Source organism: Megalops cyprinoides, chromosome 2 (genome assembly GCF_013368585.1).
Source record: "Megalops cyprinoides isolate fMegCyp1 chromosome 2, fMegCyp1.pri, whole genome shotgun sequence".
Lineage (NCBI taxonomy): Eukaryota > Metazoa > Chordata > Actinopteri > Elopiformes > Megalopidae > Megalops > Megalops cyprinoides.
In genome coordinates this window covers 41,235,674-41,379,852 of record NC_050584.1, presented here as the reverse complement: position 1 = coordinate 41,379,852, position 144,179 = coordinate 41,235,674, and the positions used below count along the sequence as shown (strand labels likewise).

At 40.8% G+C, this 144,179-nt stretch overlaps 7 protein-coding genes across 8 annotated transcripts in view; 4 read left to right on the top strand and 3 right to left on the bottom strand.

Annotated features, from left to right (window-relative positions):
- Positions 1 to 14,389, bottom strand: part of stk11 (serine/threonine kinase 11) — a 46,183-nt gene extending 31,794 nt beyond the window's left edge. Inside the window, exons 1-2 of the mRNA XM_036522784.1 lie at positions 14,305 to 14,389; positions 12,122 to 13,175 (exon numbers count right to left, since the gene is read on the bottom strand). Of these exons, the coding sequence (XP_036378677.1) occupies positions 12,122 to 12,405 (284 nt within the window). The 5' untranslated portion in view covers positions 12,406 to 13,175; positions 14,305 to 14,389. The remainder of the gene's footprint in view (positions 1 to 12,121; positions 13,176 to 14,304) is intronic.
- Positions 14,390 to 22,629: 8,240 nt separating this feature from the next.
- On the bottom strand, positions 22,630 to 34,582 carry sugp1 (SURP and G patch domain containing 1). The gene is made up of 14 exons (XM_036522675.1): positions 34,501 to 34,582; positions 32,997 to 33,162; positions 32,524 to 32,627; positions 32,130 to 32,375; positions 31,454 to 31,577; positions 29,762 to 29,865; positions 29,019 to 29,142; positions 27,150 to 27,511; positions 26,747 to 26,853; positions 26,323 to 26,500; positions 26,118 to 26,224; positions 25,771 to 25,916; positions 24,054 to 24,183; positions 22,630 to 22,876 (listed from the first exon to the last, which is right to left on the bottom strand). The coding sequence occupies exons 1-14, from the start codon at positions 34,517 to 34,519 to the stop codon at positions 22,850 to 22,852; spliced, it is 1,944 nt and encodes a 647-aa protein (XP_036378568.1). The 5' UTR covers positions 34,520 to 34,582; the 3' UTR covers positions 22,630 to 22,849.
- A 2,184-nt stretch (positions 34,583 to 36,766) lies between these two features.
- Positions 36,767 to 39,318, top strand: LOC118773227 (complement factor D-like). The gene is made up of 5 exons (XM_036522070.1): positions 36,767 to 36,871; positions 37,278 to 37,422; positions 37,703 to 37,844; positions 38,535 to 38,795; positions 39,027 to 39,318. Exons 1-5 carry the CDS (start codon positions 36,814 to 36,816, stop codon positions 39,171 to 39,173), a joined length of 753 nt encoding a protein of 250 aa, XP_036377963.1. The 5' UTR covers positions 36,767 to 36,813; the 3' UTR covers positions 39,174 to 39,318.
- A 15,702-nt stretch (positions 39,319 to 55,020) lies between these two features.
- Positions 55,021 to 63,214, bottom strand: fstl3 (follistatin-like 3 (secreted glycoprotein)). Its single transcript, XM_036522800.1, has 5 exons — positions 62,889 to 63,214; positions 61,324 to 61,509; positions 57,765 to 57,980; positions 57,358 to 57,585; positions 55,021 to 56,576 (listed from the first exon to the last, which is right to left on the bottom strand). Exons 1-5 carry the CDS (start codon positions 62,962 to 62,964, stop codon positions 56,524 to 56,526), a joined length of 759 nt encoding a protein of 252 aa, XP_036378693.1. The 5' UTR covers positions 62,965 to 63,214; the 3' UTR covers positions 55,021 to 56,523.
- Positions 63,215 to 65,984: 2,770 nt separating this feature from the next.
- Positions 65,985 to 74,578, top strand: LOC118772871 (E3 ubiquitin-protein ligase RNF126-like). The gene is made up of 9 exons (XM_036521513.1): positions 65,985 to 66,078; positions 68,515 to 68,573; positions 70,545 to 70,605; positions 70,835 to 71,070; positions 71,209 to 71,277; positions 71,418 to 71,487; positions 72,344 to 72,437; positions 72,576 to 72,691; positions 72,846 to 74,578. Exons 1-9 carry the CDS (start codon positions 66,004 to 66,006, stop codon positions 72,993 to 72,995), a joined length of 930 nt encoding a protein of 309 aa, XP_036377406.1. The 5' UTR covers positions 65,985 to 66,003; the 3' UTR covers positions 72,996 to 74,578.
- A 1,778-nt stretch (positions 74,579 to 76,356) lies between these two features.
- bsg (basigin) lies at positions 76,357 to 91,934 on the top strand. 2 transcript variants are annotated; one of them, XM_036515637.1, is made up of 9 exons: positions 76,357 to 76,576; positions 82,791 to 83,141; positions 84,819 to 84,987; positions 85,832 to 85,920; positions 86,509 to 86,648; positions 87,648 to 87,921; positions 89,565 to 89,589; positions 89,697 to 89,770; positions 90,711 to 91,934. In XM_036515637.1, exons 1-8 carry the CDS (start codon positions 76,513 to 76,515, stop codon positions 89,755 to 89,757), a joined length of 1,173 nt encoding a protein of 390 aa, XP_036371530.1. In that variant the 5' UTR covers positions 76,357 to 76,512; the 3' UTR covers positions 89,758 to 89,770; positions 90,711 to 91,934. The 2 variants fall into 2 exon arrangements, with proteins under 2 accessions (XP_036371530.1, XP_036371522.1); XM_036515629.1 differs by lacking the exon at positions 82,791 to 83,141 and having other exon boundaries at positions 76,363 to 76,576.
- Positions 91,935 to 99,505: 7,571 nt separating this feature from the next.
- hcn2b (hyperpolarization activated cyclic nucleotide-gated potassium channel 2b) lies at positions 99,506 to 142,127 on the top strand. Its single transcript, XM_036521093.1, has 8 exons — positions 99,506 to 100,662; positions 105,150 to 105,573; positions 116,609 to 116,770; positions 124,942 to 125,160; positions 134,978 to 135,124; positions 135,308 to 135,548; positions 138,111 to 138,275; positions 140,450 to 142,127. Exons 1-8 carry the CDS (start codon positions 99,512 to 99,514, stop codon positions 141,406 to 141,408), a joined length of 3,468 nt encoding a protein of 1,155 aa, XP_036376986.1. The 5' UTR covers positions 99,506 to 99,511; the 3' UTR covers positions 141,409 to 142,127.
- The last annotated feature ends 2,052 nt before the right edge of the window (positions 142,128 to 144,179 follow it).

Sequence of the window (144,179 nt, the reverse complement as noted above, 5' to 3'; positions counted from 1 at the left end):
CTCTGTGCTTTTTGATGGAGTATGTCTGCAGAGTTCACTCTGACCTGGACTTTAAAAAGGCAACATTAAAACAATAAGTGCTGAGACCTGGGTCAGACCGAGCTCAATTAACTTTAATCCAAGACTTCTTTCCCGTTTCGCTTTCTGAACACTGAGGTCTTCAAACTGAACTAGAGAGAGAGAGAGCGATCACAGGCAAATATGCTGTCACTAGAACAGAAATAAGTAGTCTGAACACTGAAGTCTTCCAATGGCTCAAAGTGCTCAGCACATCTAAATGAAATCCTTAAATGCCACTTTGGACAGGTCTCCCTCCGGCAGGGGAAACTCATTTGTTTTGATGACTTAATGTGGGCACAGCCAGCCTGTGCTCACAAGAGTAATGTCATATGCAGTTTAATTTCAAAGCCATTGTTGAGCTGCAATTACAACTTATGAAAGAGTGAACAACATACCTCAGCCAATCACTTACATAAAGGGGAAAAGCGTTCATTTTATTTGTTCAACTTTTACGGACATTAATACATAAATCGCTTTTAATGTGAAACATGATCTCCCAGGAAGTGATGTTACAGTTTCACGACCTCTCACCCAACCAAGGACAGCTACAGTAAACAGGAAATGCCCCCCCCGCAGTGATGCTAGTAAAAACCGGGTGCATTCCTTTCCTATCCCTCTCTTGTTCCATACGTCTCAAGAAGCCGGATGTATCCCTCTCTTGTTCCATACGTCTCAAGAAGCTGGACGTATCCCTCTCCTTCCCGAAGGCCGCACCATGCCCGGTACCTTCTTTTAACTCACACAGAATAACCCCACAGTTATCAATCGTCCGAACATATCCTGTACCAGACAGACGTTATGTTTGCCAACACATGCACACAGGCAACTCAAACTCGCCGCCACACGCATGTTCCTTTGTTCTCTTTGAACACGTGTGTTCAGCAAGCATGCACACATACGTGCAAGCGCAACACACGCACGACATAGAACAAAGGAACACACACCCTATGACACGCTCACACACTAGTGCAAGATATTCACTCAAACCTACATATAAGGGTAAATACATACACACGCTTCACTTATTGCACATATATATATTGATTTGTGCATTACTACTTTGATGTTATATTTCAATAAATGCATTATTTTTCCAAGGTTGTCTGTTGTAATGTTACATGTGGAATGAATATCTCCAACCTCTGCTGATCACAATTCTAAATACCTTCACCTCATAGTTAAATCAGTGTCATTTGTTTAGTGAGCTAAACAGATAATTTTGTGATGTGATTAAGAATAACTACTGATGTGGTCATTTCGATTATGATTATTAATTTAATAATCTCCATCTTTCCCATCTCCATCTTCCTTGAGTTCCTCAACATTAACTTTCAAAATTATTCCTAACTACGGGAGATTGCACTGTTCTCTTCATTGTGCAAGGCTACCACCTCTGTCCTTGGTGCCATAAACACACCTGCTTTCTCCAAAACATACCGTAACCATGCCCTGTCCACATCAAGTTCTAGGTAACCAACAGTACCTGGAGCCAGCCGCTTTCAACCCCACCTCACCTGCTGCTGGCTGTAAGTAACAAGGCCTCCTTCAGGTGTATCTGGGCATGTGTGAGTGGAAACACAGGGACCCACAACACATTTTAATGTTGAAATTATTTCACAAAAACATGCTGGGAGGAGAAAGGCTGAATCCCAGACTTGAATGAGGTATGACCATAATGCACACAAATCAAAGCCTACATTTACAAAGGCAACATTAATTTGTCTTTTTAATGAATGCACCACAAAATATCATCTATGGTTAAAACTGCTCATATAAATGTAACCACACAAGTTAAGGTTTCAATATCAAATTGTGAACGCGTTCTGTATCCCAATTCAGAAGGGTGCACAATCTGTAAAACTTAAACAAATACAGACTTTTCTACCCCTTTAGAGTCTTTAATGTTGCTAGAAGCAATGTTGACGGAGACTCAGTATTTAAAACATGCAGTCCCACAGGAACAAGTTGAAGCAGGACCATTACATCTTTCATGGCAGACTGATGACCTGATAAACACAAGGAACTGTCGGCTTTCAAGCGTGTCCTTCTCGCCAAACAACTGCACAAACTGACAGCGCCATTAAAAGCCAGCCACCGAGATCAGTTTGTCCAGCATAACCTTGCACTACCTATAAACAGGTTCCTGTCATGGCCTCAATGCAAGGTTGAACAAATTTAGCACTACAAGGGCACCTTGGAGTGTTCCCTGTAGAAGCATTCTAGCCATTTAAGATTTCCAGAATGGCTGCTGCATGACTACAACATAACCACAACACAAGTGCGTTATGAAGTATGAAACCCATTCTCTTGTGACCCAAATCAACCCCACTATGCCTTTTCTATTTACTTCCCTTACCTTTGCACATCTCAGCCATTTCTTGAAACATAATTAGCATCTCATTTTAATCAGGGGAATTCGCTCTCCCCAGCTTCCCAAATGCTGGTCCACCGTGTGTTGGAGGGGATGCTGTTATACTCACTCAGAATCAGAATCTGAACATATCAGAATCCAGAATCCAGAATCTGAATATATCTCTTACAAACCAAAAAAAGTGGAAGTCAACCAGAAATTGATTTACACCCTCTATTAATTTCATCTGAAATTGAAGTGCCCTCTGTTAATGTCAGTGTGACTCAGATTAAACACCATCCAAATGTTCTGTGACATTCAGGGTCAGGGGTTCTTTTCTTCCGCCCTTGCTAAAGAAAGAACACTCAACGGCAGCAGAGCAAGGAGACGGAACAGATCCAGTGCATTCGTTGCACTGTGATACCATTCTTAGCCGCTCCTCTATCAAGCCTGTTTGGGCTGCCTGCTCCCTGCAGAGAGGAATGAGAAGAGTTGGGAATGGAGGGGGTGCTGAGGAATCTAACGCAAGCCCATATTAGGCCAGACTACAACATGAACTGGGGAAGGGTGCTCATTTGGGGGTGGGTCAGGCATCTTTGACTATTATTCAAAGAAACATTAGTGTTGCACTTAGTCTAACAGTTGGTGAAACTTACAATTTCTATTCTTGCCAACAGAAAAGTCTACAAATATTTTAATTCACTGTTGCAATTTTCCTGCAGGAACCCAACTGCTGACAAAAAGCCTGTTCATTTATACACTGCTGCCCTTCATTATTATAAACAATAATAATGCATTAGTGTGTGTGTGTGTGTGTGTGTGTGTGTGTAACAGATTGCACATCTGTGACATTTTTACTTTATCCAGTATCATATTACATATGACAAAAGTATATGACATTCAAATTAATCAACAATAATAATACTAAAAAATTACAAACCTAAAACAAAGACAAACTGAAAAAGAAATGTCTAATCAGGACATAAAGCAAAATCAGTATGAAATGAACAGAATTACTCCCCACTTTTTTCCATTTTCATTAAAAAGAGGACACAAATTGTTCACCTGATGAAAACTGGATGTAAAACTGGACCATGTGGCCCCAGTAAAAACCTCAAAATGCTGAAGCATTTAGTTAAGCATTAATTTCACCCTCACTGACTAGGATCATAGCTGCTGTGAATTATATTGCTCCTGATAACACTTTTTGGCTTCATCTCAGCATGTTCTTTAATTACCTTCCATCACGCACACTTAGACAAAAATGCCAATAAAAACTGGTTCATTTGAGATTTTTGATACTCATGACTGTGTAATAGCCCCGCTCTGGTCTTCCTGGGTGTTACAGCTTGCAACACAGCTCAACAGGCCAGCAGAAGGTCCTGCAAAACCTCAATGTCATACTGCGGAAGCCTGCTATTTAATGGGGAAATGTTCTCTCCTCATGTCTCAACATTCAGCTTTCTTGTTCCTTTTCAAGCCAAGACAGCATTAAAAGTGTTTCATTTTTGCTACCTCACACACATCTTCACCGCTACACACACACACACAAACACACACATACACCCTTTATGCACAGCAAGAGAAAAAAAACAAAATCTATGTTTTCAAGCTTGCCTGGACTATAAAAACATACTTGCTGTTATACTTACTATAAAAACAGACTTGCATTCAAGAACCATAAACTCTATAACCTTAAGACTTTCACCATGCAGTTCACACAGTCAATCAGAATCAGAAGGCTTTCCAGTATTAAGAAAATCAATTGTTGTATTCAAACATGTGCATACATGTCAATCTGAATAAAATGTGCACAAGCGAAGGTAGCTGGTGATAACATGAAAGATGAAACATAAACAATCAGCACATACGCTGATAAGTAACAAAACACAGAAAAGAGTGTTTTTAAAGCTTCGCCGTGACTTGCCAAGATGAAGCCACACTCTTGAGTTGCCACCTAATCACAAATTACAAATCCTGATACCTTTTGTCAGGGTTAAAAACTTTAACTTCCTGGTTAGTTTGCATAACATCACTCACCTTGCAAAATCAGTAAATGTGATATGCTGATTTATCATTTTTGGTTCTGAGATCACTCTCATTCCTGGAGTGTGACCACCCTGCTAGCTTACGTTTTTAATTTGCTAATACAATTAACAAAATTGTAAATTCAGATCAGTCTTCAGTGTGTTTTGTTTTTAATTACCCGAAGTTCAGAAAGGCTAAAAAGATCCATGTATCGCTTGTCTTAAGTAGAAACTTGGTTAACATAGCTAGATATGGTGGTAACATGAAAGCTATGTAGCTAGCCAGGGAACTAGTTGTGCTTTTCCAATGATTTATTAATGACATGACAAGACAGTTTTAAGAAATGGACAAACTTAAAGGCAATACATTGTTAGATAAGTAACCAGTTGTAACTAGAGTTGTTTGCCACAATTTTTCTCCCAGTCAGGATGGAGTGAACAAGATTGAAGATGGCACACTGCTAAGAATTAAAATCTACTTGCACCACTGAGTATCTACTGCGCCTGGCTTTCAACTTATAAAATGGATGGAAGAAACTGAAACTGAAATTCTTAAGATGAACTTGAACTCAAATGACAGTTTAAACAGAAGCAGTCTGTTGTAAGTCTGTTGGCTGCAGGAGGAAATCTTATATATATATATATACACACACACATGTATAGCATATACAGCATACAACAGAAGTGAGTACACCCCCGTGCGATATCACTTAAATGTCAAATGATTCAAAATTGTGTCACGTCTCAATAATTGCATTATTTCTAAGGTGACAAGTAGAGTATTTCCTCTTATGAACAATCAAAAACAAATACTTTAGAAAGACTATATTGAAAATAAAGGCCTCAAAGTAGAAACTCAATGCAACAAAACTGAATACACCTGTGATCACTGACACACAAGTTAGAAAACCTGTGAGAACTGAAACAAAATTGAGTACAAGTGTGATTTCTAATTAGCCTAATTGCATGAACATGGTTATAAAATGACCTGTGAACACCAGAACTTTCTCAATTTTGGACCTGTGGGCTGTGTCTATCTGCATGTCTGCATCATGGCACCACATGGAAAAGAATTGCAAGAGCAAGTGGAAAATCTGATTGTGAGACTTCACAAAGATGGAAAAGGATACAGGAAGATCAGTGACCAACTAAAAATCAGTTGAAACACAGTTGCAGCAGTAATCAGGAGGTATAGAACAAACCACTAACCAGAGCTGCAGTGGCAGTCCTCCTAAAATGCACAGTGCACTACTCGCACAAGCTAGTTCTGAAAAACAGACGGACAACTGCTTCAGACTTCGCACAGGGGTTATCAATGGAAATCGGAGTTTCTGTGACAGCTCAGACTGTGCGAAGGGCATTTTATAACGTCAACCTCTATGGACAGCGTCCAAGAAAAAAACCCTCGCTTGCTCTTCGACACAAAACTGCAAGATTAAACGTTGCTAAAGAATATGAAAAGAAGCCTGATGATTACTGGAAGCACATTCTTTGGTCAGATGAGATCAAGGTAAATTTGTTCGGGTCAGATGGGGTCCGGCATGTTTGGCGTGAACCTGGCCAGGACTACCACAGTGAATGCATAGTTCCGACAGTGAAGCACGGAGGTGGGAGTGTGATGATATGGGGCTGCATGAGCGCAAAAGTTGTTGGGGAGATGACATTTATAGATGGCACCATGAATGCCCGTGCCTGTACCAAAATACTGGCTGACAAGATGACTCCCAGTCTCCAGAAGCTTGGCAGAAGAGGAATATTCCAGCATGATAATTATCCAAAGCACCCTGCCAAAATCATGCAAGAGTTTCTAAAGAAGAAAAAAGTGAAACTATGACCTGGCCAAGTATGTCACCTGACTTGAATCCAAGTCACCTTTGGGGTATTTTAAAGAGAAAGGTAGAGCAACACTAGCCCTCCAGCAAAGAGCAGCTGGAAAAAACTGTCTCTAAAGAATGGCATAACATCTCTCCAAAAATTTGTGCAACACTGGTATCCTCCATGCCGAGGAGGATTGAGTCTGTCATCAAAAATAAAGGTAGACATATGAAGTACTGAAAAAATAAAAGATTTGAATCTCAGTAATGAAAGGTGTACTGACTTTTGTTGCACTGAGTTCCTACTGTGGGGCCTGTATTTTTAGTATAGTAAATCTTAACTGTTAGTAGTTTTTAATTTTACATAAGAGCAAATACCCTACTGTTTAATTTAGAAGTAATGATGCCAGACACCAAACACAGATATGGTTTACCAACAGCAGCAATTATTGTGTTGCCTCATTTGTATACAACCCAAACTGGAGCTGTACCCTGGTCTCAAGGAGTGGTCTTTTTTTCCATATCCAGAAGAATATCAAAACCACATGATTTTGTCAAGTCAGATTTCTTAGACATCATCTTCCAGCTGCCCACCGAAATCTATTGCATTTAATGTCATTTGTATCCACTTTCCCAACAAAAAAGGAATACAAACTCCACAATGCATTTACATGGATGTACAGAAGCTATCCATACACTGTGTGAGGTTAAAATCTGAGTCCGCCTTTCGCTCTAAGTACTAAGCTAATGCGTATAGAAACCAACGCCTGTAGTTTAGGGACAGCTGTTCAGGCTGATGTAGCATGATGCACGTTTTACCACAGACTACAGTTAATAAGGTCTCACACAGTACATGACCGGCCCCTGTTTTCTAATGTTATACACAGGCTTCTGGACACTTTTAGTCAGAGTCCTAACAAACACGACAGGCTCTCCATTGCTGTCAGATCATTACTTCTGACTTGTTCAAAACTTCATTCACAGAGCAACAAACAGCAAGCAGGCTATTCTTGATCCTGACACACGAGAGGTGTCTTGCATATTTTATCGACTAAACTGCAAAAAAGATGAAGTGGCATAATCATTCCATCATCTGAAGAGCCTGCTAACTTAACAGTCTCAATATCACAATTACTGCTGCTGTCCTCTAAAATGAAAGGATTGGTTACATCAGTCAAATATTGTATTTTCATTCAAAGTTCTAGCTCTAAGCAACCTACCCCCTTTCTCTAAATTAATAAAATAATTACAAATGACTCAAAGCTGCTTGAGTTATTCAAAGTTGTCAAAAAAAGAAAACCTTCTAAAAAAAATTTATGCGAGATCTTACACTTTCTGCTGGACACTGAGCCCTTAATCCCAAACTTTAATTTTCTTCAAAAAAAAAAAAAGGGGGGGGAGAGGGGGAGAAAATTACCAGATAGCTGTATAGCAAGTTTTAATTGCTTGTAGCGTACTCACATAGTAGCTCTTTTTTTTTTTTTTTTACAAGGTTGACCGGACAATTAATCAGCCAATTTCACATGCATCTTTCTGGGTTTCACAATGTGTCCTGTTACAACAGGCCACAGCAGGAATACGTCAACATTACTGTGTCCGTGTGAAGACTGAAGTATTGTGCTGTTCAAGGCTAGTCATGCATTACGACACAAATGAACAATAGCTGCATTTTTCAGGCAAATTCTTACATGTAGTTTGATCAGAGGCTGCTCACCTGCACACACTACTCAGTACTCAGTACACAGTATACACTACTGAGTCCTTTCATATGCCTGATCATAAAACAAGGCTCTCTTTGCTCAAGCAATTTATCACAATCCCACAGCAGCTTCAGCATCAGAGGTGAAAAAACCACCAGCCTTTAGACTGTCATCAGGACTGTGTTTACAACCATTTCCATCTATTTACACTAAACTACCAAATGCAGCACATGCCTATGCTTGATCTGTGACAGCTATGCATGTAAAGGAAAGTTACAGCACAGTGTTTCACAAATTATTCTGTTGGCAAGTGGTAATACCAGATGAGCCAGTTTACTAGCTGCATTCAAATCCAACAGCACACATTAGAAGGCTCCACTTGAAACTGCAGGGGTAATCAGCAGGGGTCAAGCAATATATCACCAATCTGATAATACCTGCAGATTATCAGCATTTCCCACATTATCAGGACAGCCTAAGAGATGCTGATTATGGACAGAGAATGCTTATCCTCTCTTGCCATGACACTCCCTGGGTATTAACTGTGTGGCTTTACTGGTGCTCACTAAGGATACCAGCCAGTTGACTCAGATATAGCAGAGTTTGACACTTGAATTTGGATTTAACTGTGGGCACCAGTAAAACTAAGAAAAGCTGAGGTACTGCATTTTGCTTAAAAACCTTTTATTTTGATTTAAAAAGTCTGTTGATCAAACTAAGCAACCACTTAATTCAGGAAAAGCAAGATGCTTAGCATAACTGCATAACTTGTAAGACTGACCCAAGCCTTATGTTTATCAAACTAGCAGGGCTGGCTTTCCTTATCTGTAGGCCATGTATTTTACATTAAAGCCAGAACATTCATAGTTACCCTTCCAGTTGATGAATTGTGCGTGTGACATTTCAACATGAGAACACAAGGTAACATTTTTCATTTTTTACAACTCTGCTATAGCCATCACCAATGTTTTGGTCCTCAGACCATGAAATTAAATGTATGTTAGCTAGCTAGTCAGACAGGTGTCAAAATGATCGTTACAGCAAGCCTGTGGACTGCTGGTGGACTGCTTGTGTCTCAACTGCCCCTCCACGGACACAAAAGGGCGCAAGTGTAAGCTACTGCCCATAAATACTGTTGGCTGCATAAAACTGAACGCATTCAAGAACCTGGAAAAACTTGACTGCCGCTGATTCAAACATGTTTCTCCTTTATCCTCTCGTCTCTCCAGCAGGTTCAGACCACTGCCAACAACTGCACCTCCAGACCTCTCAGCTAGCCCCCTCCACTGCAGGTGTTGGCTAGGCCTGGGCAGTGTTTGTAATTTACAGTAATTATGTGAGGGAATGTCACTGAGAAATTCCCCAGTGGAGCATGATGGTGCTCATTTTTTGAATTGCAGTTAAACTGGCTGGCATCCGGACTCCCGAGCTGCCACGGTCGAGCTGGAAACATTGCAGATTATCACTGAACATGGCCATTCCTCTACGGGAGAGCTCACTCCCTAACAATGTCAAAAAACACTGGTGAGACTAGCAACAGCAGCGCCGAAGAGTCTTTGTAACTGACTGTAAATATTTGAGGAAACGTCACCGGGAAATTTCCCCAGGGGGGTGTGATATTGTTTATTTCTGTGTTGCTTTTGACAAACCTTGACAAGACTTAAAGCAGTATTTTCCCCACCTTGTCTCCCTCTGTATGAGCACTCCAGCCAGGTCCTGGGGTCACACCCAGCACCCTGTTATGCTTGTGTATAACTGCTTTGGCCTCTTAACAATTACAGCCTGTTCACATACAGCAACGTGAAACCCAAGCAGCATTCGATTGTTTGTCCTCTCCAAGAGATGTAGATTTCAAAATGAAATCTGTGGTAAGAAGTACTGCAGTCTAGTTCTCCTGATAAGTGGCAGGTTACATTTGAGCCCCAAGTAAATCTAAAGGTAAAAAAGACGTAGCTACTTGAGGAACACACCACATATCCTGAAGACTGATGTATTACTGCTAAAATAAAATGTGTATTTCCAAGTGTAAGTCTTATGCTGATACTCGTCTCAGCCCTGCTCATTCATTTAGTCTTCCTTACTACACACTTGTATTGTCTGACTGGTAACTGTCCTGACAGTTGCACAACCTCTAGGCAAGTGCAGGGAAGACAGAAGAACAAGGACATTTTTCCACTGTGATTGAACCATGGCTCAGACACACCCTCCTATTACAGACAAGAAACATCCTGGGGCTGAATTAACCCATGAATTAATTCCAGTACAAACCAGTACTTTGGGATTCTCTCCAATAAAAATGGCAAGCTGCCAAAGAGGTTCACAGAAAGCTGCACGGGGTGAAATGTTGAATGAATACTGAATATTGGATGTGTGTAGCTGAGCCGTCAAACCAAAATATAAAAGGCAGTCCATCTAGCAGTGTATTCAGGACCCTTTCATGTGGTGAGGATTGCAAAGTCACTACCTGCTATAACACTGTAAATCCATTACATGACAATAATGTAATGTAGCAGACATTCTTATCCAGTGTGACTTACATACATGTAAGTTATAATTTTATCCATTCGGATCCTTATAATGGATGGTACTTTATAAAAGTTTAATCAATCAACAACAAAAAGGTGTAACAAATATAGCAGGTCTGGGTGGTTAAGACACAAGTTAGGTGCCTGGCGGTGCAATGAACACTACACATTTAAATGTTAATCAGAACTTTAAAAACCTGCTATTAAATGTAATAATGCTTTCTGATGCTTTATAAGAAGCACTCCGTTCAAACTAGTTATCTATGTAATTCTACAGATAACTACAGAATCATTTAATTCCACATTTCTTCCAATTAGTCTGTTGGTTTTCAATTCACCTGAATAAATAACGACTGATAAGGACATGTTTGAAACATACTGCTGGTTAACCCATTTACAAATGTCACCTTTAGGAATGTTTTGTAGATTCTGCAGACAGCACAGGCAGCCAGTTATGAGAGGCACATCAAACAGATGATTCATTGGATTCCCTGCATTAACTACAAACAAGAAAGTCAATAGACTCATGAAGCCAGACCACAATGATACGTTTCTCACAGTTCAGTCAGGAATACACATCAGTAGTTTTGACAATATCTCTAATTTTATCTCTCATTTTATTCTATTCCATTATGCTGAAAACCCTATATAGTTTTTTTTGCTTCACACACACACACACACACACACATTCACTTTAGAGCAAATAATAGGGGCAGCCTTTACCAGAAACTACTTGGCTATCAAGCTACATGAATATTGCCAAAATAGCCTACACATTCACAGAACAGGTTATACTATCACAAAAATGCTGCAGCGTTTCAGTTTAAGCTTTTTTCTTAAAAAAATAAATAAATAATGGTTTCATGCACCTGAGTTTCTACCAGCTAGCTTGTACCTTGTCTGGCCAACTACTGAAACTTGGTCATGCAGCACTTCTAATATTGTGACTCTATATATATATATATATGACTTTCACTTGTCTTGTAGTCTGCCTCACTTGTAAGTCATTTTGGATAAAAGTGTCTGCAAAATGAATTTATGTAAATGTTTGGAACAAGGAATTGTTTTTAAGTTTCCTGATCTTCACTACTTAAACATTATTGAACTGTATATTCAAAATGAATAAAAACCTTACAAAAACCAAAACATTCATCACTTGAGGGAGAAAATATAAAATGTGTTTTTAGTTTTCTATTAATATTTAATAAATAAATATAAAGCTTTTGGGGCACTAATTTTTCTGGAGGTGGGCTTGGCAAGACTTTCAAAGCCTTGTCTGGGACTTCTACTGAAATGCCTTCAAATTATTGTAGCTGCTGGAATACTTAACACCAGAAAGGGAACATTTCTCCAAAAATACATATACATATCTATACATAATTACTGGTGTAATGCTCTGCGGTTGAATTTGCATCTGTTCCTCCTAAAAACAGAACTGTATCTCTCTCCTTTCTCCCTGCCTAGTCAGCCTGTGTAACACTTGTGATGTTTTGCTATGCAATGTGTGGAATTAAGAACAGTTAATGTGGATTACTGTCACTCAATCGAAATAGCAGTCAGTAATAAAAAAGTTACATACAGCATTCACCAAAACAATAAAATGGGCACCCCTGTGAAAGCAACCCTTGGAAAAACGAGCACTTACTTTTTGACATTGGCTTCACCATTTGGGATCCTTCTTAGCTTCTTCTTTTTAAGGATCTTGACAGCCCTCCTGCAGAGGGTCTCTGAGTCTAGCATCTCCTTGACCTTGCCATAGGATCCCTCACCCAACAGGTCCCCCATGAGGTACTTCCCGATCAGCTTGGCTCTCTTACGGCGCGGCTGGTAAATGACTTCAGTGGAGTCAATGCGATGGATGAAGGTGTCCATGCCCATGAGTTCATTTTCGCCAAGGTAGTCCAAATGCTGGAGCTCACCCACACTCATCTTTGCTTCTGCGGCCCACTAACGTCTCTCTAATGTCTGTGTCCAAGCTGCTCCCAGGCTCAGAGACCAAACACAGACACAGATGGATGTCTCTTTATACCTAGGTCCGTTTGTTGTGGATGGTTGGTTTTACTGCAGAACTTAAAAAAGTTTAAACTAAACTAGTCTATAGTGTTACCAACACTTCCAGATGCCAGGTAATATTTCTGGAGCCTCTGAGTTTGGTTTGTGACATATGTTTGTGTGAGGGGGAGGGGGGTGGGGGGGAGATGGCATCCAAAATATAGCTGCATGCAGGTCAAAAGCCACAAAGCCTCTTGGAAAAGTTAATCAAAAAGCTCAATTAGTTTCCAAAAAAGTGTTCAGATAAGGCCTATATTCAAATCTTCCCATCCTTGCCATTTCCTCATGAAATTTTGAAAGACACAACACTGTATGATGACCTTTTGTTGGTTTGATTTTTTGGTTAAAATATTCTAAGCATATCTTCATATAATATTTGTTTTATTTACACCAGGTCATTGCCTTATTTAAGTAGTCTATCATTGCTGACCTGATTCTATGGGGCCTTCCCCTCACAGATTCAAAATTTGGCTTTCATTGCATCAGTGTTTCATCTTTGGTACTGTTTAACAAACAAAAAACTTCTATAAAGAGAAAATTCCATTTCCTCTCCACTCTACTTCATGCCAGTGAGAAAACCAGAATTCACCAATTCTGATTTTTCCTTTTCCAGCTTCAATAAATCATTGAATTCTGCTCCTGGATATCTGTGAATAAAAAAATGCCGTTAATAACAGGTCAGACTCACTGAATTTACTATAATTTTTATTATTGTACTTCACAACCACACTGACGTTCGCGTAAGTTTTCAGTCAGTTAGCTAGCTAGCTAGCTAGCTGCCTGGGTGAAAGGGAAAGCACGGAAGCATAAAATAAAACATTTCAATTCTTCAAGGCACATTCGACGTTTAGCTACACAGTTAGCAACTTGGCTCACGAATAAAGAGCTGAAATGCTTATCAGCTTCTCATCTCATTTTATGTTACCGACGTTCTTCTCTAGCTAGCAGCTGCAGATGGGGAGAAGAATGATTAAGTTACAAACTTGTGGAAAAACACCGGTAGCATCTAACGTATGCTAGTTTCCTACTTCTGGTGCCTCTGAAATCTGGCCGGCAGCGAGAGGTTTCTCCTGTATTAGATGACTGATAACGAGCTACTATGTACTGAGTCGCTAGTGACAACGTTACAATGATACCATTCTATCATACGATCGTTGTTGTGTAGCTAGCTTCCTCTAGTTAGCTAAACTGTTTGCACATATCCGTATTTGCAAATACTAGGTACCAGTGAGAGGAACTAGTTACAACTACCTGGTTAACGCAGGTTAACGCAGCGAGCAAGCCACTCGTTCTAAGCACGCTTGGCAAACAATTATTTGCAGTTTAACTCTTGCATTTCCAAACGCTTAGCTGGGTCTTCCACATTATCTAGAAATAAAACATTGCCACTACTGTAAGTTAGCTCACTAGCAAAAAGGCTATCTTGGTAGTTAAGTGATGTAGCGAGCTACCTCTTCTAACAACACGCCTCCTAGCAGGTTAGCCCCCCCAACGTTTTGTTTTTTACAGAAACCGAATTATCAGATAGCGACTTAACTATAGAGCGAGAAAAGTCCCAGCCCGCAGAAAGCTAGATCTTGCTAACTACCGGTCAGACAGTTAGCTAGCTAACTAGCTATCAGTAGGGGCTGGATTGCTAACAGACCAGCTAGTTTTACTAGTAGACCAACAGTCTGCGTGTGGGTAACTGTGCTGTGTATTTATTTATGTGCTAAACTGTAGACATTGTTCGGTGTGTCTCCAAGTATCTGTCATATGTTCAATGATATACTTTACCTGTTCGGCTTCCCTGTCCTGTGTCAGCAAGAGGGTTTGCTATTGCAGCTGCTGTCAGGCTGCCGCCATCTTGTTTACCTCCCCCCCTTACTCCAACCCCGCCTCAAAAACCAACCCCCTACGTCAGTGCGTCAATAGTGCAACCAGAGGTAAGCACTTTCATTGGTTGATTGAATGTCAGTGTTCTTCAGTTAGTTTGGGGGCGGGTCTACAAAATGCAAATACCTCATTGGCAATGTCTCAAGTCAATCAAGTGAAATTTCCCTCTCGCCCCTGAAAAAGTGATTAACTAGTTTGTCTGCTGCAATCCATGATTACATATCGATTGTGGGGTAACAAAAACACATACTCTGGTGTAATAAGAACAGAATCTGGACGTCTGAACAGTGGAAGAAAGTCATATGGTCTAACGAGTCATCTTTCTGTTTCAAAGATCTTGATGAGTTTTTGTTTGAAGGAGCCCAAAGAAAGCCTTTATTCCACATTGCCTGTTCTCAATAGTTAAACATGGTGGTGGATCTGTTCTGGTATGGGCAGCCCTCTCGAAGGAGTGAGTGAGTTCAATTATTACTCTGCATAGCAGAGTTATGAACAAAGAATGCAAAGCCATTTACATTTACATTTACATTTATTTATTTAGCAGACGCTTTTATCCAAAGCGACTTACAAAAGTGCATACAGTAGGTACAGCGACAGTACGGGGACAGGATGTGTACAGTTCCACAATGAGACAGTTCTCAGCTGAGAGCAAGGTCTGTTTGAGGACGCAGTACTATCAGATTTTTACAATTACAGCCTAAAGGGCAATTAGTACAATATACTTTCGAACGGCAAACTTCAACAACTTCAAACGGCACAATGAGCGTCAGGGTAAAGGCGGCAACAAGAGACAAAATTTAAAAGCACAGTTTAAAAAGCACAGCAATTTACGACAGCACTGATGGGCGGGGGGGGCAGCAATTGTGTGCGGGGTCAGTCCAGGTAGAGTCTGAAGAGGTGCGTCTTCAGGCCCCGTCTGAAGGACTGGGGTGAAGGAGCTGTCCGTAGCGAGACCGGGAGTTCGTTCCACCACTGGGGAGCGATGTAGGCGAAACGCCGATGTCTGGCAGAACGAGCACCTCCTGCCTTGACCATGCAGGGAGCAAGGCGTCCAGTTGCTGCTGAGCGTAGGGGTCGGGCTGGTGTGTAGGGCTGGATGAGTTCTTGGAGGTAGGCAGGGGCTGTCCTGTTGACTGCAGAGAAGGCGAGGGTCAGGGTCTTGAATCTGATCCTGGCAGCGACAGGAAGCCAGTGGAGGGATTTCAGCAGGGGAGTAACATGGGAGAATTTGGGGAGGTTGAAGATCAGTCGGGCAGCTGCATTCTGGATGAGCTGGAGAGGGTGGGTGGTGCATGCTGGGAGGCCTGCAAGGAGAGCGTTGCAGTAGTCCAGTCGAGGGAGAACTGTGGCCTGGATAAGGAGCTGCGTCGCGTATGTGGTTAGGAACGGGCGAATCCTCCTGATGTTGTGGAGGAGGAATCGGCAGGTCCGTGACGTGCGAGCAATGTACTCCTTGAAGTCCAGGTTACTGTCGAGGGTGATGCCCAAGCTCTTTGCTGTCCGAGAGGATGGTATTGTGGTGCCATCGAAGGTGATGGAAAGGTCATGCAGGGGGGAAGGGCCGGCTGGGATGAAGAGGAGATCCGTTTTAGGTGAGTCCTCGTTTAGAGACGCATGTTTTAGGTCCCAAAACGAGGACATGTCTGGGAAAAAGAGGATGTATGGTCACCCTAGTTAAACACCTTCCATTGCCTCCCCAATCACCAGTTCCAAACATTAATAAAAACTTGAGGTTCTTGAGGGAGTTTCTTGAACATAAAGTGAGGATTCAATTTCCACCTCTTCCATATCTCAAAGAACTGGGCGCTTTCCTTATAGAGGAATGGTCCTATCGCATTCCAAGAGAGACTGAAGCTGTTCAGAAGGCAAACGATGGCCCAACTCCTTGTAAGTCAATAAATATTCATATATTGTTTGGTCTGTCCTTTATTTTGTCTTCCCCTGTATATAATTTCTGACTAATGTACATTTTTTTCAACAATGACTAAACTATCACTCAGTAAGCACACACGAAACAATTATCACGAAGCAGACAGACTTTGAAAGTTGTGAAAACTCCCTCTGCCATTTCTTGGCATTGTCACCATTCCATACCACTGCCTCTGTCTTGTTTGGTAGTTACTTAATATATCAGTAAGCTCATCTGCTAGTAAACATTAAAAGATGACTAATCAGTAGAACAATGATCTGGCCAGCTAGGAAGCTCGTTTTGCCAACTTACGTTAATCATCATTAAACCTAATACTCCCAAGAAACATTGTAACCTAAGGCTGTGTTAAGTTCTTGGATAAATGGTGAAAGTGGCCATAAAGGAAACATAAACTTACAAACATAAACTACAGATTTCTGTTACTATGCCTAACAGCTTGCTTCTCCCATTTACGCTCTATACTCTTCTGCTTCTGTACTATTAGTTTTGTGGTCATTTCCCATACATGAAGAAATTGCTTAAGAACAAATCACATCAGTTCTGGCTTATTTTCCTGCTACACAAGCTCTGGATGGACAATTAGTATTTTCTGTGTTATGAGTGGTTTCCTGTAGGATTCTACAGCAGGCATAGTGCCCAGTATGTGAAACCTTTCAATACAATACTTTTAGTCAAAGTGCAAAAACTCTGTTAAGTATAACATCTGAATTATTCTGCTAAATAATACATGTTCATATCAAGGTAGAAGCAGCATATAGCCTCTGTAAAAACATGGACAGACTACATACATAAGGTACATTCACATATGTTTTACTGGAATCACTTGAGTAAAATTTATTCTGTGCTTTGAGGTGGCATTATTAACCTGTGTGGATCCCATTCCACCATACCCTGTTGTTTCAGTAATAGGCTATTGTAATGAAGCCTCTCACCCTTTCTGTCTCTTAGTCATAGTGTTTCGACACATACTGCCTCTATTTAAATTCTATTGGAAGATGGTAAGCAAATGTGCAGTTCTGATCGTGGCTTGCCGCTAACAAACAGAGGCCAATGAAAAAAGGTAACCATAGAACAGTCAGCCACAAAGGGGAAGAAGATCCAAATAACCAGTGTTTGCTGTGCCAACAGTTCTTGGAAGGGTGTGAGAGCTGATGGACTGACAGTGGCAGACGGTGGTACCCTTAACTGCCCAGTGGGCTAGAACCCCTGTATTTCAGTAAATTTGACATAGGCTGGAATCAGAAGCCTGTGAAGAGGCAGTCAAGATGTGAGCATTTTATGGAAGGATGAGTACCAGCCTAGGTGGAATGTTGAAAATGAAAAATGACTACTGTTTATTGATTTATTGACTTTTTATTGATTTATCACCCAAATTATGGTACGCCATGTGTTTTTCCTCAGTTGCATCAAATGAAACACCGCCATGTCATATAGCCAGTTTGTATTCAATTTACATAAAACATGATAAAATGATGGCATGATAAATGATAAAAATAATGGTCATAATAATAATGAAATACACAAAATGTACTGTATATGGTTATCTGGTGAATATCCATCACACAAAAAGAAATAATCTAAACTCCTGCAATGTCTCTTATTTAATGCAACTGTTTCCAAGGAAATTTATCTGGGAATAGCTGGACTTTATAAACAAGACCAGGTTTGAATCTAGTGGTGGTGTGACGGACATAATTTGATTCACAAGGAATCAAGTGTATAAAATACTCCAATAGCCTCTGTAGTTCTGACTGATACTATGAGAACAAGTAAGAAAAACATTGACTATAATTAAAACAGTTATGACTTGTCTCTGGGCTGCTGTTACACAAGAGCATTGAACTAATAAGATCAGATGGCTCTTTGGAGGCAAAGCAAGGACCAAAGGCAGTTTTGACATTTCCTCTTGGAAAATTGTGCTTCCATCTGAAACAGCATTGTCTGTTAAGCCATTGCATGCAATTCATTATTCAGCCTTATGATCCAGGACCTACATGCAATGAATTCACTTAAATGCTCACTGAATTACACTGAGTACAGTGAATCAGTGCTCTCTGGCTAGCCAGTGCTTATGTGATAAAAGACACCAAAAACGAAAGAGGACTGTCACACAGGATTCAACTCTTCAGATGAACACAAAATATCTCATACTCCATATCCATAGCATTCTGAGAAACTGGTAACTGTTTAAGTGTTTATCCTCTAATGGCAAAATTGAGGATAATTTGATCATTCTCTTTTTTGACATAGTGGAACGCAGCTGAAAATTTAAAGTGCCTGGTCAGAACTAGTCATACCAGGCAATAATGTTGACTGACTCCTTGCAATCGCCTTTATTGTCAGAATCACATTGCACCCTCTAAAAGACACTTCCTGTCACAGCAGGCTCAGCAGCAATGATAATTTGCTGCAGAACTGATAGAAGTCCATTTACATCCATGTCGGCAATCTACTAACTATCGTTAGTTTCCTAGCTAAAACATCTAGCTAGCTAGCAAGTAGCAAGTGAATCCAGCAGTTAGGTAGCTAAATTCAACTGTAATTGTAAAAACAAACTCTAAATAATGCACACCAATTTGTCAATCTATCAATTTAACAAGAAGAAAACAATGATTTAATACATCTGATTTTAACTGGCTACTCCCATACTGCAACTTGCTGCGGCAGCCTCAGCTCACTATCCACGGCTGAAGCACTGTGGATTAAGTGATTGAGGCAGTGTTCATTAAAGGATGTGGTTATCTGATCTGATGATTTGTTTTCTATAAAGTGTCTCAACTTGGGCAGGATCCATTAGTCATCACAAGGGCCTGTGTTACTGCCCCTGCAGTATGACCTCTTTACAAGCAGATGTAAAGCTGGGCTTCCAGGTGGAGCTAAATTCATGTAATACTGTCGTTACCATCCAGTCAGACCCAGAGAAAAGGGCCGACTTGAACTGGGCAAGAAGGGATTTTTTAGATGTTTGCGATGTTTGATAGCTGGCGCTATTTCATCAAATTTCAAGTCAATTCGACAGCCCTTTATATTAGTGTGTGTATATACAGCTCTACTTTATGTTTACGAATTTTTAATTATACAACAACAAAAAGGGCAAAACATTAAAAAAAAGTTTTAATTTTGAGATGAGGCTTTGTTTCCCATGCCACTTCTGGAAAGCCGCCACTGTTTGCAATATACTGTACTGTGCCTTGTCATTATCACAGTTATGATTATTGATTACAACTGGTGAAGTATGCCTTACAAATCATCCCATCAAGGATCATTTCCTATCCGAATGTAGGATAAATGAAATAAACCAGTCATTTGTAATCTCATCTGAAGTCTTGGATAAAAGTGACATAGCGGAAGAGAACGTTTACCATCATGTTCTTCCCTGCACATCCATATGTGGCAAATTATAACTTAATCACTGGAAGCCTTGCTTGATTATACTCTGTGACAAGGAAAAATTGCATCTGAAGGAGCAACCTTTATCTCATGAAAATTACGAAATGGCGGTACTTCTAATCTGAGGGTAGTCTTTAATGTACAAGGACCCTTATACACTAAGAATAGAATTCTTTAGTGAAACTGTTGCATCAAGTATACAGCAGTATTCTCAAATTTCAGATTTTTCATGAAAGATGAGAAAATAATTTTGAAAATAAAATATCTGATCAGAGTAAATTGTAATAGAGTCATATGGTAACTGACCAAACAACATTTGTGACATTAACCTAATTTAGAAACATAATGGTAGCCTATATCTAAAACAGAATTGAATGCATTCCTTTTGCAGTTAAACCTTTAAAGTGTAATGGAAAGAAACCCAACCAGAAGCTGCTCACAAGTGTGCCTAGCAGCACCAACCCACATGTATTTAATGTGCCTCTGATTAGGCAAGTGTGGTCCATTAACCAATGGCTGGCTGAACATGCACACAGATAATTACAATGACAAACAGGCACACGATTAACAATTAACAGATTTCGATGTCATTGATGAATGTGATTTACTTTTGGTAGGATTAAACTGGACAGAAGACAAAGGCCCCTTAAGCATTTAAAATTTTAACAATTAAGCACAAACTACTTGAAGGCTCTCCATCACAATTTCCTCCAAAGTCTTTACGGTTAACTGTTCAGGATGGTGCGTTTACGTTGTTGTGATAGTGTTGTGATAGTGTACTGGCAGCTCTACAATACCAAATATTGCACCTTGCTAGGGGTCAGGAGATACTATCACATCACAGCAGAGAGGACAGAAGCATCCACAGTGGTTCAGAGACTTTTAAAAGGCCATTGATACTTTAAATTGCAATAACCCTTTGATGAGGTTTGTGGCGATGTGCAGGTGATTAACTACACATTAACAAGGTTTCACCCCCACCCCACTTACCTCACTCAGACAGCATTAGGAGGCTTCTTACTGATGCTGCCTGGCTGGACTGCTTTGCTTAGCTGGAGGATTTGGGTTATATTTAACACATGTAAACCCCAGGGAATGGAAGGCTGAGGGTCTAATTACAGAGCTGCATTCCTCTCTCATTAGAGAGCTGAAGCAGCCTGGGCTGAGAGGAAGTGGAAGACGTGAAACTGGGATGTTATTGTCTATATGATGATTGGCCAGGCTTTGAGATTCAGATCTGACCCTGGGTCCTACTATATATACACAGGGATATGCAATTACAACCTTCCCCTCCACCAAAATACACAGGGACAGGAATTCATCAAGCTGACAGTCCCCCAGAGGCTGAAACAGGACAAAGCAGAACCATCATTATTTTTTGTAAACTACACATTGGTTTGTATATAATTAGTACCAGGGTATTATAATTACTGCAGTAGTCACTATCATATTGATTTATACTGATCATCTCTGTACTTTTAGCATTTGGTATATTGTAAACATTTCCCTGTCCTGTATCTATAATGTTGCAAACAGTGATTTTAGTGTTTTAAATATGATCAGTTAGACTTTACTTGCAATTCCTACAAAGAATACAAGCCTGCAAAAGTGCTGTGCTCTGTTACCTCAAGATTCAGACAACAGACTCCCTGGACACCTTCAAGAAAAAACTTAAAACTCATCTTTTCAAGCTGTATCTCTAGCCTACCTTCCTCCTTATCTATGTCTATCTATCCTATCGATTCCTATTTTCATTTTTAAAAAAAAGGCACTCTAGCTTAGCACTTACCTTTGTATCTTACTGACCTCTTGTAGCCCTTCACGATAACTATTCTCAGCATAGTTATGCACTTATTTGGAAGTCGCCATATGCTGTATGTAACCATTTGTATTTACACTGCGTTTTTTGCAGCGCCTCTGCACTCACATGTACTTAGTGCAGTTAATGCTACAAATAGTGCAGGATAAAGACTTCTGACAAATAAAATGAAAATCCAAAATAAATCAACTCAAGCTTTCTGTATTACACAGAGATCAGATTTAAATTGTCCATTTGACAATTATAATCCTCAGAAATTAGAGTACTGAGTGAAAAATCTCTCATTGGCTTTAAATGTTCAGTTGCAAGGAAGTCCAAGTATTTGGACTGATACAATAACCTTTAATCTTCACGTTAACAGAATATTAATTATAGATTTGTGCTCAGATATCAATATCACACAGAATTTGGTGAAAACCTCCCCTTTTGGCCGATTTCATCACAGAAACAGAGAATTTGTTAAAAACATTGTGTCAAGTCATCTACAAAATTCCTGGCATGGGGTTAATATGATCTAGATTGCTTAAAAGTCTTCCACATGGGAACTGCCTTTGACAACAGTAAATGAGAAAAAAGATCAGAATCCAAGTGGAAGTCAGAGACACTGGAAATGTTTTATTGTTAACAGAAACATATTATCATACCCCTTGGTTCTATGCATTGTGCAAACCCTAAGAGCTTGACACATCAATAGTGCTAACATTTGTTTAACACAAGGACACGCGAAGACAAACTGATTGTGTCCACTGACAATAGTTGTCGTTACAAGCTTTGAGTAATTTTAACAAAAATGAAACTGCATACAACTGTTAAATCAACAAAAACAATTACAAAAAAAGAGAAAAACACCATTCAGGTGATGATTTTTGGATTAGCAGTGATTGCAAATTTGCAAAATGCTCTGGACAGCCAGTTGAAAAACAAAATGAATTGTGAACGGAACTGATATTACAGTTGCTGCTGTCAAAAAAAGTGTTGAACATGTTCTGAGTGATGCAGTGGTCTAATCCAGCCCAGCCCAAGCACATAAAATTGAGCAGTACTGGAAGCAGGTCAGACATTACTGGTCTCAGACTCTTCACATTACTGTCAAGGGTGGCTTCATCCACATCACCCATGATTTTGTGCTAGGAATTTGTTTTCACAAAGAACACTAAATGATTCTATTCTGGGACCTAAATGCCCATTACAGAAAGTTTTCCACTCATTCAGTATCTTCAACTGACTCAACTTTCTCCAATCTTGGTGAGGATGTCAGAAACCCAGAAAGAAAGAATAAATCATCGTAACACTCTTGGCTGCCTTCCTCAGTAGTACGGTCTCCTCGGATTGTTCTGGAAAACAGAAGAGGAATCATAATTTACCCACACTCTGTAAACAATGGAATGATCACACCACATGCAGGGTGGTATTACATTTCCATCTGTTACTGGGACATTTCAAAACAGTTTCACAAAGAAATGAACAATTTTTCCCACACTGCTTACTTAATTGAACTGTGTGAATACATTTTTAGAGTCATATATATTTTGTAGGCAGATTACAATAATGTATTGCTCCTTATAAGGAATGCCAGACAGGTATTCGCAGACATTGAAAAGTGATTTTTCACATTTCTGTAACCAACGTCTGTATTAGAAGTGATTTATTCATGGTCGTTCGTTTGTTGCGTGCTCCCTATCACATGCATGATTCATACATGAGAAAGTCTTTAGTTCAGCAGACAGCACCTAATACCTGGCTATAGCTTGTTGTGAGATGAAACTTTGGGATAAAATTTTGCCTAACTCTCGCTCAATTCAGCACAGTTTATACATGAATACAAATCCATGAAATTTCTGTATGAATCTATTAAACCTTTCATTATGTTCTGAAATTGTGTACTGAATCTTGAACTTTCCTGAAAGAGTGAGTTTACTTTTTATTCAACATCAAAGGTTACCCAGACTTTTGCCCAAACCCTACTGGAATGATGTTCCATTAGCACATCTCTATAGTCCCTCTTTTAGCCTATGATCCAGTGCACAGCCAAGCCACTTTCCATCATATTCTACTGTGACAAAATTCCTGATGTATTCAAAAGCTGGCTTTTCTAGGCAAACAGTGGCTATCCGAGCAAATGCACTCAAAGCTATTTCAATAAGCCTAGGGACAAGGATTTGATTTATACTATGGAGGGGAAACATTATCTGGCACTTTGTACGCAGGAAGGGCATCGTTGAGCTGTGAAATCTGAGCTGACAACATTTTTGATGTGAGGTGACAATGAAAATGGCTAAACAGCCCTGGATGTATTTACAATGAATGGAAAATACCGGATATAAATACGGTACCCTACTGAAAAAAGTAGTTGGCTGCTGTACTTGTGTTATTTTTAGCAGGCTTCTCCCTAACACTGATTGTAGGTCAGGCCATTTATTTGCAGTCTAAAAGTTGCATTGTGCATATCCCAGTTCATGTAGTTTGGATTTGTGCAGGTTTTTTTTTTTTTTTTTTCTGTGGGAAAGTTACCAAGGGGTTGGGTCTGAAACGGTAGGCCAGCATCATCCTCTTGCGGAAGGCATCATATTCATCATCATTGCTGGTCAGCTCTGCAGGTCGGTCCACTCCAAATCCTGCCCCGTCCACTGCAGTGGTGCCCCTGTGACACACAAATACATGGCCACTGCCCAGTTACATACCTAGTCTTACAGATTGCTTGTTCCTTTAGCTAAAACAGAATACTGCTCTCATCTCAGCAGCCTCAGTGAAACTACGCAGATTAAACAAGTGCCTCTACATTCACTATACGTCTTGGAATGAGGACATGGGAAGATCATGTTCATCCAGTACAGCTTCAAAGGCAGAAGACTGAAATGTAAACCTAGAGGTAGTAATGCTAGAGGGAAGAATGCAAACTTCAAACACACCTCTGTCAGAAACTGATAGCACCACACTGCTGTACTTATTTAGAAAGTACTTAACCATACTTATCAGAACTATGCCTTAATGTGCTGTGAACCTACACTGTTGATACCTTCAAAACCAACCCATTTTCATTACAGCTTACTGACAGTGAATAGCCATTTCTAGTCTTGGTCCTTTCACAGCCACAAGATGGCACTGTTACTCAAATAATATAAAGACATACTGAGAAACCTCGCTTCCTGTGATTGAGAAAGGTCTCCATTAAATTGCATCATGAGGGCTACAATTTTAGCAAGTCACAGACAGGATCTAGGCTATTAACAAGAAGTGAAATAAATGTACATACTTAATGCAATTTCTTGGGGGAAATGTGCAGAAATAAATCAATTCTTACACATAAACAAAGGTATTTACATTACATTTTCCGTTAATACAGACATTAATATAGACCACTGACATATTTGCCATACTATAAAACTGTCTTCACTTACAGTTACAGCATTCCCCTGTTCGGAAACATGTTCAATAAAATAACATGTCTGTATTCAAAATATCTCTGGGATGGAAATTAATCTCATTTCTCATTATTTACACAGGCACATGGAAACAATTCAGAACCATTTTCGCCAGATCCTCTTAAAATGTACAAATCAATGCAACATACTTAACAATGCAAAGTCAAGATATTTGGCCTGAAAACGCCTACATGCTTTCACAAAAATGGCAGAACATAGGTGAAAACCAGTAATAAACCAGTAAAGTTTGACAGAGTGCTGTCATAAGCAAACAACTTTTCAGTCACGCCGCTGAAAGACTTCACCCTGTCCAATTGGCAACTTTAATCATACAAAGCACTTTCAACATATCTGTTGCAACTAACTTTTCACTTATAAACTCTAATACATGACATATTGCACAGAACAGCAATCCACAAATTCATAAAATGTCCTTTCAAAAATGTGTTTTTTTTACTCCTCTTCAGACAGTGCTGCTGACTGCCAGCCTTGCTTTGTTCTAGCAAGGCAATGCACACCTGTCACGGCCAACTCCCAAAAACTATAACAAACCCTACTGGCTTTGAAGTCATGCCTAAACCAACAGGACACAGCTATACCCTCATCAGCAGGAGAGGAAAAGGTTTTTTCCCCTCAGTTTTGTTTTACTGCCCATTTCAAAGCAATACAGCTATATCTGATCTATTTGTTTACTGCTCAAATTTGTGCAAGTATTCACAAGTCTGAAAATCTCCTGAGCATGAGCATCTCTCCATTTCATGAGACTGTACCCTGCAGATGTGCATGTGCGGTGTGAGTGTCCTCACCTGTTGACAGGGTTCTTTATGCCCTGTCCATCAGAGCCCAGCCCATCTCCCTCCTTCCAGCCCATCTTCATGAGCATCTGGAAGCCGATGTTCTCCACTGTCAGCTTGAACTCCTTGTACTCAGAATAGTCTGGGTCACGGCCTTCCTGGATAACCACAAAGACAAAGCATAATCAAAAAGAACCCGTCTTCAAGTTCAGCAGAACCCTCATGTGGGGGAGGTCTGACATTTTCAGTACTGAGGATGGCCTGTCTCTCATTTTTCCTGAAGATTCGTTAGAATTTGGTGATTATGGACAGGAGTATCAAGTAGTGAGAAACCTTCATGTTAAGATCGGCAGACTAACCTTCAGTGCCTTAAAGGTCTCCATGAACTTCTCCAGCTCCTCAGGTGGCAGGAAATCACCAATGAAGTGCTTCCCTTTACCCATCTCAGTCAGCTGTTCTGCCCACTCTACAAGACAGACAGAACCAAAGAGACGGAGCCCTCGATCAGCCTGCTGCTGGAAGCAGAATCATGCCCCCGGCCCCGGCTGGCTGTGCTATGCTCACCGCGAGTCTTCTCCATCTCCATCTGCCGCAGACGGTGCTCCCAGGTGCCGTCCTGCGAGTCCACCTCCTCGTCGCTGTCGTACTCATGCTGGTGGTCCCGCACTGCCTTCTCCCACATCACCTGCATCTCCTGCATGGCCCGCTTGTGCTTCATGATCATGTCAAACATTTCCTGCATCTGCAGCAGCACACACACACAGGACAGAATGAGTGAACCCAGCGTGCCAGTTATTTATGAATGTGCCATTTGTGATCCCCTGTGAACTGTAAGATAACCATAATAAACACAGATAACAAATACTGTATTTGTCAAACATCATAGAGTATCGCTGTACCAGTTCACTGACAAGGCGGATCCATGGCAGACAGAAAAAACAGGCGAACAGCTCTGAACCTCAGACTTTAAGCACTCAGCACCCCATACCTCCTGCTGCTCTTTGAGTTGTTTCTTTTGATCCTCAGAGAGCTCCGTCACTCCCACCAATCCCACAGGCTTGCCCTTCTTGTATCCCAGACCCCTCAGCTCCTGGGCTGTAACAGGTACACAAATGCCAGGATCAACAACAGCTGCTTGTAAGACTCCCAGTGTGACATACTAATGAGTTACAAATTATGCCTAACACTTATCTGTCCGTGTTTAGCTGAATGAACATGATCATTCAACCACCATTACTCTCCTACACTAGATATCGTGATTTATTTCACTGATACCTCTTGTACTACAAAAGACCAAGAGGGCCAGAGGAAAGGGCAGTTTGAGGAGACAGACACGTGAGAGGTTCAGGACGAATGAATGAGTGGTGCAACGAGTTTCTAAGTGCGTGTACCAGAGAGGCTGGGGGTGTCTGGCTCGGGTTCAGTCTCGGGTGGGATGATGATGGGAGGCAGGGGAATGTCTACTTTGTCATCTTCAGAACCCCAGCGGCTCTTCCTCTTCCTCTTAGCAGCAGTGGGAGCTTCACTGGCCTGCGTCTGGGCTGGAGCAGGACTCATGGAGCTCACCAGATGCGGGTAGTGGGGGGGCGGAGGAGGGGGTGGCGTGCTCAAAGGAGGGGCAGCCGGCCTCTTCTGTCCCACCGCAGGCTCCCTGGCCTGTGGTGGGGGGCTCTGAGTCTGCGCCCCCCGCCGGAACTCTTCTACCTTGTCTCTGTAGAAGCGGTGGGCTGCACTATGAGGCTCGTACAAAAACCTTCAAAAGAAAAGACTGTTTTCAGGGTCTTGTGACACACACACACTGTACTGTGGTAGACAGGTGACATTTCTGTCTGCATTTTAAAAAAAGTTTAGACCTCAATAATTCACAAAAGACTCTCACTTTAATCTGGTTTGCAATAAAATGGTTTAAATGTGCTGTTTGTCATCTAGTACAGTGAAATGTGCATTATTTGAGTTTTTGAGAGCAAGAGAAAATCATTTAAGGCCAACAATCAACTTGGCTGGTCTCCATTATAATAATACTTCTGTTCTCTCCAGTGAATCAGAGACTCATAAACCCATGAGAAAACAATTATTTTGTCTTCTCTGAGAAGTTGTTTTTGTGCTCCCTCAACATTGATAAAGGAACCTTGAATTCCACATTTATTTGATAATTTCTAGAGTTTTCTCAATTTCTAAGTTTATCTGAAATGCAAAGGGCAGGCAATTTCCCCTGAGAAAGCACTGTTAGCTGTCATTGAGTTTGAGGATTGGTACATTGTCAACATTGTAAAATTAATTCAGAGTTCTTTAAAAGGGAGGCGTAAAAATGGAATTTCTGTTAACAGGAATGATATTGCACAACACAGGAGAGTAGCTGGATGAGGTATGATTCACAAGCTGCTAAAGGGCGCTGAGGAGGAAAACAATCAATTCTGGAGAATATTATGACGTACAGAGGGGAAAGCATAAACCTTACTTTAACCCTCGTAAAAGTGCCAGATATTACATACATTTGTATCTCTGCAGTGTGTGGGCAGTTTTCCGAGTGAGATCATTTGGCCTAATCTATTTTGGGGTCACGCACAGTATTAAAATAACGTCCAATGAATCAGACGGCAGCTGTGCAATATCAAACAGGAAACTAACATGTGGGAGATACTGAACAGCATGCAATGATACTATTGCCAACTTCACATTATTCAGAGACCTAAGTGCATAGACAGTGACCAGTCATCCCCTCCTGAACTTTCCACAATAAATGGTAGTTTCCAGTTTTCTATGAATACCGGCATCAAGACAATGCTACATGCATTGAGCATTCATTCCAATGGTGAAAACATCTACTTGCCTTTGGCCGTATTATTGTATTTGGACAACATTTGTTGTCTTATGATGTAAGTAAGGGTGAGTTTTCATTTGCTTAGTTTGAGAAATAATAAATAAAATAAATAAAAAAAAAAAAACAACAATGGAGTTATCAGGCTGGCTCAAAAGACCTAAATGTACAGAATTCAGTATGGGGTCAAGTGTCCATGTCTGCTGGTAGGTCACGTGATCTCATATCCACAAACTTGGAAAGGTGTAGTCCTGTGTCACCTCAGGTGCAAAAGTTAGCACAAAAAGAAATGACTGACACAACAGCAACAGCACAGCAGCTCTACCATAACCCAATTCCTTGAGAAGAGAGATTATTAAGACAAAGAAAACCAGTGCATTTTATCTTAACTAAACAAACTGCCACTGAGCACCACACAGATTGCCCTATCTGACCGACCCACCTGAAGGCTGGGTTGTCCCGATTGTGCTGGGCGGCGATGGCTTCCACTTCCGGGCCGCCATCCGCCACAAACCTGGCCAGCTTTTCGGCCACTCGCTGTGTTTCCTCGTCCACTGGGGGGGAGACTTTAAGCAGGCTATCAGTACTGGGGTTCAACTCACACAACTACTCAACTGCAACTTAGACTCTACAGCAAGCAGGGGATGAGAAAGGGAAGGGCATGGGGAAGTTGGGTGGGGATTAGGAAAAGCATGTTGTATCTATTAAGACCCCCTTAATACCAATTATTGTATCCCCAAGCTTCTCTTCTAAAGGATGATCAAACTCAACAGTCATGCTTTGTTGGAAGAGTAATACCAGTTGTCACAGCTCCACTAGCATGCATATTCACATTACTTTTATGATTATGTTTTAAACTGGAGACATGTCCCAGACTGGAGTTGTGGAAACCCACAACAACATTAGACAATACTGCAGCTGTAGCCAAGATATGAAGATAAAAGATAAACTTTCGGATGAATGAACTTTTACACTTTTTAAACTGGAAATCACATCAAAGAAGTATGCCATCTCAGAGACTGAACGCAGGTTACCCATCTGCCTTATCAACTGATCATGACATGTTTGGTGATAAACAGGAAAAGGGCTGCTGGGAAGAGATAAACTACAGAAGTGACAGGGAAACCAAATGCATAGGGAGGAGCTTCTCCTAATACTACCAGAATATTGTCATTTACATCTTACCATTGACACGTGAGGGCGTCTCTGGTTTGGGGTTTTCTTTTCTTATTTCAGCCACTTTCCGTCTGTAGTACAGATAGTCCCGGCTGTTTTTATCATACAAGAACCTGCAAATGACAGAGGGACCGGACTGTACTTGTTAATGACCAAAAAGTTTACAAATTGAAGTATTGTAATTTCCAAAGCAAGTAAATACCAGGCAAAAAAAAATCTGATACCTTTCTAAGTAACTTGTCAAGATCTTTATAAACTTTTATTGCCTGAAAAGTTTAAACTCATCAATTAAAAGCATCAAAAAACAGTGTTTTCATATGCAACAAATACATATTTATACACATGATAATACTCCATATTCCATGCCATGGATGTGATTATGCCAATTCTAAATTGTGGGAACTTGTGTTCAAGATGTTTAAAAGCTGTGCCTCTCAGCATTTATTTTCCGGAAGGCCTTGGCTGTATGCTGTATTTTTTAAAGTTGAATGACCACTGGGGCCCAACAGTCAGAACATGTAACAAAGATGTCACATGGATCTCTTCAAAATAAATCTGTGCTGCTTTAAATTCCCAGAACAAGTCCAGAAAAAAACAGTCTGAAGAACACTATGAACTTCACTACTTTGCATAAATAATATTCACAAACATCATTAAAATGTACTTGAGAGGAGAATCAGTTTGGAAAAAACAAACACAAATGTTTCACAATTTAAAGGTAGCCTTTTTTCTCTCATATAATAAAATATTACTCAGGCTTCCCTCAGAACTATGCTTATGACACCTGAAGCAGACAAACATGAACAAAGATACTTATTATAAACTGAAGTTAGGAAATTTTGTAGAACTAATTACCGGTTGACATTTTTGTTACTTCATGAATTTCCTCATGTTAACCTCTTTTGGAACTACCAATTGGCATGATAGGCTTGTCACATTGTGACAACCTTCTGCAATACGTGCAAGAGTGTTGGGCATAGCAAAAGCAATTCTCCAATATACTTGCACACCAAGAGTGACAAGGACACCCTGCTGACCAACGGATCCCTACCCTAACAGAAGGAAGCCAATTTGCTCTGTCACAGTGGGTTCACACTCAATGTTGGCAGATGACATGGCTGGTTTACAACCCAGGCTATAATGCTGAGCCTGTACTCAACAGGAGGGGCTTGCAAACTGAATTTTCATACAACAAAGTCATCATGACTCTTTAGATCTCTTAAACCTTAGACTTCACAGGTATCTTAATGGCTTTTATGCAACGTATGAAAAGAGCAAACTGAAAATTGCCTACCAAAAATATTGCAAGAATGTATGAGCTGACAATGCACAAGTCATTCAAAAGGGGAATTCTGATCTATGCAGACACAAAACAATCTATAATCTATGAGATTATCATGGCAATTATGCCTCATATTGTCCACAGCTATCATACAATGCATACAGTACTGCAAGACTTTCCGTTTACTTGTTTCAAATAACTTCATATTTTGTAAAACTTTATCCTGCTCAGATTAAATACATTGCTACCAAATGCCATTTGCAGGCAATAGCTCTGGAGTAAATACAGCATATGAATACGACTTTCCAAACCAAATCTGCTGTTAGAATAAATTATACAAATGAAAACAAAGGCAATGCTATCCATTTCAAGGGCATACAGTAGCATTTCAAATGGATGTATAATTCAGTGAAACTCACGAGAAAACTGGGTTATCTTTGTAGTCCTCCATGGCCTTCCTCTCTAGCTCAGGCCCCCCTTCCGCCACAAACACAGCCATCTTGTCCAGGATGGTGCGCGTCTCGGGGTCCTCTGGGGGGGAAACTTTAAGCAGGCTATCAGTACTGAGGCTTTATTCACACACACACTCACGCCGCTATTCCAAAACAAGGATTCACTGAGAGCGAGGGAGGAGGTGGGAAGAATTTAGAGGAATAAAGTGAGAAAGAATCACTGTCCATCTTTTAAAGAATGCACAAACAGAAAACATTTTATGGAGCATCTGTTGAAAAAGCTGCCTCAACAGTAACAGCAGCTGCAATTACCTGTCACTTAATAATCTCCCATAATAAGCACATTTTTCCCATGAGGAATTGTTTGTGAACAGTTATATACAATAGGTCTTTCCAAACCTGTGCAACTGATGTGTCATAAGACTGTTTATACTTGAGCAATTAGTTGTAAAATAAGGCTCTTGCTTATAATATCTACTGAAACAGAAAAGCCTATGGTAATTTACTGTAGTTGTCTTTGATATGTGTATCATGCATCAATCCAAACTGAGTATTGTTACGCTTTATATTTTAATGTTATGTACAAATATTAAACCTAATCAGTTCCTTTAAGTGGAAGAAGTGCAACAGGCAAGATGGTTACCTTTGACCTCCAAGTAATGTGAATCATCAGCTTCCTCATCCTCTTCATCTGGTGAGAGGAAGATACTTGGTCGAGGGGGGCGGGGCGGAGTCTTCTTTGCCTGGGCATAATTCTTAAACTGGCTGAGCATACTGCTAATGCCCAGGCCAGGCCTCTTTCCGATAAGAATGTTCTTCTTCTGGGGCTGAGTGCCTCCTGACGGCCCAGGGGTGGTGGCCGCCTGGTTTTTTGGCTCACTGTTAGATCCTGGATTAAACAGAAAACCAGCGACTACTCATTTGGATTATGATTTACACAGGCATTTCTGTGCTTTCGATGTCAGAAGAGTAATTCTTTTTTCCTGTCATGGGGAAAAAAGAATGCTTTACTGCCTGCACAATGAACTAAAACACACCTGACTCTGCACTTGATTTCTCCTTTTGCATCTTCAGAAACTGCTGTAGGAAGCTTCCATCATTGGTAAATTTGTTGGAAGAGGGTCCTTGTGAACTTGGTGAACTGTAGGACAATACAGTTACATTTTGTCACCCAAACATGAAAAAATAGAGAATTTGCTGTGAGATGGAAAGAAAAAAAAAACTCAGCAGGACTACATTTTGCCCACAAACATATCGTTACCATCTTTACCTTTATCTGAGAAACAATAAGGACATGGGATCTGTACCTGGGATTTAATTCTGTGTAAAAATATGGAAAAAAAATGGTAGAGGTCCTGAAATAATGCAGTCATACATTCTGTGCCCTGAATGCCAAACATCCTAACAGAAAGGATGTTTAATATAAATCATATTAAGCCTTGGAAATATTACGGCATCACATCCTTGAAACAAATGGGTTCTTCAGTTTCTTCAAAGTGGGAGAGCGCACCTTGCTGGGAGTGGCTTGTTGGGTGTCTGTGAGCTGTTCTTAGCTTGCTCTGCCATCTTCGCCTCAATTTCCCGTTTCTTCTGCGCGATCAGCTCCTCCTGTCGCAAAATATTTACACTCATCTTGTTCTTCTGAGCTGGCTTGAATTTCCAGCCAGATCGTCCTCCTGAGAAAAAATGAACAGCCATCACTTAACTGCTTCTTTTTCCGACTGAGGTGTAATGGTGATCACCTCGACACACGTAAGACTCGTAAATCCCGCAAATGCATTTTCTGTGTGGAGTCCAGTATGCGTATATAGATAGCACTCTCACAGACTTGACATATGTCATTTTGGTTCTTTATTCTTATCCATTTTGAATATCATATTCGTAAGGATTCAAGTGGATGCTGTGACAGTATCTGGACAATTGGCAGACTAGACTTTGAGACCAATGTCTGGTCAGGGAGAGGAAACAGGGCTGGATGGAAACAATTAAGAATAACTTAACGTTAACACACAGGCCCGTCCAGCCAGGTAGCCAATGTTAAAACCGTTTAGCCATGCCGAATACGCTTGAATTTATCGGACAAACAGCAAGCTTTGTTATCGTAACGCTGCTGTTTCTCCTTTGCAGTACCTCCCTCTTCCATTTCCAAACGAACTTTTTCTCCCGTTGGACACTGTCCATCTGGCAACTGCAAGTATCTCTCCCCATTTTGAAACAGACCACTAAAGCAACAGATTCAAGTTCTCTGCATTTTAGACAGCAAACAAGCGAACAATTCAAACATTGACCATCATGACCTCTGAGCAATAGATGTGTCCAAGACATCAAACACACGCCACACTCCCTCGCTCTTAAGCTAAGCTTCGCCACCTTCTAGTTAACTAACGTTAACCAACTTGGCTCACGACCTAAACCGACGTTAACTTTACAGCGTTTGGTGTACTGATTCCAGGCGCTTTCGCAAACAGTGTAGCTTGTATAGCTAATTAGGGCACTTGAACCTAGCGTCATCTAGCTTTCCAGCTACGCCGCTGTTTAAGTAAGTAGCTAACGCTAGCTAGCTGGATGGGTGTGTAGCTAGCTGGCTCGCTCACTCATTGACTCACTCGCTAACGTTTCATGGGAAATGCCGCAGGTCACCGATTTGCTACTGAGAGTTAGCACGAGTACGTGATTCTGGCTCTTTTCTATACATTCATACACATATATGCTAATCCTGTTAGTTAGCTAATGTAGTTACGTTGCTAGCTAGCTTATCTGCGTCCTGGACATGAGCACAGGAAGCCGGTTTAGCTCGCTAGCTGAACCCCCGCAACAAGCAGTAGCTCAGGCCTGACTCAAGCAGCTGGCTAGCGAGGTAGCTAGCCATATATAATTGTAATAAGAACAGCGTTGTGCGGTATCGTTTATACACACAACTTAATACAGCGCATATAAAATGTTGCTCTGATATTAACGTTAAACCATTTGATTTGGTGGTGCTCCTCGTTAGATTACTGAAGCTATATCTTTACCTGAATCGCCTCCCTCCATCGTTGTGTACGTTTTTTTCCTTTCGGATACTTTACGCAGCTTCCGGTGCTGAAAGAATAGGGCGAGCTTTTAAGCGGAAAAGCTAATTATGCTGCTGAAGCCGTGCACAATGCAGTTAAACGTGGTTTACGTAGCAAGCAACTTGACGAGAGTGCACTGTATACTCCATGGCAAGCCAGTGTGAAATTGCACACCGTGTAAACAGTTCATGAGATGTCCTCTGTCTCTTCTCTCCACATATCTTTCGACCACCTTATGTTTGGGTCAGACGTCTAGTTTTTCCCCATTTGGCCCAGGGTTTTCTTGTTTTTCCAATTACCTCTTTGCCCAGTGCTTTGTGATGATTCACTTATTAAAAAAGCCTACTCAACAAAAAGTACAATGGAACTTTTGGCTTGTGGTATTAAAATATATATATAAAAAAAAGAACATTTTGCTCAAATAAAAAAAACAACTTCAAACACGCGTCTAATATTTTCTGGAAAAAAAGCCAATTGACCTGCTTAAGTATGTCTTGCAAGATAAAAAAAAAGTCATTGCTGTGTCTTTACCAAGCTTCAGCTTGTGAATAGTTTAGTTCTGTTGGAGGCAGAATCTTTCCTACTTCATTCATACCTCAGTAATAGCTGTTTAATGCAACTATTGTAACAAGGATAAATGCAGGAAAATTGTTAGAGCCAAAATGGTACCCCAAAAGAGACTCATTTTTACATAACTCAGTGGTGTAACAAGGTGGGTATTTTGGTAAGTGTGTGTGAAAGAGAGTGTGGTGCCTGAAAACATAATATTCCTGTGTATGAAACAACAATATTCACTCATTTACCCCATTTACACCTCACTGACATACAGGTATTTTTCAAGTATGCACCTTTTATGGATTTTTGTTATGCTATCTGTGCTGTGTGAACTTAATGTTTTCTTTTATGATTATCTCAGCACTGTGGATTTGCTGCTAATACCTTTTGTTAGATGTGTATGAAAACATGTTTTCAACCAAATACTTTATTACTGACGTTACTAACTATTCTCTATTTTTGTCTTTGTTTTTCTATGCTATGATGACCTGATGTTACTCTGGGTTAAGAGTGTCTTCCAAATAAATAACAGCATTCCACTGTTGATAACACAAGTGTCAAACAAATGGAAAATCATTTAAAAGTGTATACAGAGCAATAACAGTAAAAAAACCTCATAAAACAGCTGGCTATGTAATTAAGTGCACTGCTTCCAAAATGCCTCCAAGGCTTAAATTGCTTACTATAATGGTAGGTAACTTGATCCATGTTTGAATTTATTTGTTCTCAGGCTGGGGTGCTGATGTATGCCTTTATATTCTGTAGCCTGTAGTCTCTGGAAAGTGACGGTACAGCAAAGAGATCACTACCATTCAGACAAATCACCTTGCTGAACTGATCAGAACAGTATAGCTCATATAGCTGATATGTGATGAAGAGGATGCATGTGAGGTAACTGAGGTCAACATGGGATCTTGGAGCCCTACTGACAGATCTACTGTTCATCAGCATGGATGCTTCTGTATTTTCTTAACTTTCTCTTTCTTGATAATCCCAGTTTTTGACACCACTCTTTTTTTCAGAGGTCCTTCACAGCATCTCATTTAGACAACAATATTTTAAAAAGAAGGGTATGAATCCTTGGAAGCGTTGGAGGTGTCTTTCTTTATTCTATCTGTTCAGTACTACCATCAACACTCTGGGAATGAACAAATAACAAGAGATACAATAACATGAAATGCAGTGATCCCAATCCATCTGACAGAGGTAGAAAACTGGTCAATTTTCTTTCTCCAGTATTACAAGATGGTCCATTCTTGACTTTTTCATACTAATATACAGTATGTTGAAATGCTTTTAGACACCCAAAATTAAACACCTGATATTTGCAATTTCTCACATTAACCCATAACTTTGACTCAATAATTAAAAAAAGATAACACAATTGTTGTGTTATCTGTACGATCACAGTACTACACAACGTACGTACGTTCACATCTTAAGTGGAATATGTTGTTTATTGAAGTTTATGTAATAAATGAATAGCCATAGCAATGTCAAAATAATGAACTCAAAGATAAGAGACATCTGGACTTCTGGCTCCAGTTCTCCGGTTTCTTTCCCTTCCGTCCAGTGTCAGGGAGCGAATGAGGAATGTGCATCGTGATAACGACTCTTTGCAATTTGCCAGTCTTGTGTTTCTCTTTTCTCACGAGTCTATAAAAGCCCAAACTCAAACAAACTTTTAGACTGCCACAAAGAGCGGTGGAAATCAGCAACATGAGTTACGGAAGGGCTATCTTTACTGCTGCTGCGCTTTTTGCCTCCTTTCTATTCTGTAAGTAATATTCTAGCACTATTTTACTTAGATGTGGTGCAATACTAAGAGTGAATGGCGACATAGTGGTGTGGTTTCAACGAATGCAACTTACAAGGAAGTGAAAAAAACTAAGCGGACTGATGCTGCGGTTTGTTAAGCATAAATGAATTGCCTATGTCACAAAACAAAGAAATGGAATTTTCTTCGGATACATTCGCCACTAATGAAATAAATTGCACCAGTGGACATATGATGATATTGACTCAATTTAATATTACAGGAGGTTAATTCAGATATTATGGCTATTACACATAGAGAATGAAACAATATTGGCCTACGAATGCTCTTATTTACCACATACATGTGTTTTCACGTTCCTTTAAACCACTTTTCAAATGATCTACTGCCTCCTGCTTTGCCCAAGGTGAATGCATCACAGGCGGAAAAGAAGCGGTCGCCCATTCGAGACCCTACATGGCGTCTCTTCAGACAAACGGGAGGCATGAATGCGGCGGGTTTTTGGTTGCAGAGCAGTGGGTCATGACTGCAGCACATTGTGTTCGCGAATGGTGAGTAGCCTACCTGACATGACACATAGAGCGAAATTTTGTTTTTGATGTTGTGCTGCGTGTCTTGACTAATTTTTTGGTAATTAAACCTTTTATAACAAATTATTAATCAGAGGCATAGCCCAACATGCTCAAAGGATATTGAACCTGCATACAACAGCCTATTTATGTATGCTTATCACTGTGTTTATTTGAAAATTTGCAATCGGCTTTTGGTCCTTTTACGTACAAGGTTACATAAAGTAATATTATAAGGATATATGTTTTCTTTGTTTTATAGGCCAGAGGGAAGTAAAATAGTTTTAGGGGCACATTCCCTGACAGGATCTGAAGACTCAAAACAAGCCTTTACTGTTTCTGAAGTACACAGTCACCCTGATTTCACCAGTGTTACTTATGACAGTGACATTGCTTTGCTCAAGGTAAAATATTTGTAAGTATGGAAATTGTATAAAAAAGTTAAAAATGGAGGTGACAGACAGTTGAATTTAACTTCCTATACATAGCTGTTAGAATGTAATGTAGTCAATCACAGGATGAGTTAATAGTTGCGGTTCACTCTTTCACACCAGAGTTCAATAAAAGCTAAAACAAAACTTTGGACCATTTGCTGTTCATAAACAAAGGATGCAGACAGTATTTTTTTTTCATTTTTAACAGGAATGTTGGTCCCACTCAGAACTGTGCTCACATAGCCTTAGGGTGACGATTTGTGATCCACCGTCGGGTCTAGACTTACATTTATTCTGTTCAAATAGTCTTTAATCAAGTCTATAGGCATTTTAGCCCAATTGTTTCTTCACTACTCAAGCTCTCAATTCTTTCATACAGTAGCTTCAATAAACCTAATTAATCGAGAACTCAGCTGGAACAAAAAACTGCATTCATGGTGTGCCCCTAAAACCACGGCTGGTAAACATCTGTTGTTTATGAGAACAAATTATATGATGATAAATTATATAATGATAATTAAGTGCACCAGGAGCACATTACGTTGATTACATCAGCTTTCGTGTGCATAAGTGATAGAATCCAGTCTGTCATAGTCTTCCATGGTGACTAAAATGATTTTGATAAGAACAGGAAGGTCAGCTTGTGCTCTGTGTTCACAGCTGGATCGACCAGCTGTGTTGACTGACACAGTAAAACTCCTGAAGTTCCAGCGTGAGGGTGGGGTGGAGCCACAGGAAAAGGAGGTGGTCAGAACAGCCGGCTGGGGCTCCTTAAACAACCTTGGTGAAAGGCCTGACAAGCTGCAGGAGCTGGACGTTGAAGTTATGTCCCGCGTCCTGTGTGGCCGTAGTGATTACTATGGCACGAAATTCACCAGCAATATGATGTGTGCTGCAAAGAGACGCATGGACACCTGTGATGTAGGTCGTCTCCTTCTACCTATGTCACTTATCGTCCACTCATTTCATTAAATTTTAAATGAATGTCTCTTTCTGAGAGTGTTAATTGTTCATAGAGAGACCTGGGTTTCAGAGGCCTGGATCACAGGAATCTCTTTCACTGTCCCTTTCCTCCTTTGTTTCAATGTATTCCTTTCTCTTTGCTCGCTCAGTGTGCTGATCAGGTCCCTCTGTGTTTTGCTCCTCTTTCAGGGCGACTCTGGTGGTCCACTCCTTTACAAGGGGGTGGCTGTTGGCATCACCTCAAATGGTGGGAAGAGGTGCGGTTCATTCAAAAGACCTGGTCTGTACACAATCATCTCTCACTTCACCCAGTGGATCGACCGCACCATGAAGTAGTAAAGCAGACCTGTGCATAACACGGAAAATCAATTTCTTTTATCCTGCAAAGAATCTATATCATGGTAATTGAAGCAGGTTATCTGTACTCTCATGAAAACCTATGTAAGGAAAATACAAAACACAATAAAAAGCATTTTTTATGCAACTAATGCAGTTTCAGTTTCATGAAGTAAATGTCCTGCCCAACTTGTCCCATATTGCTGGTATATTGTTTTAATCTCATGGTCATTGTAGTATTAGTGATGACCAGCTCTATGAGTGCCTCTTCCTGATGTAGTCTGCTCAGTTGCCAGATGATGGCAGCATTGCTGGGTAATTATGAGAAGTGCATTCCAGGGGATCCTAAGCCTTCAGAGTTCAAGGCCCCTTTCCCATCTGGCAGAGGCCCCTCTGTGATTATATACATTGATGCAACCATACTTGCATACACTGCATACTGTCTTGAAATGATGTGGAGTGTTTCATGCACATTTAACAACATGTAAAATACATTTCCTGTGCTTTTCCATGACATGTACTGAGCATTAAGAGTAAATTCCTCAAAAAATGGAATCTCATGGATAACTACAAAAAACCTAAATAATATGAAAAAAATACATAGAACCACATTGATCTATTGTAAATAGGCAGTAATATCTTTCTGTTTTACCATGTCTCTTCCTCAACTGCCTATAATACCTGTGCAACATCACAGTGTAGAGACAGGTATAGGCTGGTTTTGGAAAGAAATATCTTGGATTTGGGAAAAGAACATTTGAAGCTTGTTACATGTGGCTTTGAAGGTGGATGAGCTGGAGGGATTTCAAGGTGTGGTTTTGACAGTTTTGGAATGTTTTGGAGGTATGGGCACTTAAAGAGAAAAATGAAACTGCTGAGAGCCGCAAGGGCTCCCCAGCTCTCTGTCTGAAATATATACTGTAGCTCACTGCCCTTAGATATGTACTGTATCTGGCAACTCTCACAAATCTTATGGGAGACAGGGGCACTTAAACGCTCATTGACATGTCTATCAGCCACTATCTCATATTGAAAATGAGGTAGTTTTTGGACACACTTGACATCGAGTGGATAGCAAGTATATTGTAAATAGCAGAGTTACTGTTTTAAGTGATGTAAGAGCTGCTCTCTGAAGACTGCTTTACCTTAGATTAGCATATAACGTATCCAGTTTGAATGAAGAATATATAATTAATTTAAACATTTAGGGGAACACATGATTATTTAAAAATTAACTCAATGGAAAATGTTCAATGAGAACCCCAGGTAAGTGGATCTTTAAGGGCTTATTTGTAAATATTTGTGTCCAACCCAAAGCTGAGGTTTTATTTTCTCCTGGAACACCCTTAGGTGCTGTTTAAATAACTATGTTGTAAATGCTACTGTGTGTACGTAAATACCAACGTAATTTGGTAAAATTTTATGGTGGGGGTATAATGTTAAGTTTTAAGGAGTAGTAGGGTTAAAGGAGTAGGGCTAGGGAACAGCTGGGGTTGATGATATAAATTTTGGTGTCTGTAAATAAATAAACAACAAACTCCCGTCTGACCTCAGTTACTGTGTAATTACTCTGATGATACCTGGCCCCCCTTTTGCAGTTATTTGTAATTGCATAGGTGATGTCCTCATTTAATGTGAACTGGGGGCTGATCTGTTTTCTCCCATGTTGGGAATAGAAAATGCAAGACGCTCTGTTTGCAGTGGAAACACTGGCATTTTTGTGATGTATTATGTGTATGAATTATCAAAGTTCAAATGATATTTCATTTTGTACGGTAAAAATCATCAAAAAAGAAAATGCAAGTGTTACAAGAAAAATGCAGAGTAATTACTACTTGCTTGGCGTTTGGAAATTGGGCATGGCAGGTTTGTGCACTGTGTACATTTAGGACAGGAGGACAGGAGATCTGACAATGCTGATTTTAATGATTATTTTTGGAGGTAGGCAGTAAAGAGGATGTGATAGCAGCCAGAAGTAGGCAGCAGTACTAAGGGAGGAAGAGAATACGAGTCACTCTGTACGCATACTCATACCATTAACTGCAGCATGGCAGCCCTACACCAAACAGGGTGCTCACTGTCAATAGTTTTTGGCTCTACTTTGTAAATGCTGACAAAAACAAGGGGTAAGTAGTCTGTCTTGCTGAAAAATGACATTCACCTCAAAGCAGTTTAGCTTAAACTTTAAATATTTAAATTATCTAAATTGAACGACATTAAATTATCTTGAAGCAGAGCTTAAATAGTGCATGTTATAAAATAATAATCCTTTATAACTTTATTCTTTAATGCTTTCCTTTATTTTATGAGTATTCAATGTTGAATTGCCTTTTGGTAAGATTGAATAGTCACCATAGCCATACTTTTCAGCAGAAATTGCACATTTGAATGAGCACCAAATATGTTGTAAGAAAACCAGTTTGCACATCTAGAAGCAATTCACAATACAAGTGGCAAATGTGAGAGGAGTAAGTGCACAATATGAGAAGTGATGTGCGAAAGTGCATTTGGTGGCCATATTGGATTGCTTTATAACCTAGAGCAACAAAAAAAGTGTTCTATGCACACAGAGACACTGAACAATAAATAAGCTAAACAAGATTAGTCAATGCTGTGAAAAGCTGCAAAAAAGTCCAATGGCTGGGTGTTGTCAGGGACCAAGACCTTGACAAGTAGTTTGCTCTTGTGTGAGATAAGTGAATGCTATGAAAATCTGACCTGTGAGGAAAAAATATTTTGTAACCATAGCTGACTTTAAGTTGTACCCACTTTGAGTGTGTGAACTCTATGTGAAATCAGGCATTGTTGTAACAAGTTATGGCAGGAAGTAATAGAGCAAGAACAAAGAAAGAAGGACACTAGCGATAACAGACAGCCACAAGGTTTCAAACAGAATGTCAGGTATCTTTTAACCGTCATCAAGAATGCATCTAGAGACAATACTGTAGAAATGTGGCAATCATTTGAATGCATAAATGCTGATCAAATTCACACAAGAATCTTGCATACAGAATTATAGATAGATAGATAGATTATAGATATAACATACAACAGTAGCATTTTCTCCACTAGCTGCAACTTTGCATGAACAGAGACCTAGAAACATGACCAGAAGTTTATATGTATCTACCATCCAGGCCTAATGAATGAGCCAAATATTAGATGATTGAGTGAATGCTGTAAAAAATTATTTGTGGTGATGTGTGGCCAAAATCCATCCAATTTCAAGAATAATAATGTGAGAAAGACAAAGGGGAAGTAAAATCAAGAAGGTAAATTAAAGGCTTTCAACTGATATGTCTTAGAAACTTAAACTTTATGAGGACATGCTGAACCCCTCTCGCTCTCACTCTGCCAGAAATTTCAATATCTTACAAGTTGCCAGATACATAGATAGTCTTAATTCTTCTATGAGGATTGAAATGTTTTCTTCTATAATTTTTAAACCGTTTGTGCTTCCTGAAATCTTTGCTTGATGCATTGTTTTTAAGGAGGGACAGATATGCCATGCTTTAGATGGAAAGATGATATGTATGTTAAATGATGAAAAACAAAGTTGCTGTAGTATACAAACTTTGGAATACATGGAAAAAGTCAGGACAACACAAGACTGTCATAAACATTAAAAGACTTGACATAAAAATTGTAAATGTAAATATCATATTGAGGCTCTGTAACAATATGTAAGAATGCAGTAGCAATAGAGAATTGAAAGCAGAAATAATAATTTTAGCAATCTGAACCATTATTAACTTAATCATCTCAAAATCGGATTCAGACTCATTTGAACTACATTCAAACTGCTGATTATTGTCTACAGAACTAAAACTTTTTAACTTTTATGTGTGCCAACATTTTATCAGGTTGTCTGTCTCAACTCAAAAACCATGCTCTTTTGAAAGTTCAAAACAATGTGTGTTGTGTAAGAGAATAGACTTTTTTTAAACTGATCTAGTGTGTCATGTCTTTTTTTTTTTCCTTTTTTGTCTGGGGCATGAATAATAAATCTCCTTTCATATTCTACCTTTACTCAGGCGGCTTTAATGTTTTCTCCAGAGGCCTGTAATGGTGCTGATTTATGGTCAACAGCGGCAGGTTTGTAAGATGCCTCTCCAGCTTCCAGGGGTATTGAGTTTATTGTGCTACCTTGAGAAATGTCTCCACTGTTTGGCACAGCTCTCTGGGAATAAGTAGGAGTTTCCGTCTGACTGCGCCCCAGCCAATCCACGCTCTCCTCTATGCTGTAGGTGATTTAATGTAACACTGCCTGAATTCCAGCACGGCTGTTAGAGGGCAGGGACCGGGCCCATTCCACTAAAACAATCATTACTGTTTTTTTTTTTGTCTCATTTTGTTTTGTTGTGTTTGAACAATTAGTATGTTTATTCCTCTGCATTGACAGACTTAACTTTTGTCCTTTTTTTTTTTTTAAAGAAAAGACAAGTTTGGTTCATGGTTGTAAGCAGATTTTTTATGTAGAATTGTTAAACAATAATTGGTAGGCAAGGAATATAGCTGGTTCTGTCCAAACTGTCTGCGCAGGATATAATCCATGTATTCATCACCTATAAGTGTCTTTTCTATTAAGTCATTGCAGTTTAATGTGTTATTATTTCACCTTATCAGAAAAACCTAATCAGTTAGCTACATCTGCTCATGACCTTGAATGTGGGAGTGTGTTCAGACAAGGGAATAGGGAGTATGTGAAGTTATTCATAAGAGAAAAAAAACTATGCCTGTGAAGCTTGCAAAATATTCATTTCCACTCCCTCCTTCCTCCACACCCACAAAAAATATCCACAAGGAATTTACCACTTATTGATATTTAAGTGAGGGCTACAGCTGTCCAAATTTTCTCTCCTGCAGGAAATATTTAGGCAGCAGAATATATAGTGTGTGGACAAACCATAGAAACACATTTGAATGGGTGAGTGGGAGGGGTCCTCAGTGACCACAGTCCCTGCCCAGTTGTGCATGTACTAATATCATTTATCCATCCCAATTCCAACTGTTCTTACCACTGGTGGTCAGCAGTGGTTGCAGAAGAGTAAAGGTTCCTTCTTTGACTTTTCATTCCACAGTTTTTCACATGTTCACACACCAGCAATGGTGCTACGCTTGGTTGGAGGTGTAGAATCAGTCAATGCTAAGGACAGGATTATTGACATTGATATAATTTTTCATTTCTGTCTCTGCACTACATAGGGTAACAGTGCCTCCCAAACAAATTCCTCTATGTATTTTATTAATGTTCTTTTGCTTGTGAGTTAGACATTATTATAAGAGAATGACACAGAGCATTTGGAGATGACATTCCTGCCTTGGTTGTAGACTTCTTTCCAAAGAACCAATGGTGGCAACATTTTGGTCAAAGTCAACTGAGACAATTGTGACAGGTGGTTACACTGTCCTGTTTGATCCTTCTTGCTAAAGCTGTCAAATTTCATTAACATTAACTGACAGAAGCTGGTCTTGAAACTATTAAAAAACACGACATAAGAAGATTTTCAAACAGAACTGCAACAATTTTTAGAGACAGTTGAATTCCATGTCTTGGAATTGGTGGTGATTACTTTATCCACTATTAAAGGAATGATACTAAGCAATACCAACATTCTAATTTGTCCCAGAGAACATGTGGTGTGTTGAGTTTGAGCCCTTTTGATGTAACAGAGCCCTTAAGACCTACACAGACATGGCCATTGGTCTTCATCAGATTTACTCCAGAGCCATCTCACATAATTCTACATGTAAAATCTTGGCCACCAGCAAACAGCCTTTAATAAAGAGAAGGAGGACCATTTCAGCTTCCAAATGGTAAGTAAACTTTGTAGCAGAAAACATACAGGAAGTGTTACCTTAAATCTCAATTAATTAATATCTTAATTAATCTCCAAAATTGAATTGAATCAACAGAAACAAATTTACAGGGATTGTGTCAATGCTGTAATACAAACATGGGCATATTGTTATGTTTATATTTTAAATTAGTTTTGTTCTTAAGATGAAACTCTTAACAGACCTACATTCCAGCTGATTTCAAAAAGAGCTGTTATACCACTCTGCTGTACAAAGTATGGACAACATTTTACATGAATATGTTCCTTTATCCAGAACTGTGGAGAAGAGAAAAAAATGCTTCACTGCTTTCTAGATATATTTCTGTTTAATCTTGTTCTCCCTATACAGATTCCCTACATAGACAGTACAGATTCAGCAAAGGACCATCAGTCCTGAGTGTCCTGGGAAAACTTTTAGTTAGTGGGACTCTGCAGTGTTACGGCCCAAGACGTTTTGTCTTGCCAGGGTAGGGTGGGCTTGAATTAGCTAAGGGTCATTGGGCCTCCAGTATTACCAGTATGTTTGGCAGTTTACAAATGAACATACCCCTGTCCTAAACATAAAATGTAACACAATGATTACAACAGCATTTCCAACAACTTCTGTTGTTAGACAACAGAGAAGTTCCGTTTAACTTGTTATACTTGATTGTTTATTAGCCATAGCATCTCAGGCTACATAGAGGCTAGCAAACTCATTTTACAGCTGATGTCCATATATTTCATATGGCCAAATTTTAGATATGGGAAGAAGCATTTAGTTCATTATGGATGCTCCATGATTATCTTCTTTTTTGTATTAACACCCACATTGTAACAATTAGATAATATTCATCAACTTTTCTGTAAAAATGTTTTTAATTAAGGGGAATGTGGAGAGATGCTAATGTCTCCAGCTAACTGCATTTTGAAAAAATAAAAAAGGAAGATAGTCTTCCTTTCATAGCCCTGACATTAAAAATGATTCTGCATAGGACTGTACATAAAGAAAATACAGATAATATCAAGACATCACTGTCATTACACCAGTTTAGAACATACCTCTTGTAAATGATCATGATTAGTACTTACTGTATTTGCCAGGCCAATACAGAGCTTGAAAACAAAGCACCATGCCTTAAAAAGCAGACTTCTTCGTTTTTGTCATTACTTTATGAATAGTAATTTGCTCTTGATAATATCTGTAAATTTATGAACCTCTGATGTTAGTATGTAATTCGTTTTGCTACCAGTACTAGATGTTGAAGAGCCTAAAAACTATAGTATTTCAATATTTACAACCATAACTGTAGACAGACAAATTGATAATCGGATAACCAAAAAAACTTAAAACAGAGGACCTGTGCCTGTTTCTACACACTCTGCTCCATGTCTCTGGGCAGTGATACTGCTAGATCATGTAGATTTTATGCAGCTGATTGTAAATATGGAAAATGAACGGTTGATTCAGTGGAATGCAGTTCCAAATGAACTCCATTAATCTTTGAATAGAGAAAAAGTCTACGGCAATATATCTGCAAAATTGAAGCAATTACCCTTTTTTTCTGATACAAAATCATGCGGTTTCTTGAGTTTTTCATAGGCTTAAAAGTAGCACATCTGTACTGGGGAAGTGAATGGAGATAGTGGGTATATACTGTATGACAGTCCTCTTTATCTACAAGGTCTGTTAAAGGAGAAAGCCAAACACTGCATGGAAATACCATGTTGTCAATGTAATCTGTATGAAAACACAATTAAGCCTGTTATGGACATTTGCTACAGTACCTGCTTTCCTCTATTGACAGATTACTTCACAACATACTATACCAATATTTTTTACATTATATTTCTACAGTTATCTTGAAATGTTGCCCAACTAAGCATGGTATTAAAAAATAAATAACTTAAATGAATAAATTCAGGAACAACTTGCCTTCAGTTAATAAACTACAAAGGATACATTCCAGTAGCAAACGTCTTTTAAACATTTAGTACCTATATATATATGTCCAAATGTTTGACTGGTACTGGACATGTTACTCACCACTTCTCAATAGCAGAATAGCATTAACTTCCTTTAACAACCTGATTATACACTTGTTGTTTAATGTTTAAATCATACACATGACCATACACAAATGGCTGATGTTGTTGGATATAAAGTACCAGCCAAAAGTTTGGACACGCCTTTCTTCCTTTAATTTTATTATTTTCCACATTTTAGCAAAATAGTAAAGACATCGAAACTATGAGATAACACAAATGGAATTCTGCAGTGACCAAAAAAGTATGTGTGTGTGTGTGTGTGTGTGTGTGTGTGTGTGTGTGTGTGTGTGTATGTGTATATATATATATATATATATATATATATTCTTCAAGTTTTCTCTGTTGGAAATCATGTTTTGTTTGTATGAGGGGGACTGGTAAAGGGGAAGAAGTTTAATTAGAAGTTTATTTTAATTAGTTTAATTTAATTAGTTTAATTAAGAGAGTTATATAAATTGACAAGGTGTTCTCAGTTATTTTCCAGAGCACCCTCTATTGCTCTCTTGCCATCTAAATCAATGGAGAGTATTAGAATGAAAGAAAATCGCTGTTATATTTTAGATATCATGGAGTCTGGGTTAGAACCGTATTGGCCTCAAATTGCAGAAAAAATATTTCTGTATTTTTCCTTTGTAAAAAAATCCTGACATGTATCTGACATAACCTACATATTGCTATGGTAAGGTGCTCTTTTGGAAAAAGAAATGTCAAACATTGCTTGATGTACAAAAAAGTGGATTGTTTCAACAAAAGTTTCAACAAAGTATTTCAATGGGTCAAATGGCCACATTTGCATCAGCCGTTCCTGCAGCCAAAGTGCTTCATTTTTTCTAGATAAGCCCTCATCTGCAGACTTGTGGTAAAGAGGAAGAGCCTTGAAAGAAGAGAGTTCTAGAGTGGCTGGGGAGTGCACTGTAACCCTATCTCGTCCATGGCCTGTAGCCCCTGTTGTGTCTGATTCGTATGGGAGCTGGAAGAGCAGAGCAGTCCCAGGGGCTGTGATTAGAGAGGTCTGATAGCAGGGAGGTTGCTATGACTGCGTCTGTGAGGGAAGCCATTGTCTCCCAGCTCAACTGCGTCATCACCGCGGTCTGGTGTTCATTGTAGCGCTCTAATCCAGAGAGTGACAGTGAGAGGCAGACAAGGTCACAGCCAGGTCATGTGTGGCTGTCAGTAAAAAGATTGCACACTGCATCTAAATCCTACAGAATAAAAAAAAAAAAATGACTGGGTATGTATATCTATAACATTACAATGTGTACAATTACATTTCGATTATATTCAGTAGATAGGATGACTGTTATCTGTATTTATTCTGCAGAAAATATTAATGATATGAATAGTCCCAAAACAAATGGACAGGTGTGGATTGCATCCACCTGGCCCCAGTGAATATTTCAGCTGATGTGCACAGCACGGCCCTGGTGGGTATTTCAGCTGATGAGCACAGCACGGCCCTGGTGGGTATTTCAGCTGATGAGCACAGCACGGCCCTGGTGGGTATTTCAGCTGATGTGCACAGCACGGCCCTGGTGAATATTTCAGCTGATGTGCACAGCACGGCCCTGGTGGGTATTTCAGCTGATGTGCACAGCACGGCCCTGGTGGGTATTTCAGCTGATGTGCACAGCACGGCCCTGGTGAGTATTTCAGCTGATGTGCACAGCACGGCCCTGGTGGGTATTTCAGCTGATGTGCACAGCACGGCCCTGGTGAGTATTTCAGCTGATGTGCACAGCACGGCCCTGGTGGGTATTTCAGCTGATGAGCACAGCATGGCTGTGGCGAGTATTTCAGCTGATGTGCACAGCACGGCCCTGGTGAGTATTTCAGCTGATGTGCACAGCACATGCCCTGGCGACAGTGCTTGGACGACGGTCACCCCACAGCGCTGTTCCAAGCCCTGCAGCAGGGGAACTGGGGGAGTGGAAGAGCGGGGGAATGCCCTGCACAGTTCCGGCCTGCCTGAAGCACACAGAGGCCCAGCAACAACAGCATCCTGTAACTTTCTGGGATTCTTAATCATGCGTCACTTGTTTTTGCTCTTTCCAAATGAGTTCCCCCTGCACGTGGCAATATACTGAAATCATGCCTTACAAGAACTGCAAAAATCATCATTCCCAAACAGTTCCTAATAACTCTGAAGATTTCAGCAGGGGGAGAGTTACGCAAAGGAAAAAGAAAATCCTGCAACACTTCAACACATCCTGGTTAACAGTAATTAAACTCATATTGGACAATGTAATGCATTTGCAATGTTTTACTCCACAGAGCCGGGCCAGCTGAAGTGTACAAAACCTTTGCACAACTCCCCCTGAGTGTTTTTCCATGCTTGCGACTGAAGACAGTGATGTAAATACAGGTCCCTCTGGGACAGAAATGTACCAATATCAATGATGCTTGTTACTATTACTTCATTTGGCTGCAAATACTGTCTGACAAGATTCAATGTCAACACACTAACATGTGAGCATAATTAAACACTACATTCCAGCCTTTCCTTTCCAGATGGCCTTAGCTTATTGATTTGATTTGATCTTGACCATATTTTATATTCTAAATGGCACCCATATTGAAACTATTTAGCTGGGAATGGAAATTCTTTTGTATACTGTTTTATTCTTTACTTGTTAGAAAAATTAAATTCTACTCTATGAAATAATTGTTGCTCATTGACATAAAGGGTTCTTATTTAATACTACAGTCTCCAGTAATAGTTGTCTAGCACTATTTGAATGCAGTAAATCCCAGATTATTTTGAATGTGTAATATTTGTCCCCTGGAGTTGCTTTGGTCACCTTGAACATAACCTTTAACGTTTAATTCTTAATTCACTTAATGAATAATATTGTTTGACTACATCTCATTTTGATCAAGGGCTGAAATGATGCAAAAACTGTCTCCCCCCTAAAACAGACCATGCTGTTATGGTCCTCCTTCCTGTGTGTGGAGTGCATGTGCAGTAAAAGAGAAGACTGTCTCTTCTTGGAGGTGACCTTCAGGGACGTTTATCAGCACACTGCCCTCTCTCTGCTTTTCTGCCCTGCATGCTTTTGACGTCTCAATCATGGGCATGGACAGAAAGTGTGGCTTCCTAATCCCGGAAAGAACCAGCTCACCATTATGAGGAATGGTGGCTTGAGGCCATGGCAGAGTCAGATCCCTATCGACTGCTGGAAGGCATTAGATACAGCCGCCGTGTCAGATAAATTTCATCATGGTCGAGTGAAGTGAAAACAATACGTTTACCAAAGAGCAGCAACAATATAGATGGAGGGGATATGGGAGGTACATCAGACTGTTATTGTGCCATTCCTGCATACGGTCTGTACTGATGTTATCGGCTCTGATGCAAACCTACTGTCACCGTTTTTGACTGTAAGGCCTGCATGTAGATGGTTAATGGTCTGAGGAAATGGACTCCACATGGCAAGACAAGTTCGTTTAGTGGTGATCTTTGTTCTTGTAATATGATTTTGTTCTTTTTTTGTGAGATGGGTTATTAGCTGTCCTCCAGAATTGCCTCTGTAATCAGTCAGACAAAAAATGCAACAACTCTAACTCTAACTCATAAATTGGTGAATTTAGGTTTATTTTTTAATGCTTTTAGAAATCTTTTCTGAGGCTTTAATTACAGAAATCTCAAATGTTAAAAAAAACTTTCCTCTGATCAGATTTGTTTGTTCATTTGTCAAGACAAAACTATGTGAGAAAATAAAGGGGAGTACAACAAAATTTCCATGATAAAAAGGTAGGCATTTTGGCCTTCAGTTGAGCCAAGTCATATAAAAGAATTATAGCTTGTGCTTTTGTTATCTGAAAGCAGGTTAGTGATCTTTTGTGTGAGTATATCGGAGTGTGTTTATACAAGGCCACATTGGGATAATTAAAATATACACTACTTTATATTTTTAAAGTAGTGTATACCACAGTACCTGTTCTGACTCAAATAACCTTGTGGTGTGAGTGACCACCCAGAATCCAGTTGGTTGTGGGTCCAATCCCCTGGCAAATGATTACCATAGGTTTTAAAAAGGGGTACTAATTGCCTCTCTGCTTGGCAGTCATCATTACATGCATTGGGATAATGGCCTTGTTTCGCATTAGCATGCTGTAGGTTTTTCAATTTTTTGAGATCGGTTGTATTAGATGGTGATGGAGAGTAATTAAGAAAAACTTACATCCAAACATGTACGACCATCATGTTATCTCGGCTCACAGAGTGTTCTGTTGCTGCCCTAGTTGTGTGCCAGACACAGTGGGGACCACACAGAGGGCGAGATCCAGGGGCCATGGTTCTCCCAGTGGACAAGCCCAGGAAATCAAATTTGCACTCATTTTCTGCACAACACTCTTAATGGGGACAATTTAAGGTTGCTCAATTTCCGAAATCTGTTTATCCTTTTTCCGTCTGAGTTTTAACTCAGACCCCCCCCCCTGATTCACTTCTAGAACTTTCCCCATGGACAAAGTATGCAGTAGTCCTCTTACAATGAGTGATTCCTATTTGTCAAAGATATGGATGAAATCAGTGGGTCACCTTCTTAAAACTCCTACATCACATGTATTCTGACTTTCATGCATTCCTTTTGATAACAAATAAGATGCTTACATCCGTTTGAGATAATTTCACCCATTTGTGTAAGGTACTTGTTAACCACTGACAGTCAGAAATCTGTATTAAAACAACCCACAGTGTGCACCATGCTAAATCTGACATATGTCCATTTGTCAACAGAAATGGGAATATTTTCCTTTAGCAGTTGTGTTCCTCACTTCCCAGTCCTGCAAGACTCCCAAGAATGTAGCCCTTTGCCATTTGAAATGCATAACATATTTATACTTTGGATATATTTATATGCATAACATATTTATACTTTTATAATCAAGAGGAACATGACAGATTGAAACCATGAAGACGCTGGTAAAGTTTAAAATCCTATGGGACAGATGATGGAACTGGAAGGTCAGTCAGATGCCTCGCTTATATGAAAAACAGCTCTTTGTCAAGATTAGTTGCAGCTTTCAAAAGATCACAACTGCTGCTATTGCTGTTTGAAATCAAGCAGCAGGATTCAGGAGAGTGGGTGGTCTGTTTATTAGGATCCAGAGCCCGTTGCTGTCAGGATGTCTCTGCCAACCTAAATCAAGTCAACAGTTACTGGAAGCCATCATCTGTGTGAACGTCATCACGTATTGTACCATGGTAATGTACGGTAGTATTTATAGACAAGGAAATCGATGTAGGGAAGGAACTTTGTGAGGCGTACGAAAGAATCAAAGTGCAAATCAAACACCTCCTGAACTTGGCGGTCATAAATCAAGTGATGCCGTCAGAAAGTGTTCGCTCTTTGATGAATGATCCCCTTTTTTATGAGCATCAGGAAGAAGGCTACATGACGTGCTTTGGGGTTGAGTCAATATGTGCTCTGAAACCAGGGCAGGGAACCTTGCCCAGCAGCCATGTGGATGACACATCATGATCAGTCCTACACGAAGGCCGACTTCCTTCATCCAGGAAAGCGTAACCCATATTTAATGGGTTTCAGAACACCCCATGACGTGCTGAAAACAGACAACTCTTTGCATTACTGTATATGATGCACTACGTATTGCTGAAGTCTCATGCTCAATTTAATTACAATTGCTTTGATTTTCTGCATTCAGACAGCCTGGGGTTATCTCTCTGCTTAGGAACTGAGCAACATAATTTCCGTTGTGACTCAGGAGACAACACTGTAATAACACTGCAAGGGGGATTATGTGGTAGTCCTGGAGTGTATATTTCAAAATGACAATGGCCTCAATGCAGCAGTCTCATGGTATATTAGGGATAACATCTGTGGGAAAACAGAACTTTTTTTTCAAGAATTAAGACTTGTTTTAAAACAGACTTCTTAATGCCAAGACTGTCTGGATGTTATGAAACAAGTCTACTCCTTAAAGCAATTAATTAAATTTCCCCGTATGTGTGGTATAATAGACATGGTATGAAAATCTTTGGACCTCAGTCCCTAAGGTATTGATATGATGATATGTACTAAATGCCATATACATCCCAAATTTTACTAGATGAGAAATAAAGCTGTTTGCCCAATAATTGTTGAGCATTTTAACCAATTTGCTGCCACTGGACCACGATGAAGTAGCTAATGTACTTGTTTGTGATGAAGAGAGCTGGCCGAATTTGTGTGCCAGAACCCTGTAAACCTGAGTGGTTTGGAAAGGGGAGCATATCTACATTGTGTTTTAATCAATTCTTTTCTTAACCTCGTTTTGTTTAATGGAAAAAAGAAACAGAACACAAAGGACAAAAAATAGATGTTACGCATTTATACAAAACAAAATTTTATGGCATTGTTATAGCTTTTGCGAAAACATCCAATTCCATTCCCCATTTAATAAAAGGGTGCTTGGATGAGAATATAAACATCACCCAAAGTTAAACCAGATGCTGGCCCAGTCAGGGAGTGCCTCTTGGAAAAGGGAAAACAAGGGAGGAATTTCATACAGGAAAGTGAGTCAGAGCGCCACCAGTCCACACCTCATCCACCTAAATCAGAGGGGGCTCTTCTGGGATTGAACCAGGGGCAGTCCTCCCCTTTTCCCAGGGCCCTCTGAATTCAGCCCAGATTTCCATTGCACGCACAGCAGCTGAAATGTTGCAAATGGGTTGCATTACTTTAAATCTACAGGATTGGTTGTGCTGCATTGCCAGATCTGGGGCCTTGTCTCATCCTCTGCTTTACTATGCACAGTAGTGCAGTGTGGTTAGACCAAACACCCATCACACATTGTGCCCTTAGACAGGGTTCTAGGCCTGGACTGGCTACCACTGCATGTGGAAAAAGTTCAGTATACCACATGGACCAGATGTGCAGAAATCTTACAGGTGCAGCTGTTTTAAGTTTGAGGTTTACTGGACTGACAGAGGAAGCTCAGTTAAGTGTAGACCTTGCATTATTGTTTTTTAATGCATGACCCAAATATTATTTTCATTGAATAGTATGCAACACAAAACACATTGAACAATAATACAGCAAATTCTGAATAGCATTTGAGAAGGAATACATGAATTAGAAATGACTGATGACAAAAGGGCAGTAAAAAACAGGGCTTGCTCTCTTATTGAGACAAGTATTGATGCTATTACCAGTGACTGCCTGTAATTTTTGTTAACATTACTGCAGGCCTCTGTCTAAATACCCAAAGGGGAGATTTCATGAAGGTGTTGAGTTTTGAACAGCATAACGTTCTCATGGGTTATGAGCAAAAGCAAGTTGCAACAGACCTCTTGAATGTTCTTTGCTGAAACAATCTTGCCAAAAGGCAGTCTTTCAGTGACCCAGCAGACAACCTGTTGGTTAAGAGAGCCCACTGTGGGAGTAGCAATCAAAACCTAAATGACTGACTCTAAGAGGTTTATTGAGGCCAAACATCCTAACTTTGCATCACCAAATGTCAAACTTTATTTCTGAAGACAGCTGGTCATGGTGGTGTTTTATTATTATAGCTATACAATGACCAAGCGCAAGTCCCTTTCTGTCTTTGACCATAATAACTGTTAAGTGTTAGGCTATGCCTGTGAGTAGTCTTATCTTTTCCATCCTTACAATGATTTCTTGACAGATGCCTGAGGTACTTGCCAGGTTGTCTGATTGATTGAACAACGTTTTACTATTTTAGAGCAGAGGAAATCTATAAGGAAAGGACCTTTTATCATACAGAATTTATGTTGAAAGTTCTGTACCTCGCTTAAACGCTGTAACAAAAACTTATTGTCATAATTGCATTAAGAGAAATTTATTGCTTATGTCCTCATGTCCATGACTCTTTATCTAGTACAAAAATCCTGTACAAAAATGTGCAATACGCTAGTATAATCTGTTCAAAACCATTCTTGGATATAGGAAATTTTAAAAAGAAAGAGAGACATCATGATAAAGACTAATGTTTATGTAGAGATAAAATGGCAGTACAAAAATACAAAAATAAGTTGATACATTTGTAAATTAAATCTCACAGTAGATACACAGGTATTGTAAATGCAGCTGTATTTACAAGCAAATACTGTAATATATGGTCTGAGACAAAAACTTTTTGGATCAATCACAATTCATAATGCATGTAAAATGATCAAAATAATGTCAAAGGCACTTCAACCCATTCACATGACACAACAGTTGATTGCCAGTCGCCAAACATTCATCAGTAAAATGAAAGATTATTTCTTTAAGGATCATCTGCGCGTTCCTTATCAAATACTTTCAAAAATACATTGAGCAGCATTCATTTAAAATCAGGTAATGTATGAGAGAGCAAAGTGAATTTCTGAGACATTTCACAGTCACACATTTTAGCTGACAAGGTAATGCAGACTATATAAGAAGCATGTGTCAATGATGTAATTAATTTAAAGGTAAATTAAATAAGGACCACGACATAAAATCTTTGACCCAGCTTCAAAAGTGGATGCACTGTGCCCTAGTTCTGACAGCTCATTGTCAAACAAAAGAGCTGCTCTTTGTATCAAGGCTGTAATTTGCAATTGGTGGGTGGGTCAAAGTTTTGATTTAATTCCAGCATAAACAGAGAAAGAGCTCCACGGGGGCAGAGCTGGAAAACACATATACTTTTATTTTGGCAGGATGTTCCTTTACCTCCAGACAACAGAAAAGCAGAAGGAAAAATATTTCTGCCACGGTTTCAGGGAACTGAACGTTTGCTGTATCGTTCCCGATAAACAGCCTTAAATGCAGAAACCAATTTGGATTGCTTGCTGAGCAGTGTTTGAACTGAAGAACATTACAAGGTGATTTTTAAAGGCTTGTGCTCCACAGGGTATTAAAAAAACATACAAAAAATGTCATTAATCCCAAAGTACTTATGCAGGTCAAATTGGGACCTGTATAATACATCTAAAATCAAACTAAAGACAATAAATATCCGAAGGCAGCTGATATCTCTGTATACATGATTCATATACATGACAAAACATAAATAGAACAGATTTAATACCATTTCTCCAATAAATATCAGTGTTCCTCTATTTACAATATGCACAGTTCTTGCCCTCCTCCCTCTTGTCCAGACCTCTTCTCTTTTTAAGATACATGCCCTCCCTTCTCCCTAGATTTAGGCTGCAGACAGAAAGGAAAGCAAAAACACGCCATAAAATATAAACTGCATGCATCTAAAATAGTAATTTACTTCAGGCGGAAAAAACAATGCCTAAATGCGTTATTTAAAAAGTAAATGTGCTCAAAAGCAGTTTCCCAGAGGATATCCCACATTACAGGTACTATCATGTCATAAATGGGGGAGGAGGTGGGGGGGCTGTTACCCAGCAAAAAAGCTATAAAACATCTCAAATATGAGCTTAGTTCTGTGGGAAATATAAAACAATATATAAGACAAACTCATTTTTTGCCCCCCTCAGAGCCATCTTCTGAACCAAGATGGAGTATGCGTGAGATGGCTCTCTAGAGTGCATTCTCCTCACTACCCTCACGCTCCGAAGTGTGCTTGGGGGCATCTGCAAGACAGCACAGGACAACAGAGCCAATCAGAGCCAGCACGTGAGAGTGACAGGAAAAGCATCAAGCAATGCAGACCCACTGCTGCCTTGGCAAAGCACTTCTCGCATGCAATCATGCAACCTTCCTGCAGCCAGTGAGGTCTCTATAGCTCTACTGAGGGAGTGTGGTGCCCCTTTTCCACCAAGGCAGTTCAAGCGCCGGTTCGGAGCCGGTGCCTAATCTTGAATCAGTTCTTCATGTTTCGACAGCCAAAGAACCGGCTCTCGGCTAGGAAAACTGGTTCAAGAGCGGCACCAACACTTTGCTGGTCTAGAACCAAGAACCGTTTATGTCAGGGGCTGGGTGCCAACAGCTAGCTAGCCAGCTACCGTAACCTTGGTAACATTAGCTAACATTTCATGCTACTTTCTAACATTGCCATTGACTCACCTACCAACGTCACTTAACAATTGGCTTCACAAAAGGTTAACATTGTATAAAGTGTAGTGGACAAGTTTGTTTTTTAAAGCACTGTTCTCTTGTTTTTGTTGTTGTTGTTGTTTGTCGGCGCTAGCAGGAGAGCGGAGACGTATACAGACGTATACAGTGACGTAATGACGTGGCTCTATGGTGGCTCTCTAGCCCGTGGAAAAGCAAACCAGTTCTTAGAAGGTTTGCAGGTTGAACCTACTCTACTCCAAACCGGCACTAGCACCAGCCCAGAACTAGCAGCTAGTTTGCGTTGGTGGAAAGGGGGTATGGGTGATGCAGAGATGCCCTTAGAGTGGGCTGCCTTACTTGTGCAGTGGCCGTAGTGGCGTACGCCTATGGAGCGACCCAGGAAGCATGTGGCCCGGCGGAGGTGGCAGGCACTGGGATAGGTTATGTTGTCGTTGCCGCAGATGGGCTGCTCAGACGCCATGGGCATTGGGCAGGGGGCAGTGCGGCACATGACGCAGTGGGCGCTGTTAGTCTGGTCCGTCACACAGGTGTGGGTACCTGGGCACACCACCTTAGAGCAGGACTCTAAGGGAAGCAGTCATGTCGTTAGTGCTGGTTTGTGATTATATGACAGAAACCTGTCAGTGAACCATTTATACATATCAAATAGTTATTCTGAGTAAAACCAAGAGCAAGGTGGGTTCACTGCAACCTGTAAATTTGCATCAGGAGGATTTTTTAGGACCCCTACCAAGCTTCCTTACTTTTGCACTCTCCCTGGTACATGACCTCCAAGTCAGGGTGACCCCTGCACCTGGCCAGCAGGAGGGCGCACTCATCACGGTAGGAGTTCCCATCGCTGCCGCAGATCGGCTGCTTGCGAGTTATGTTGGAGCAGTCAGGTGAGCAGACACACTGCGGCCGGCCATTCTTCATCTTGCACACCTTCCCTGGGCCACAGTCCACCCCCTCACATGTTTCTGCATGGGGAGATGGACAGATACAGCCAACATGACCCACTCATGCCGGACACACTAGGATGCATTCAACACCACATGAGCTGTATACAGGCACATTCCACATGACAAAGAATACGGTCAGCACTTTCACAATCCACCACAATGCTCTGCTCTTTAATTATGCTGTGCCCGTTGGAAGCTGACTGCACATATTGATTTGATCATGACATGGCTTCCAGAACAGAGTAATGGTGGGAACATTCTCACCATTAACTAAGTGAGTAGATGAAACTGTATTAAAGACATTTGCAGTTGATCTCTTTTGTGTCTGGCTTTAGTTTCATCCTTTGAGACAGTGGCAATAGAAAACAAGGGTTATTCGATTGTGCAGCGGTTTGATACAATGCTGATGTGGATATGAAGTGTTTTGTCTTCAATTCAAGCAGACTCCTCAGTCTCTGGCTGTTTGGCCGCCATCACTGCCATTTGGTAGAGATTACTGGCGCTGACTCACGGATTAATTACGGGGTGCTCCAGAATGGTGCACCCCCTCGCCCTCTGACACAGCATCACACAAGTGCACTTAGATCCGGACGAGCTGTCCCTGTATGTACTCGCGAACTTTCCAAGAACTGTAGGCAGGAAGAATGTGGTCTTAGGCGGTTTTCCGGGGCCACACCATGATTCATCAGGCGACGTATTTACAATAAATACGGAGTCATTTGTTTAGGGCCAAACAAAAAGAAGTCTGGTTTGTGTGCAAGTGTGCCTTGGCTGCTTGCAAAAGAGTGGAACTGATCTACACTGAAATGGGCAGGGAGCGGCTCTGCTCTCAGAGGTCCACAGTGATGAAGGGATTCTGAGGCAGTCCAAACGCGGCGCTTGCAGGCATGTCATTGAAGTGCACAGAGAGAAATGTGTGCCATTTGCCAGCAGGAAACATGAGCTCCACTAGCGCTCTATCCGGTCAAGTTCATCAGAAAGTCACCGTGTACTGCAGGCCTATAAAAACAAAATTGCCACAACTTCAAAATGCTTCTAAATGGCGACGTTTTGATCTGAAACACAGTGATGTCCAGTCCTAATCCCTGAAATCCTGTAAAAAAGCATTACTTTATTGCCTTTCACTAGGAGAGCTTTAATATCCTGTTATTCTCTGTCTTGAAGAAACCAACCCACCTACCTCTGCATTTTTCTACACAAGTTTCAGATTTTTTCACCCCTGTGGAAGCCAGGGGATCCTTTGTTTTGGTTTGTTTTTGTCTGATTTACTGGCAGCAAGTCACGATTCATAGACGTTTTCACAGACTTTATGTATAGAAAAGTATAGGTCAGATGACCAACATTAGTCAAGCCTAAGGAATGCTTTGAAGCACTTAACATCAACAGCACACATGTGAGAAATATTACTGAGCACTACCTGTGGGGTCCAATGTGTCATACAGTTTTATGATAATGGAAGGCAAGTACTGTGAGACAAAAAAAAAATACCGAGATGCATGTGATATCCTTTTTTTCTTAATGGCCAAGGATCATGACAGAATTCTTCAATCCGAGGAACAGCCGTCTGGGCATGTGGCAGACATTTTTCCTGTGGTAAAGTGGAATTCATTCTTTTCTTGGAGAACAAGCCAACAGGCCTGCTTTCCACCAAGCATTGGGAAAGAATTAATGCAGAGTGAATGAGAAGGGGGAAGGGTATTCACTGCCTCACCCTAATAACTGCAGCTTTGCAACAAACACCGGCCAAGCAGCTGTGCATGAAGATCAACAATCACCTCTTTTAGTTTCGCTTAGAACATATCATTTTAAAGGATCAACATTAACACAAGAAAGTTGCAAATTACATCTCTACTTTGGTCCCTTCTTTCCAGCCGAATTTATTTCCACAACTGACAAATAGTTCACAGAATCAAATTTTGGAACATAACTATTCCAGCTGAATGTTTAAAATTATGCAAAGACCAAATTCATGCTCAGACTGCTGATTATGTCAATGCAAAAGACCAAAGGAAAAATAAGTGGTTGACCCAACTGCCAAATAATTGATATCAACCTTCGTACTTTTCCATAACTGTTTTGACCTCAGCACGGCCCAGGTTACAACCAGTCAAAAAAAAAGGGAGAAATAAGGCTAAACCTGCACTTTGTTGATATGCACAAAGGAATATATAGTGCAGTGGAATATAGAGAAATATATAGGAATACAGTGCAGTGCATACATCAATGTCTCCTAACAAGCATCTTTCACACACAGGAATGTGTTTTGTTTAAGAGCCACCATTTGCTACACACTTAGCTGATAGTGCTAAAATTTTCCAGTCTTCTGACTCAGAAGAATTCATCACTCTGGCCAGTGATTATATTGAAATATTCAAGTGCCTCCACAGCCTAAGTTATTGAAGCACTACTATATCCTTGAGTGAACCTGAATACCTAGCATTGGCTTCCAATAGTGGAGTCTACTCGTAACAGCTGGATAGACTTAAATGGAACATCTGGCTTCGATCCACAGCAGAGCTTTCTTAAATTGGAAAAAAAATATTAAAGAGAATCGTATACAGATCCCTGTCTAATGCTGTTTGTTAACAGCCTGACAGATTGACATAGAGACAAGTAATCTGCTTTGCTCTGACATTGGACACAGGTGGCTCCAGAGACTGGCACTAGGACCGATTAGTACAAGTTAAGTGGTTATTTGTCTTCTCCATATTGACTGTCTGATTTTAAAGATTTTTCTTTGTAGAACACATTTTCAGAACTCATTAGTCGACTCTAGCATACCTACATGAAATCTGTGACAATAGCAAAAGCTACAGCTGAAATTTTAAGGAGGCTCTTTCAGACTACCTGTAACAGCTGTTTCACATCTAAGATTTGCAGCTATTTTTCCACCGCTGAGTGCATTTTTTCCAGAGTGACAAACCAAGAGATTGCTCAAACAATTATTCTTTTAGAAAGCTGGTGGATAAATAGCACTTGCTTTGTGGTTAAGTTGCTAAGAATGCAGCCAACTTCACATAAACACTGAGTACGTAAAATATTCAGTATCTCCTTTCATTCCACCAAATAATCAGGAAAGCCACAGACAGAAATTTGGAAGATGGAGGAACTCAATTTAACTTAAAAAATGTGAGTGGAGGTTAAAATGAACCAGATTTGGATTAGATCACTATAAGAGCATTATAGCATCTTGACAACACATCTCGAATAATACTTGGTATTAAAGAGATTCTGTGACATCATAAGATTCTGTAAGCCAGAACCACTGGACATGAGGATACCCATTGAATAGCCACTGTTTGCTGGAACTGTTCGCATATATGCAGTGTCAGAGATCAGTAGGTGGTCTGGGGTGGGTTACCTTTGCAGGGTTTACAGGAGACAATCCCCAAGAAGCCCAGCAAGCTGACCTCGTTGATGGGCAGGCTGGTGTTGGACCAGGCAGTGTCCAGGCGGCCACCAGCACAGCACTCCTCGTGACTGACCCCCCGCATCAGCACCATGTCACAGCGCGGCTCCTGGCTCTGCTGCAGCCAGCACATCCCAGCTGCTCACAAGTGACAACATATCATAAACACACTGAGGAGAAAGTGCAGCCTGTATTCAATCTGTCTGAGCTCTGTACCCACACAGTTAGATGCAGGACCAGTAGATTATAGGCCAGGAATACAAACATGCTGCATACCTCCTTTGCAACTCTAGTGCAGTCCCAAATACTGGGACTCATATGGATTGTATTATTTAACTTATCTGCATACCTGTAAATTGTAAATTACTTGTTCAGCTGTACTTAGCCAAATATTTTATGGCTCTTATCAAGTAAATATTTGTGACATTAAAAATCACAACAAAAAACACCTCATTACTGAAATAACAATGAGATATCATGAGAAATATATGCTTACATATACACAAACAACTTGTAAACAACAATGAAGAGATACTTGATATAACCTAGATTCCTTATTTGTCACTGAATCTCTTAATGCCCTTGGCATACCAGAACTGGCCTTGACAAGCAACAGTTATGATTGTCAACCACTTCTCTGACTTGGAGCAAAGTATGTAATTAGGCTAAATTATGATAACTACTTGCCGATGGAATTTTTAGATGGAAAGTTTGAGATACTCGTTTCCCTTCCTAAGCAATGTTAATTTCAATTTAACAGGAACAAGGAAAACATAACCATTATACACTCCTCTCCGTCCAACAAGTGACAGCACCTTGGTTTAACGTTCAAACAAAATGAAAACTTTGTCAAAAGTCAGCCCTTCGTAAATGAGAATGATTTCATGAATAGTTTACATTAGGTAAACAACAACCAATTACACAGCGTGCTTGTAAAGGTAACAGTGTGGTGTGGTGCTTTCAGGTTCGATTACAGGTCATCGAATTTATAATCAAGCAAACAAAACAGCAAAATGTAAGTAAACACAAATGTATTTGATCAAATATGTTGTTTATGCAAAAATTGGGAGCAACATGCGAGGAATAAAAGCAGCAGGTCATGTCCCAGCAGCAAACAAAGCAAATACAATTCACTTTGATAAAAATATGCACCTGCGGACGGTTGGTTACAGCCGCGAGCTAACACAATGAAACTGTATATATCAAGTGCAACACAGTTAAGAATCTCGTTAAACGTCCACTCATAGTAATATATGTTTTAAGATAATGGATACTTAGCCTTGCTTCCTGATAAATATTTAATTACAGTATATTAAACTGGACAAACGCAAAAGTAAACCAAACATACTAGAAAACTCTTATTGTTACATTCAATTCAGAAATTACAGCGCTATACGATAGCCATTTTGCACGATACCTTGTGCCGTGAGTTTGCCGCTAATTCACACATAGTATCGATTCTCTCTTAGAGCAATAGTTTTTACATAAAATATTTTAAAATAAGACATATCACTCACCGTTTGCAGAATGTCTTCCAATGATTTCACACAGAACAACAATTATCACAATATTAAGAGCAATTACAAGGCTCATGTTGGTAATCTGAGAACCTGTGTCAAATGAAAAAAGTTAAACCCAGCAGTTATATAATGGTTTTGGTGTAATGTAGCCTAAGAAAGCTTTTTTAAATACTTTGAAACAAAAGAGGGAGTTCGCTTGACTTGATGAGTAGCTTGTGTCGACAGCAGTCTTCGCTTAGGTGAATGAGTGTGTTGTAAGTGATCCCGTTCCGCCTCTATATAAATATTTTGGCTAGACTGAATTATGCTGCTGGGATGGGCGATGCTTTCAGCCAGTTGTAATGCAGGGACGGGCAATGCTTGATGTCTGAGTCAATTTCCAGAGCCAGAGAAACAACTCCCTTGCACCACATCGCCATGGATGCGACGTCAATCACCAAAGTAGATTTCCTCTGGATTTAATCCAGTGGACATACTGTACATTCCTCTTTTTTACTTGGCCAAATTTACTTCCCAGAAAACCGCTGGATGTAGTACACTGTACGTTCAATTTCATGTCCACGATGCAGTATTTATGTTATTTGATTTGATTGTTGATATTTTAAATAGAGCAGGTACACATTTTGCAATGGGCTGGTTTGGTTTTAACATACATGGAATATTACATGGCACTGGTATAATAGGCTAATTGTTTCAACCTCAGTCCCAGCCTGAATTGTCACTATATGAACAAAGTACTCTTTCCACAAAAATTGACCAATTGATCAAACCAAAATCATGTTGTTGTTGTTCGTAGTGAAGTGACATATTTAAATGCATTTATTACCATCAGTAATCTTACTTGTGTCTTTTTGTCACCTGTCTCTTATCTTCCACAATCAAGTGATGGCAAACACATACTGTACTGTCACAGATGCAGAACTCTTGATATCCACCAGAAAACCGCGACATGTGTGTCCCAGTCTTGAACTGTGTTTTGTGAATTTTTTTCTTCCCACTGGAAACCCATTGTGAAATCACTTGTTAGAGTCTAATTGAGCCCAATGTGATTATCTTCAGGATAAGATGGTGAGAGACTGGGTGGCACAGGAAGCTCACTACAGACATTTGCCTCCTACACACATTAAATACAATGTCATGCTTCATTGTGTCCTAGGGATGCATGTCACAATTTGCCTTAGGAATACAACTCAGAAATAATCAGAGCATTTAAGATTAGTTTAATTGACAGCATTTGTAGGTTTGCACAATGCTGTACAGCACAGCTTCTGCAATCCCACAATCCGTTTGGGAGCAAACATATTGCAGTGCTGAAGTAATAACTGTGTGATGGTAGATTTGGTGAATGCACTTAAGCAAAAATCATTGATTAGCCATGGAATTGAACAGTTTGTGGCATAAAAATATCTAGTCCTGTGATTCATCTGTTGATCTGTTGGATGACAGAGTGGCTATTTTTTTTTTTTTTTTGGGTGGGGGGGGATAAATGCCCATATGCTGAGAGATGCCATCTGTGCAGCCTGTGGGCAAGTAAGATTGGCTTTTCCCATCATGGAGATTGTATGCTTTATGGCCAATGACTGATAAAAGACACCTGTAAGAGCAAGTCAGCTGTCGCCAATGTGAGGACCACCAAGCGGGAGACACAGAAGCAGTGCACCAGACTCTCTCCGAGACAAATCACCAGTGGCAGGTGACTCTGATTTATAAAAGATCTGGCAGCCATTTCACTCATCAGACTTCTAAATGAATGTGATATATGTGTCTGTGTACCATTTGATCCATATGCCTTCCTTCTATATTTCAAACTGTTCTTTACAAAGCTGTGCTTCAGGCCATAACTTATATGACATAAAAACACACAGCTTACACTGGCGATTTCTTGGCTGGTGGGAAAGCCTTAATGAGCTCTCTCTCTCTCTCTCTCCCTCTCTCTCACACACACACACATACACACACACACACACGCACACACACACACACACACACACACACACAGACACACACACACACGCACCCACACACAAAGTCCATCAAAAATCTGTCAATGCCCTGATCTGTCTGTGATATGGATATGGCTCTTTGATCATGGAAAAAAAGTTAAGGTAGTACACATGGTCTGTCTGTAAGTGTTTGGAAATGTTGGGGTGTTCTGTTTCTGTACAGGAGTCCCCGGGGCATGGATGGAATGCTGACCTGTTGGAGCAGAGCTGTGGGTGGGCTGTGGGAGAAGTGGGCAGCTGGGGCTTCAGCTCACATGGTTTGCATCATCTAGCCACACAGCTGAATGAAGGGCGGCGGCACATAGGAATCATGGGTAATTGCCGCTATTAATGTATTTTGTGCTATTGAAATACTTGGAAGAAAACCTTCTGAGCTGAAAGAAATTATGATAAAAGTAAATATAAAGCAGAGTTAAAATAGTCATGAACTCTGCTGCAGTACCATATGAGTTTTTACAACAAACTCGTAATCCATGTCTTAATGAAGAACCGTGTGCTGCGGGCCAATGTCAAGTTCACTTAGAAACCTTGTGGTGAATGGCGTTAACACGATCCGAAAAAAGAGACGAATTTGAAAAAGACAGCTTACAATATCTGGACACAGCATCGCCCTCTAGTGACAAAATGATGTCAGTAACCGTAAGTATAAAAGTTACATACAAATGATCATTTCGTTGTAAAATAGAGTTTGTAATTTTTAAAATTTTAAAATAAGTTACATATAAAGCCTTAATTTTCGTTCCTTTTGTACAATGCATCAATGACGGTTCAATTAATTTGTGACCTAGTTGTGCAATAACTTTTCTTCACACTTTGTTCAATTACTTATTTTATCTTGTCGAGATGTATGTAAAGCATGAAATGGATACTCAACACCGAGGATATGCAAACCTCGTCATAAATAGGTTTTGTTAATTTTTGTATGCACATGTATGATATAAAATTTTCTTTTCTAAAAGGCTCTGTGGATGTGAGAGTGGTTTGTAATTCATCTGTCACGTTCAGGTCGTATCTTTGGCGTTCGGTATATTCTGTCAGGCGATCATTTTTGGCCTATCCGGCAGTTCGTACGCACTCTCGTTCGGTTTTGTCTCACAGTTAGTCGAAAGATGGCGGAAGCTCCCCTACGGCCCAGCCGGTTTTTCTGTCACCGATGTTCGGCAGAGATCAGCCCTCGTCTCCCGGTAAGTAAGCAGTATAGAAAAGGAGAAGGTGGTGATGCAACATGCGCAAACTAAGATGTATGTGTGTTGTATAATAAACGAACTGTTGGGCGGTTTAGTGATGAGCCATCGGTTACCCGTTCGTAATTAACAGTTAGCCTGCGTAGCAAGCGCTTTTGAGAGTGCCAGCTAGCTAGTGCTAGCTAACTAACCAGAGCGAGGTAACAGTTTATAAAAAAGTCTATAAAAAAGTGAAATGCTGGTTGGCCATCTATGAGTAGGCAGCTAGGTAACTGGGCATTATCAGGGGAAATATCAAGGGATTTCGACTAGCTAACCAGGCTAGCTAGTCCATTTCTAGTGAAAGCAGAGATGAATAGCTAATTACCTGTATGCCTTGCTAACTAGATTCCAATCACACAGTAGCACACAATCTGTTTCGCTACGAATACTAAGTTAGCTAACCTCCAAAAGTATAAATTTGAATTGACAGAAAGCCAGCCTCTTTAGATTTCCAGCTAGCTAACAGGCTAGCTACCTAGCTGTCAGTAACGGGGCTCACGTTCGCTATGTCACCGTTCTAGCTAACATAGCTCCTTTTAATATGTCAGCCAAGTGCTAGCAAATTACCCAGGTAATCAAACATTTTTACCTGTATTATAAGCTAAATCGTTTACTGTATTTATCTTTGTTGCTTTCGTGTCTTATAGACTAGCTTTCTCCGTTACCAGTCAGCTGATAGAGCCTTTGTTGTGTTTCGCTGGTCGAGCTGGCCAACTGTTCAGTAATACACTGCCAGTGGACTTTTTTGAGTGAAGGAACACTGAATTAACACATCATTTAGCCAGGGCATTTTGCTATACTACCGAAGGATATTTTTTCTGCAACAATGCGTTAGCATGTCAAAATAGCCAAATTGGGACATGCAGTGCAAGCAGTTGTCTAGTTAATTGTGTAAGTCTACAATACGCATAGGCGGCTAAATATACATTGCTAACTAGGTGAACTAACATGACTAAATGGCAGTGTGCTAGCTAGCTATCAGAGTAATTGTTTCGTTTGTTTCACAGTACCCAGCTAAATGTCCCTGACTTGACATTCATAATGGTTAGGCTGTATACAGTAATATTTAAGCCAGTATAGGCGATTTTCAATGCCTCAAATCACCATATGTGACCTAATCATGCCCTGAAGTAGGCAAAACCTATTCTGTATACCAAATTTAATCCAGTGCGTATGTGTTTTTCGTTGGCATCACGTTTGATGGCAAAGGTTAATAGTTATTATGTATTTACCAAAATACAGTGAGTATTGGTGTGCCTGATATTTTAAATGTTTGCACTTCAAAACATTTTAACACTGTACTTGGATTTATGGTAAACCTGACCTCTTTACTTTTTCCCTTTCAGTTTGCTTTGATTCATTCTGATGGTAACCTCTAGAATCTAAAGACAGTTGTGTTGTATACAATGTCAATGATACTGAAGCTGAAATGTTATTTTCAGTGTTTAAAGCGGACAGTTAAACAAAGGGATATTGCGCTCTGTCTTGCTGGCCCATTCAGTAAGTTACTGGTTATCATGGCAGTCATGTTCCAGAAAGGTGCCTTTTCACACATTTACCTTCAATTGTCTGTCCTTTCTTGTGGTTCAGAACTATTTACTGTTTGAGTCAAACCAGAACAGGTCCCTGTTACATCAGGCCTGTGCCAGGTTTGAAAACAGAGGTTGGTTCACAAACACATCAGCTCCATTTTGTTTTGTCAGCTCTTGTTCTGTTTGTTCTGTTTGAGTTCCACCTACTGTACAGCCTACAGAGTGGTCAGTTCCGATGCCACCTAGAAGCTTTTTAGCTTACAGTTAGGTTTACAGTCTACAATCGGAATCTACACTATGAAGGACTAGAATGTAACCAAAGCTTGTGTTCAATCAGTGGATTATTAAGCTTTTCTTGTAATGGGAATAACAGTTCAGAGGTGATGGATGGATTTTGTGTCAGTCTCTAGACATGAGACTAATAAGCACTTCATCAGTGTTGATGAGCCCATGGCCACATTATCTTCATGCCAGCTGGACTGAAGTGGTTGTGCATTTGCTGTGCTTTGCAAAGTTATATACATATAGAGCAGTAGGTCTTCCTCACAGTGTGGAGTGTGAGTCAGAAGAGGAATCAAATTGTTAATGACTTTTTTCTCCAGTTGAAAAGTGCATGCTTAACTGAAATTTGGGCAGACTAAATCAATACCCTTCTTACATAACTAAAACTCTTGATATTTTAGATTTCCAGTATCACTTAATGGTATGTTGTCAATGAAGTAGATGTTGTCTGTCACAAAACAATATTTGCTTGGGGGGGGGTTGCTGTACAGTCCAGGTCAGGCACAGCTATCAGAACATGCAGGTCTGCTGTGTGCACTGAGGTAGTTTTGGTTGTGATATTTGAACCTTATGTTGACAGGATTACACCTGCCCCACGTGTGAATCTGGCTTCATTGAAGAGTTGCCAGAGGAGAGAAGGTAATCCCCTTTCATTTTAGATGGGCCGTTTTGCTTTTTGAATAATTCCAAATATGCAGAGGAAAAACTAAAACAGATGTATTATGTAATCAGATTGCTTTGCAATTTTTTTTGCCAACTTACACAGATGGAATATTACTGGTGAGAATCTGACCTTTTTACATTTCAGTGCAGTTAATCTACACACTGAAGTAGAAGTGCAAGGGCTATGCTACAACCAGCAAATTATTTTTGCAAGCAGAGTTTAAAACACCTGAATTAATTTATCAAGCTGAATTATATATGGTATTACCATGATTATGGAAAGACATAGCTGGGTGTTGAGTTCAATGTATGCACTGAACATTTACTTCCCATTACTGTTGTTTGTTGCTGGGAGGAGCCTTCTACCACGATAAATCCTCCCTATGTGGGTTCCTTAAACACACAGCCTGACTGGAAAATAGGAACTCCTGCCAATTTCACTGGTCATGCTTTGCCAGGTAGTGTGATACCTTATACAGTTTAGAAAACCCAGTTTTTTGTTCTGACATGAAGAAGCATTTTCAGATGTCAGCAGGCTCACCTATTTACCCATACACCTTCACTGTTAGCCAGCACATTTAAAGTGAGCACAAGATTTTTTTGTATCTTTTCATATTGATTCAGCTGCAAATGCACTGACTAATAAGCCAGTATGTTGATATGTGTATGTGTTGTTATTTCAAAACATGAAGTGTTAGAGGATGAATCATTTATATTATGCTGGCTGAGACAAAAGTCACAAAACAAATGTGCACTGAATTACCATTCATTGCCATATACCAGTATATTTTAATTACCTTCCAATGCAAACGCTTGTCCTGTCAATAGCAGGTTGAATGCAACTGTGTAGTCAAATTTTGCTGTTTTGAAAAATCTGTGACTGTAGAGTGGAACATTTCTCTTTTTGAATATTAATGCAGTATAATATGGAACATAGTAAAAATAGTTTTTAGCTCCAGTGAGAGACTCACAGGCACTTGCCTGTGTAAGCATACATCGGTCTGAGTAGAGGAGCTGACAGGCAACGGGATACACCAATTTATTCTACAGTATCACAGATCCAGGTGTAATCAAGCCTGGCAGAGTGTCACACACAATCAGGAGACTGGTTTTTAAATCTGGGCCCAAGTGCTCACACATTCTGAATGAACTTAGATGTGTACTGATTTCTCTTCAGCCAGACTGTGCGTCACGGGATTTGGTTCATCTTGTTCAAAATTATGACATTTGAATTACTATACCAATAGTAAAATTTGACGCATAGTGCATGAACAGTGTGTCTGTATGTGTATATGCTGTCAACATGAGCCTTTCTTGGAACAGATGAAAACTGACAACTTGCTTTTGTTGTGCAAGAAAGCATTGTGTTTTTGCTTTATATACTAAGCGAATTCACATTCGTTGATGCCTGATGGCTAACATTTAGGTTACAGCACACTTGTATTAAAATGTGTGCACCATGGCTGTATGTGAAGAAAGATGCTTAAGCAGATTCAGATAACTTTGTGCTTCAATAGCCATTTTCCACCCTAGAGCCAACGGCTCAAATTGAAACAACTCCCTGAACTTAATTGGCAGCCCTTGGCTGAGGTCCTCTTGAAAACTAAATAGCCTCAATCCCATTCTCTGTGATCACAGATGGCATTATGCTCCCTCGTGCCTTCCATATTGATCTCATCATAGCCTTTGGTTCTTCGCTGATGGAAGCAGCATAGTTACACAGCTTGCTGACTCTGCCCTGCTTGCTCATAAGTAGGCCAGCTTCAATAATCTGAACTGAACTGAGCTGATGGGTAGGCATGGAGGGAAAAAAAACACCAGTGAATTGAAAACCACTCAGTTGTTAGCCAGGTAGCCAGGCGTGTTCCTATGCTACAGTGCAGAAGGTCGACAAGCTCAAGCCTGAATCCTGATTTATTCTCTGTCTGTGTTACTGTGTCTGACTAGTGCTGAAAATGGGTCCACCTCCACAGCCACCAGCAGTGATCAAAACCGGCACCCGTTCGAGGTTTGTGAGCTCTCTGCGTTCAGAGGGTAACGTCGTTGTGTGACTGTTGCTCTACAGAAGCAAATAATCATCCCATTTTCTTGAACTGTATGTTCAGTAACTGTTAAATGTGTTCTGAGCTCTGGCTTCATGGCATTTGGAATCCAAGAGGACCATGAGTGTAGAGTTGCATGTGATGGGTGGGGGTGGCACCCTGTACATGCGTGTGCTCTCTCTCCTCCTCTATCAGAATGTGGACCAGCACTTGTTTACATTCCCCCCTGGGTACGGCCAGTTTGCTCTGGGGGTATTTGATGAGAGCTTCGACTTTGGAGCGGGGCTGTCATCAGAAGACAACAGGGAAATGGAGAATCGGCGGGAACGGGAGCTTGCGTCTCGGCAGCGGTACGGTGCCAGGCAACCACGGGGACGCCACCTGCCACGGCGGCAACCAGGAAGGCACGAGGGAGTGCCCACATTAGAGGGGTAACCTTGGTTTGTTTTGTTGTTCCAATGCAAATCTGACAAAATTACAAAATAATCCAGTCATATTTGTTCGTCTTTACTTTTCTCTGGAAGTGATGTGTGCAGGATGTAACTGGATCCTTTTGTCTTCCTGCACAGAATAATTCAGCAGCTAGTCAATGGAATTATTGCTCCAACAGCAATGCCAAATATTGGTGTGGGACCCTGGTATGTGAACAGTTTACAGCAGTTTGACCAACTGTCTTGGCATGATGTGCTAGTAGTGATGTACTATATTTGTGCAGTTTACAGTAGCCCATAACAGTTTTTTGGAACCCCAACTGATGGTCCTTTCTTTGTCTTAAAAGGGGTGTGCTTCACTCAAACCCAATGGACTATGCGTGGGGTGCCAATGGGCTTGATGCAATTATTACACAGGTATATACTGGATATTCTTGTTATGATTAACAAGAATTTTTTTTTTTTTTACTTCACAACTGTTTTGTTTTTGTTATAATTTGTTTTTTATTTGGACTATACTGTTACTGCACATTTCAATTTCACTGCAAGAAGTGCTCATAATGTCTCATTTGGATTGGAATGTATTTGTCTATGCATGGAGATTTATTCAAAGGAGTGAGTTTGCTGTTAATCCTCCATTGCTTTTGGTCTGCTTCTGGGGGCATCTTATCGCTGTTTTAGGCTGATGGCGAGCCTTTGTTAAAAATGCTAATTTCACTCTTCAGACTGATCACACAAATAGCTGAGAAGAATTTTACTGCATCCTCACTCCAAACATATCACTTTAAATGACATCCATGTAATTTCCTTCCATCTATTCCATCTTATGGGTCTTTTTGTCAGGTCAGTGGAGCTAAAACAACCACTTGTCCTGGGAAATACTACAATGTTTGCATCATTGCATCCTCATTTATATATAAACTCTGAGTGATGACCTATGAAGATTTCATATCAAATCAATACATACACACCTTTATGGGATATCCACCTATTACTTTCAAGTCCAAAATTAACAAACACTTGCAAATGCAAAACAATAGAAGTGTCTTCATAAAGCTTGGATAGGAAGAGTACTAATCAACCACTTTGAGCATCAAAACCAGAAAAGTATTCCCTGTTCCTGTTCCCACTGTTGCAGACACTTCTGCCTGTAAACTTCTGGGGTGTAATACCGATGAGTGAAAAATACAAATTAGAGAATCATAAAACACAATGAGAAAGTTGTGTCTGTTTCCCTTGTGGTAATTGCTGCTTGTCCTTCCATCATGTGCAGTTACTAAATCAGTTTGAGAACACTGGCCCTCCTCCAGCAGACAGGGAGAAAATCAAGAGCCTTCCCACAGTTCAAATCACAGAAGAACATGTGGGTGAGTGCACTTGGACATCACACCACCCTCACAGGCCAGAGCTTTTCTGATTATAAAATTTAAGCTGGAGGGACAGTTTGAGTACAAGTACTGATTTAATGTATAATGCATATACTTCTTTCACCTATCTTTTTTCAGGTTCAGGTCTAGAATGTCCAGTGTGCAAAGAGGATTACAGTGCAGGAGAAAATGTGCGGCAACTTCCATGCAATCACTTATTTCATAATGACTGTATAGTACCGTGGCTGGAACAGGTAAGCAAGACTCCCCTCATAGCAAATGTATTGTAGAGCTTTTTTGCTAATAGCCAGAATGTGTTCGGCCAGTGAGGAGGGGATTGATCAGGATTTGGGCTTTGAATGATTCAGTTCTGACTGTCATCTTGTTTTTTTCAATCTCTTGCCTCAGCATGACACTTGTCCAGTGTGCAGGAAAAGCTTAAGTGGACAGAACACAGCCACCAATCCTCCAGGCCTATCAGGAATGAACTTCTCCTCCTCTTCCTCATCCTCCTCCTCCAGCTCACCCAGCAACGAGAACACCGCCAACAATTCATAAAACAGACCCTTCTTCACCTCCAGCCCTTTGTTCTGCCCATACTGGGCCTTCCTCTTACCCAGCCACTGAGGGTCACCCATCTCATCACTTTGAAGACTCAAAAAAAAAAAAAAACATGGACAACATGAAGACCATACATTTCTTTTCCTTATTACCCACTGTAAAACTGGAACTGGAAAATCAGAACAAGCTTAGACTTCTGCACTGCTTTTCTGCATCTGCAGTGGTCACTTGCTGAGTGGACTTGTCCCAGCAGGGGGAACATATGGAAGAGATGAGGAACTGAGAAATAGCCCAGCTATGAGAGGGGCAGCTACTGAAAAACAGCAACAAAAGAACGGGCCTGTGCTACAAAGGAGCCATTTTCCAGTGTGTGCTCACTGAGGTTGAGGGACACACGCATCTTTAAAAATATAATTTTGCTTAAATCCTCATTTGGCTGTACAGCTATTAGCAGAAAAGGGGAAATATATGTGTACATATATTCATATTTTTTAAATAGTAATTTCTGTATCTGTACAGCCAAAGGACCCAAGAATATCTTTGGGGAGGGAGGGAAAGCTGAGTGTGTGCATTTGATTAAGGTTTGAACTTCACACTAAAGGTTGAAATAAGGTGGGTTTTTTTATTATTTGTTTGGGTTTTTTAAAATCAAAAACAATTTTTGAAAGTGAGATGAGCTTCAGGTGGTGCATCAGTGAAATAACCGGGTCCATCCATCGATCGGTCTCGCGTAGAGCCTGGTCTGAGGCTCATCCTCTGTGAAATGCATGGTGTATTACTGTTGGAACTGCATCAGCCTGCATAATTGCATCAGCCTGTTGTTTTTCAAGCAAACTTAGCCTTGCCTACATTCTGCGATAAACCTCTAATACAAGGAGCAACACCAAAACTTAATGTCACATGCATTTATTTTATTCACGTCTTCTCATGGCGTTTCCTATGTATAGAATCCAAGGGGGACATCTTTTTATCAACAGGAGGATATCCACATTTCTATATACGGCGGTCTGGTCACTTTCACACACTCAGCCTTTTCATATCTTTTATTACATACTCAGTGAATTTCAGTAAAATGCAAGTTTTTTTTAACTTATTCTAAGTTAATGAATTGTTTTGTAAAAATCATAATAAAAAGAGAAGTATGACTAAACTGTAGATGTTGTAAACCCGTGGTAACAAAAAAACGGTAGATAAAATAAATAAGGATTGGACACTTCCCCTCATTCCAGAGATGCCTTTAAGCTGACAGCTACGTTCTCATGGGGAATACACCCAGGAACCCTTCCTATTATCTTAACAGGGATCTCGTTTGTGACAATTTTGTTATTTCATTTTTTTTTTTTTTACATTTTATTTACATACATTTCATAATTTTTCCCTTAATGCTTTTAAGAACAGTGAAAAGTCCCATATGAATTACAGAAAATTGTAATTTATATTGTGGCCACAGGGTATAAGAATTAATTAGGGAGAAACATGTTTACTTGCAAGATGAATGATTAAAGCGTGTGCTCCAATGTTCTGTGCAAGCTGCTTATATGGAACATATTTTCCTGTCTAATTTTCCTCATTGTATTTTCATTTGCAGCATTGGATATAAAATCTGGAATTGATTAAGACTGAACTAGTCAAACCAATGTAATATGCTGAAATTGATATAAATTACGACATTGGCTCTTGATTGACATAACCGCAGCACTACAATGATGATTTGAAATGGCTGAATTCGTAGTACACAAAAATAACAGCAGGTGGCAGTGTCGGACAATTGCTGAATTGTAGAGCATGCGCTTTTGTCCAAGAATCCATTGCTGGATGTTCTTAGAGGGATAAAAATAGTGTGGAAGTACTGTTAAGCCAGCATGTTTATAGCACAGCAGTGTAGGTAAACAATGTAGGAAGTGATGCCTTTGTTAGACCTGTCCAGTGTTGGTAGATGAAGGAACATCCTCATAAAGCCGTTACAACATGCCCTTTGCTTGCCCTCCACAGAGGATGTCAAAAGCGGCGCTGTTTCATATGCCGCGGTCCACTGAGTATAAGAACGCTCCTGATGTAGCAGAGAACGCTACTGAATTGCCGGACGGAAACACTATAAATTATGAACAGACAGTGAGGATTGGTCCTTTTGTAGATCGTTTACATGTTTATCTTGAAAGGACGGGAATTATTTAGGGGTCCTACATTTACAATAAGACGATGAAACGGTAACAAAACAGGAGACACGTTAATTCTCTAGGGGGAAAAGGATCAGAATCCTGATAGATCTTCAAAGGTGACGCTACATGCTCTAGTTATTAAAACATTTCTCAAAATGGAAGGCATACATAAACTGCAATTAGTTAACTACAAGAGTACAATAAATTACAACAGCTTCGTGATTCATCTGAGTTTCACTGCAGTAAAGAAGCACATGTAACGTTTTTATTTATATTGATATAACAAGTTTAGTGGGAAAACCACAATTGCAGAAGGATAAATGTCTTCTCCATGTTAATATAATTTAACAATTGACTAATTCAAGATTAAATGAATGAATTATATAATCACTTAAGTATTGCCTGACGGTGGGTAATTATTTTTTCATTGCAGTCGTGTTTAATTGGCAGCACAAAGCATGAGCTCTTTCCTTAAAGAACAAAAAGACGGTAAACCCGAAGAGGATGGGAATAATTACATAATTATATGTTTGGGGGACTCCCTCTCTATTTGTAGTCCAATTCTAATTTCCCTGCAAATTACCTCAAATAAATACAGACTATAGACTTACCAGGATGGGTGTGTACCAGTGCCTGCACGATAGTGACAAAAAAGAGAACACGTTAGGTTGGTACAGTATGATTTTTTTTTAAAACTATAGGGTAGGCTAATTATTCCTGTTGTCCGAGCTGGACGCTGGTGTTTTATTGAAATGTATCTTTTTTAAAAGATGCGAATAAAATACCCGTAATAGGTGTGTCATCCTTGTTGATTTTTATTAGCTGTTCTCTGCGTGTCTTAAATAGATAATTATCTGACAAGTTAAGTGAAATCAAGAGCTTAAAGGACAATGCTTAAACTGCCTGCGACTACTTCACTGGCCTTTACGCCATCTAGTGATAAAACAAGACGCTACCGTCACTTTGATGGGAGCCACCCAGTGAATGAGTGAGTGAATGAAGGGGCATCGTACCGTTCCTTTGGCTGCTTCCAACAATTTCATCTTAACATTTTATAGAAATGCCGCCGTATTGTGAAATTTCCCCTTTGTATACGTGACTGTTCGCTTGTCACAACCAGTGGAAAGTCGCAGCACATGCGTTATGACGTCCTCCCCTGATTGTTACACCGGACGTGTGGTGTACGCCTTACGTCCGCGTACGTGCGGGTTCACCGAGAAGCGCGTGAGGAACAAATAGAGGACGAGTGGTCCCAATAGAGAACAGATCGCTGAAGCGTACCAGCCGGTGCATGGGGAAAACATAGTTAAAGAGCGAGTTGCATTTCGTGAAAATCTGGGGAAAGAAGCCTGAAAATGGTGCTCTTGTGGGGTTCGTGTGTTTTCCTGATGTTCCTGTATGGAGCCAGTGCCCTGACAGGTAGGATGTCTTATTTAGGTATCTCAGCTCGACAGGTTAAACAGCTAGCCGATGAATCGTTAGGTAGACTAGCAATGTTCCATCTAACATAATTAACTATTTAGTTAGCGAGTTTGTTGATAAATTCAAGAGAATATGAATGTTGGTTAACCGTAGCCAAGATGGCTAGACAGTCTTGAGCGAGTAGATGGCTAGTTCACGTTATGGCGTAAAAGCACCGGCTGAATATTTTTAACCACTGGTTAAAATGGCCGAGGATGCGGCGAAACGCTTTACATTTTAGCCTCGCTGTTTACCCGGCTTACAGGCAGCTCGGTGGCTAACGTCACAATAATGAGAAAGATAACTAATTTAATATAGGTTTGAATCACGTGCTGCCATACCGGTCTCATCTATAGTAGCTAGCAAGCGAACATTTTATCCAGCTTGCAAATTAAATTGAAACATGGCTGTAATGGAACGAATTATAAACCGTTTGAACAGCATTGCATAATTGAAATAATTGGAAACCTAATAACAGCTTGTAAGACTAGCTAAATCAGCCACCCAAATGGTTCGCGTCCTCGCTACAATAAAAGCAGCTAGCGTTAGCTACACTACCCGGCCAGTCAGTTAGAAACCGGACAAGACCAGTTTGACAGGGAAGTGACTAGGTGGGTAGCTAACTAGCAGACATTAGTTAGCTAACATCCACCTGGAAGGTTTAGTCCCTACTGTTAAACTGTTTTATAATGTTACGAGTAGTCAGTCAATGCTTTGCTGAAGAACGATTCTTAATCAGGACACTTGACACCAGCACCATTTGTTACCTTGGCAACAGTGATAAGGGGCAAGGTTTTAGAATTTGATTCGTCTTCGTAGTTAGCTAACGTTAGCTCTCTTGAAAACCAGCCAACGCTTACTGCAGGTGGTCTAGCACCTGTGATCTTTTATCTTCACATGTTATCGTATTAAAAAAACGTAACAAGTAGATGTTTTGAGCACCGTCGCTTACTTAGGTTGTATTAGGTATATTGGCGTGAAACAGTAGCTAATGGTACTGGCGTTACTTGTTCTAAGGTGTCTGTACTGACGTGAAATAAACCACGAAACTAATTAACATACGCCACAATCCTCATTTTATTTATTTTGCAGCTGGTGACATGTAGTTACGTACCAGCTTTAGCTGCGTCGTTCACGGGTAACCGCAGAGCAGCTGTTTACACATTCTACGCTGATATATGAAAATTGACTTTAGATTTTTCCATTTTAAAAGAAGTTGGACTGTTCCTCCCCAGTCTACTGAATGTTACACACTAACGGAATGTGATGCATACAGACATTCCTTGTAATCCAACGGTCCCCATGAAAACACCCTATTCCAGTCTAGCGTTGGCGAGGTCATGTGATCAGATTAAGCTTATTATAACCTTCCAGCGCTAATACTGAGTCTGTGACAAAAAGAGCTCCTTTGACTTTCTAAACCGGGAGTGTCAAGCTCCCAGTTAGCCGTCAGTTCAAGAAAATTAAAAGCAATAAAAGATAATCATTGCCTACACTATTGCAAAACGTCCAGGTTTTCAAAATGGCTGGCGAGGGCAACGTCGTATTTCCCATCATGCAGATGCACGCATCCATTCATTTTGTCATCGATTATATTGTAGCTAAACAGTGGCGTGATTAGTCATTTTGAAAGGCCGAATTAACGTTTTGATCATTATTTTTTGTACATTGCGAGCACGGATAGTGAGATGACTATGCAAGTAGTTATGTTTTTTTTGTTAAAGGTTGCATTTACGGAGTGGATGTTTGCATCCATGCGTTTGGAAATAAAATGATCACCGTGCCTCTACTTAATCCGTTCGTAAGCAGCTTCCCACGGTTAGATGGGAATAGGGTAGCGTTCCAAACAACAGAGAAGATTTAACAGTAATTAAAGGGAGTCCTGCTCAGCACGTACACCAACCCTGTCAAGAAGCAGCGTAAACTGCATGAAGAAAGTATAAGTTAAACGACGCAAACATGGAACGCTTGATTTATTCTTTCGCAGGAACATTCACATCATGTAGATTAATGGGTCAGGTTATTCCTTACTTGCTGAATTGAATGGATTGAGTTTGAACTTGAATGAATTAATATTAATAGCAAAGGGACAATGAAATAACGAACAAAAATGATCACAAAAAACATCCCTTGACTCAGGTAATGTCAGTAGTGTTTGACGAACAGTTGGCACTTGTAAGGTTACGCTGCAGTTTTTTTGCCGTTACAGGAGATGAAGTGAGGCAGAACTTAACAGTCCATTTCTCTCTGAAGCTTTTTTTTTTCCAAGTGCCCTCATTATGCAGTGGCAGAGATGTGACTTGATGCTTCTGCCAACAGAAATGCCTCCAAAGAGTGAGGCAGCCTCAGAGCTGGACTGCTCCCATAATGGCAGCTCCAGATCAGGAGTAAAATTAGATTTCCCTTGAGTTCAGTCGTTGGCTGTAACCTAACTTTGGTCTCAAAATTGGGTTAGAGACAGCAGGTATTTTTCTTCAGTTTAACAAGGTCAGGAAGAGTACAATATTAAGTGTTACACTTACACATGAAACACATTGTCAGGCTGGCCAGTTTTGTTCACACAAAATTACACTAGCACTGTGAAGCTGTGCTCCTTTGTTTTATGCAGAATTGTCTGGTTTGTCAACAACATTAATTTATTGCTGTAAAGTACAAGGGCAGCTCTCCTGGCAAGAGTAAGCTGTACCCTGAATTGTACATTCCATTCCTATTGTAGAATAAATCGCCTTTTATATGGCCTGTCCATCTTGTATCGTGTCTTATTTGGTGATATTTAATAGCTTAGGCTTTTCATTGATGTGAACACACTATCCTCATAATAAATTGTGTTTTGGTTTGAAGGTATGAAACCCATCACAGTGTTATATATTTGAAACATTTCTGTCAGATTGTCAATATAGTAGTTTCCTTTACCTGCTGTTAAACATGAAATTGCCTCTACACCTTAATGAAATATTTACACATCAGGCTGAAATGAAGGATTTGATTATCTCGCTGCAGGCTGTTAATGGCAGTTCAGGTTGTATTGTCAGTGTTTTCTGGATACCACTCCAATTATTATTAAGGGTAGCCTTGTAGAATCTGTACAGTGATGTTAATTTGCAAAAGTCCTTTTCCTCCATTTGGAGACTCCTGGAAGGAGGGTGAAATTGTACACATGAAAATACCTTTATTTAAAATTCAGGAACAGGAATTGTCAGATTTTTGAAGGCACATAAGTGAAGTCTACCATTTAGTTCAAGATTCAAAATATTCTTTTTTCACCCACAGGTAATCCTAATTGAATGTGGTTGCTGGGGTGTGTTTCATTAGGTGATCCATCTATATATCATTCCATTGCTTTCCTATTAACCAGATGAAGTAAAAATGTGCAAAATACATGTCAGCAAAAGTTATTGTTCAAAAATAATCGTAAAATATCTATTTCGATGTGTTTGTTGGTCAGAAGGGTCTCAAGGCCTCTTTTCCCTTTCCTAAGCTAATAGATCTTACACCAGTGTACATGTGAGTTAAAGTCCAGTTTAATTAGATTTCCCTCTATGGAGTTAAGTGACTATACATTAATCTACTTAATGGGTTCTTTGCATTCTTACCCTCAAATGTTTTTCCTTAATGAATGGACTTGTGAGGTTGCTTTAAACAACAAGGTTACTAACCTGAGGTTGAAAGTATTATGTGGCCTCAGATTTTTGGAACTCAAAACAAGTAAACAATTGCGTGATTCATTGGAGTTTGTCCCTGAAGGTAACGTGATCAGAGCCTTTGTGTAGTTTATTAACTTAAACAACAGCAGAGTCAGCTCTTTCCACTCTTATCCAGTGGGTTAGCACTCAAACCTGTAGGACTGTGACTAATTCACAGATTAAATGAAGTATTGAAATTTTAAAACCATGGCTGCTCAAATGTATCACTTTGTACTTTCAGAGGATGTTTTCTTTAACTGATTCAATATTTCCAGTGATTGACCAAATTTTATCTTATCTTATTTATCCTGTTTTCTGTTGTGTTTTAATACAATGGTGTTTGGAGCTAGAAATATGTTCATTTAATCAACCTATCCTATGGATAAATGTCATACATGTCACTGGCAGCTACTTAATGAGGTCAGCTGGCTAATGTGTTGTTTTCGGTATTCTGCAAAGTAATTATCATTGTACCCCCATCTGTTGCGTATTTGGACATAATCTTCCTTTATGCAATAATATCATAAGATTACTGTTTAGTTTGTTAGCCAGACTTGTACTGTCCAAAAATGGCAGTGTTTAGTGCTTACATTCAACATCAATTTAATGTACATTGTGACATCAGTAAATGAATTTGCCAAAGTTTGAAAATTGCCCAGTGCTAATATTTGGTCATGTTGAAAAGAATGCTTTGCTTTCTTTGCATTGGACTACTGAATCCAAAGCCTCAGCCAAAAAAATGTTTTCTTTCACATTACAATTTGCAGTCCTTCTTTGCTCACCAACTTTTATATGTGTCACAATAGGGAAGGCGATACATATTTCTTTATTACAACTTGAAACATGAATGCCTTTTTCTTTGGGACTTTATACTCAACTTGTGTATACTCGCAGTGTTAAGCAAGTAAAATGTAGGCCTAATACTGGAAATGCCTGTGCCAGTGATTCGCATTCTATGATATGAAATCCAGATTTGTAAGCTTAGACAGGCTGAAGAGTGAGAATCAGTGGGGGAACAAATGTATGATTAGGCAGCAAAGTCAGTATGAGTCACTGGGTGAGCAATCTGTACTGCACTATGTGTATTTGAATGTACAAATATTTACTCAGTATGAGTTTTTATGAATAAGTGACTTAATTTTCTGGGAAAAAAACTTGATTTGTCCCCCATTCATTCATGTTTAGGAATGTCACCCCCTCTTAAAGCGTTGCATCTCAGTGGAAATGGGAAGGAGGAGGGAAAAGTCCCATAGCAGCGGGATGGAATGCTTCCCTTGGCAGTGCTTATTCAGCAGTGTGTATTCCATAGCGGCTCGCGTGAAGGTGACCTCTCAGAGCAGCAAAACACATCCGACCAGTTCCAATGAAAGGTCACATGGTAGTTACAGCTCCAGGCACTGTGGTCTCCAACTGACAAGAGTTTGACTCCACCAGTGAAAAGACTTCCATGATAGGTTTTAGGCTGGTATGGGACCAGTATATTTCTCACAGTGAAATCCTTATATTGAGATATACAGATATAAGGGAGTCCACTACCTCCACACCCTACCCCCTACCTTGTATAAATATCAGTTTTGTTTTGGATAAGGGGAAACATACGGGCAGACATAACCCTTTGCAGGCAGAACAATGTAGAATGTTGTTTTCTTTGCTTTTAAGTCTTTGGAATTTTGATCTGGGTTGTTTGTGTAGTTCACTCCTTTGGTTATTTTTGTAAGCAGACTTGTTCATTGAGGTTGAGGCCAACTTTTGTTCCTTTGTATTATCTTACGATTTCCAGCAGAATTCGAGAGACATGGCCCTACAGGGGGTTAGCAGGACACAGCCCTTTCTTCATTATGAGAAAGTTTGGTCTCCTCAAGAGAATATTCAACTCTAGGCTGAGTCTCTGACGAATTAGATCAGCATAAGAATGTCCATGTGTAGCAACCTCTCTGATACAGTACAACGTGAGTGTGAATAAAGGTCCTATTCTTTTGACAGTGTCAAAAAGTATTGAAATTTGTAGATGTCTGTTATGCAGCAATTATAAATTTAAGCGTCTAGAATGCAGCCACTTTATTTGGTCTGGTTTGGTTTGCATTGTGCACTCCTTTGCATGCTTTACTTTTTAGTTGAATGTTCATTCTTCTACAACATCCAATTTTAATATTCTTTTGTCTTGATTTGTGTTTTCATGCTTGTCTTTCTCATTCTTTCTGTTGTGGTTTTGGATTTAACTATCACACTGTGTCTGAGACATTTTCCATAAAGTTGCTCAGAACATTTGGTTTACCAGACAACTTTGCATGATAGTAAAATCCATGGCCTTTTCTAATTTATGCTTTTCTCATTCTAATTTTCTAATAACCTCTCTTTTTCTTTTTCATTTTTTTTGCCTGCCTTTCCATTGACCATTAATCATTACCAACAATAAAATTCACTGATCATCTCATTCAATCAAACCAAATCGCTACATTAAAAACAAAACGCCACCTGCCCATGTTCAGCGGGCTTCATCAAATCCCCCCTGTCCCAAATGAAACTTAATGAGGACAGTGCCGAATTGCACTGTGAGGTCATAGGGAACCCCATCCCCGAGGTGCAGTGGTGGTACGTGGAGGGGGAGGAACCCAATGAGACCTTCGTGCAGCTGTTTGACGGGGCGCGGATGGACCGCATCAAGATCAACGCCACGTACATCCTCCACGCAACCAGCACCATTTACTTCTCAAACCTCACACTCAACGACACGGGCACATACGAGTGCAGAGCCTCTAACGATCCCGATCGCAACGACTTGAAGAAGACCCCAAAAATCAAGTGGATCCGCTCACAGGCTAACATTATTGTGTTTGAACGTGAGTGGTGGAGCCAGCTACCAGGGCCTTTGAATTTGTGGGGACAGTGAGAGTTCACACTCCTGTCGGACACCCTTCCATTTCAACCCTTCCTCCCCCTCCTGGTGTCACCCAAACTCCCCTACCCCCAGGAACGCACCTATTGTAGTTTAAAGCAGTTGTTGCGGGCTGGATAGCAGGAATTGGTCTGTGGGCAGTTTCACTTATACATCTAGTCAAACTCATACTTCATCTGTGGTGAATGATGTAAGGTAAACTTGCATCTCTCCTCAGTGCTAGAATTATGGACAGTTCCTGTTGTTTAGTTCTTTCCTGGGGGATATACTGAGCTGTTCCCTAGATGTGTCCTGTCACTGCCTTGTCACCTTATAGTACAGCGGCCCCAATCTGATGCCTTACCATTGTGCGAGAACCCAGTGTGGTGTCAGGCATTTTTGTTGTGACATTTGGAAAATGAATAACTGATAATTACATATTTCATACTGGTCATAAGTTGAGAAGCCTAATAAGGGCAAGACAATTTGTATTCAGAATTGTTCTGGAACTGACTTTTTTTTTTTTTTAAGGGGTCACATTATGTAGTGGTCAGCTTGGCTTTGCTGTCACAATATGCATTTAGTCGGGGATAACATTCTTGTGCATTTTGACTGAACGTGACAAATGCTGTGCTGTTTTTAGATTTTGCTGGCTTTTGGTAAACTAGTTTTTCTCTACAAAGAAGATGGCAACCCTGTTATGTAGTTAGCAACTGCACAGCCTTGAGGCATTGTGGCCTAACTATTAATTTACTTTTTCCCTCTAAACCACACCGAATAATGCTTGAAGTAGTGTGATATTGGAATATAAATTTTTGACACATCTTTCATCTAGCCTTTACTGTCACATCAAACCTTCCCAATGGGTCTCAGCTGTTTTCTGCTTCTGCTTGTGATCATTATGAGCTGCTCTCGCCTTTCCATCTCCTTAGCTTAGCCTCCCACGTTAATTTCCTAATGAATCCCATGTAGTTTTCCCCAGACCTTTACCAGGGATCTTTGAGCTTTTCCTGAAGTATACCTTAGTAATTTCTGTGCATATGTAATTAAATGTGTTCCATCTGTTTTGTGTTCTAGGCTTGTAATTTTATAAAATTAGCACTGGCTTGTTAATGTATTTGTTGCTACAACAATTGTGGTCATATGGTACTTATATGACTTCTGTATGTAGTGGAAACCAAATGACAAAGACAAAATACATTGGCAACGCAGAATTTTGAGCCTTGAACAGTCATCTTGGCGTTATATTCACAAGTTTATGTAGAATGATGTTTTTAGCAGTTTTATAACTCGTGCAATGCTAACAAGTTAAGATTGGTTGGGAGTTGTCCATTTTTTTAATAGATCTGTAAAGTCTGGAACCTGTTTACCTGATAAATTATATCCCTTTGGTTATGAAAATTAGGGAAAAAATTTTTATTACTTGAATCTGTAACTTTTTAATCATCTCGGAGAGACTTTTTATAAATGATAAGAAACACCGTGTTCCCTCAAGAACTAATGTAAGCTTATCGTTGCCCTTAAAAGTTAGTGTTTCACAAGCCAGGGAAAGTAAGAGTACAGCTCCAAACTAGTATAACCTTTTGCATACTTTCTGGTGCATTTTTAATGCTTTTTTTTCTTTTGTGTTGTGCCAATGCAGAGCCTATTATTTTAACAAACCCCCCAGAGGTGAGTAATATGACCTCTGCGACTCTCAGCTGCAACCTCACCAATGCGCCGTCCATGATCAAAGGTCACTATTGGACCAAAAACGACAAGGTGATCGAAGGGACAAAGGTGGACTCTACAGATACGTACACAGAGTACAGGTATGGGACTCAATGTTATTTACCCTTATTACATGTGCTGTTGCTGTTGGAGTTTGTTTGCAGGACGACAGGGGATAGTTTTACAGCATGATAAGAAACTTGAATATTAATGTGGGGTGGGAAAAACCATTAAATGATACATTTCCAGGACAAGGCTGATTTTTATTAGGGTGTTAGTTATGTTGGAGAGCAAATTGAAATTTTTGCCTCTGGTAATTTGGAGACTTGAATGACTGGAAGCAGTGTGAGGGCAAACGGAAGAGCTCACATCACAGAGGAGGTTGGTATCATTGAACTGAATCCACAATGAAAAGCTTTGATGCAGAAGGCCAGTGCCTCCGCTCAGCTCCTGTGCCCCGGCTGTCCCCACCCCATTAGCAGGCCCCTTTTGTTCCCTTGATTCACACTGCGGTGGACAGCGCAGACGTGCGTTTTCGCCTGTAGCCTCTCTCGGGCAGTTCCACCGTGGAAGCGGGAGGATTAGCCCTCCTAGCAATGCTCTTTCTGCTTTGACCTCAATTTCTCATTCGACTGTAAAGCGGAGCCAGTGCTGTGGCCAATGACAAGGGTACGATTGTTGTAACTCTAGGGAAGCAGCAGAGCTTATTGCATACAGGCAGTTTTGTTTTCCCCTTTCTTCCCATATCTGTCAGCAGGAGGCCTTCATGTTGCCGAATTCATCCTTAAGGTGGCTGAGTCTTAATGAGCAGTGGCTTCATGGAAAGGCTGCCATCTTGGATGTATTGCACTTCTTAGAAGAAGTTGTGGAGAAATGTTATCTGGAATGGTGATGAGGATCCTACAGTATCAAGATATAATTTTGTTTGTAATTATTTTGCATCAGCATGCCGAAAATTGATGGCCATTCAGGAGGATCATATGCCTGTGTCTTCCTTTCTACTCCTGAGGTTAAAAAGACTATTGAAGTAAAAAGTAAGTTTACTGCTCTTGCTTTTGCTTATTATTACCAGTCAGCATGTCAATACAGTGTAGCATTATCTGTAAATATTTGGTTGAATGGATGTATTGGATAGCTTTGCACATTTTCATTCATACCCATGGCTAGACAGAAATTTTATGTATTAAATATGATTAAAGCATGCATTACTGTGTCCATGGAACTGTAGAAACCATACCTTGTTCTGTGAGCATACATTTATTCACAAGTGAATGAGCTTGAAATGAAGCCCTGTGGGGAAAATTCAGTGCCTGTGTTTTGCATGTACCAGGCTGTCTTGCATGAGTGTGTGTGTTGATGCCTTGACGCAAAAGCAGGAAATCTCCATTGCCAATTTTCCCGTGGGGTGTCAGTTCAGACTTCACTTGGCTATGTTGAAACATTGTGGTGTTTCAGAGCGTTTCATTTTGTAAATCTCGGGCACTCTGTAATGTAATGTCTCTTGCACTCCAAGTCAAACTGCTTTCTACAAGTCCATAATGTGTTCAGCATAGGCCTGCCACTACTCTTAATTGGCACCACACTATCTCCACAACCTGAATCTCCATTTGTCCATCTGCCAGCTCCTCCTCATGTTGCGGCATACAAACACTCTGAGCACGGGAATGAGAAGGACAGAGGAGTGCTGGTCTGCGTGAGCCACAGCTACCCTCTGCCCACTGACTGGAAGTGGTATCTTCTTCGTGAGGATGGGGAGAAAACGGTATGCTTAATCCTCTCCAAAGACTTAACACAGGGTCTCTCCATATTTTTGTGTGGTCTGTATGGTTCTCCCTCACAAGATGGAGGCATACAAACTGAATCGATATGTTTTCTGACATTCTGCCAGTCTGGTAACAAAGCTGAGATTAAGACACAGTCATGTGTCTGACATGAGTCTCATTTGCCCTTTGGCACAGATAGGCCTTTGGTCTCTGTGAATTTGAACAGCGTTAATAGCTATATATTTAGCACCTAATGTAAAAGACTTAAGTGAATGCCTCTCTTATTTGTAGTACACTGCAGATTAGTTGATCTGCTTACTCGGACTTGTTTCCCTGTGTCCTGATTGGGTTTGTGAGTTACAAATGTTAATGTTCTCTTCTCTAAAGCTTCATTGGAAGTTTATTAGAGGGGTTAAGAAGTGATTAAGACTTTGTTTCAAAGTACTTACTCAATCCTCTCAAAAACCCAAATTGGAAACGTAGGATGTCACAGTTTGTGCACCCTTTAATGGTGAATTACTTACCTACTTTTTCGTTTTTACACAGATCTGTGTGTCTATGTACGTGTGTGTGTGTGTATGTATATGTATGTATATATATATATATATATATATATATATATATATAAATAATATAAATAATATAAATAAGCGTTCATATTTTGGCCATTTGAATTTTTTTTTTAATTTTGATTTGATGAATTGGTGATCTAATAACTATAGTACTCTTGTAAATGAGTTGCACAGAGAACCAATGGCCTGTGTATATTCAGTGCAAGATGTATGTCCACCCGCTCATTTTTGATAGCTACTCTGTATTGTTGCTTTAAACATTATGTGACACATTTTAAACATACTGTATGCCTCGGTGAAATCATTGAAGGTTTCAGTGAAACCTAATAGGAAGGACCCTGACACCATGTAAACATGGCCTACTGCTTGACTAGGACAGTCTTAAGAATTTTGTGCTCTTGTTCCCTTACTCTGTTTGACCCTTAGGCTATTGCCAATGGAACTGACAAGTATGAGATTAAGAACACTCCCAACAAGACCACTCTGTACATCCATGACCTGGACATCAATCAGGATATGGGCGACTATATCTGCTACGGAGAGGGCGAGATGGGCCAAGCCTCGGACAAGATCCACTTGCGTGTCCGTAGCAGGCTAGCCGCACTGTGGCCTTTCCTTGGCATTGTGGCCGAAGTCATCATCCTAGTCACTATTATCTTCATCTATGAGAAGAGGAGAAAGCCAGATGAGATTAATGACGGTATGTGCTGCCCTCTGAAATCTACTTGTCTAGTGTGTGGAAGTGTTCTTCACAAGTACATATTGGAGCATCCTTCATTTTTCAGGATGAAACAACACATTTTCTGATGTTTGTATGAAATGCATGAATGGTTGTGGGGCCATATTACAGTGCTAACATACTCTGCTATGTACACACTCAAATCAGGTTGTGATTATTTTTACTGCCCTCCTGTGGTAGAGGACATGCACTATACTGACTGTCCTAGGGCTCGGTATGACCCTCAGAGGAACCACCAATCCTGAAAATCATGAAAATTACCATTTTTAACATTTTTATGGTACCTTGACCTTGTATCATTGTTCATGTTTTAAGAATTTTAATAATATTTTAGTTCTTGTTTTATCCAGGGTTTACAAGTATGATTTTTGTCTGTTTCTTTCTCATATTTTTATATTGGAAGTCCATTCTATTAAACTCAATTTCAGTTCTCTTCTGTAAGGACAATTTTTATTATTTACATTTTTATTTCCTTGTTTGCTGCTGCTTTTATTACGTTGTGGTAAGTGATCAAAATTGCATGTCAGACTGAAGTGGTTTCTCTGAGATGATAAGATGAAGCTGGAGGCTGCACTGCTTTCTTAGAGTAGCCACTTTGAAAAGAAGTGTACTAAATGCGTAACTCTTTCACTGGTTTTCACTTCCTCAGAATGGAAATGATGTAAAATAGGTCACGTTTTCATGCTGCAGATAATCTAAAATATATTTCCATCTAACTTTTGATGACAGTCAGTATTACCAGTGAAAGGGTTAATTAAGTCTGACATGGTACAGTATGGTTATACAATTCAGTTGCACAATATTTTTTTTAGTACGTTCCGTTCATTTGAAGTAGACTGGCGATGCCGTTTTTAGATTAAGTCAATCTTGCATGCAAAGCTGCATCTTAAGATATTGTTCTTGCATGAAAGTAACTGAGATGTCATGAGTCATATCCATTCCTAAGGGTAGAACCTTTACTTTCTGACTGGTTTAGTTAATATGCAGTATAGCTGTCGTGTCCCTATGTTGGTCACATCAAAGACCCACTCTCTGCGTGTATGCATTCCCTCACAGCTGTTTAACTCCATGTGGACTGAAACGTGTTAATATTGTAATGGCAAGGTTTTGTTTTGCATGATCTTTAATCCCTTAAATCTGTTAAAAAGTTAAGCTTTTTTTATACCCCTTTTACTACCTTAGCAAATGTTAAATGTTGGAATTCTGAAATTTATGACAAAGGAGTACATTGTGATGCAATGCAAGTTTAAATTGATGCATGCTCTTTTTTCCATCATAAGAGTTCAGACATATTTAAAACAGATGTGTTATACAAGTGAGAATTTGGCTTAATACTTCAGGCCTCTAAAAATATCCCTCATTACTCATTATGACCAGATTTAAAGAATAGGCATTCACCTGTCAGATGAAATGAATCCTTGAGAGTAACTTGTTATCTGTTACAACTGGACTGTCCTTATAGGTTAGAAAGCATTTTGCCATCCATCTTAACATCCTCTCCACCCTACGCATACGATTAGTCTCTTCGGTCTTTGGCTGTCGAGTACATGCTGCTCATCTTTCTCTTTTCCCTTTCATCTTGGTGCTCTGCCGCTGTCCTACAGATGATGATTCAGGATCTGCCCCTCTGTAAGTGAATGTTTCCTACCATCTATACATAAGTGGTTTTTTTTCTGTAATTTAATTATCAAATTAAATGTTTTGTGTTTTTTTTTTTTTTTTTTTTTTTTCTTTAGGAAGAGCAATGCTGCCACCAACCACAAAGACAAAAATGTCAGACAAAGGAACTCCAATTAGAGGAATGAAGGAGGTAGGGCTTGCCTGGCCTACTTGAGCATTTCTGCAATTGTGCCATGTAATTGTACAGTCACTACTGGGAGTGGATGGTGAAGTGAGGCTGTGCAGCAAAATCTGGTATAAGGACATGTAGCCAAATACCGGGTGCCAGTCTGTCCGTGTGACATAAGTCAGCCTTATCACTAGAGCTGGCTCCAGTTCCAGCTCCCTGTGGGCCTTTGTAATGGAGGGAAAAGGTAGACTGCTGCTGAGGCAGAGGGACTCTGAGGCATCCTTTCAATGGAGAATTACTTGTTTGAAGCTTTTTTTTTTTTTTTGCCTGGTTTCTAACCTGTTAAATTGATGCATGAGCTACACATCAACACATTCACAAGGCATTTGCTCACTCCTTCTGACTCTTTGTGTCAGAGAACTGTAAGAAAGACATAAAGCACGTGAGATGTTTTTTCAAGCAGAGGCCTTCACATTTTCTTAAATACAAAACAGTGAATTGCTGTTTGACATCAGGATGTGCTGTATGTGTATCCTCCATGCCTTGTTTCCATGGAGTTTGAGGGCACGTTTCTAGTGGACATAGGCACAGAGAAGACAAAGAATCTCATTTGCATAAATGCACCACACATTTTCCTATAACTGCTCTACTCTCCTGTGAACCAGCAGTTAGATACATCTCAGTACAATGCAACTGAATTATTATAAGCAAAAATACACTCTGCTGAATGGTGCAACAAAGACTTTTACTTCAGTTTTATTTGCTTACATTTTACATAAGCTTCCCCTAATGACCATTTCAACTATAAAACATTTGTGTGCTCTGATGTGGCTGATTGCTGTTGAAGTTGACAAGTGTATTGTAGAAGTGGCTGTTGCCATAGGGCATGGGCTAGCTGACTCTCAGCTGTCCTTTTACAGGAAATGGTGCCACAGGGTAATGTTTCTGTGCTTTGTTACAGGTATCCTGATGACTACTCTTCAAGACTTCGAAGTGGAGCATTGAGTTGCCGAGTAGCACGTAATCTAGTGCACCCTGCATTTTTTAATATTCTTTTGTTTTAGTATTCATGTCCTGAGGAGGAATGCTTTTCTTTTTCATTCTTTCGTTTTCCTTTATTAATATTACTCCTTTTTGTGCTGCCATGGAATGTGTTTGAAATGAAAATCTGTGTGGGGGAAAAAAACTGCATGAAAATTTAGTGAAAATGTGTGTGTTCGTAGTGGAACCATTGTAGTGTTTATGTGGCAATAATATATTGATGGATTTTTTTTATTATTTGTTTGCTTCCTACCCTGTCCTCCAGTTCTGAATCTGTGCTCTCAAATTTGACAGCCCCAATAGTGGCAGTCCTGAGGGATGCTAAATGAAGGAAACTGATTCAGTGCATTTGAACTGACTTTAAGCAGCTGAGACAATGCGCCTTTGTGGCTGTAGAGTAACATGAGTGGACACTGACAGACCTCACTAGTGGAGTTTTTATTAAAAGCCTTATTTAACATCACCCAGTTTACTTCATGCTATATTTTTATTTCTTTTATTTTATTAATGTGAAATGCAGACTGAAATGGCCACGACAATGGCTGTGATGCATATTTAAATATACTGTTAGGATAAGGTAATACGGATATCACCGTAGTGTTTGTGATCACCGCAGCTTTTTTTAAAAAGGTATAAGGTATGGTTTCAGATATTCACATTGCCTCTGTCATAGATGACTATTTCCTTATAGTAATCTTTTCAAGGACCAAGTGGAGGAAGAGTGTGCCATTGGCCACTTAACCTCATTTAAAAGTTGATTTGAAAAACAAATTATTTATATGAATCAACATGCAAAGTAATACATGTTTGTACTATTCAGGTGTTTTCATTTTTGCTATAGAGCCTCTAAAAATCTCGAAAGTGTCGCACAACTTGTGAAGGTGATTTAGTGAGTCACAAAGCTATTTTTACCCACCTTTTTGTAGACTTTTCAGGACCCATACATTGCATTCACTTAGTATTGTGATTGGATGTGTGCTCTTTGATTTAAGTTGAAACGTACATTGAATCTATAGACATAAGGATACAAAATATATACTAATATGTATAAATTATTCTGCCTGACTTTAGCAAGCAAGTAGCTTAAGTACTGTCAGCTGTAATGACTTGCACAATCTTAATAAAGTTATCTGATTTGATTTTATTGGTTGTGGTGTCAGCCAGATTCATGCACTGTGCCATTCTGAAACATTCTTCCTGGGTACATCAACTCTACATCACCTCTACAGACAGTTCAAGTGCTGTTACCATTTCAAATGTTAGAATATGACAGTTACACTTGCTGAATGATGACTACCAGCCAAAAGACAAAGGGTCACTTCACCTTGAAACGTCTATTGCATACCATCACAGAAAGCTTTTCATAAACAATAAAGTCTGCTGCTGTAAAAGGCCACCAAATCTTTGCGCTGGAGTTAAGAGTGTGGTTTATTCCTGGAGTTGGAAATGCCCTGTGACTACCAGAGAAGGCAAGTTGGTAACAATAACAGAATGGCTTGTTTATGGTTCCATCTGTGTCTGCTTCAAGTAACGCCAGCTTGAAAATGGGCTGTAGTACATGTCTTGTCCAGCAGAGGTCACCAAGATTCTTTTTTTTTCTTGACTCATTCCTTTTTATAAAACACTATTATGCGAAAGGCTTTTCAATTGTCCTTTCCATGCCATTGCAGTGAACTCACTGTTAGACAAAATGTAAAGTCTCCTTATCTATCATTTATTTATATATTTTTGCCAAACAGAAATTAACCTCATCCTTTCTTGGTTGGACCCGTTTGCAACTTCTCCGTCTCTAGTCACCATGCCACTTTCCACTTCATGTTCGATAACATGCAAGCACAGGGATAATCCCCCTCAACCCCCACCTCCTCCCACCCTATCACCATCATGGTTAATAATTAAGAGCCATTGTTAATTGTATTAATGAATTAGATGTATGTTAGTATCAGGATTAATTTAGATTGAAGCTTTATCAGTATGAACAATACTGTTGCAATAGACTGAATCCATTACATTTTAATCAAACATGAAATCAAGTTTTCCCTTTGCATTCTAGTGTTTAAGGTGTTAAGTGTCTAGGGTTTAAGAGAAAATAGAAATTAGGCTACATGGGTGATCCAGCCACAGGTTTATTCCATTTATTTTTCAAATAATCCCAAATTTTAGTTTAAAACCTAACAGAAAACAACCAGTTATTCCAGGTTAAATTGACTTGTAAACTACGCTATACAGTAAGAACTGACAATTGCTCTGTTACTACAATCACATTCATCCAACCAAGAGCATGATGACAGTCCATTCTTTGCTCTAATTTTCATATGCATCTCTGAAGGATTATGGTAAAGCCTATCAGCATAACAGGTCACCATTTCATATTCTGTACATTTTCAGAGCTTACTCGGAGTGTATAGGGGGTAGACAAAATACTGGAAACACCAAACAATATATTAATATTAATGAATAAGGTGTTGGGCTTCACTTTACTTTCAGAACAGTTTCAGTCCTTGGAATACTGTTTATCAAGTTTTGAGCTGTTTCTAGTGGGATATGGGACCATTCCTCTAAAACAGTGTTTTTCAATCCTACTCCTGGAGCCCCCCTATCTTGCATATCGTCTATCCAGTCTTGCTCCAAACACACCTGATTGAAATTAGTGTGAGCTCTTGATTAAATCAGGTATGCTAAGCTAATCAAAAGTGCCACTGATGAGTTCAGTCAGGTAGGAAGAGCAGGGGGGCCCCAGGATCAGCAGGATTGAGAAACACTGCTCTAGAAGGAAAGCCTCCACTTCTTTGAGAGATGAAAGGTAAAAATCTACTCTGCCCTCCATGTTCTAGAACTTCCCTTAAAGATTCAATGATGATTATATCTGGTGATTGGGCAGACATGGTGTAGTACGTGTTAGCATCACGTTTGGAATGATACAGTCTTTAAGTGCTCGGTACTTACATGTCAACCAGAGGTGGACACCCTGGCTTCAGAAAGTAAAAGTCCTGCCACGTATTTGTTCCACCCATGCACTACACCAGCTGAATTAAATTAGCACAACTCTTCAGCCAGGTAGAGGAGCTAATTAGTGAAATCACCTTGTTTAGAGAATGGCTAGAACAAATACATGGTAGGACTTTTACTTTCTGAAGCCGGGGTGTCCACCTCTGCAAAATATGTGTCCTTTTTTACTTGATGTGTCAGACTTGATGTCTATCTCAGTGTATACTGGAAATGAGGTGTACCATAAGCTTAAGATCTTAACAAAGATATTTATTCAAGGATTTTCTCTTGACATTCAGAATCACCCAGTATTTTTGAGAAGCCCGTTCAAAGAGAATTCCATTCAAAGAATTCTCCATGTAAACAACTGTACAAAAAGTGTCCCATGTTGTAATATGAAGACTCCATATGTTAATTTTTTGTACTCTGCATTGAAAGATTAAGCACTATAGTTCAGTACTAGAACTGAACAAACACAGGCTGGGCTTTTTGCCAAGGCTTTTTTTAATCCTTAGTGCCTATGTACTTTACTCAGGCTGCTCTGTACCTACATTGGAGTCGTTGTTGTTTCTGCTGTAAAGTATTTGGAAATTAATATCAGTTTTAATTTAGTGCCAATATAAATATTAATTTCAAAATTAACCCCAATTTTCTAATGAATTTAGAATGGGATTTACATAAAGTGGGGTGTGATATACTACAAATGCAGGGAATTATATGATTGTGTTAATACAGGACATTTTCTGAATATGGGCTTCAGTGACTTCAGTGCCACAACAGGCTATAGGAACATAATCTTTGCCAAAGTCCAAGGATTGACCAAGGATTACTAATAATAAACCACGTTTCCTAAATGTGAAATAAATTGACTCAGGGACACGGTCCTAAGTGAAGCTTACTTTTATGTAATTTCTGAAACACAAGATTGAAAAAACACTTATTCTTAACTGTGAATGAATTTCTACCTTCTTTGAGTAGTTTGATTGGCTATAAATGATCAGGCACAATAATGCTGAGATGGAATTCTGCAGGGGGCTTTGCTTGTTTCTGTGGTATGAAAAGCCATTTCCATTTTCACTGCCAGCACATACCAACAACGAGTGGGCCCTTCTACAAAGTTTGACAGAAAGTCCACTTGAGAAGAAATGCATAGGATATCAGAACATACACATGCTTTGCTGTACAATGTACAACAGGACGTATTTTGCAATTCCTTACAAACGTTGGAAAGCCATGCAATTAAACAAGCAGATATAGTGAGCTTCGAAAACTACCTCTGGCAAATTCACATTTTAACAATTATTTGTTTTTTTAAATACATCTTACTTAATTGTATTTCTTTTCTCCTCATTCCATATGCCCTTCTTTGGGAATGACGTGTGGCTGGCCTCTCTAGAAAGGAGCAGATTAGGATCCTGGGGCAGTCTAAAAGTAGCATCAGAGATTATTGTGGGCTAAATCAATAATGGAAAGCATGTGGAGGTGATTCAGTTTTTGACGAGATGTGATTTATTTATTAATTTGTTTATTTTTAGTTTGCCACTGTGCCAGGGTAGAGGTACAGTTGTATGTTTCTGAGCAATAGAATCCATTCGAAAAATCAATTCATTTTTACATCTTTTTATGCTCAGTTTCAGGCACTGATTACGGCTGTTAAGATATAAACCCTTGTCTGTTTTATGGGAACTGCCAGAAATGTATTGCAAGGCAGGGATGAGAAACTGTTGGCCACTTCTAGCCCTCAACATTGTAATATTGAATATGTCATATGTCATGTGGCTGTTAAAGAAGCCATATCACAATATGTGGGTTCTGTAATGTCTGAAATGACCTAGACTTGGGAATTGCAGTGTTAAGACCTTTGAACTTGTTTTTAAGTTTCAGTGACCTTGATCGTCTCTACAGATTCCCACCTATTGACTGATCTTTATACTGTTACGACTTTATGACGGTCATACTGTGAGTTATACCCTGAGTAAATGACTGGAGATGAATATGAATTGAGAATGTTACTTCACAAAGTTGCAAATGGTGCACATCAATATGATGTTAATTTCCCATGGTCTTTTTGCCTGAAGTAATTAGAAAAGTGAACCCTCCAAAAATTTCCCAGATTTTCTTTACCAGCTGTTATCTGCTTATGACAACATATCCGTTATTGCCTTTCATGGTGTAACAGTGTGTGATGTTCAAGAAAGATGGGCTTGTTTATGTGGCGTTATGATATACACCATTTTGAAATGCGCAAACAGCTCTAGAAATATGGATCCTATATTCAGTTCACCTAAGGCCATCTATTTTGATTTGTCGCATTACTAGTATGCACTGAAAACAAGCACCCACATTCGGCAAGCCTGAACTTGAGTACAAAAGACACAAAGTCTGCAATACATAAAGCGACAGCAATTAACTGCTTCACTTGTCTGTGTGTGGTGATGTGTGGTTTCAGAATGAGTTGCTCTGGGGGAAATTTTTAAAAATGATTTGCAAAATGGTGTTTCATCTGGCTTGCTGTGATATGACTGTAGAAAGAATGTATAAGTGGGCATGATGTGCCAGACAACAGTACTCCTCCCTTTGAGTCCGCTCTCAGACTCTCTTATCAGCTGAAGAGAACCCCCCCTTTATACAAAGCTACCCCCCCCCACCCCCATTCTGTACTCAGTTCTATTATATTAAGTGCTGGTAATTATGTGTCATTAAAAGGCCCCTAATCTTTGACAGCACACATATCTTTCCCATGGTGCCACATGTTACTCCCCAGTCCCTCCCTCTTATCACAACCCACATCAAAAAAATGAATGACAGTCACACAGCTTTGAAAATATTATTGGGTTCATTTGACACTTGCAAACCATGTTTTCCCATTGAGCCTCATGCACAGCCTCCCCATCAGATTCCCAGTGCATCCCTGATCTCTATATTTAGAACTTAATTTACCCACATTGCTATGCTCTGCTATTCTGTCCATTGTATGTGTTCTTTGTAGCACTTACTGGAGAGCTTATTGAAGTTGCTTCAGGTTGCACTTTGGTCATTCAAACTCACAGTGCAAAGAAAAACAAGTAAAATGATAAAAAAGACATTGAGGTGTTATGATTCTTTTAAGTGGCTTTCAGAAGAACTGAGCTTTATTAAATATTATTTAGAATATTGTCAAAAACAATATGATGAATAATATGAACAATATGAAAACTTTTCATAAAGTACTTCCCTCATTTAGCTGTATTACTCATAGCCAAATTGTAGTCTGTACTTCTGATGTGTTCTACATATTTGCTGTAAATGAAATTCAAAAGAACTTAAAGGACTTGTTTCAGATGGTGAGTGTGAAGGAGAGCCTTCACCACCTCTTCCTTCGACTAAAGGCTAATTGTAAATTAGTACAATCATTTGTAATTATGTACACATGTTGGTAATTTGTTTGGGGAGCCAGTCTGTTGGGTAACGAGTCACACCTGACTAACTGAAAGGTGATTAAATACGGGTGTGGCCAGGGAGGAGAGAAGGCTCACTTTGTCCCTGCTGGTGCTGTGCATAGGCTGGTTTCTTTGTCTGAATTTTTAAATAAATTATTGGTTTTTAACCTTTTGTTTTGGCTCATTTAATACAGAAGTGGGAGCCAGCTTCTCTACAGTGAGCATAAAAAAGATACTTTCAGATGCCATTAGTTAGATATTCACCGTGGGTGCTTTTTTTCTCCCACAGCATTAGTGGTGAGTCTAGGTTGGATCTGAAGCTGTTATCTGCAGGCTGAAGCTCTACTGGATGCTTCTACCAGATGATAAATCTGACTGTAGTTCAACGGGAGTCTGTGCTATCTCCCTCTTTGTGGGACTGAATTCCCTACGCTCTGTCACCTTATAAACACGTTGTCACTAGCCCTGGCAAATGATGGACAACACCTCATCATTGAGAACAGAAATACAGGCTCAGGTTCCATGAATATTTACTTAAGTGTTTCCATTCTTCAGCTTAACCTTTCTCTCACAGGGTTAGTACATCAGTGTTGGTGCAACTATGCAGCTGATATATGACATGGTACATGTGTGCATGCGTCTAAAAGAACCATCTAATTGGCATGTGTCCAAAATCATTTAGCTCCTATTTGGAACTCTGCCTTTTATGCAAATGAGTCTGGAGAATTGTGCTTAAATATGTCATATCAGGAAGTGAGAGTACCAGCTGCTGCTGAGATGGACTCGGGCTGCTCCATGCCTACTCTGACTTTTCAAATCTGGCAGCATCCTGAAAAAAGCAGCAGGGGAAACATGGCAGACACCAATGGCTCCTCCAGTGACCTCTGAGGCACTGCATCAGGTGCCATTACACTGTGGACTCTTGCAGGTTCCCTGAGAGCCAACAACCTTTCAATGTCATTGAAAAGGGCTTCATCTCTCTCAAGGTAAGTCAGGCAGCATCGAACAGAATGTATTCATTGTTTATGCTGACTTTGCATTGTTGCATATCTCAACTGATGGAGATGAGAGGAATCAGAGGAATCAAGGACTTCTCTTCTATTAGACAAGCACTGTATTGCACAATATGTCCGGGGGGGAAAAAAAGCACTTGATTAAAATCAAAGACACACAAACATATCCAAGGCAGGTCAACCCTGTAACACCGTCTCACCTTGCATTAGTTCCTCATCCTTTCTTCCATACTGCTTCTAAATTGTTGCCTCAGGTGGCACAACTGCTGCTTGTGCTTGTATTACATTCAGGCAGCAACTTCACTGTTGCCTTAGGTAATTGTGCAGTGGGTTATGAGATCGATGTGACTGTTATCTTTTCCACCCAGAAAAAGGGTGCACCTCAATCCAGATCACTGAGGTCACTATGCAAACTGAAGGCAGCACAGGAAGAGGAAGAAAATTAAACATCCGCTGTTATGACCGCTATACGATAATCCAAACATGCATCTCAATATACCACGGAATGGATTTTCATAAATACATGTAGGAAAAACAGAATCATTTTTCTTGGTTAACGTTTTCGGCTCCTTGACTTCCTCTCGCTTGTCTATTTTTGGTTGTCGATCAGCATCACGTTGGTCAATGACACCTGTCCTTATTATTTTCAACACTAGAGGGTGCTAGATTATCATGTAATTATCTGATAGGCGCGTCCGTGAGAAAGTGGGATGTATTTTTAAAGTTGGCATTGCGAGCACCTTGAGAATTTATTTGAGAATTTGCGCTTAGTTTGCAGCTTTTAAAATTCCATTTTGCATGAGGCAGAAGAACCTAGTGTTTTCAATATATGTGTGTAATTTGTAAATGAAATATGTGGGTGTAAATGCCATACAATTTAAGTGGAATAGCCCAATAGTTATAAAGTAGCCCGTAATTAACTTGAGATAAATAAATAACCTTTCATTGAAAAAAAAAAACACTTTATTATAGCGTATCAGATAAATTGCTAATGTATAACACCCACCCCTTACAAGAAATATAAAAAAATCTGACGACCTAATTGAAAATTCTATTCACTAAAATTTGTATTATTTATTCTTTAAGCATTGTTGAATCTTAAATCAATTGACACTGATGCGTCTGCCTAACCTTAGAGCACCAGAGTACGTTCTCTGGTTCAAGACCGTAGTTTGCAAAAAAAAAAAAAAAAATCATGTATGTTTTCCCATGCCCTCTCTTCTTCTGTCTCCTTCCTTTCCTCTCCCTGTTTATTTTTCTCTCAAGATAATTGGAACAAAAAATTTGGTCTTCCCAATGACATGGACAAAAAAGAGGTTTCTGCAGGGTCTGCTGTGACCACGAAAAAGAAAGCGAGCAGCAGCAGTAGCAGCCATAGCAACGCGACTGGGGCCGTGGTTGGCAGCCGTGCTGGTGGGAATAATAGCAAAGGCTGCTTTGCGTTCGTTTCCGCTGCTGTCGCCCTGCCCCTACGGTGTCCAAAGCCCAGTGCGGACAGCAGAGCGGTGATGGAGGAAGCGGAAGACGGCGAAGAGGAGCCAAAATTCCAGCAGCCAAGACTGCGCCGGGCCGGCGGTAGTGGGAGCAGCAGCGGTGGAGGAGGTGGTGGTAGTATCAGGATGAAGAATTTTACGCCAGGAGGGGGAGCCGTGTCAACAGGGAGCAAGAACTCCAATAACAATGAGCTCTGCCTCTCGCAAGGCGAGGGGTCTACACCTTCTGCTGCTACAGGCACCACAACCTCTTTTGCAACTTGCCAGGGAGATGGTGTTGAACCTGGCAGCACAAACAAAGGGGGAGGAGGGGATACAGCTACGGGAGTGACCGGGGTAGCTACTAGTGCTGCAGGTGAGGGTAGCAACAGCACGGCTACCATCACAGGCATGAAATGCAACAAAAACGGAGATTGCAGGAGGGATACTACAGGGAGCCTGTCTTCTGTTATCTCTAAGCAGGAAAAGCAGAGTGCTGGACTAGCTGGAACTGAGGACGGGAAAAGGCGAAGTGCCTGCAATTCAACAACGGCCAGCATGGACGGATCGACCACCCCTGCCGGTTCTCTGACACAGGGGCAGGGGGGCGAGACTGCGAGCACCGGCGCCACTCCGGCTGCCTCCGGTGTGTCCGAAAAAAAGGACTCGCGGGTTTCCTTTTCTAACGCACCTAGTAGGAAAGCCTCTTCCTCTGTGCATGGCGTGGGACAGACTCAGAACCAACCGTCAAGGAATTCGGTCACATTTCTCAAGTCCGAGGATGGACCACAGATCGTTCCTGAGGATGGGGACCAGAGAGACAGCCAGACTTTCATGCAGCGGCAATTTAGTTCCATGCTACAACCCGGAGTTAATAAATTCTCACTGCGTATGTTTGGAAGTCAAAAAGCAGTGGAAAGGGAACAAGAACGAGTTAAATCAGCGGGCAATTGGATTATCCACCCATATAGCGATTTCAGGTAAGGGTTAAGACCACTGTGATGTTGACCGCACGTTAGGAGTATCATATGACCCACTGAAACTACATCTGAAACGGTTCTATACGTGCGATTGTGCTTATGAAGAGTGATGCTGCCCCAGGATCCTTCGAAGTCTAGTATTGTTGTGTTCGGAGTCATCTTGGTCATGTCCTTCTGCTGGTTATATGTTCTGTCATCATGGAGCTGAACAATTGTCAGCGCATTCTTTAAACCTCTTAATGAGAACACAGCGTTAATATGATCACTCAGTTGTCGATTTAACAGATATTCCACGCATTCTTTTGTGCAATTTTGATAAATGAAGTCATAACCCACTACGAATGACCACACTCACAAATCTGGGAAAAACAATATTGTTTTAACATGAAGCTCGCTTCTACAATTTCCGAATAGGGTTTAAAAAAAAATCATAGGCTCTTAATTTGATCTGGCTAAGGGCCTGTAGTTCCTACATTTACGAGGCCTCGTGCGTAAAACCTGTAAATAAACTTAATCTCAAGTTTAATCTCCAACTCTGTTTGATTTTTTGGAACGGAATGTGTATTTGAGATAAACGCAATCAACACAATGGCTGTATTCTTTCGGGAGATGAGACAACCAGTATCGATCAGGTGTACGTGTGGGCTTTTTCTTTTTTGTTTGAAATTCTCACGGTAGGCCTTGCTTGTCACGATTTTAAGTGGTCCTATATGCAAGTTATTTTCCCTCAATACGGGGGATACAAACGCCACTCAGCATTGGGTAATTGGGCAACATATCAGTGACAACGACAAACAAATGAAACACAACTCAAGCGTTGGAGAGTAGGATGAAGAGGACAAGTTATTGTCCCTGGGCCAAACGATGTAAAGTCGTGCAATTGAGAAAGGCTCAGCCGGAAAAGTTCTTCATCAAGTGTTCACATGCATGAAGGATTTGGTATCAATTCGCGCGTGGCTGATCAGAGGTAGGCATACATTGATTCTATACATCTTTCCAAGAGCAAAAAGCGCATTGTTTAGAATATGCTGGTAAGAGAGCTAGACAGTCAGCGAGAACATTGCCAATCGTCAATTTGTATCACTTATTGTTTTAGTTGCGATGGAGTTTTCATCCGTTCAAGTGCGCATTGATTTGTTTTCTGTAGCAACTGTCATAAAGTAAACATTTTCTTTGATATCGGAAGATTTGGAAGTTTACTCGCTTGAGTCTATTTGAGCCGAAACAGGGGATGTGCCAAATATTTTCGAAGTGATTCTGTATCGGATGCACTTTCACGTTCTTGTTAATGTCACACTGACACCCAAATACGCAAATGTTAATAACGTGTTCTTTTCCTATTCTGTTCTATTCCTTATAGCTGTTCATATCGTGTCGCCAATTTTCGCAAGACAGGGACAGAGTAATTTACACCACTTTACGACAATTCATTTAGATTTACGCGCCCAAGAGTTGGTTTATTATCAAAGACCACTCTTCCCAGTGGTCCGGAAAAAAATAAAGGATAATTGTTTACTATTCTGGAATGAGCAGTGAGTTTAACGTTAACTTTAGGTATCTCAGGAAACATTTAGACCAAACTCGATATTACTTTACAACAGCGGTATTTATTATCACCTCTCTTACCGCGAACCTTGAGCCTCCATGCCTTGTCGGGAATCACCACCAGGACTTGTGGATATCATGACAAGAGAAAATGCCAACAATGACGAGGCCCCTGTGCTGTCTAGCTAGTCTATTTATTCAGCATATAAAGCAAAGGCCTTCCCTGAAAATATGACATTACTGACAGCGTGTAACCACAAAACATTATCTTTTTTACTTTGATACCAACACTGTATGAAATCGCAGTTAATAGAACATTAATATAGCATCTAATAACCGCAGTATTGTCACTGCGTCTGCTGGTCGTGATACTTATTCTACCAAGAAGAATAACAATCACAATAGTAATAACACAATGACTCAGTATTTGACTGTAATGCACACAGAATCAGCAAAATACATGCGCTGCACGAAACTATAACAGTTGTTACAAAGGACATACAATAGTACGTCTAACCTAATGAACTAAATGCGGTGGACGTAGTTAATTCGGAAATTTCCTTTCCAATTGATGCACTAATTTGCCACTTACCGTCTAATTTCTAAATGAGGAAGGTTGTACAACAGTGACTTATTACTGTAGTGCACATTAACGCTGAAGGTTTGCTTGAAATAGGAAGAAGTTAATGCTAGATTAATTACGTTGTAAAACTCGACTTCAGCACCAAAGACAGCTCCCATGACATCCCAGAGCTGTAAGACCTCTTTTAGGTACTTCATACTGCACATATCATATTTGGAAGAACAGGCCTATGTGAAACAATATTCTCATTGTTAATGAGACAAGGAAGTGTGAACATCAGTTACAGGTAAATCGGAATTTCCCATCAATGATAAAAATCATCCACATGGCTCCATCTTCGATTGTGTCTGTGGGTGTGTCGTTACGAATGTAAGACGTGTTATATCAAAGTCCAGCGGCTTTGCGTGTGTCTGTGATGATTAGGAATTCTGAGACCCACAACACATTCTTGTCAAAAAAATATTCCGCAGAACGAAGTTTATTGACAGGGAAGTCTTGTAGGTGTTTGTGCTCTCCGAAGGAATCACACCTTTCCTACAAGAGGCACACGATCTAGTGAGAGTCCCTTTGCACCGATGACACTTGGGCAGGAGATCGATATGAAATACGTCATACTAACTGAAATTTGCATGGAAAGTGGCAGACGTCCAAGGAACCCTCGGACACTTCCAAGCAATTAATACAGCAAATCAGATTATGATTTTGCCCAATCTATCATTCAGTGCACTTGACTGAACAAAAACGACACTAAAACTCGTCAAGGAGGGGTGGCTGTACCTTTCAAACGCATTTGTTACAAAGTCCTGTAGAATTCAAACTTACAACCCAAGAAAGGCGACATGCCTCTTATTACATACTAGAAAAGGCACCTCGTCAATGCTCTTGCGTAAAGCTGGGAAGATCGTGTGCATCTCCTTGTTTCACCGTCTGGACTTAAAAGTGCAATTTAAACCACGTTGCATCAATCACCGCGTCATGACTCAGCAGTGGACTTACCGGGGCATTAGTGTCGTTAAGCGGCCTTGAATCTTACCATCATACAACAAAATTTGTTAATCCTGTGTCTGTTCTCTTGGCATGACCACTCTACGGTTGTACCAGACATTATGCCCAGTACGCATATCACTGCACCTTTATCTGAATGATTATTTTTCAATAAATTCAAAGTCAGTCATGCACTTATTGAAAAATAATAATTCAAATAAATGTGCTGTGCCCTATTCTCTTTGAGAAATTCACTTGACATAGAGAGAATGATGCATGTGTATTAGTAAAAAGATCCATTGTTTTGTGTCCCTGAACTTCTACGAGGTGGACTGGAAAGCAACATTATGCCTTCCACCTACTACAGTTAAACTGGATTACGATTCCGAGTGTGTCGTGCCTTGGTCTGTTTTTACCCGATTATTTTCTTACTCGTTGCTAGGGTTTAGAATCAATTCACCAAGCAGTTCCGGTTTCATATTTCTCTCTACTCGCTCGCTTCAGTGTCCTTGTGTTGACCTTGCAGACAGAAGGAAGATAACATTTGATCCCTGACTCATTTGAACGGTGTTTTTCAGTCAGTGATTTTATTTTATGTAGACACCGCTCGGTCTGCTAATGTGCGTACGTGTCTGGCGCGCGAGAAATGAAGGGTATTGGCAGGGTGTGACTACATTGTTTGAATACTGCCGTTGTTCACAATAGATGTTGAGGGGTGTTAGAGGGTTGAGCTGGAGACGGCTCTAGGCAACAGCACCAACGAAGGTTTACCTCCAAAATGCCACAGGGATATTATACAAGATCAGCGTCTTTCTGCCTGCGTGAATGGTTATTCTGCTGTTGTTCAATGTGCAATGAACCAATACAATTTAGTGTAACTACCCCCACAAATTCAACTACACAATAAAAGCAAATGTAACACAATCATTTATTGTATTACTGCAGCAACAAAAATGATACAAAAATAAAAAGAATAATGGTCATTAATATAATGAGAATTATTAGCATAATTTAAACATGAATTGGGTGGTTTATCCATGAGATATGTGAGGAATGAAGAATGTGTTGGAAAGTTTGATCAAAAATGTCAATAAAATGCATTGATACAGTCAAGGCACATATGCGCAAGGCTTTCAGACAAGCTCAAAAATGTTTCAAAAAACTAAGAGCTTGCACACTTCAAAAACTTATTTATAAAAATAATTTGCGTTTGGTACACAACTAGACCATAGATCATTTTACCACATTTGCCATTTGCCTTGCAGTGCTACCTGTTTCTCATTTAGAAGACTTGTTCCAAAATTGGATGCTCCCCAGGGATTCATTTCGCATCTCTCTCACTCTTGGTTTGTTCTTCCTTCCCCTGTTGTCTCAGGTTCTACTGGGATTTCACAATGCTCATGTTTATGGTAGGAAACCTGATCATCATCCCAGTGGGCATCACTTTCTTCAAGGACGAGACCACCACCCCGTGGATTATCTTCAACGTGGTATCCGACACATTCTTCCTCATGGACCTGGTACTCAACTTTCGCACCGGGATTGTCTTTGAGGACAACACAGAGATTATACTGGACCCCAAGAAAATCAAGAAGAAGTACCTGAAGACCTGGTTTGTGGTGGACTTTGTCTCTTCCATCCCCGTGGATTATATCTTTCTCATCGTGGAGAAGGGCATAGACTCTGAGGTGTATAAAACAGCCCGTGCACTCCGGATCGTGCGCTTCACCAAGATCCTCAGTCTACTGAGGCTCCTCAGACTCTCCAGGCTCATCCGCTACATCCACCAATGGGAGGAGGTAAGATGGGTGCTAGATTTGGACATTATGTCCACCAGTTGGAAGAGGTAAAGCAAATGGTAGCTGTAGGAATTATATCCACCAATGGATGGAGGTAATGTCACCAGCAGGCAGTACAGTATGTACACCAGTGGGAAGAGGTAAGATGGATGGTGGGTTTAGGTGTCATGCCAGCCAATAAGAATATAACACTTACCTATGGAACTTTCCTACATTTTTAGCTTCATATTCTTATAGCACTTACCTTTACATTACATTATTTTCCTGTAACAGATGATATTAGCCAAAGTGACTTACACAGGTTATAGTTTTTTTTTTTTACGTTACCCATTTATACAATTGGATATTTACTGAGGCAACGCTGGGGTAAATGCCTTGCTCAGGGGTACAGCAGCAGTGCCCCTGTGGGGAATCAAACTAGCAACCTTTCGGTTAGGAGTACTGCTCCTTACGACTATGCTACTCTGCCGCCCCACTTATCTCAGAGAGAATCATGTGTTTATTCTTCTTCCTGTTGCAACAGCTTTGTTGAGGCAGAAAATAGATGCGATTCCTTCCACTTTCAGAAATTAGGTGCACTTTTTCTACCGTAGTTGACTTGCTGATTTCCTGAGCTGCAGATTCTTTGTTGACAAGGAAGTTGGAGTGGGAGCAAAATTATTTTATCATTGATGTTGTCAATGGGGGATGGTTTCAGTATTAAGAGCTGCACATTAAGTCCTTGTGATTAATCATTTTGCTTTCAATCAGTTTGTTCTGGCTCCTTGCAGAACATTTCTTCCTTTACAAATTTCCACTTATGCTCACGTTGGAGGGGACAGGGCTTGTGTCTCCCAGTTGCTCCCCTAATGTCAGTGTCGGTGTTCATCACTGTTAGTGTCCAGCTTCACCATTGAAGGCAGGTCAATAATGGTATTGTGCAGTGTCACTACGGTTGGATTGGTTTGTGTTACCTTAATAAGTTTGGATGGCCGAAGTAAAGAACAGCTCCAAGTATAAGTAAAGCACAAAGTGTAAGTAAAGCAAAAACATGCAGAATGAAGTGACCTGATGAAGTTTAGGGGCAGCCATGCCAGCACGCTAACCCTCGGGTCCATGTATCACACATAGCCATAGGTTATAGTCACTGGTGGATGTCTATCACTCGGCTGCTGTAAAAGGGAAAGCTTTATGCTTTCATGTAGTGGCATTCATGTAGCGTACGTCCATTTTGAACTATATACTTGGTCCGTGTCTTCTGTTAGCCTAAGCTTCCACTGATTTTAATCATTTGCCTTGTAATCCCAGTGGATTTCCCAAACTACCTATATGGCACTGTGGACCATGCAAATCAAAGATTTATTACCAGATAAATCCAAAGGGGTTGATAATGCTCTCATACAGATGTTCAGGTATTGGGACCTCCACATCATATTTAAGCTGCTGTCAGAGCTGTCCCTGGTGCTAATGTTGTCTGTATTTATGTGGTTGGGGTTTGATCATGATACTTGATAGTTTAGCTTAATATTTCAGCTAAACCCTATTCCAAATGCTTTCCTTGCCAAAACAACCCTCCCCTACCTGTATGTAAATTGCTATAGTATGTTAAAAGGCACATTCAGCTTGAAGACGCAGGGTGAAGTTAATACTGCTTCATTAAGAATCACTGATTCTTGAAATTGACTGGTGAAGTAGTATTGCATGACTTACCTCCATTCAATAACCATATCAGCAAGCTAACAGAAGTGAGCAAAGATGAGAGGATGACTGAGGCAGTCACTTTACTGCCAGCCTTTTGTCCACCTCCTCAGCTGGGACACATTTCTGGCTGTATTTTTTGGCATTTAAAGAATACAGAAACAGACAATGGCAAATTAAATCAATAGCAGATTAAATAAACATTAATACAAGCAGTCATGTGCTTGTGTATCCCTAGTGAAGGTTTGTGGAGCTCTTCATTGAGTAATGCTCCCTTAACAAAGGAACAAACCAGAGTCTCATACTTCTCTAAAAAAAAGTGTTGAGAGGTTTTCTGACTGTTACTGATGAACTGGTTTCTGTCTGGTGCTGTTGATGGCATGACAGACCATCATTATGTTATCATGAGCCGTGACACTTCAAGATCTGCTCCATGTTTTCATTCTCACACAGACATCCTATCGGTGTTGTGATTTAGGAAACCGCTAAATGCATCCTCTTTACACAGCTTCATATCTGGCCCTTCCTCCTGCCATTTTGCCATAACTGACCTCTTACCGTTCTCCCTATTCTCCATCTTTTCGGCACCATCAATATCTAATAAAACGTGGCCAGAGGGAAACAGCACATTCACACACAAAGCCATCATTCTAAATTGATGGGTTGATTCTCATGTGGAAGATTACTCATGGTCAATTTTGCCTGATTAAATGGTTGACTTGCAGCATTTGGCTCATTGTCACTTCTGGTTTTCGTACATTTTGCCATTGTTTACAGAGAGGAATTCCATTACAAGTGTTCATGCGTGTCAACCTCTGCCCAACCCCCACCCTCTCAACGGACACACACACACACGTGCACGCACACATGCGCGCACACACACACACACACACACACACACACTCACACACACACACACACACTCACACACACAAACATACACATACACACACACTCCACCCTCCCTCAAATCTCAATTGTGCTTTTGTGGTTGATCATGCTCTGGCGGTTGGCCTGTTATGAAATTGAAAAATTTCCATTTAAAATGCCTAGGGATATTTTGCTGATGTATTCCTTTCAGTCCCTTCTCTTGTCCCTGTCTCTTTACATCACAGGACTATTTCAGCTCTGACCTGAAGTTGCATCAAGCGACCCTCCATAACCCGAATATCTGCTGTGCAAAAAACAAGCCACCAAGGGATGAAAACGTTATAGTGAATGGCAGTGGCGTCACAGTGCAGTTTGGCTCGCAGTTTAAATGGGTCCAAGCTGTGAAGAGAGGGAGTAGGAGCACACTGCAATGGCGAGAGCAGGAGGGGCTTGCATGTGGGAGGGGCTGGGTCCATAAGTACTAGTGTACCAGTGGAATCAAACCCAATGGAAGAGAGTCACAGAGTCCAAAGAGCCAAGGGCCAAGCTTTAGGCGACATCCATCAATAGAGAACAAGGGGCAGAGAGAGGAGCTCCCTGGGAAATCTGGTTGGTAGTAGTTTGTACAGTGGGAGGAGACCTGAGGAATATAGTGTTCTGTGACAGGAAACAACTTAGATAGAGACCACTGTGCTGTCAAGTGGATATGCCGGACAGAATATGCCCATGAGGCTGAGATTTCATGTTGGCTCACATGTCTTTTTCAAACACAGCTCCCTCTCTGCGTCTTTCTCATTTGATTAGAGATCATAGATGAAATAAAATTCAGAGCCATATGGATCTAATAATATTGAGTTATGTATGTCTGTATTTGAGTCTGTGATTAAATCTGTGTGGCATGGAGGGTGCCTTCTCCTTCCTGTGTTTCAGGGAATACTCACTCATGATCTTGAAGCAAATGTCCATGGCTGGTCAATGTATCAAAAAATATATATGTTGCAAATCAGCATGCTGTGGTCAAAAGAATGAGCCTGAATACATCCTTGTCCATATACAGAGCAATAAAACACAGTGGCTGAGTGGTGATATCTGTTGGGTGGTGGTAAAATACAGCAACAGGGTGTGGCTTGAATGTAGAAACAGCACTTGTTTTGGAACTCCACATTAAGGCTTATTTAGCTTCAGAGGCTGCCTGACAGCTGTCAGTCCGTGAAGAATTATGTCAGAGCCATGTGGCAGAGGACCTGTGATCTGAATTTCTCCCTCCGCTGGCTTTCGCTCTTCCCCTGCCACTCTCCAGTGGCCGAACTAATGCACAGCGCCGCTCCCCTTTTCACATTGCGGTAATTGCTTTAACCCCTGCATGCCTTGCTTTACCTTGAGCGCCTCTTCCTAATGCAGAGCTAATTAATACAGTCCTTATGATGATGATATAAATGCAGGATCTACTTTTGAAGTGGAATGTTTTCACAGGAGAAGAAAGAATGGATGTGCTGTCAGTCTTTGAGAAAACGGTGCAACTGACGTGAGTTACAGTGATCGGTATCAGTCTGTGAACAAAAATATTGTTACTGAATGGATGCATGTCTCTTCACATTAGTTCTATGCCTTAGCAATATACAGATCCTCTAGTGTTCAGTTTCACCTGGTCTGCAGCGTTACAAAAGTACCAGAGATATATTTTCAAGTAATAGAAGCTGTATTTGGTCCTCTGGAGTCCTATGAAATGTGGTAATCATTTACAGAGAGCAGCAATTTCAGCTAAGTCACTTGTTTCCTCCTTAGAAGAAATAAAACATTTCAGCCCCAACTAGACTCAAGTTTGATGACTCAGTTGTGTGTGTTCTGTAGATCGCTTAATGGAACTATTATTCTCTTGATTACAGAGTGGTAATTTGAGTGAGGCATGGCCCTTAATTATCAGATCAACAAAGTGGCTCTCATATAAATTCTGCGCAAGAGATGAGGCTGCTGCTCACCTTTGACTGAATGATGCAACTGCTGGTGTAGGTGTGGACCACATAGAAAACTGGATTACTATACATTTTTGTGCACATCTGGTCCAATATCCTTGGCTGGAATGAAAAATTGTATTTGCGTAGGAGATTAGATTTTTTTTTTTCTTTAGAAATGTGGACTGTCAGATTAAAATCTCTAGAAATGTAACGTCTAAGTTTCAGTGTTTTAAGGGACTTGCCAGGTAAATGAATAAAGAAAGAAGGAAACAACAAATATAAATCAAGAAAGAAAGGAAGAAACAACAATCAACCAAGCCAAGATGAGAACCAAACTCAGAAATTATAAATATGGCATTGAACAAATTATAAAAAGATTTTTATGGTGCGATTTTTGATGGCTTTCAAACTGACAGGCAAACCATTACAGTCATTTCAGGACTGAGTTCTTTTTTCCATGTTCCATGTGTATCATTGAAACTCAAGCTATCATACTGATAAAAGCATCATTAAGCAATTGTGGCCATTTATGTAGATGCACTTGAAAAGTAGCTGAGATAGGTTCACTTGTCATAAATTCAAAAATGTTAGTTCTGCACGCAACACACTGGGAATGCATTTTTATATTAGTGAGCAAGATCAAACCTACAAATCTAACTACACAGCAACCACATCAATTCTGACAGTGATTTGGTCACATTTTGGTAAATAGCATCTTTATAACCCAGAATAAGCATCAAGGCTGTGGTAATAGCTTATTCACTTGTTCTCATTACACTTGTTCTCTAATTCCTTAGATCTATGTATGCAGTATCCCATACTAATCATGCTTTTAATTTAGTATATATATATATATATATATATATATATATATATATATATATATATATATATATATATATATATTTATCATACATTGATTCCGCATCCATGCAAGTTCCCTAAAATGTTGGAACAATTATCAAGTGTATGGTGGTATGACATGATGCTATATTCAGCACCAGCACTTTTTACAAAGGTTATTTCTGTTACATATCCAAATCTGTCCAAAGAGAACCAAAAACCAGGTATACTGTATCTTGACCAGTAGTGTATAATACTGTGCCATATTTTCATGCAGGTAGAAGGTGATGGTCCCACTTCCACCTTGTTCAAGTTCCAACCAGATGTCATTTCATCATTCTCGTTTCTGTTACTAAATTTAAATCAAGTGGCTTAGTCAGATGAATAAAATTGCATGTCAGATATTTCACCATTTTCACTTAAGTGGAATGATTTGGTTTAAAAAGAGATTGAATTTGATAATTATATTAAAATCACTTGCCATCGTTGAATTAGATAATTACTTTAAAATCATTCAAGTAATTGAATGCTTCTGTGTCAAGAAAGTTTTCAAAAAGTAGTTATGAAAATGAATGTAAGTTATGTAATTGTTATTGAGTACAGTTCAATTCAATGAAGAATCCAACTTCTTAGTAGGAAAATGTGTATGTGTGTATCCACCAGCTGAATAAATCAGTTCATAGACAGCCTGGTGTTTGTGCTGACCACTTGATTAATATAGGCTCATTTTTATTAGGTTTCCTAGCCCAGAATGGCTGGATCCTTAGTGTTCTTGTTTACCTTTCTTAGAGTGGATAGAACTTCAGATGGTTCTTTGAACACGCCCTTTATTTCTATGTTGCACAATTAAAGACATCCTTTGCATAATCATCTGGCACCCATGCTTGGGATGAACTAACTGAAATGTTGGTTTGATGCATCAGAAATCAGTGACTTTTATTGCAGCTCACTATCTGCACAGTTGTGTATAGTTTGTGTACCTGTGTAAACTCAGTATATACATTTACCTTAAGTTTCCTAAACATTTGATGCTAACACCTTGGACAAAATTAGATTTCTGTTTTACTGATTTTTTCCCTGCTTTTTCTACTTTGTGCAAACCTTTTTGGACATGCCAATTGCAGATTAGGCTTGTCACAATGCGACAATCTTTCTGAAGCAGGCACTCACTGAAGCAAGATGCATCCTGATAATTCTAATCCTGATGCATTATCAAGCAGCCTGTTTTTCACACTACAAGTTCCACAGTCCACCTCAGTCATGTGGATCCCAGTTAGAAGCTGCATACCCACTGACATCATCCGAGCAACTTGCAGGTGCAAGGTTTCCTCATCTCACCACTCTCAGGGTGCCTGAGAGTGGTGAGATGAGGAAACCTACCCCTTCCCTGGCAGAATTATGCCAGTTTCGGGGCTCCTGGTCATTGTCAGGACATGGCTGGGTTTGAACCTAAGCTTTGAGCTTAACCTACACTCCGGGCCATCACTTTGACAACTGATCTATTATTATTAGGAATTAAATAAAAGACCAAATTTGATCTCCTATATGAGCTTGTAACTAAATGCAATCTAAGTTCAAGAGTGCAATATACAGTGGACCCCTGTTATAAGTTTTTTTGATTGTGAATATTGACAAAAAAAATTTATAGTGTATAATCGGCTCCAGACTTCAGAGTAGTGCAATGTATGTTGTAAAGCATATGTAAAGTTTTATATGTACTTTACAACTGTCAAAACTGGCTTAGTCTTCCACTCTGGTGAAAATGAAACGTGTTTATTTCTGTACAAATGAGAGAGCAATGCAGGCAAATATCACCGTATGTATCATCATAAAGATTACCATGCAAACTTGCTATTGTAGTCTTTAGAGTTCTTTGATAGATAGTGCATGCAGGCAGATATTGTTTAGAGTGTGGGCCTTAACTTAACTTAATCTTAACTTACTGTTGGAGTTTTTTCTGCTATGTTATATTGATTTGGGAGTAGTGAAGCCCTGGAAATAATGAACTTGAAGCTTGAAGCCAGAAGGGGTTTGTTGTAATGAGGATGCATAGTATATGTGATGGAGACATGCAGCCAAATGCAAAAGCATGTCCGTGGAAATGGATTTATTCTCCAACTGCAAATACATTTCCATCAGAAGAGATTTACTCTCCTCATTTGTTTTAAAACTATTTGCCCTGTGGAGATATGATTAGAATTTGTATTCTTTGATTACTAGGGATTACCATAAATTCACAAGAACATCTCCTGGAATTAATTGAAGCTGGTTCTCTCTTTGCTAATTAATTAACAAAACATGTAAGTGGAATGACATTTCAAAATTCAGAATAAAGCCTTTTGAGACCAAAGGTTATACGAGCGTGGTCAGACCGTTCGATTTGTAATTTGGTTTTGTAAAACTGGTGAAACCTGCGTTGGGCTACACTTTCCAATGCAGGGGTTTACCCTAGGGAGCTGACGGGTTGTGGATTCATAGCTGAGTTTTTTCAGATATCATTTGTCCCAGGTTGTTTTCCTGAGGCTTATAGTTCTTCATTTTATAATCCTAAATTTTAAAAGTTAAAATTTTTTAATTTTGCTGTTCACTTGTTTGCTCCCCCATCAGATTTAAGTAGCTAAACTGAAAGCGTTTGTGGCTGACAGCTGCTTAAAACTCCACCCCTGAGCCCAAGCAAGACCCATTATGTCTCCTGTGTGGTAGAGCCACATGGCACTGGAGGCTAAAATGCACTGTGCATGCTGGGTGCCTTCTCCAGTACCATCGGAACGATTCAGACTTGCCTGGAATAGTGAAAGCAGTTTCCCCTTGAGGAAACTCAGTATCACCAACTTCCATCTGCTTTTCAAATTGGGAATGGATGTGGATGAGTGGATGAACTGGCTAGGCAGTACTAAACACCTGAGCTGATTTCAACAGTAGGCCATGATATTGGGTCCCAGAGGCATTTATGAAAATGAAAATGAAAATGCCAGATCTTTTATTTGCCTTTTAAAGGACATGTGCAGGTAAACATTTCTGGTTATACCATTAAGGCAGAAAGCAACATGCTGAAATTGACATAAAAATCCAGATATGGCATAGTGGTTAAATACCTAGGCTGGCTACCTGAAAGTTACAGGTTTCACCCACCAGTCAGGCATTACTATTGTACCCTTGACTTAAGCACTTAATCTGAATAGCTTCAGAAAATATATAGTCATGTCCATGGATGACGTATAAAATATAAGTTATGTTATCTGACTCAGTAAAGCAAATGAAATAGCAACAACATCAGTAATGATAATAATAATGATAAATGCAGCACCCTCCCCACCCCCCCCCCCCCCCGAACCCCAAACAGCATGCTGAGTTATTATCCTCATCGTAATGATAATGGAGTGAGAGTCTGGCTGTAATGCAGGCTGCTGTCTTGCCCCATCAGTGGCTTGGGTGCAAGACTCCTGCGTTGTGTGATTGATCTGCTGTCCCTGACAGTAACTGATGCCTTGGGAGAGGCTGATGCCAGGCTGATGTGCTGATGTTGGTGCTGCCTCATTCATCACAGCAAGTTTGTCTGATCAAACTAGCATGCCTCTGAGCACTCTGTTAGCTTTATTCCTGTACTGGGCGTAGAGACCCTGACCACAGTGTCACCACAGAGAACAGTTACAGAGATGACGTGCGTTCTCGCTGTGTGGCCACACCGCTGTGATAAGCATAACAGTCGCAAGCCGTCTGTGCACGGTGGTCTGTGACAGCCTTAGATGTGTGCAGGTAGCCAGTGCCTTCAGATACGTGTGGAAATGGCTCAAAAGGCAAGCATGACTTTGGAAATAGAACTGAACTGCAAGAAAATGGAGGGTGAAATTTTCAGGTCAGAGCTTGTTCTGACCATTTGATTGTGCCGCATTAGCAAGTGACTGTCTGAGGTTGAGTGATGCAGGAGAATCCTTAACTGGTCTCACCTTGAGATGGTATTGTAATGGGCTCTGAAACACATTTAAATTGGTCAAAGTTTTAAATATGAAATTTTCAGTTTGAATGACGTGATGAGGAATGTTGTCTGACTGTAAGAAATAGGAGGACTAATGGATGAAGAATCAGGCTTGATGTTGGCCAGGTATATGTACACACTCCTTATGAGTAAGAACACGTCATTCGGGGGTTAAAAAATAGCAGTGGGATGCTGTCCGAAGTTTCTAGTCCTGTTGTTATGTAGGGCAGTCAGCTTGTCTCAGGTGTGGCTTGCTTTGTTCGCTCCTGTTGAGCGGGCAGAAGCTCTGTGGTGAGCTGCTCTCCCTCTCCTGCTGGGCTCCTCCTGCACACCCACATGAGGCGGGCTGTGGCCCGTGCCAGGAGACCTGCAGCGAGCTCTGTTTACACTGCTGCAAACAAGCACGCCACACACAGATGCTCCCGAGAAACGCTCCTGCCTGCAGGTAGAGATTAGAGAACGCATCCTCGCCCTCATCATCCTGTCAGCGTCAGAGCAGCTGGAGGTGCAGGGGACCCTGCAACACCGCCATCGGTCGAGACAACGGATACGGAACACTGTCTGCGCCCACCACCGCCTAAAATTGTTTTGCTCATTATAGCTCGACTTGTCGGTTGGTCTGCGATGAATATGGAACAGCGTCTTGTCTTTGACAGATCTCGAAGTCCCTCTTGCATTTCCAAAAGTTTAAAGATTCAGCCGGATGTTTGAAGTTTGGATCTGGGTTGTCCCATGGAACTACGCATACGTTTGAGTTGGAGTGTCACTGCAGACAGCGAGGGAAGAGGGGGGCATAATGGCAGCAGTCGGAGGTGGTCATTGGATGATTGATCACCTGTTTGTTTTGTGTCCGTTTATGAGCGCTGTGCAGATTACGGAGCACTGCTCCTGACAAGTTCTTCAGCAGAAATGTGTCTCTGCAGTCTGTCTGATTACTTGCCCCGGGACGTCCTCTCTCCCTCATTAATTCCACAATGTCTCCCCGTATTGTACTTTGGCTGCTTTCTCTGGTTTGAAAGGCAGTTTTTCATTTAGACATCCTTAGCTTGCGAACAAGATAACAAAGTATCTCTTGTGAGAGTGATACTTGTAGGAGATTCCCATTGTGTAGATGTAAACCCAATGACATATGAAGACAGGTAGTGGGTAGGAACAGATAGATTATGAGCTAGAAAGGGCTGGTGTACATGTGCATAAAAGCATGTTTGAAATGTACATATTTTAAACATTTATTTACATTTACATTTATTTATCTAGACGCTTTTATCCAAAGCAACGTACAAAAGTGCATACAGTTCCAATTTAAATCACAAAGGGTTTAAAATTGGATATATTTCAAGTTTCTAGTTCTTACAGTTTGTGGTGATACATACTGGCTATATACTGCATATAACAGTAACAAAGTAGTTGTTGGCATGAAGCAGTACAGACCTATGTGTTGGGGCCAGCCAGAAGAATTGGTAGGTACTGAGAACTGCCATTTCCTACACACATTTTCCAGCCTAACCTGTACTGCAGCTCTCTAAACTAAGCTGTTCAGGGTCTCCTAAGTGCCTGAAACATGGGTGGGTGGCAAGAAGCTCATTTCTAAATATACTGTCATCATGGAGGTAGCAGGATGTCTTATTTGAATGCATTACCATTAATGAAAAATGGACTGACGTTTAATAATACACACCGTCTCCCTTTCTCTCTCTTTCCTGTCGTGTGACAGATCTTCCATATGACCTACGACTTGGCCAGCGCTGTGATGCGGATCTTTAACCTGATCGGCATGATGCTGCTGCTGTGCCACTGGGACGGCTGCCTGCAGTTCCTGGTGCCCATGCTGCAGGACTTTCCCTCCGACTGCTGGGTGTCACTCAACAAGATGGTGGTACGTGCCGTCCCCCTCCGCTGTCACTTCTCGACCCCTCACTCCGCCGGGCTCCATCAAAAGACATTACGCGGCAATAACGACGTGTCCTAGGTGGCGGGGGTGAGGTCTCGCCGTGGTACCGCAGCAAAGCGTGTGTGTCTCAGGCTCCGGTTGTAGTCATTCTGAGCCTCGTTCTCATTCTGCTTTGGGGAACTCCAAGCGCTGCGCCCAGGAGTGGCAGTCGTTCCTTCGCACCCCTCTCAGTAAGATCCATCACATCAAAAAAAAAAAAAAAGTCTGAAGAAGTGAGAGATGAGCATTAAGTTAGGCTTACGCTCACCACGCAGAGGCTTAGTGTGGAGAGGCTGATGACAGCAAGATGGCAAGATAAAAGTAAAAAGGAAAGATGAAACTGGAAGGTGGTGTCACACCTGCACTTTGTTCACGCTCCACCTGAAGATAAAGGAGAGCAGTTTATAGCACTATCAATCCCTCATCTTCTGTGAGCTCAAAAAGGTGACATCCAGTTTCAATGCACACAGACTTAATATGGTTTTAAATGTGTCAGGCCTGGTGTCACAAGTTGTTGACAAAGAGGTGTTACCCATTTCTTCAGCAGCATAATTCGCATTATATAATTTTTTTTTTAAATCTCATTTTCTGTATATGAATGGAATACCAATCATCCATTGGCTGAGGATCCTGCATATCCTTCACAAATATCTGGGTCACTATTTGATAGTATCTTTTTTCAAATTGAGCTGGTCTTCAATCAGCAACTGATTGAATGAAATGTTAATACACAGATATTAGAAGATAATCTTTATTCTCAGTGAATGGCTTCACAAGGAATTATGATCGACTGTTTAATTGCCCAAACTGGTGGATATCTGAGAATTATCTGACTGTGGTTTTGCATACAGAACTGTCCTTATGAGTCCTCCGACCTTGGTTGCATATATGGGGATAAGCAAGATTTGAAATCAGTGCTCCATATTTATTCATTCCCTTGTTAGAAACAGAAAAAGACCTGTATAATTCTTTTTTATTCAGATGAATGGAACTTGTTTCTAACACTAACGCCTCTGAAAAAACAGAATCATGTTTTCCAACGAATGGTGTGTCTTTCAAAAAACCAAGATGGAAATGATTCATACCTCCATGTATTTGCAAACAAATCCTGCTGAAATAATCCTGCTTCAACATTCTGTTGTCTGGACATTCATACAAAGCTTCTGGTGCTTTGACCTGAGTACAAAAGGAGATTAAGCACAGAAATAATCTAACCATAGTCATGGTTAGCTGTCAATTTCAAGCACATTTTGGCAAATTTCAGGGTCTTTTTTCTGACCTCCACAGGTCAGAAAATGGTGACAAAACATCAACATACTGTACATCTTAACCTGGATGCTTCCACTGGAGCATCCATTGGCAATACGTCCCAGAGCACTGGAAGGGTTGTTACCTCAATTTCATCTCAGTGTAGTGTGAGGGAACCCAAGAAGAATCATAGCAACACAATTTTTGAAAACCTACCATTTAATGTCGGGTGCATGAATCTGGTATTCATGGCAGAGCTGTGAGGAAGAAGCCTCTTTAGAAGCAACGACTGAAAAATAAGCAGCACAGATTTGTCATACTTCATTCTAATGATTCACTTGGGACCATATTTCATGTTCACAGAATGAGCTATACAGAAATACATGTCAACAGTATGTGCGGTGCAGAAAAGGTGAAGCTCATGTTGATTAGAGTGTCATCTGGTCTGTGAAATATGGAAGCAGATCTGTTTTGCTTTGGGGTTGATTAGCATCTTCTGGCACTCCTGACACTGTCAGACACGGGAAAGAAGTATTATAGCAAAAACCAGGATGTGTTTGGTCCATCCTGCTACTAAGCCCAACATTTGGTTTAAAAAACAGTATGCATGAAATGATCAAAAAAGCATGCATCAATGTCTACATGGGAAACACATTAATTGCTCAGCACTGGCCATTGTGATCTCCATACCTTTACCCAATATATCATCTCTAGCTTGACCTCAAGAAAGGTGCATGTTTAAGAAAGGAATGAAGAAATATGGAATAGCTGAAGAAATCCAGTGTGGAGGACTAATCAAAAATCCCACAGGAGAAGTGCCACAACCTACAGGAAGTGAAAGTGGATTCGCAAAATACTGATTGCAGAGATGCGGTTATGGTGTTTTTGAAAAAAAGATTATTTGGGAAACACATGATGCTGCTTTTTGTGGAGTTGTTAGTTTGTGTCATTTGGTGCAGAAAGATAATTCTGCAGTTTGTTTTTTCCGTTAAGTATCATGAATAAATATAGAGGATAGTGTATGTGCTACTGTGAACATATATATTGCCATAATCTCAGATCCGGGAAAAGGAAGCATACCTTTCCCTTCAGTAGCAAAATCGTTCATTTTGTTTCCTTCAACTATTGTTAAATTTTCCTTATTGCTTTAAATACATATGGCTGCATTGTCAGATATGGTCATTTGAGGCCTGTCCTGTGACATTGGCGCTCTGTTTGTTTTGAAGTCGTCTCGCACCTGTACTGTTTGATAGCGCTAATCAGATGCTGCTGCCCCTGGTCTTATCCCTGTCCTTTCAAAAGGCCCTGCATTTATCACCCCATAATCTGCCAGCCAAGCGCACAGTGATGTCTGTGGCAGTGCTGAGAGGCGGAGACATTCCCTGACAGCCCTCCGTCCCCTCACACACACTACAGCACCTCCTTTCCCTCACACACACTAGAGCCCTCTGTCCCCTCACATAAACTACAGCACCTCTTTGCCCTCACACACCCTACAGCACCTCTTTTCCCTCACACACACCACAGTCCTCTGTCCCCTCATGTAAACTATGGCACCTCTTTTCCCTTACACACACTATAGCACCTCTGTTTCTTCACACATACCACAGTCCTCTGTCCCCCCCCCCCCCACACACACACACACACACCACAGTCCTCTGTTCCCTCACACACACACACACACACACACACCACAGTCCTCCGTTCCCTCACACACACACACACACAACACACACACCACACAGCCCTCTGTTCCCTCACACACACTGCAGAGCCTCTGTTATCACAACTGCACTTGCATGCATGTGCAATACAGACTCCCTGCTTGTGACACTTAAAGATTTTATTCAGTCCAGTATGGCACTCGCTGGGAGCCTAGCTTTCATAAACGAGCGTGAGATCTGCGGCGTTGAGACCGACAGACGGACACACAGTCTGCAGATGGAAGCAGTTGCAGAGAGCATGTGGCTGCCTTCCAAAGGTGCTTGGAGCTGCTTGTCTCAGTCCCCAAGTGCCAGATGGATGCAGGACCCATGGAGAGGAACAGTGGGCAGGTGTCAGTGCCACTCATCTCCATGTGGACCCATGTGACGGACTGTTCTCTCCAACTCGCCGTCCCCAGTGGATTTCTGAATCTAAATCACGGGATATGAGGAGATTAATGAGAGTTTTTGTTGTTGCACCGTGAGTCTGTCCCTTCCTCTGGATTGTGGAATGCACATTGCGCGACTAGGATGCCCTGTTCTTGTCAGTCAGCGTACCTGCTCGTGCCCTGTGCCAGTTTGTGTGCGCAGTCATCCAGACCACTGCCATAGCTCAGCAATCAAGGTCGTTGTCTCTCGAGGGGCGCGCTGCTTCTAACAGAGGGCACAGCGTTACATGATACATCCCCCTGCCACTTGAGACTCCTTCACATCGAGTGGTTGGCCTCTTGTAGCGTCGGTCATCACACAGCGGCCAATTCGTCTTCAGTGCGCCTATGTAATCTGCCGAGCACCATTTGGCTCAACAGTGCTAATTCTCCGAGAGAGAAGTCACTCACTCGGCTGCTTTAAGCCCCTGAGATGCTTAATGAGAGCTGCCCTGCATTTGAAGTGTCTGGAATGACTGTTAAGGATGTTAATGATGGCCTCTGCTGTTGCCAATCAGATCAGATATGTGTTCTGGAGATGTTTTGTTGAATTGTATAAATGGCAGTCTTCTGGCATAATAGTGTGACCTAGGTTATGGCCCCTTACATAACTTTTCTCCCTCTTACATAAATCGGTGGCAGGTGCTTTAGGCTTCAATCTTACCTCACTTTCAATAAATCTATATGCACAGATCATTGAGGCAGAATAATACCTGGTATCCTCCCTGATCCAATTGTATTCGTTGAGCATTTTGCCTTTAGAAACTGCAATAGATTAATTTTTATTCTATAAGACCCAGCAGTAAATAAAGTTGTATTTTATAGAAAAAAACTCATTTGATATCCTCCGCTGTAACTAGATTACATAATAGGACATGAATACAAACACACAAACACACACACACATGCAATGCTCACTAAAAATGTACATACAATTACAAGAATATACCTATGCATATGCATGTGGAAACACACACATGCGCACGCACACATATGCCCACTCAAACAGCATTTGCACAGACAAAATGGCAGGAAATTTCCTCCGCTTTACCACTAATTAGGACATCCTCTATTTATTCAATTACACAATCCTTCAGAGCCAAGCCTGGAGCTGTCAGGAGGCATTGCAGTGACGGCCGGCGTGGCATGCGGGCCCGTGCGATCTCTTGGCCCCACTGCTCCAGCAATGGAGGATCTGCCTTCTGCTGCTGGGAGGCAGGGCATTCCTTTCTCGCTGCTCCTCCTCTGCTGCTCCTCCAGTGCCCATGTCCCGGGGGTCAGCAGGAGTCACAGTGCCAGCGCAGGGTATGAGCATGACAGGCAGAGCTGCATGGAGAGCCCAACACACCACCCCCCCCCCCTCTGTGCCGGACACAGGCCACGCTGAGGTTATGATGATGTCAGCTTGGAAGCTGCGTGTCCAGAGATGTCTGATCGAGATGTACGCCCTCCTTCTCCTCTACCACCTCATCCTGCTTAACACCCTCCTCCAGGAACTGAGAGCAAATGTGTGTTAATCTTTGATTACCAGAGCTTGGGTTATCATTCGTAGTGCAAGCAGTAAATGAGAGCTGTTGTCATCTCTCTACTAATGGATTGTGTACAACAAGGCATTGTGCTTTGGAGGAAGGCAACTGGGTGTGTGTGTGTGTGTGTGTGTGTGTGAGAGAGAGAGAGAGAGAGAGAGAGAGAGAGAGAGAGAGAGAGAGAGAGAGAGAGAATTATATATTGTGTTAATTCTGTATTTCCGGGGGATTTTGAAGAATGATGTCTGAAGACATTAGAGAGGAACTCTAGAGAACTGATGGTCTTTATCGGCACACCTAACTCATTACAGCTCCATTTGGATGTTTTTTTGCCGCAGCAAAAACATAATTGTGCGCTGTATGGAATTAGGCTTTAATCATTGGATGCATTCCTTGATGACTAACAGTGGAGTACAATGAACAACCTCTATTCCAAAGACACCACCATACATTTTGGGCATCTGGTCAATGTAGAACGGGAGTTTGTTTCACATTTGTGACACACATGCAAAGCTGTGGCGTTCAGTTTGAAAACTTCACGCTGCTCCTGTGTCTAGAGTAGGGTTGGGTACCGAAACCCAGTGCCAACATGGTTCCGGTTCCTATATGACCGATATCTACCAGACCGAATCGCAACGCACATTTCGGTGCCTCTTAAATGCCTGAGTCAGCTGTCGATTGAAATATTTGCCCTCTGGTGCTCCGAAACGGATGTTACAGTACTGTAACTGTTATTCAGTGTTAAATTATTGTAGTTGGGTTAGGTTTTATTTTTTATGTGATTTTGTTATGTAAATTTGCTAAGTGTTTTGTACTTATTTATATTTATATATTTAAGTATACTTCAATCCTTTCGCGCACACGGTCACACCGGTGTGATTTGCCATTTAGCGCGTATGCTAAAACCAACACTAGATTGGAAAAATTCTAGCTGATTTTAGCTTTGAGGAAACAGCGATTTAACATTAAAAAACTTAACTTAACCATGTAACTTAACATACATGCTACATAGCATAAAAATATGTTACAGTACGTGCAAAAGGGTTAAACTGTTAACAGTTAATATATTGTTCAATTTCAATTTCAAATTTGCCAATAAAAAAGCCATTCTTTAATGTCGTCGACCGTTTTTTTTTAAAGTATCGGTTCAGGCACCGTTTAGGCACTGGTACCATTTTAAAAGTATCACTTTAGCACCGGTATTGGGAAAAACCCAAACAATACCCAACCCTAGTCTACAGGCCCATACAGAACATGTATTTGTGCTGATATTGTTGAGAAGAAGCAATCCATTGCCTTTACAACATGTACCTCCTCTAGAGACTGAGGCAAAGCTTAGAAGCTATCTGCTTCATTTATTATGTTTGAAATGTAATTCCTCAGTGCATTCTTGCTCTGTAAACTGAATCAGTTGTGGCCCTTCGTTTTCAAGAAATGACAGTCCATCGACTCAAAGTGACTGATGAATTGCGGTAACAAGTGTACATCCTTGTTGCATTACAGTGAACCATATGTCAACTGCACCGCACTTATAACTAAGGTGAGCAGACTAAATCACAAAATTATGGAAAATTACAGGAATATCATAGGGCCAGGGATGGACTGCTGAGACTGTGGTCATGGAGGCCAGTCTGCTCCCTGGTTTGCTTATTTGATTAGAGTAGAGCTATAAACCTGTATGGAAAGGAAGGGAACCACACAAAGGTGCATTCATAGCAAACTATGATCACGACCTGGCTGTTATAAGGTAGACTCTGCCTGAGCATGGCAAAAACACAACTAAACAAATGTCTCTGTGATGAGTGGCATATGGCATCATTGCACCACAACTGCAAACAAATGGGTTCAAAAGGATGTTCGGTCATTTGAACTAAGATTAAAAACATATATCACAGCTGCTCTCTGCCCTGAAAACGCAGTGCTGTCAGGCTGCATGAAAGCGTTAAAGCCTGGATGAGCACTGTAAATTCAGATAAACCGTGGCGACCGGGCGTGATTAAGAAAGGAAACAAATACCTGTCACATTTATTTCGGGCCTTGCTTTATGTGGTCATATTTGTTCAGCTTATCGTACTTTTGCCACTGAGGTTGATTGTTTGACAGGGTTTTCACCATTCCCGACGCACAATTGAACCGGGGGGGGGGGGGGGGGGGGGGCCAGAACAAACTGTGTGTGTTTGACCATCGTGGAGAGGAAGAAGCCCACATGCTGACAATCACAAGGTCACAGCCATTTCCGTGAGATGGCGTGTTTGCTCACCGGCTGCAGGCGATGCACAGACACCGAGAAAGGGTGAGCCGCAGGTCAGCCGCCGGGCCCTGCCCACCATGCACAGGCTTCCTGTGTGCTGTGCAGCAGATATGCAAAGACACTGCAGCGCGCCACTTTGCTGATACTGACCTGCGTTGTTATCTGAGGAAGCGGCAACCAGGCCTTTATTTGTGTCTCTGTTCCAGTGGGGCGGTCTGCTGTTGTGCTGGCCCTGCACATGGCGCCCTGGGGTGACGCGAGAGCTGCAGATTGTGGCCGCGATGCGCTGGCGTCCTTGGAGCTGGAGGAGGGGTGGGGTGGAGGGGGGGGGGGGTTCACATCGGTTCTCAGCCGCCACCTCCGCCCCAGTGCCTCTGTTCTCAGAGCTCATTGAGCCTCCCTGCAATCTCACCCACCAAACTACCTTCACATCATTCACTCTACCCACTTAGCTTTTTTTTTCCGTATTTGAAGTTAATCTCAGGTTAGGTGTTTTAATGTCCGTTTTTTTTTTCTCCACTCTTCAATCCAATTCCAAATCACATTTGCACAAAGGCTGGTTCCAAGTGCACAAAGCAAATGAAGATAAAGAAGGCCCGATTCCCAGGCAGTGGGGTGAGGAGTCTGTGCGCCGATCACTGCAGAATAGGGATATAAGTGATGACATCACTCACACTGCAAAGATAAACAGGCAACGCGCCACTGATTCCTTTTTAAGGCAGAAGAAAGAGCGTTTATAATGAATCTGGCACGGAGAAGTAGGATTGACTCACTGTATACAGTTTTTAGATGCGTTTTGAAAAGGCAAACTGAATGGATCCTTGTTAGGTTTGTCTGAAAATAATGTTGGCTCTGACAGGAATGCCACATGCCGATTAGACCTCAGGACATCTTTAGTACTTATACAGACCTACTCCATGGAAGATGATGGGAGCCCATGTCTTTCCTTTTCCCTCTGCAGAATGACACATGGAGCGAGCTGTACTCCTTCGCCCTCTTCAAGGCCATGAGCCACATGCTGTGCATTGGCTACGGGCGGCAGGCCCCTGAGAGTATGTCCGATATCTGGCTGACCATGCTGAGTATGATTGTGGGCGCCACCTGCTACGCCATGTTCATTGGCCATGCCACTGCACTCATCCAGTCCCTGGACTCCTCTCGCCGCCAGTACCAGGAGAAGGTAGGTACTCCGTGCCATCACGTATATCTGTGTGCAGCTGGCAGCTCCAGCTTTGTCTCTTCTTACAAGGCTTGATCCTATTGGCCAGGCTTATTCAGCATTATAATCTTCGTCACGTAGTGTGTCAGGCAGCGGTATGTTTTTAAATTGGAAGCCCCTGCTCCTGTTTGTTCATATCTTGGGTTAACATTGCTGTGCAAAGTCATTTATTTTAGTGGAAGTGAGGATTCTAATAGTCTTCTTTGTTTTGGAACCTCATTCTCTCTCTCTGTCTCTCTCTCTCTCTAATTGTCTGGCCTTTTTTTCCTCCATTGTTTTGTTTGTATCTTGTTCTCCAGACAGCTTGGTCTGTTTTTCTTTTTTTGGAGAGGGAGCTTGTCATGTTTTTCTAGGTCACAGTGTGGCTCTGAAGGAGGAGGAGTTCATGTGCGGTGTGTTTCCCGTTTTGCAGCTGTTACATGTCTGAGGGGAGAGAAATCGTGTTTGATGTCTTGGAGCATGCTGTAGGCCTGCCACAAGAGGACATCATTAAGTCCCATCAGGGTGACAGCAGAAATGCTTGGATTTGAGAGATACACCTGAGGGATAGGCACAATATGTGTAGAGATTTGTTGTGGTGTGGAGTTACATTGCTCATTTGACCAGCACGGTCCTTATACGTTACATCATTCTTATATACATAGATAAAATTACAAAAAAAGGTGAATGGTAAAGCGCTCACAGAGTCTTTGCATTTCGCCAGTATTAAACTCTGGTGCTGAGACAAGGATGTGATTATGTCATGGAATTGCAGTTATAAAGCACACAGTGGCTGTGAGAAATAAATGGGAACATGTTTTCTCAGTCAGGAAGAATGCATCTCATTTCTCTTTCCGGAACACTCTAGGCCCTTCTGCTCTTGTTCATAGATAAAGCTTGAAATAATGACACAGTGTAGGGCTACAGAGGGCTGCCACATAAAGCAACTCATCACATCCCCTCCAGGCATCAGTAACTTATGTATTAATCATTTAATGTAGGTGCTGCTGTAAACAGTCATACAGCTAACCAACAACTAATGATAACAGAGGAATAGGTCTGGATGTTCCAAAGATCTCGACAATAACAGCAACATTCTTGGCATCAGTTTCTACAAAAGGAAGGAGCAATTTTAGGTTGTTTATGTGAAATACCGCAAGCATTATAGTGTGTTCTGTTGTCTCGGCCTGGAATAATGTCAGTGCACCTGTCAGCAAACAAACCCAGCTCTCGATTTCGGTGTTTGACTGCAGGGAGTTGCTTGTTGTCATTGCTTTTTATTAAAAATTGGCAGCATGCTGGCGATGTGTGGCTTTCTTTGAATTTATTGCTGTGTTGTCGATACAATGTGAAGCATGGCTAGGTTTACATACCCAAGGCCTTCTGCGCTGTGCGCGGGTGTTGTTTATGTTTGCAGGAGATGATTCCCACTCGACTCTGGTGGTACGATGTGTTCCCACATGTACAGAGGCCCCGGTCTAAGCAGAGCCTTTTTTGGCCTGCTATTCCAGGGGGTGCCGCAGACCTGCAGCAGCCAGTGAATTCCAGAGGGAGTGTTGAAACTGGCAGAGGAGAGGTGCAAGGAATGGGTCACTGTGATGCAGTGAAGTGTCTCTCTGGGCTGGGGGATATTCATGAGGCAGCAGCTTGGTGTCCCAGTGATCTCCCCCTCAAGGTGATCGAGGCTCTCTTGCTCACCTCGATCTGTCCTTGACTGCCGCCTGACAGACTATCTGGTGAGCGGTAACAGAGGAGGAGGGCATTCGCCGTTGCGCAATGGCCTACCTTCTCCAGAGGATTGTTTGACTGCACTGCTGGCGATTTGGTTATGATGGAATTTGACAGATGCAAATCTGTGCTCTGGAACTGATTCACTGCGGCTCACCAGTGGTATCCATGAATATACTTTCGAAACCAAAAGTGTATTAATTCATGGTCAGATCCAGCATTCAAGTTGATATTTTAATATATAGATGGTTTCTAAATTGTTTACTGCTCATGTAGAATGTGGATAAAAGAAGTGTGAGAGACTGATATAAAACACTGAATGACACTCCTTCAAAGCAGGTGTAAAACATACACTTGAACAGAAACGGTTAGTAGTGAGCACAAACAACAATAAACTATTGATAAGGTGACAGCCCTCTTATAGCATTCATTTGTGTTTCTTACACTCTATTATACCACTTTGCCCTGTCCAACTGCATATGTTCATTCACCCACTAGCAGTTCAGTGTACTGAGATGGATCCATTAAGTCTCCCTGTTCAGTCACAAAATTGCAAAGAGCAAAAAAGAAGGTTCTTTAGTTACAGAGCCCTAAAACTGCACATTCAAGTTACTTATGTTGTATGACAATAAAAACTTAACTATTTAATGTAGCCATCTGTGTCAGGTTTAAAACTCTTTAGCTATGGATGGGCCTTTTGACATTTTCTGAATTGCTGGCTGATGTCCAAGTTATTGGCAAGTAATTCAGGAAAAAAAAAAACGAATTTTCATTCTTGCAAGCCCCCAAAACCTCATTTGCTTCCTATGACTTGATATTAAGCAACTATTACAGCTGCTTATGTAACATTTCTCATTAATTTCAGCAACCACTGAGCTCATGATGTGTAAGAAATGAAGAAAAAAAAACAGAAAAAACAAAACAGTGTGAATGTATTGCTCAAAGTTAAGATAAAAGCATAGTGCAGTCAGATTAGCTAGAATTTTCATTTTGTGTAAATGAACATCTTCTCTAATGGAGGATTATATCTCCTATCCCAATAATCAATAATATGATGTTATGATTATTGGCTGCTGAAGACCTGCTTTCTGGATCACCTTGAAAACTCCATTCATGGTGGCATGGAGATATTAAACATTTTCTGCCAGTCCTACTCTTGATGATCTAACCTGGATCAGCCATCACAAGAGTAGAGGGCCTGGACCGCTGACCGGCTGCCCAGTCAACATGAGATTTTCCCCTCTGCTGGGGGTGGGTTTTCTGCTTATGTGGCTCAGGTTGACATATTATACAGTATTTATATAGTCACAAACTACACATATATATATTGCCACCATGGAACGAGTTAATGTCAGATATTTACAGTGTGTTTGATCAGTAAAGAACAAAGTCCTCTTAAATGGGCACCCCCCTCAGTATCAGCACTATGGCTTGCATTAGTCACATCCAACCCTGGCCCTATAGCACAAAGAAGACAGTTTAATTTCCTTCACTCCTCTCATGGAAGATGGTGGTGACAGATACATAGTATGTCTGTGTGGGCTGGCTTTATGGTCTATTAAAAACCCTCTGGACATCATGATAAATCCAGTGGACATGGAAATCAGATTGGATTTACAACATGTAATGAAACAATTGGTAACTGTATATTAGAATGGTGGGGAAGACAGTAAGTGTAGTTGCAGTAAGCAGCAATTGTTTCATTGAAAGCATCTTTATAAGAGAGTGGTCCTTATGCACATTCATTTTATGCTCATGGAGATACATACAGATATGTTTACTGCTATACACTACTATAGTATGGGCCTTTGCCGTGTACATAGCAGCCCATTTGCTGCAGGCACAGTTTGTAGAGCTGTCAGATGTGTCTACAGCATTGGCCCACAGAGATACAGTGACTCAGAGCTTGTGAATCAGAGCTGCATAACTTTGAACAGACAGGCATTCATTAATCAGCTTCAGCAAACAACGAGCCTATCCATTAATCCGCTGCTAAGGTTTGATGAGTGGCTGTTCCCTTACTCACTCCTACATGGGGAACTTTTGGGGTCTCGATGCATCTGATAGATATACATACAGAGCATGCCCAGTGGTGCCCCATTTCAGGAATGGCAAATGATTTCTTGTTTCTTTCTAACCTGTTATAATCCAAAACGGCTTTTTTAAGGACAGGAAAAAGCAGCTCTTTTTTCCTGCTTTTTATTAGTACTTTATTAAATGTGTCTTCTGGCTTTTACCTTTGAAGGAAAGGCTGTCGAAATTGAAATTCATTGCTCAACCTTTGCTTCTAATACAGCCATGGTCAATGATCACATGGTGATGAGTCTGCATTTTATTTTCAACAATTGTACTGAAATTGTTCTGTGATTGACTAATAGTCTAAATGTGCTCAGCATGAGAGGAAATCTATAGTCTTGCTGGGACAAAGGCGGAGTGAATTCCATCACATTTTTTTATCGAGGCAACCCTGCAAATTCAGTCAAGATTCACCTTGAGGGTGTGCATCTGGGCCTGATGAAGGCACTGTATGTTGTTGGAAGTGGGAAGCATTAGGATTTTTTTTCCCCTTGTTGGAACAAGATGGGCAGTGGCCTAAAACAGTGTTCTTCAAGTCTTTATACTCTATCTTTATACTCTATAAACTGCATTTTCTCCAAAGTAGAACTACTGTGTTCTGTGCTTTGGCCAGCTTTGGCATAGGAGAATGTGAGGGCCAAAGCCCTTTGACAAAATCACAGAATAAACCTGTCACATTGCAATTACTCGCAATTAAATTAGATTAAGATCGAAATAGGATTATCTGGAAAAGGGGGATTGGATTATTTGTCTTTAGATGAGGGATTTTCATACATAGGTAATTACAGTCAATGAATTCACTCCCCACCACAGACCTTGATGTATGTGGATACCATTGGCCCTTACATTTAACCATATACCTGCTACGTTACTGCCCTCCTTTATATTTAACCATACTGTATGTGTGAGCTATATTACTGCTCTTCCGTAAATGGTATTTGCCTCATAACTGCTCTTCCAAGCATTTTTACCATATGTGTGTGCTACAGTACTGTTCTGTCAAACATTTCACCGTAAGCATATACTACATTACTGCTGTTCCTTACATCTCACCACTACTGACCTTTTTAATGCACCGTTTCACGCGTAAGGTCAGCCAGCATATTGATTAGCAGAAAGAAACCATTTGGACCTAAAATGAAATTCATAAGTAACTGTTACAACAAAAGGTCATAGCACATTTCTCCTTTTTTGTGAAATAACATCATTTAACCTTTCAGGATTAGCTGCTTCTCTGCTCACAGACATGGGTCTGAACCTCTCAACTTTTTATATTGCCATTGAACATGTATCAACTGGATGGCAAAAATGATTATTAAATTTTCTCTCAATAAATATTAGGAACTGAGCTTGACATCTGCTGTTGGTTGAATTTGAAACTTTAATTACAGAGAAATTGGGTTGAGAAAATAATCCTCATAATCTCAGTTCTAAAAAAGGACTGGTTTAGAGAGAAAGTATGTTTGATGCACTCACTGTACAAATTGTGGTAAGCTGAGAGTTTTAGCAAAGGATGAACCAAACTGTAGTCATATTCAATATAAATATGAAGTGCTGACTGGCACGGCAGAGTGATGATAATTATAATCAGAGGAAGTGAGAGCAGAAAGCATTGGACCTGAGAGTTGAATGTTCATTAATATTTGATCATGTTTTTTTTTCTGTGAGAGTGAAAAAGGCAAGGGCAGAGATCCACTATTTGTAGAGCTGTGAAAGAGTTGGAAGTATGTTCCTGTGAACGTCATGTGAACCAAAAGAACTTTACCTTGGAGCTGCTGTGAGGTCTGCAGTGCGGTTAATGTTGTTGCAAGGTAATGAAATGAGAGAGGGTTAATTCTACATCTGCATGGCTGCCTGTTGCAAATCAAAATCAGAATTCTTCAACAGTGACCCATCAATCAGATTCAGGGTCTAAACATGAAATATGGTACATACCAGAACTTTTAAGACATGCCAGAATGTGCTTGCAGATAAAAGTGGAGTCATTTCATACTTACTTCGAGATCTACTGAACTCAAAAAAAGCCCTCACCCTGAATAGCCCATTGTTTTGAGATCTCTGTGCACCATATAACTCCTTATTGGTATCACTGACAACTATAGCATGCATTAGAGAGCACTGGACTAGGAGCATCCTAGTCTGTGGTGGAGTGTAGAGGCAGGCTGACTCCTGTAATTTGTTATGATCTACACTGTATCTTCTCTAGTGAAACACGCTGGCCTAGTGCAGTGATGGCATATACCGCCACAGGAGGTGACACCTTGCAGTCTCAAAAAATCCAGTGGTGCTCTCCATGGAGAGCTTTTCTGATATCTCTCATGCCCAAGCCCAACCTCCAGTCTTTCCCTTCTTACTCTGCCCACCTACCAGTAACCCTTGGCCAATTCAGTTTGTTCTCCATACTGTGCTTTTAGGTCTGAAGGGGTTCACTATACAGTGCAGTTGGACTGAGAATCATAATGTCATGCTTCAGTGGCTGATAGGAAGGAATCTAGCATCATGCATGAAGTACATCACATCACTGCAACTTTCACTTCCTAGCGCTCACTTAACACGCTATGATGAGTCCCCACTTCCCTCCTGGCCTTGTCATTTATGCCCCTCTTGTCAAGAGTTGTCATGTCTTATTGACATGCATGAGAAGCTCAGCGCTCTCAATGATTAAAGACCACAGTGAAGGCCCAGTGCCCCTGTGTTTACTCAGCATTCCTTACTGAATTTCCCACCCTTACCTTTGTCAGAACTGCCATGAACGAGGCCATACAGTAAATTCAGTATAATTGGATATACTGCTCAGTAGTTTACATGTGAATATATGCAAATTATTTTCATGTACTATAATTATTTTTTATTAATATGCTTGTGAATGGTTGCATTCTTTCCCTGCATGTCAATGTGTGCATTGAACCCTTCATAATGAAATGTTTGTCATTTCCCCTGCTTTCTGTTATGCTATAATCTGTCACACTATTTAGCTAGCTGGTGAAATGTGCTTTCAATTTGTCCTATTGTACTCTCAAACCCACACAAAGACACACACTTTCACTTATATACACACCTGCTTTAGTAAGTTCCGTAGGGATAGCTAGCTAGCTAGCTCATATACTGTGAGGTAACAAACTTGCTAGTGGTAGTTAGGCTTCAATCCTTTATGTTATGTCCAAATTTATATGCTGAAAACAATTTATAAATAGACTTCTAAAGCCGACAAAGACAGGTATTGCCTGTTTGTGAGAGATCAAAGAAAGATAAATATAACTTCAGATGCAAAAACAGGATACCTCAATACCTCAATGGATGTCCTAAATAAAAGGAGAAATGGTGCACTCATACCTTCCACATTCAGTTGAGAAATGGAACCTGGGGGGCTTACCCCAGGGTAAGCCACTTATCAATGTTCATATCTTCAAATGTTTTGATCATGCGTATTGATTGTTTCTTTTGAATTCAGCCTTGAAAAGTAATTAAGTGATTCCCATATTTTAGCCTATATCTAACAGAATCATGTACAAGCTGAACAGATCCCTCAGATGACCACCACTGGCCTCTGGAAACTGTTTTGGCCATGATGTGAATGGTTTTATGTGAATTGTTATGCATTTATTGTAACTGGGGTGTAATATTTAATGCATTCATGCATGAGGTACAGCCTCTTTAAGATGCTTGTAAACTCCTAGAGAGCTAGTAACTGACACTCCAATAATCAAAAAAAAAAAAAAAATAGGTGGCAAGTTTCAAGACATAAAGACCCTAAAACTATTTCTACCTTTACGACATCTTTTGTATTCTTTTGACTATCACCGTGTTACACTTACCCTATTAACCCTTACTTTACAATGCCTACTCCATAGTTACGACTTCTATTTGTCCATCCTATATCTGTACTGTAATATTCCACCCTTACCAGAGAAGTTGGAGTTTGGATGAGCAGGAAACAGTTGTGACTGTCCGAAAAAAAGTTTGCTGATATTCTTTCTGGCAGGCAGCGAATGAAGGGCTCTTGTCGGGAGCTTAGGGATTTGCCCCTGACCTCCCATGGTGAGTCCGGCGTTTGTGCTGCAGTGATGACTCACTGCTGAGCTCTGCCGGCCCATTAGCAAGCAGCCCCAGACCCTCGGAGCCATGCTCTCAGGGAGCCTGTTTATGTAACAGCCTCCCTGAGATAGGGGAGCATGGTTCGGCCTCCATGGGGATTTCACAAGGGGACCATTATCAGTCCATGTGGTCTTTAAATTATTCAGCTTGGCTTTTTCTGTTATAACATCCCCTTATTTCATTTATTTATTTATCTGTTTGCCTTGCTGCCTTTTGCCTCTACAAGGTCAAAAATCACAGTGAAGATCAAATATTTGCTGTGAGTCAGCAAAGGAGCTTTTGAGGTTTGAGTATACCATTCCTTTTCTCCATAACATTGGTCCTCTCCCATCCGTGATTTTGTTTGCAGGTATACACAAAACAATCAGTAATGTTAAGTCAAAACTATAAGTGTTCATTTAACTCTGACAAGTGTCTATATTGTCCCACTTTTCATAGGGTGCCTCATGCTTCTTTAAAATTTCTATCTTACTCATTTCTGAGCTGGAGGTCAAAAGGGGCCAGTTGCTGAGTGAACTGCATCAATAATTTGCTGATTGTATGATTTGTAGTTGTTTTGGCTTTGCTGTGCAGAATGTGTTATAGGGGCATTTATGTCTTTAAAGAAATTGTAAGTGAAGTATGGTGCTTTTCCGGTATCTGCCTGTCAGGAGATGCAGAAATGTTTTTGTTTGCATCAAATAAATCTAATTGGACATGGAAATGTTGCCTTTTATAAAATTTCTTATTTTATCAAATGACTTTGACAAGTTTCCTATATTCAGCTTTAACTAAGAAAATGCTGTCTTGTACCTTTTGGAACTTTCCTTTGGAACTTTTGGAAATTTGACAGTTATGTAATCTGTGTGGATAGGATACAATAGGTAGGATTTAACCTTCCACATTTAGCCTTGTAAGTATAAGTACAGTAGATAATGCAAAAATGTATGAATACACATCTCATCAATTATATGGCCACCCACTCTTGATTTCCTATTGCTAAACAGAGTTTTGTAATATCATGCCATAACATGAATACATCTGACTAGTCACTTTTCAAGTTGTGACAGTTTTATTGGAGCTTTGGCGTTGGCAGCCTGTCGATGGATGTACATGAAATAGTGCAACACACTGCACACTCCCTAACACAGTGTAGTATGAAGATATCTCTCCCTCAAGCATCCCCCTCCCAATATTTTATAGTGTTGCCATTTTTTTTTCTCTGTGAACATGGCCATTTTTCACCTGAAAGCAGTATTTCCATGGTAAATAGGTCAGAAGCTTTCCCTTTAAGCGTGCTTTTCTATGCTTTCCATATAGTGAGGCACACAATTATCCATTTAGCCCCTGACTCTGCTCCAAAAATAGCACCAGATGCTACTTGTGGAAAAGGGATTTTTTAGCAAAAAAAGGCAGTGTATACTGTGATAAAATATGAATGACCATACCTTATTATACTTTTTTGCGCCAAGCTCAGCTCAGGCTCAGCTTTGATATTTTATGTTATTTTGATTGTTGGTTGACCTTCTTATAAACTTCCATCACACAAATATTAAATGAGAATATTTTGTTTTCTTTTTTTTTTCATTGTGTTTTAAATAGTTTTTATTGCCTGTGGTCTCATTATCAATGCATTCTTGTCATCTCAGAATCCTGCTACAGGTTTAAATAATTCACTGCTGTATCATAGTATTTCCTAGATGCATTCAAATGTGGTCAAAATGGGTGACTCATGCTTTATGTCTGTTTCTCTCCCCCTCTCTCCCCTTCTTTCCCCATCTTGCATGTGTTACTTTCTTTCATTCTTTATCACTGCTGCTCACATCTCTCTCTCTTTCTCTCTCTGTCTCTCGGTCTCTCTTCGTCTCTCTGTCCTTGTCTCTGTCTCTCTCTCTCTCTCTCTCTATTGCTCTCTCCTCAGTATAAACAAGTTGAGCAGTACATGTCCTTCCACAAACTTCCGGCAGACTTCCGACAGAAAATCCATGACTACTACGAGCACAGATACCAGGGCAAGATGTTTGATGAGGAGAGCATCTTGGAGGAGCTCAATGAACCACTACGAGAGGTGAGAGTGACTCGAGATAGGAGTAAATACCCTTCCAGGCCTGCAACAAATCTGAAGCAAACCTAGCTCAAGTGTATAACATTACACCAGTGCAGCAGATTTCTAAGTGCCTGCTGCCTCAGTTTCATTCTGTCTGAAACTTAAAGATCCACAGCTGTGTGTGTTCTTCATCTTCCCCTTCAGGAAATTGTCAACTTCAACTGCCGCAAGCTGGTGGCATCCATGCCCCTGTTTGCGAATGCCGACCCCAACTTTGTGACAGCCATGCTAACCAAACTGCGGTTTGAGGTCTTCCAGCCTGGGGACTATATCATCCGGGAGGGCACCATTGGCAAGAAGATGTACTTCATCCAGCATGGGGTGGTGAGCGTACTCACCAAGGGCAATATGGGCATGAAGCTGTCAGATGGCTCTTACTTTGGAGGTATGATGCTAACTGCCCTCTCCTGAGTTTGCTAGGAAGTTGGATGCACTGCTAATTATGTCTTTTTTCTCTTATGGAACGTGTCTGATAATTTTCATGTCACCCATCTGTTTTCACATATTCCACTGTAGCTTTTCTTTAGATGACTTACATTCACATCAATCATTCATCTTAAATAAACTTGCCATTTCCTGTGTACTGCAAATTGTGTTCTAAAGCCATAATGACATGCATCTGATAAACCTTTATATACTGTTGCTGATTTTGTAATGATAGTAGTAGCATTTGTGCCTCTAGCTGTGATATTGTGCCTCTTTTCAGAGAGTAAGAGACATGTTCATTTTAGTGTCTGCTTTATCAAATCCTTCTGGTTCTTAAGTATTTGCTTAAATATGGATCTGGGAAGCTTCAATACACCAAAAGATGTCAGCGCTGTTTGGGAAACATGCTCCCGTCAAATTCTTGACTGTTGTGTAGAAATGAATTTCAAAACACTTCTGCAATCTTGGCAATATGATAGTATCATTGATTTCCGGATGTACTCATGTAAATACTTATGGATTTAGAATGCCATTTACAGCAAGTCATGTAATCTGAAATTATGAAATGTATCCTCTCTAGCTGTTGTATTTCAAGGGAAACATAATTAGTCTCACAATACTGAATTCAGTAACAACAGCCTTCCAGCTCTCATCCTCAATTATCAAAATGTATGGTGCCCTGAAGCAATATGTTATACATGAGACAGTGAAAAACAAGGATATTCAATGTGCTGTGTTGGTTTGCGTCATCTCTTCTGATTCACAAGCTGGTGTCAAGCTCCTATTGGCATGTCACTGCTTCTGTTATATTTATGTAAAAATGATGGCGGCACAATAATGAAAATAAAAGCACACTGACATTTGAATTTTGCTCCTTGCTTGTCTCCCCCTCAAGCGGGTTTTGTCCCAGTTTTGGAGGCTCTTCCTGGAGCTTGTTTGGGGACACAAGTGTTGCTGATCCAGAAAAATGCAATGATTTTTGTGAAGTCTTTGGGGCAGAGTCTAGAGGCAAGCTTCCCATCAGAGGCCTCCGCAGAAGAGCACAGTTCAGCAGTACTGCAAAAGGCCAGGAGCCATTTTTATGGGAGGCATGCCACAGATACAGAACACATGTGGCCAATTAATAACAGCTAATTAACTGTGCCGAGCAGTGATGACAGCACAATTTGTAATGTTGACCGTGGACTTCTTCTGCTGCATCCTTTCTGCCACTGGAGAGCCAACAAGAACAGAAGGGTGTCAGCCATGTGGAGCACAAAATCGAACAGGTGTTCGATTCTTTGCAGTCCGCGTAGTTAATAGCCTACTCTCCTTCTACATTCCTTTGTGTTTTGTGTGAAAAATAACCATAATAACAGATATCTGCACAGGGTTTTCAGGCGGCTTCATCTGAGTGTGCAGAATACTTAACTTCCTACAAAGGAACGGCAATATATTCATATAGAATGAATATACTGTTTGAAATAATTCAACCTTATAAGTGACTGAAGGTGACTGCAGACATTTGCTTTACAATAGCAAAGTCCTAGAAATAATGGGGCTTTGAACTGCAAAAGTAAAGGCTTTTGTTTTGAGGACAAGTGCAGAAGTGTGGATATGCAAGTTATGTCTCTCTACTGATGTTTCCTGCCACAGAAGAGGGACAGCATTAGTCTTCTGGAGAACACTCAATTCCATATCAGATAGTTGAAAAATAGGTTTGCTGTGACGGCCAAGGTCATATTTTAATCATCTTTTGTGAAAGAACAAGCCATATGACTTTACGTAAATGTTAAGGTTGAATACCACTGCTTGGAACCTTTGTCAGTGTAGTTAATGAAGAGTTTATCATCTTAGAAATATACTTAATGTATGGAGCATCCTTTGTGCAGTTTAATAGTGCGTGTAGGCAGCTGGCAAAAGGCTGACCTTTTATTAATTGCCCTGGCTTCCAGCGATCACTGTTATTATTACTATCACTATTACTACTACTATTGCTACCACTAATACTGCTACTAGCAATGACAATATTGGCAATAGTCATTACTATATACAGAATACAGAGAAAAATAATTGGCACACACTTTGATGGATATATTTTAGTGTAAGTGTCTCAATTGTCCAATTGTTTTGTCATAGTCATAGTCCTCCCCACAAGATATCGGACAATGCCTCATTGTCACCGTACCTCAGCTGGCCTCAGACGCACTCTGAGGAAGTGGAGTGTCATTAAGAGGGAGTGATTGGCAGACCTATATCCAGCCTTCAGATTCAAACAGAGAAGGCAAAGACGCATTTCTGTTACACACCAGCCTCAGTCTCCAATCCACAACGCTACAAAAATCAATTGGAGACTTATGCTGTGATGTGTAGTTGAGCATGCTGGCAAAAACTGAGCTGAAATAAGTAATGGGATCTCCAAAAGGGATGTAGTTCATAAATGGATCTCATCTTACGCAGTGTTTGCTGTGTTCTGTGAGCTTAATGACTGACTTTAAGGTAACTCGGTCATCTGTTTGCCGTCTCTCTCTCTCCCTCTCAGAGATCTGCTTGCTGACTCGCGGCAGGCGCACAGCCAGTGTCCGGGCTGACACCTACTGCCGCCTGTACTCGCTCTCAGTGGACAACTTCAACGAGGTGCTGGAGGAGTACCCGATGATGAGGAGAGCCTTTGAGACCGTGGCTATCGACCGACTCGACCGCATAGGTATGTGCTCCACCTGCCACTTGTCACAAGCCAGGAAGCACCGCCATTGACCAATTAATGCTGATTTTTGATAATTCTGTCTGAGCAGGACTGCGTCTGTTCACGGGATGCTTAAAAGGCAGCAGCCTCAGTCTTCAGCATGATGTAATTTTCCACTAATTCAGATTTTCGTGTTTGAAAGCACACTGTAAAAGCATTTTTTGCAGAAACTGATGAAGACCTGGAGACCTGGATTTTTAAATTTATATGTGCAGGCTACCATTAATGGTAATACATTTGCAGAACTTTCTTCATTGCAAAATCAATGTAAAATTCTTAAAAATGGCCAAAATAACATTGAAATTCGCTGATGGTTTTAGATGGGTTTAATACTCAAATACACAATACAAATATTTTTTTAAAATTATCGCTTGTACAGCATATACTGTGAGGGCATTTTGTAGTGTTGTAGCTGCATTTGGTGGCTTTGATGTTGATATTGCCAGGCTTTGGGAAGCACCCACTTTGTAGATTCAGACCCCTCTCTGTAAACATATCATTTGCTGAAAACTGGAGCCCCCACCCTCCCCTCCTCCCCTCCACCAAGGTCACTGTGTTGCTGATGTCATACTGTGTCACATGTTCACTTCAGATGTTTACAAAAGGGGGCCAGCATCCACCACTTGCCAGCCGTTGCCATGGCAGCCGGATTCCATACGTGAACGGCTGGGTTCTCGGGGATTCCAGCGTATTTACAGCAGCTCTTCCATTCTTAAATCTTCCTCAGGTCACGTCCGCCAATAGGCAGGCATCCACTCTCTTCTTCGAACAGATGAGTGAAAATGCAGGCTGGAGCCTGATTAAATGAATGCATTTATTTGTATTCTAAATCCCTTCAGAGTACAGGAATCCTCAGTCCTTTTACACCGCTTGAGAGCGTGTGCAGCAGTGGCCATTGATTCTCATCGTACTCTCAATGTATGGCAGAATGTATGCGCCGTAGGACTGACCTTGCCATTGCCACAGAGCCCTGGTCTCCCTCACAGGAGACAGTGGTACACGCAGACATTAGAGGGAAACATTAAGTACAGAGAGAACATAACCAAATCAACTTTGGAGATGCAGAATGCACGTGAGACGAGTGATACAGATTTTATTTCCGTAGATTCCCTGTTTGCCCACCTCAGTCTCTGATATGATAGGAGTATATCGACACAATTTTATGATTTCACATAGGCAGCATGTCAAGACAAAATAAATAAATAATAAATGTAAGACAAGACATGCAAGGAGAAGCACTGGAATCCATGCTGACCTGAAAAACTGAGGAGAATGCAGCTAAACACACAAGCTAGAGAGGAAGTATGCAGTTATGAGGCATATATTGTGTTTTTAATTTTGACAAACCTGGAAGGTGAGAGAGGTATCCCTCGGACTTCAACGGAGGTCTCCGTGCACTCTGCGAAGGAGGCAATTTCGGCAGCAAATTGATATCCCTCGGCGTGTGTGATTATGGTGCACAGTGCCAGGTGTGTGTGCACGCCCAGGCCATCTGCGCATGCTCCTGCTCGCCCCAGCCCTAACGTGACTTGACAAAAGAAAAAATAAACTGGCTGCAACCCCCAGCGAGAGCCACATGTGCAGGAGTGTGTGAATGTTTGGGGGCTATAATTGAAATGTCTGCAAACTGGGCTCAACGGAGAATTCACACCCTCCACATGCACCCCTGTGCACGCACGCACACACACACACACACACACACACACACACACACACACACACAGGCATATATCCTCTCTCTCTTCCTCTCTCTCTCTCTCTCTCTCTCTCTCTCTGTCTACCCAATAATGAAGGTTCAGAGGCTAGAGTCTCTTAGTGCAGTGCGAAATTACCGGCTGCGATTTCAATTACAGACAACCTCCAGGTAGGCAGACAGAAAGGGCATTGTGATGCAACACGCCTCTCCTGATCAGGTCAAATCCTGCCAGACAGCCCTCAGCCCCACTCCTGCTGTGCTGACACAGCGCTGCAGACTCCAGGCAGGATTTGGGGAGGTGGACAGTGATCAGTCTTATTAAATCACTTAATGGCTTGTTCATTTCCAGCTCATTGTAGGGTATTGATTGTGAAGATGACGTAATGGAAAAAAGGGAGCCGACTAACCTGCCCCCCGGATCTCTTCTGGTGTTTCACAGGGAAGAAGAATTCCATCCTGATGCACAAAGTTCAACACGACCTCAACTCTGGTGTCTTCAACAACCGCGAGAACGAGATGATCCAGGAGATTGTGAAGTACGACAGGGAGATGGTGCAGCAGGTTGACCTGCAGCGACCGCGGGCCATGTCTATGACTCCGCCCATGCACGGGGGCATATTCGCCCCCCCCAGCCAGCCCCAGGTCAGCTCAGCCATCGCCACGCTGCAGCAGGCCGTGGCCATGAGCTTCTGCCCGCAGATAGCCAACCCAATGGTGGGCCCCGTGGCCCTGCAGTCCCCCAGGATGGTGCGGCGGTTCCAGGTGGTGCAGAGCCTGTCCAGCCCCGTCTCCATGTCACCCCTCCAATCCCAGCAGGCTGCCCAGCCCCCGATGTCCGGCGGGGCCTTCGCCTCAGCCATCTCCAGCCCGCCAATCCAGAGCCCGCTGGCAGCTGGCGGGCGGACATTCCAGTACAGCTCCAGCCCCATGGGCGGCCCCTCCGGCTCCCAGCTCTCCCTCGTCCAGCAGCGTGCCCCCAGTCCCACGCAGCGCCCGACCACCCACAAGAGCACCCACTCTTTGCACACCGGCAGCCTGAGCCAAGATGCCAGGGCCCTGTCAGCCTCCCAGCCCTCCCTCCCTCACGACGGAGCCCAGCCGGCGGCCCCCAGCCCGCCCCAGTCCACCCGTGTCTCTTCCACTTCCATCGGGCCCCCTCAGACCCTCCCGGGCACACCAGGGGCCTCAGGCTTCAGGAGCGCTGTGCCCCAGAGGGTGGTGCTGCCCCACCAGATGTCGGTGGGCTCCTTCCCCTGCGCTTCCCTCTCCGGCGTTGCCCCGGGCCTTGGGGCTGCAGTGGGGCCAGGGCAGGCGGACTCGGGAGTGCTCAAGAAAGATTCAATAGTGAGCCTCCCCGAAACAGACCCAGCCAGATCGCGGCTATCTTCCAACTTGTGACCTTCAGAAATGTGCGCAGCGAGGGCTTCAAGTTTTGTGAGATCAGAGGGTTCCTTCCCTCCCTTCTTATTGCCCCTCCCCCCATCCCTGTCACACCTTGAATCTTACAATCCGAATGTATGTTGAGTGTGTGGTGATGGGGAGAAAGAAAAACTGTAAGACTTGTATGACTAACAATATAAAGTCTGTACAATTAATAATTAAAACAGGTGGGATGTTTCTACTCTGCCCACACACGTAGATCCCTAGTGGTAGCACTTCCCCACATTTTGCCTCTAATGCCTCCTTAATTTGCTTTCTTAACTGTAAGTGTATTCAAAACATAACTAATGTACCAGTTACAGTCTGTGTAGAATCCAAACAATGCAAACTAGCGTGAGCTGGGACAAAGGGAAAATCAGGGACCTGCATCAGATGACAATGATGAAGTTCAGCGCTTTGCAAAAGTGTTTTTCTGTGTCCTTTTTTTCTGTATAAACAAGCTAAATACGTAGGTGTTCTACTCATGACGCAGTTATATTAGTATTGTTTTAGAAAAAGAAAAAAGAAAAAAAGCTGGTGTTTTAGACCGCTGGTCGATCTTAAATCGATATGTAAAAAAGGGAAAAAGTGGGAGAAGATATTGTCAGTCGAATCTTCATTGTATTTCCTCCAGACCAAAGCTGAGCTTGAACACAATGTTGGGATGTGTCTGTGTCGACTGAGAAAAGAAATCACATCAACAAGAAAAAAAAGAAACAAAATGTACAAAAAGTATAAAAACAAAAATCATTTAACTGCCTTTATTCCAACTTTAGAAGCCATATTATTAGTCCATGTGTGCGTGTTTGGTCCACGTTTGGTTTATGTCTTTTAAGAGTGGAGAATCGTTCCTGATTTGTATTTTGCCTTAGTTTTGTTGGGCCTATTCTCATACCCCTCTCTTCCAGTAGTGTTTCTAAAAGATGGTGCAGGCTTTACTTCTTTGTGTTTTGGTGGTATATGTTGGTCTTACAGACAAAAGCTTGCTTGTCTGAGACCCATGAGTACAGCTGGTTACCCTGGATAAGAGTGCAATAGAATAATTCATAACCTTGCTACAATAGATTTGCCCTGCTGTCTTACATTCCCCATAGCATTACCTATAAGGCACTGGGGTTTAAGTACAAATGAGAAAAAATGTTGTCAGTTGAGGTTTTGCTAAGGGGAATGTTTTGTATTTATTTTCAGTGCACCCTAACATAATATCTTTTCCAAAGGAGTAATATTGGTTCTTAGATACATGTCCACACATTCATGTCAATACCCCTAAAAGCCTTTTGAGAGTTATGGCAGTTTTATAGGACCTTGATGAGAACATTCCCCATGGTACAGTGTGTCCAAGCAGAGGATGTTACGCAGACAGACAGGCTTCCATTTAGTGTTCATGGGGCTCAAGGCAGATGCTCAGAGGTGGGCTTCCCAAAAAAGCCAGGGGCAGGGGTCAAGCAACAACAAAGTAAATGTAACAATCACAGGGCTAAGGATTTCACCATGACTTCGACCATCAGGCCTCTGAGCAGGTAGTGCCTTTTACCATTTATCCAATGAAAGCTGATCCTCTTTGAATTGTTCCATATATTTATTGACATAGTTTTGATGGAGTCTCTGTTGTCCCAGGAACGAACTTTGAGCTTTTTCTGTGTTCCTGTACTTTCTGATAAACAGCATATCAGCAGCTATCTTGCATTATTTCAGTATGATCTCAAAAAAAAAAACTGTGCCCATGGTTTATGTTCTTTCTCTTTTGAAACTAAGGACAGCGTGGTGTTTATTGTAGAAGCTGGATGATGTGCATTCCATAAGCAGGCCTGCTGCCTTTGTACACTGCTGTCCTTTCAGTTGTGACCAGATGCAGTTGGGAATAAATTCACAGCCAAGTCCCCAAATCCAGCTCAGCTCCATTCCAGAGCGTGTATTTGAAACAACAAGGGAAAGTCAGACAGTTGCTTGCTCAGAGGCCATGGCTCCACCAAATTTATCTGTTGTTTTTTTACCGTGACTTGGCATGATACATTTAGATTATCCTTAGCTCCTGTTGCCATGTACTGGAGAGTCAAAAATTTGGAAGGGCTGTATATTACCATTCGGTCAAAACCAGATCTATGCATTTGGAGACCAATATCACTTTCTGAGGTCCACAGAGGGGTAAAAGTTATGTGACCGCTAGAGTTTCTGCCCTGCCATTTTGTGGTATGCCTGACCACTGATTACTGCTGGGGAGTTTGGAATTATCTCTCAGTCTGCAATCTGTGTGAAGGAACAGGTTTTGCCATGTATCTGTTGCATCTCCAGCTTCGCTTCTGTTAATGATGTAGAGAGGGATTCAATGTGATCTAAAACCCACTATGGGATGTCAGTGAGGGGCTAGTGTAGGTTAATTCATTACAAGCACTGAAATACTTGTTATATTTAAACTTTGAACAAAGGTTCGGATCAAATAGGATTGAAGAGCCAGTGGACTGGGGAGTCAGTATTAGTGTATTAGTCAATTCAAAAATGTTGAATGGCTAAATGTAGACCTGCATGTACATGTAAGATATAACGGTTGTATGTAGATTTTTAGGTCTCATCCAGTAATAAGTGCTATATCCAGTTTACTGTCAGGACATCTGTAGGTCATCTGCTCTTTGCAAAATTGAATTCCCGCAGACAGGAAACTGTTTTTTTGGATTGCCAACCATCTAGCCCTCTCCCTGAGCATCTGTTTTAGGCTTACACTGATGGAATTCCTATGCCCCGATAAACCTCTG

Excerpts from the sequence above, each read along its gene's own strand:
- sugp1 (XM_036522675.1), bottom strand. Across the intron at positions 29,143-29,761 it reads GACGCCCTCACGTGTCAATG|TCTCCCCCCCAGTGGACGAG; the intron begins GTAAGATGTAAA and ends GCCTGCTTAAAG. Across the intron at positions 24,184-25,770 it reads ATAAAGAACCCTGTCAACAG|GGGCACCACTGCAGTGGACG; the intron begins GTGAGGACACTC and ends TGTGTGTCACAG.
- bsg (XM_036515637.1), top strand. The coding sequence starts at position 76,513 with ATGGTGCTCTTGTGGGGTTCGTGTGTTTTCCTGATGTTCCTGTATGGA. Across the intron at positions 76,577-82,790 it reads TGGAGCCAGTGCCCTGACAG|CGGGCTTCATCAAATCCCCC; the intron begins GTAGGATGTCTT and ends GCCCATGTTCAG. Across the intron at positions 84,988-85,831 it reads GATACGTACACAGAGTACAG|CATGCCGAAAATTGATGGCC; the intron begins GTATGGGACTCA and ends ATTTTGCATCAG.
- LOC118773227 (XM_036522070.1), top strand. The coding sequence starts at position 36,814 with ATGAGTTACGGAAGGGCTATCTTTACTGCTGCTGCGCTTTTTGCCTCC. Across the intron at positions 36,872-37,277 it reads TTTTGCCTCCTTTCTATTCT|GTGAATGCATCACAGGCGGA; the intron begins GTAAGTAATATT and ends GCTTTGCCCAAG. Across the intron at positions 37,845-38,534 it reads GTGACATTGCTTTGCTCAAG|CTGGATCGACCAGCTGTGTT; the intron begins GTAAAATATTTG and ends CTGTGTTCACAG.
- LOC118772871 (XM_036521513.1), top strand. The coding sequence starts at position 66,004 with ATGGCGGAAGCTCCCCTACGGCCCAGCCGGTTTTTCTGTCACCGATGT. Across the intron at positions 66,079-68,514 it reads AGATCAGCCCTCGTCTCCCG|GATTACACCTGCCCCACGTG; the intron begins GTAAGTAAGCAG and ends TTATGTTGACAG. Across the intron at positions 71,488-72,343 it reads TTGATGCAATTATTACACAG|TTACTAAATCAGTTTGAGAA; the intron begins GTATATACTGGA and ends CATCATGTGCAG.
- hcn2b (XM_036521093.1), top strand. The coding sequence starts at position 99,512 with ATGGACAAAAAAGAGGTTTCTGCAGGGTCTGCTGTGACCACGAAAAAG. Across the intron at positions 100,663-105,149 it reads CACCCATATAGCGATTTCAG|GTTCTACTGGGATTTCACAA; the intron begins GTAAGGGTTAAG and ends CTGTTGTCTCAG. Across the intron at positions 116,771-124,941 it reads TGTCACTCAACAAGATGGTG|AATGACACATGGAGCGAGCT; the intron begins GTACGTGCCGTC and ends TTCCCTCTGCAG.
- fstl3 (XM_036522800.1), bottom strand. The coding sequence starts at position 62,964 with ATGAGCCTTGTAATTGCTCTTAATATTGTGATAATTGTTGTTCTGTGT. Across the intron at positions 57,586-57,764 it reads GTACCAGGGAGAGTGCAAAA|AGTCCTGCTCTAAGGTGGTG; the intron begins GTAAGGAAGCTT and ends TGCTTCCCTTAG. Across the intron at positions 56,577-57,357 it reads CCACTACGGCCACTGCACAA|ATGCCCCCAAGCACACTTCG; the intron begins GTAAGGCAGCCC and ends GCTGTCTTGCAG.